General features: G+C 39.5%; 3 protein-coding genes and 1 long non-coding RNA gene across 4 annotated transcripts; 3 read left to right on the top strand and 1 right to left on the bottom strand.

The window, feature by feature from the left end:
* The first annotated feature begins 26,775 nt into the window (after positions 1 to 26,775).
* Positions 26,776 to 58,552, top strand: LOC140083763 (transmembrane channel-like protein 1). The gene is made up of 21 exons (XM_072126406.1): positions 26,776 to 26,899; positions 28,253 to 28,329; positions 32,163 to 32,189; positions 33,936 to 34,191; positions 34,628 to 34,759; positions 37,412 to 37,502; positions 39,005 to 39,086; positions 39,321 to 39,427; positions 39,943 to 40,041; positions 40,200 to 40,342; positions 41,914 to 42,058; positions 44,718 to 44,912; positions 45,899 to 46,078; positions 46,168 to 46,311; positions 47,411 to 47,539; positions 48,212 to 48,279; positions 49,309 to 49,548; positions 54,947 to 55,072; positions 56,868 to 56,946; positions 57,022 to 57,112; positions 57,978 to 58,552. Exons 2-21 carry the CDS (start codon positions 28,290 to 28,292, stop codon positions 58,097 to 58,099), a joined length of 2,496 nt encoding a protein of 831 aa, XP_071982507.1. The 5' UTR covers positions 26,776 to 26,899; positions 28,253 to 28,289; the 3' UTR covers positions 58,100 to 58,552.
* A 20,538-nt stretch (positions 58,553 to 79,090) lies between these two features.
* On the top strand, positions 79,091 to 83,739 carry LOC140083659 (uncharacterized). Its single transcript, XR_011849945.1, has 3 exons — positions 79,091 to 79,192; positions 79,275 to 79,373; positions 83,603 to 83,739. It is a non-coding gene; the product is annotated as an uncharacterized lncRNA (long non-coding RNA).
* Positions 83,740 to 86,600: 2,861 nt separating this feature from the next.
* LOC140119106 (transmembrane channel-like protein 2-B) lies at positions 86,601 to 102,544 on the top strand. Its single transcript, XM_072137811.1, has 11 exons — positions 86,601 to 86,747; positions 86,927 to 87,115; positions 87,439 to 87,618; positions 91,441 to 91,590; positions 91,952 to 92,080; positions 92,859 to 92,926; positions 94,813 to 95,052; positions 96,402 to 96,527; positions 97,966 to 98,044; positions 98,957 to 99,077; positions 102,214 to 102,544. The coding sequence occupies exons 1-11, from the start codon at positions 86,601 to 86,603 to the stop codon at positions 102,414 to 102,416; spliced, it is 1,632 nt and encodes a 543-aa protein (XP_071993912.1). The 3' UTR covers positions 102,417 to 102,544.
* Positions 102,545 to 110,945: 8,401 nt separating this feature from the next.
* Positions 110,946 to 143,838, bottom strand: ALDH1A1 (aldehyde dehydrogenase 1 family member A1). Its single transcript, XM_072150956.1, has 13 exons — positions 143,587 to 143,838; positions 137,056 to 137,160; positions 135,442 to 135,582; positions 135,214 to 135,343; positions 135,071 to 135,132; positions 134,120 to 134,248; positions 132,506 to 132,619; positions 130,379 to 130,481; positions 128,551 to 128,735; positions 124,120 to 124,284; positions 123,743 to 123,900; positions 118,350 to 118,424; positions 110,946 to 111,411 (listed from the first exon to the last, which is right to left on the bottom strand). Exons 1-13 carry the CDS (start codon positions 143,821 to 143,823, stop codon positions 111,339 to 111,341), a joined length of 1,677 nt encoding a protein of 558 aa, XP_072007057.1. The 5' UTR covers positions 143,824 to 143,838; the 3' UTR covers positions 110,946 to 111,338.
* Between the last annotated feature and the right edge of the window lie 341 nt (positions 143,839 to 144,179).

Here is a 144,179-nt window from a genome sequence, read left to right as displayed (position 1 = left end):
CATGCGCCATCTAATGGCCAAAGTTAATAACTACTTACATTCTGTTTTCCCCACCCACTAGCAGATACAAAGGATTGTGGGTAGGAGAAGGGCAGTTCCTTTCATGTCTACACAGAGAGAAGACCTATATTCATCCATCTTAACCCTTGTTGTAGTATAGCCGGTAAGGAGACTGTATATAAGAATCTATAGCTACTAGCAGTTATAGGACCACTCTGTATAAAGTCTCTTATATGATGTAATGTATAGATCTGTAAGTGCACTGTAATTGCACAGATAGGCCCAACCTCATGGTCCGCCATGTTTTGGTCCCAGACTGCATATGTATCAGCTTGTTTCTTGTTATATGCTAATGTAATGTATGTAACATGCTCCTGTTATATTATTGTACTATTCTAATAGATTGTACATTCCTGTTTTTCTTCAGTTTCACCCTAATCCTACATCAGTTTAATAAAGCTACGGACTTTGAACCAGTCTCATTTGTTGAACTGTAGGAAGGCGTTTAACTGCCAGTCGAGCTCCGCATAGACCCCGGGGGTACGTGAAGTGGGGGCAGGACAGTAATCTTTGTTGAATCTAAGGAGTAATCTTTTTTCTGGTACAATATTTATGTAGTAAGCTTGATTCCGGTGCTGTATCTATAAAGTAATCTTGGTTCTGGTAACATTTCTATGTAGTAATATTGGGTCCAATGCTGTATCTATGTAGTAAGATTGATTTGAGTACTGTTTCCATGTAATATATAGTTCTATTATTGTTCTATACTGTTTCTGTACAACAACGTTTGTTATATTACTCTTTTTATGCATTAAACATCAGATCATTTAAAGATGTTAGGCCATTGGTGAGGCTTCAATCTCTTTATTGCCCATGGTAGTTTTAAGCTTATCATACTACCTGGACGGAGCAGGCTAACAGGGAGATAGTAGACAGAAGCTGCAATTAATTAAAAATGTAAGTGATATCTATATCTGCATGATATTTGTGTCATCTCGCAGTCTACCTCTAATCAATCCTCAATCCCATCAGTCCAAGTCGCATGCGGGAGTGCCTCTGCCCAAACACATTTGCGTTTCCAGTGAAATGAATGAAATTGGTAAGCAACCACATGCATTTCACTGGAAACAAAAATAAGTTTGGGCCAAGGCACACCCCCATGCACTAGTGTTGTACTTGTAAACTCAGTGCTAGCAGTACGTGTGACTGCACCCTTAGAGATGTTCAAAGGAGGAGGAGAGTGGAACAATGAGTCACAGAACCAAGATCATAACCACCCAGCTCAGAGTAAATTACACCCACTGGACTACTGATTGTTGAACAGGAGAGGTGCACTTTAACCTATTCCCAATTCAAGCTCAAATACTATTTTTCACTTGTTATCACAGTTTTTCTGCACAGCAACTAAGGATTCCTGTGCATGCAACGTGGGAGATACTGCTTGTATTATGGGATATAAAGAGAAATTAAATTTTGAAGTTGGAATTAAAATGGATTGCATGGTTTGTATATGATATGATATAATTTATGAAGAACTCTCTTTTTTTTAATTGTACGATAGTGTATATTTGTAAGACTCAATCCCAGTAACAAAATGAAAGGTTTGATTTTTGGTGCAGAAAGATAAAGCACTTAGTGATTTTTTATTACATGCTTTATACTTGCCTTATCCTAAATAAATCCTGGGGATTGATGCCAAATGGGTTTCCTTTCTTTCTTTTTCTCTATTCATGTATACAAATTTGAAGAACTACTTGAAAAGTTTCCAAAGTAAAAGTGGCCCCAAACAAAAGAATCTCTGTAAATTGCCAGCCACGATATGTGTAGCGGCTGCCAGGAGAATTTCTGTGCCAAGTCATAAACCAGGCAGATAGTCATCACAGTAAGTCTGTGAAAGTTCTAGATTATAATGATTCTGCTTTATGTGTCATCAAATAATATATGATATAGACAATCTTTATAGAATATGTCCATGTGTAGCAGAAGAAAAAGTCTTGAATGAGCAGGTACTCAAAGCAGTTAATGACCATAGGTCATTGTTGGTTTTTGTTACCGGACTTTAAGGGGTTTATCATAATTCATTTCTAATTCAGTCAGTCATATTGGTAGAGATTTAGCAAATACAGACCCCAGAAATTAGCAAATCCTGCTCCCTTTATTAATGAGAAACACAAACTATTATAACTGTAAAAAAAAAAAAATTATTACATGTGCTATCTTCTTTGCCGAAAGGCGCATGTCATTTGATTCTGGGGGTCCAGCTTACAAAGTATGAGTGATGATTCTCATACATTGGTTGTGAGGAGTATTATCAGAGGCTGTAGTATTTTTATACAAGGTACTGACATTTCATGGTAGTTTGTTCAATCATTGTTGATTTTGACTGTCTGTTGTTATTGACCATTCAACAAATAGGTTTAATGTGATTCCATATAATTGAAGATGGGTAAGTTATAGGAGTCTCCCAACTGTTGGTAGATGTCCTTTAATGACTTGTTGTATCGGCATGTCTTCAATTCTGTATCACATCATGTAATTAATGTGCTCCAGGGGAACCCCTTGGTGACCACCCATACGGATATCTCTCCGTCAATCACCAAGGGGCTTTAGACTTTGCCAACAGGTTTTTCCATCAGCCTAACCTTAAGATTGCAAAGGCCCCCCGTGCATGGAAGACCCTGCTCCAACAGTCCGGTTCGGAACTCCCCTTCGATTCCACGGTCAATGCTCCCTCTCCTCCCGACACTCCGTGATGAAATCCGCCGGGGACCTAATGAAGCTGGACGAAGCAGCTGCCTGTCAGCCTATGCATCTGCATAGGCTGACATTTATAATACACTGCAATACATGGTTATTGCAGTGCATTAGTATGAACAAGTGATCATATGATCACTAGTTCTAGTTACGCTGTGGACCCTGTAACGGAAAAATGTGCTCATATGTCCGTCTAAAATGACTCCAACACAAAGCTGAGATATGGTAAATGTAAGTAACTAATTTGGGTAGTAAGACTATCAGTTTGAAAACCAGAACATTTTTAAGTTTGAAAATAGCAATTTTTTTTAAAAATATTTAATAAATTAACTTTTTTTCATAAAAAAACGTTAAATATATCAAAAAAATTTCCCACTAATCTGGGTGAGTTAAAGCCTTTTAATGTTTTAATTGGATAAAATGACACGTACTGGTTTTGAAAAATAGGCCCTGGTCATCAAGGCGCAATTGACCTTGATCACTAAGGGGTTAACCTCATAACCTACATAGCATTGGCAATATTGTCACAAAACATGCCTTTTTGATTATACAGATTACTTAGTAAGAAGACTGCCCTGACCATCGTCCACGAGGGTGGTCACCTTACCGGGTAATCTGTACAATCAAATATTGCCTATGGTATGTATCTTTGTCAAATACTCTGTATTCGCCTACTTATGTTCTCTAGTTATTTGTATTACAATTGTACATTGTTCCAGTAATAGTGTACTTGCACCTTGTGGCTTTATATTTATGACTGCTTTGCCTCATCATTTTGCGGTTCTCCCATAGCAGAATATTATAACATTCATTGTTCTTTTTATCAGACCACATACATTGTGTATTTTTACTACATCGCAGTTTTCAAATAGTTTTTCAGTGTTCTTTATGAGAGGCCAGATATAATTTTTGGGGCATTCTGATGCATTCTTATACAACTGTGTTCTGTTCACTATAGAGATCTTTGTGTTTTCTTTTTAGGTGTTATTCATATTATCATAAATTGATGGACACTGAAATTAACCAATCATTATTTTTGTCTATATCACTTACATTTTCCTCTAGAAAATTGGATTGGATTGAAACCTTGGATATGGCCTCATGTAACAAGAAAAAAGTTTTTTTGAATTGTCTGACTGTCTTCAAGTAGATTCTAGTTATACCATTTTAGAGAACTGCTATTTATTCAACTGCTTAACCCTTTACCGAAACATGATGTATAGTACATCAGCATCGGCTGCGGTTGCATGGACTGAAAATGCCGATCTATCAAAATCTAACAACAGTTTTTCACTGTGTTTAACCTTGTAACAGAAAATAGCCCCCAACGTCGAAAATGGCACATTTTTGCCATTTTGAAAAGTATTTAAAAAATTCAATAAAAAGTGATGAAAAGGGCGTACAGTCCTAAAAATAGATTAATTGAAAACGGACAGCACCCACAGCTCCGTACACCGAAGTATGAAAAAGTTATTAGCACCAGATCTCAAAATTTTGTACAGGTGGTTTTAATTTTTGTAAATGTATAAAAACATTATAAAACCTATACAAATTTGGTATCCCTGTAATACTGGCCCACAGAACAAATTAGACATGTCATTTGGTACACACAGTAAAAACCTTAAAATCCAAGCCCTCAAGAAAACGTTGCAAATGCGGTTTTCACCAATTTCACTACATTTGAATTTTTTTCCTGTTTCCCAGCACATGGCATGGAATATTAATTACAGTCACTATGCAGTGGCATTTATTATGCAGAAAACAAGTCCTCTACTAGCTCATCACACGGAAAAAATCCAAAAGTTATAGATTTTAGAAGGTAGGAAGTGAAAAATTAAAACACAAAAACGAAAAAGGGGCTCATCATTAAGGGGTTAATATTATTTGGCAATTGTCTCTAGAGGCTGATTTTTATTCTATGTAAGTTACTTATGATAATTAAAATAAATCCTAAGTATAGGTTTAAAATGCAATAATATGTTGATTTGTAATGCCTGTAGTCATACTATTTTCATATCATTTATGTTATGTAATGGAAGGTTGAGAAGGATTAATCTCACATTATATCATCTTTGAAACTACTTACTTTCTCCAAAGTATCGCATCTGTCTTCACATAAGTAATGTGCTAAATGAGGTGACGCGCAACCCTTAGGGCAGTGATGGCTAACCTCTTAGAGGCCGAGTGCCCAAACTACAACAAAGACCCGCTTATTTATCACAAAGTGCCAAAACAGAAATTTAATTTGTGATTTATACTCCCTTCTCTGTCACAGTTTTCATTGATACCGGCACCCTGAGGACACCAATAAAGCAGAAAATAGTCCCAGGTAGAGCTGTCACTTTAAAATAGCTCTGTGCACAGCAAGTCCTGGGCTGTCTGGGACTGCAGGAAGATACCTGGAGTCATCTCTGGTGATGGCCTGAGTGCCTACAGAAAGGGCTCTGAGTGCCACCTTTGGCACCAGTGCCATAGGTTAGCCATCACTGCCTTAGGGCTTCTTTCCTAATGCTTACACGCAATAATAGACTATGAATATATCTTCCTTTTCTACTACTGCTTTTCAACTTTTCATTTTATTGTAAAGATTGTAGATATAGCAAGATGATTCTTGAGACAATTTAGCTGTACATCATCAGATTAGTGATAGTAAATAGGCCTTTTGTATTCAAAATAAACATAAAAAGGACTTTTAGAAAAAAAATACATAATTATGGCACATGTTTACCATGGCAATTACATGGGCACAGATGTCACACCCAAAATTGTTGTCAGACTGCTCACAACAGGACTACCATTGTAAAGGCCAAGATAGGAAAACCTCTGATCCCAGCTGTTACATAGTCCATCAAGTCCAACATATACTTCTACAGTGTTGTGGAAGGCAAAAACCTGTAAAGGATGGGCATCGGTTCTCCTATATAAGGGGAAAATGATTACCTGACTGTGGCAAATGTGGCAATTAGAACAATCAACATTTCTTTGCAGAATTCCAACTTTTATAGCTTGTCTTTAAAGACATTTGACATGATCTACTTTAAGGTGTTTTTTCCCCAAGGTGAACAATCCCATTTTTCATTTCAGACAGCCCCACTTGGAGGTTGCTTCTATACCCTGGAAGTCGAGAGAGGTTAAATTTCCCTCCCTAACAACTCCTCACCAGGGCTTCCAGTCCCTGCAAGGGATAGGTTGAGAGAGTAGTCTCTCCTCCAGATGGAGTGAGGGGAGGGGGGGCATGCTAGCACTTACGAGCACCTTCACTCTTTGGATCCTGGCAAACTGTTTGGCATTGTCTCCTTCCAACGTTTCCTTGGACAATCTTAAAGAGTCTTGGGCAAGGATTTATTTTCGAATCTTCAAGACCACAACTCAAGTTCTAGATACCTCTTTTCTTCTGAAGGATTTACAAAGTCTTTTAAAGGCGGTCCACAACACTCTAAATATTGAATATGCGGTGGAACCAAGATCTATTGAAGCTCTTTTTGGGGTTTAAAATCCAAGAAAAAGAGAGTTTTCTTTTAATGCCATATTTAAAGATATAATTCTTGAGGAATGAAAGCGTCGGTCAGTTCTTAAAGAATTCAGAAATAGATTATTGTTTGAGGATAATGAGTTTTGAGAACATCCTCCATGTGTTGACCAGTCTGTAACTAAGGTATCCAAAAAAATAGACCTCCCGTTTGAGGATGCTGCACAACTAACCGATCCAATGGATCCTAAGCGTGATGCCTTGCTTAAAAAAGCATAGGAATCCTCCATGATAAATTTAAGAGGGAATGTGGTAGCGACTTTGGTGGCTCGCACATTATATTATTGATTGGATGAACTAGAAATTCTTCTGAAAAAAAAAACCTCATAGAAAAGCTATTCTTCAATCTCTCACTCTTCTAAAAGTCACAACAGGATTCTTGAAAGAAACTAAGAATTTATCATGGGCCAACATTCAGAATCTAATGAATATTCATGTAATTGTTCACGTTTTGTTAACAGAAAAGGGGGAAGGCTATTATTCCCCCTTATTTCTGGTTAAAAAAAAAAAACGAACGGTTCCTTCTGTTTAATTATAAATTTAAAATGTCTAAATAAATGGATTGTCTATCGTAGATTTAAGATGGAATCTGTAAAAAACTCCACTCCTCTCTGAAAAGTTCTCACATGTGTACCATCAGAAGGATGCGTACTATCACATCCCGATTTACATAGCCAAAGTTTTTGGAGGTTCGCAGGCAAAAATCTGTCATGTCAGATAGTACACTCCCAGTTTCAGACCTTCCCTTTGGGATTTCGTCAGCTCCCAGAACTTTCACCAAAGTGATGGTGGAGTTAGTGGCGCACCAAAGAGAAAAAAAAACATAGTTTCATACCTAAACAATCTCTTTTTAGTGGTCTGTTCCAAGATGCAGCTAGATGTGAATCAGATTCTGACTCTACAAATCCTAGAAAAATTAGGATTGATATTGTAAATTTTCAAAAATCAAGCTTCGCAGCAGAAGAAGTTTCTAGGTGTCACTCCAGATTCAGAAAAACAATGTCCATTTCTCCCTCCCAAGAACATTATAATCCTATATATAGTAATCCTATTAATTCAGTCTTTCCTCCAAAAGAGGGTGTGTACTATTTAGGCAGCCTTGAGGTTTCTGTATTGAAAGTGTAAGGTGGTTCCAAAGTCATACCAGAACCCTGCAGTCCTGGATCTTGTCAGTGTGGGACAAAAAAACAGCTATACTTAGATCTAAAAGTGGTTATTCTTCCCAATGTAAAACTAGACTTATTATGGAGGAAAGGAAAAACAAAATCTTCTCAAAGGTGTGTTCTGGAACCCACATCAAGTGATTACGATCCAAATAGTCTTGCAGGATGGGGAGCTGTCCTACAAGAAATGATTCTTCATGGTTGCGGGGACAAGACTACGAGGTGAAAATTGTCCAATTTCAGAGAATTGAAGGCCGTCTAGCAGACAGTGTCTCAATTAATCATGATAATGTCCGACAACAAAACTACAGTGGCTCACCTTCAACATCAGGAAGAGTAAAAGGTCCCAGGACTTAATCCTCCTTTTACCAAGAAAAAAACAGACTAATACCAGTCATTCCATTCTGGCCTAAAAGGAGCTGGTTTTCTGTGATCAAGAACTTATTCTTGTGTCTGCCCCTGAGACAGGATCTGTTATCCAAGGGTCAGAATCGCCATCCAGATGTGGAAAGCTTAACACTAGCAGCGTGGATTCTGAAAAGTGCATACTAAAAGTAAAGGCCCTTCAGACAAGTTGATTGACACTCGGGTGGCTAGCAAAAAGCCAGTTATAAGCCAGGATAAAATTCTGTGATTGATGCGGTAATAAATCTCCTAGACATGAAAAACCAAACTTCGCTCAAATCCTGGAATTCCTCCAACTGGGTTTCTCCAAAAGACTGAGACCTTATATTCTAAAAGTTCAAATATCAGCATTGAGCATTTTCTTGGATACCTCTCTGGCAGAACATCTTTGGCTTAAGGCTGAATTAGACTGAGACCTACAATAAGAACAAAAACTCCTGCTTGGAACTAGTATTGAATATGCTCACTAACCACCCTTACAATCCATAGATATTAAAGATCTAACTATGAAGCTGACCTTTTTAGTAGCTATCACATCAGCTTGTAGAACAGGGGAAATCCAAGCCCTGTCCTTTAGAGAACCGTTTCTTACTGTCCTAGATGTAGGGAAAGCAGTTCTTTACAATCATGAGTTGACAGAGGATTAATGGAAATGGATTCAAACTTATTCATCATAAGAACTTCCATATCACATAATAACTTGGTGGCATATTTTTGAACTCTCTCCAACTCCCTTATATTATTTTTGGCATAAGAAGCCCAAAATTGAATATTCTTTTTAGTGAAATCTTTGATGTGATATCTCACCCATTTACCTATAAAAAAATTTCTCTACAGTCATGTGAAAAAGAGCAGAAAAGTTGTATGTGCAAGTAAGTCCTCCTCACTCACGATACAAAAGGCTGCAGCTGACCTGTTCTGATCTCTTGTGAAGCAGCAATGGGTCACTACCTTCTTTTTTGCTCCCTTTTCCTGAATGACCTTTAGCCCTGGAAGAGATTGAGCAGACAGGAGTGTACAGCAGCCAGCTGTCTGCCTAATGAAGCTAAGGGGATGCAGTCCCTCACTACGGGGAGGGGAAGTCAGGTACTCCATTATAGGCAGCAGCTAAAGTTTAATTTAGTGTTTTGTGCTCTCCACCCCACAACACCCTCTTTGCCCCAGAGAGATCTTGCCAAACAGGATTCCCCAAACCCTCTGTGCCCTGCAATTGTAGTTTGTTTTTTATTTTACCAGATTTGACTTAGACCTCATTTAGTCACTTTTCTTGCCACATTCAGTTCCTGCCCCTGTTTTCCTCTCCCACTGCTCCCCCACAGCGCATGCCTTTTGTAAACACATTGTTAACAGTTATATAATCGGGCAAATCTCCTCTTCTCAGTTGTTCTGATGCCTTTGAAAACGCATGCATTACTGCCACAATTGAAAACACTCTGAGGTCTAATGGTGCAGTCACACGTACCGCTTTGATTTAGTTTAGAAACAGAGGGAGGGCCCTGCCTCTATTGTACATGCATTTCTGTGGAAACTCATGCAATCAGTAACCAGCACTTTTTTCGCCATTTCTCCATCCATGCATATTTTAATTTAAAAAATGATCAAACGGCCATATAGCCTATAACGGCCACAGAATTTGTCAAAATGGCAAATAGTTTTGTACAATAAATTTTTTTAAAAACTTAGTAAAACCTATATAAATTTGGTATTCCTGCGATTGTATCTACCCAAAATACAAAGAGGAAGTGTTATTTGGAGTGTAGAATGAAAACTGAGGCCACAAAAAAGCGCCACAAATGTGTTTTTTTTTGTCAAATTCACTGCACTTGGATTTTTTTTCCCAGCTTTCCAGTACATTGCATAGAATATTAAATGGCGCTACTAAAAACAAACAATTTGTCCTGCCGATAACAAACCCATAAAAACGTTTTCGCTTTTGGAATAAGGGGCGTAAAAAACGGTGTGAATTGGATGTATAACCACAGAAAACTGGAGTACAATGCGTGCCCAATTGTCCCTAGAACATGCTTGCTAATAGTAAATGTAAATGCAATTGTTACTTAGTTGAGGGTCTCATAAAAAGTCTGTGGTTTTTTGTGACTTTTGATGGCGTTTTCATTGCTATAATTTTTAGGACTGTGCGACCTTTTGATCACTTTTTCAAATTTTTTTTATATTTTTCAAAATGGCAAAAAAATGCCATTTTCGACTTTGGACGCTATTTTCCGTTACGGGGTTAAACGCAGTAAAAAAACGTTATTATATTTTGATAGATCGGGCATTTTCGGACATGGCGATACCTATTGTGTTTATGATTTTTACTGTTCATTAATATTTATATCAGTTCTAGGGAAAGGGGGGTGATTTGAATTTTTAGGTTTTTTTATTATATTTTTTTTTTAACTTTTTTTTTATTTTTACTTTTACTATTTTTCAGACTCCCTAGGGTACTTTAACCCTAGGTTGTCTGATCGATCCTACCATATACTGCCATACTGCAATAGCACATTGTAATGAATGGGTTAAAACGAGACAGCATCGGGCCTTCGTGAGACCTGAAGCTGTCATGGCAACGGATCGCCGCTTCCCGTGACGTCATCGGGGAGCGACGATCCACGGCAAGATGGCGGCGCCCATACGGGGCGATCGACGTAAAAAGCACCCGCGACCGTTGCTAGCACCAATCGCGGGTGTTACCAGTAAGCCTTTGCTGCGATATGCAGCAAAGATTTACCGGCTATGGAGAGGGCTCGGCCCGCGAGCCCTCTCCATGCACCGGGACCCGGCGCGCGTAGTACTAGTAAGGGAAGGGGTTAAAATCATATACTTGTATGAAATATCTGAATTTTCTATAAAGCAAATGTTCTTGCTACATAAAATAGTTTAGCATGTACATGCCCATGATCTCTTCATTCAGAACAGCTGCTCTGACATATCCTTGTTCCTGTATTCTCACTCTGTTCTTTGTTATACTGCTGCTTGTTTGAGCTGCCAACAGCTGAAGAAACAGAATAGTGGAGACTGGTTTTTACAGAAAGCATTACAAAATCTCAATAGATCTTTCTCTTGGGGTATGGCATAGCACATAAATAAGGTAAAGCTGTCTCACCATAAATAAATTAAAATGCATAATACAAAATTGCATTAAAAAGGACATCACAAACTTGATGAAAAGCCACAAGCTAAGAATCCAGACAAAGCATGGAGAAACATGTAATGGGTAACAACTAAACTAAACTGCCGGAATACATTGTGCTTTTGTGTAGTACATTTTGTGTGGTACCATTTATTTGGGAGGAGGGGATCAAGCTTTCTAGAAGGTGTTGCTGGAATGTACCTGTTGTCTATGTCTCTGTCTAAGGCCTCATGCATATGAATGTGTAATGGGGCAGTGTATTAGCCATTTCTGTGTCTAACACAAGGCTCCATTACATTCTACGTGCAAGCACCACGCCACGGGCAGGCTGATTGCCCACACCGCAAATTAAAGTTCCCATCTTTGTGGCACAGGCAGTCATTTTCTATTCACGCCAATGTTAGATGGGCTGGAAACGAGGGATCACATTTCCTTGTTTGGGGCCTGCAAAGTCCACACATAAAGAGGACCTTTCTCTGCTTCTACCAACTTGCCTTTCCAGTTAATACACATAAAATAAAAACTTTACTAAAAACTATTATGAAAAAGCAATTCCATTATTCATAAATGTTTCCTTTTCATGGCTGCAAGGTTAAAAAAAGCAGTTTGTATACGTTTATGCAACTCTCTTCAGATGACAGTAAGTGAGTTATGTATATTCATTGTTCCCGGCACTGCCCTGCGTCCCTGGTGGCTGGTGTGGAACTAATACATAGGGACCACTGTCAGCTTCTTTTACTTTCCCCTGCTATGAGCTTGAATTTCTGAGGATATGGTGAGGAGGAGATGAGCAAGAGACAGTGGATCTGGGTGACTTGGCCCTGCTACATCATCAAACACTTCCTCAGGAAGGAGGGGGTTAGATTGATGTTGGCTGTGTGAAGAGAAACCTGCAGCACTTACCAGTACACCGACACATGGTGTTAACCTGTCGATCGCTTTAAAAAGATGGTGGCGACCATGGTGAAAATCATTGCTCCCCGTGACGTCATAGGGGGGGGGGCTTTTGGTTGCCATGACAGCCTCGGGTCTTCCCAAGCGATGACAGCGATTCACACATTGCAATGAATGAGGAGGAAAATCCCCATAAACTGCCATGCTGTCAAAATGGCACTTACCTTGTTCCTCTTTGCATCTTCTTCACTCTGGTCACTTATATCTGTGAAATGCTGCATTTTTGTTAATAACAGTGATTTAGAGAATGTGTTATTTTGTTAAGCTGAGAAACTTGTCTCGTGGGGAATACCCCTTTAAGACAAAATCTTGGAAAGCCATATTTTAGAGTTATGCCAGTATGTCTCCCCATCTATAAATAATAAACTATTCTAATATATAAAGCGGAGTGTGTGTATGTATGTATGTGTGTCCACTAAAGGAATTTGCACCATCACATATCCAGTCACCAAATTTTGCACAGCCACTCTCTGTGACTCAGATTTTGATCTGAAATCTTCATCCCGTGCTTTTTCCAAAATAAATGACCATACACAGGATCCATTGTCTGCTGCTGCTCTGGCAGTTGTAAGCTGAACCGTGATTGGTTGCTATTCTGCCACAGGTCATTAATATGAAACAGGCTGTGAAAGGGACTAACTGACAGACAGGCTGTGACAGGGACTGAGACAGGCTGTGACAGGGACTGAGACAGGCTGTGACAGGGACTGACTGACAGACAGGCTGTGACAGGGACTGAAAGAGAGGCACTAACAGCTAGGCTGTGACAGGGACTAACAGCTAGGCTGTGACAGGGACTAACAGCTAGGCTGTGACAGGGACTGACAGCTAGGCTGTTACAGGGACTGACTGACAGATAGGCTGTGACAGGGCCTGAGACAGGCTGCGACAGGGACTAACAGCTAGGCTGCGACAGGGACTAACAGCTAGGCTGCGACAGGGACTAACAGCTAGGCTGTGACAGGGACTAACAGCTAGGCTGTGACAGGGACTAACAGCTAGGCCGTGACAGGGACTAACAGCTAGGCCGTGACAGGGACTAACAGCTAGGCTGTAACAGGGATTAACAGCTAGGCTGTGACAGGGACTAACAGCTAGGCTGTGACAGGGACTAACAGCTAGGCTGTGACAGGGACTAACAGCTAGGCTGTGATAGGGACTAACAGCTAGGCTGGGATATGGACTGAGACAGGCTGTGATAGGGACTAACAGCTAGGCCGTGACAGGGACTAACAGCTAGGCTGTAACAGGGATTAACAGCTAGGCTGTGACAGGGACTAACAGCTAGGCTGTGACAGGGACTGAGAGAGGCTGCAACAGGGACTAACAGCTAGGCTGTGACAGGTACTGAGACAGCCTGTGACAGGGCCTGACTGACAGGCTATGACAGGGACTGAGACAGGCTGCGACAGGGACTAACAGCTAGGCTGTGACAGGGACTGAGACAGGATGTGACAGGGACTAACAGCTAGGCTGTGACAGGGACTAAGACAGGCTGTGACAGGGACTGAGACAGGCTAAAATCACAGGATTAAGATAAAAACAATACAATGAACATAAGTGAACTAAACATTACAATCTAGCTGCCGTTGCACTCTTCTGGGAGATAGGATACAAATGCTGTCAGGTATATTCCCAGTATCGCGGGTATAGGTTGGCGTGCAGGAATCTCCGTCATGTGGAGAAGCATCCAGTTTGTTTTAATATAAGCTATATAATCTAGGTCATTTCACTAATAGCTTCCGCTAGATCCTGTGGCTGGTGTGTCGTGAGGGGGGTCACACCACTGATCCCATATTTTGTTAAACTTGAGGGGGCACTTCCTATTCTTGTAAACAACTTTCTCATACAGTTTTTTCCATGTGCTACACTTAGGGGGTCTTGGGTCCATCCACCTCAAAACAATTACTTTTCTGGCCATGAATAGCGACTCATTGAGGCATATTCGCTCATAGTGCGACCAGACCTCCTCATCCAGGAGCCCAAACAGACAGACTCCGGGAGAGAGGGGAACCGGCCTTCCCATTATTGACGTCAGTGTCGTTATGACCTCTGACCAATACCTCTGTAGAACTGGGCACTCCCAGATCATATGGTAAAAGTCTGCTGGGTTGTGGTAACAGCGGTGGCATTGTGAAGCAGGTATACGTTTCATTTTATATAGTCTTATAGGTGTTAAATAGCTCTGATGTATGATATGTAGTTGAATCATCTTATTATTGACAGCAGGGGCGACCCGTAAGTGTGATTGATAAATTTCATCCATCTCAGAGTCTTCCCCAATTGGTATCAAGGTACGCCATCTTGCCACCACTGGTAGCGGAGTAGCCAGTGCCCTTGCATAGATAAGGTGGGAGTACAGCATGGAAATCAAGCCTCCAGGACCCTGGGATCTTACGACCCCTATCAGGGGGTATTTGGATACCGCAAATTGGGGATCCGGGAATTGTGCAGATAAGGCATGGCGTAGTCTCAAGTATTTATAAAAGTGCGTGTTAAGCAGACCAAATTTATCCTTCAGATCTGCGAATGCTTGCAGTGTGTTATTTGAATATATGTCCCCCAGTGTCTTAATACCATATGAAGACCAGTATTGGTCATCCCCTAATTGCATTAAGTGTGTGAGCGTGACATTTCCCCATAGGGGAGTCTCTGCTGGTGTGTCTGTCGGGGGTGATATTTGTTTAGCAGCTCTCCATATCTTTCGGGCTGTGGTGTGAATGGGCAGAAGATGTCTCATGAATGGGGCCTCTCCCTCCAGAACAGACCAGAGGGTTCTCCCCTCAAGGTATGCAGACAGATGTGCTTCAGGAAACGTGGGTGTTGAAGGGCCCAACCAATTTGGTAAGTATTTCAACTGACCGGCCAGGTAACATAGGTAGACATTTGGTAGGGCCATTCCTGCTTGTTCTTTTGGTCGCTGTAGCTTTGCTAACTGTAGTTTGGATCTAGACTTGCCCCAAATAAAGGATATTAACATTGAGTCCAGTGTGTCAAAAAACTGCTTGGGTATGGGTACATATATGTGTTGTAAGGCATATAAACATTTGGGAAGCACTATTAATTTAATTAGGTTGATCCTGCCCGGGACTGACAGGAGTAAGGGGGCCCATATCTTAAATTTGTCTCTAAATGTTATGAGAAAGGGATCTATGTTATATCGTAGCGAGTCTGTTGGGGTCTTGGTGAGAATGACTCCCAGATATTTAACTTTCTCAGCCACCTGTAGATTACATACTTGCGGTGGTGAAAGTGCCCTGTTCGGAGAGAGGTAGAGTAAATAATATTTAGACCAGTTGATGGTCAACCCTGAGTAGTGGCTGAAATCATTAATAACATCGATTGCCCGGGGTAGTGTAGTGTCTGGATTCGCCATGAATAAGAGGAGGTCGTCTTCATACAAAGCAAGACGCTCCTCGTGTTGTGTCTCAAGTACCCCCTTGTACAGCTCATCAGCTCTGATTCTTATGGCCAAAGGCTCAATAGCCAGTGCAAATAGCAGGGGGGACAGGGGACATCCTTGACGGGTGCCCCTGCCCAACCTAAAGCTTCCTGACTGTTGGCCGTTCAGGGCAACTGAGGCTTTTGGGTGAGGATATAACATGGAATTCCATTTAACAAAGGAGAGGCTAAATCCAAAATGCTCGAGGACTGCTATCAAGTATGGCCACTCTACGGAATCAAAGGCCTTGGCGGCGTCTAATGACGCCAAAGCCCAATCTTCTTGTCTAGCCTGTCCTATCTGCAGCACAACCTGAGCACGACGCAGGTTATCCGAGGTGCTGCGACCCGGCATGAAACCTGCTTGATCCGAATGGACTAGTGAGGAGACAACGGAATTCAATCTATGGGCTAGGATTTTAATTAGAAGCTTGTAGTCTGAGTTTAGTAAGGATATGGGTCTATAGGACCCACAATCCAGGGGGTCTTTTCCGGGCTTTAAAATTAGCACTATCATGGCCTCGTAGAAGGAGGGTGGTAGGGTACCTCTGTCAAAGGCTTTTTGTAGAACCTGGAGGAGAGGGGGAAGAATTTGGTCCTGATATTGTTGGTAGGTTTCAATCGGAAACCTGTCCGGGCCTGACGCTTTCCCCTTAGCCATTTCCTTCAATGCTTCCTTTAACTCATCTAGGGATATGGGGGCATCTAACATCTGGTTTTGTTCCTGAGTAAGACGGGGGAAGGTCAAGTCACCTAGGTATTGAGCTGTCTCTACTGGGGTTTTGTTACATCTAGAGTTGTAAAGGTCTTGGTAAAATTAAGTGAATGTGTTGAGTATGTCTGCGTTGTCAGTCTGTGTATTCCCATCCGCACCCATGATTTTGAGGATAGCTGGGGATGAATTGTTCTGGTGGACTATATGGGCCAGGAGAGCACTGGATTGGTTGCCCATCTCAAAATATTTCTGTTGCGTGAAAAACATACGACGTTTCTGTTTCTCGTGAAGGATCTGCACATATTTCCTACCAGCAAGAAGCCAGGCCTCTCTGTTGTTGTCAGTGGGGTCAGCAATAAACGTTGCCTCTAGGGAGACGCACTGGGCCACTAATGCCTCTTCTTCGGCGGCTGTGGCTCTTTTAATAAGTTTAATGGCTGTCTGTAAGTATGATCTAAGCGAGGCTTTGAGTGATTCCCAAAAATAGGAAGGGTTATGGTCTGGGGAGTTATGTTCTAGAAAGGATTGTAGGTGTATGGGCGTTTGGTCACCGTTAGCTATTATTGTTAGCCAGAAAGGGTGAATCTTCCTGATTCCCTGAACAGGGTTAGGAGGGGAGCACTGTAGTTCGGCCATGAGAGGAGAGTGGTCTGAGAGCCCTCGGGGTAAGAATGTGATACCAGTCAGCCAAGTATGTGCAAGGGTGTTACCTAAAATGTAATCTATTCGGGAGAGTGTATTTCTGCCTGGAGTGTAGCAGGAGTACTCCCGGAGCTGAGGATGGCGACATCGCCACAGATCAATCCAGCCCATTTTAGTAAGGAGCATCTGCAAATTAGTGGTGCGTGGGATGGAGGGGGTCGTGCCCGGTGCCCAAAATTTGTCAAGGGAGGGTTCCAGCATAGAGTTGAGGTCTCCCATGCAGAGGACCGTGGCAAGCAGCCGCGAATGGTTTGCAATTAATCCATGCATGAATAAATATATAATGGCCCTCTGGGTCTTTACGCACCACATCGGGCTCCCATCGCACCGTTCGATGTATCATAAAAGATACACCTCTAGAATAGGAGGTATGTGTCGCGTGACATGCCCACTGTATCCAGGGCTTTTTTAAGACTGAGGTGGTTTGGCTTGTAAGGTGCGTCTCTTGTAGACACATTAAATGGCAAATGCTAGGTGGGTCATGAGTTTGGCACTGGCCATGCCCGCACTCAGATTGAGCCACTCGCCGTCATAGGTATACTGTACATGTGCTGCAATTTCAGGAGGCAGACTATGAAGCTGAAGCTGCATAGTGGTGTTAGGAGGTCGACCAGCTGGGAGGAGGCGAAAGGATCTGGGAGAAAACAGGTCTCTATACCAACATAGAAAAGGTTTTTCACAATAAATTATTGAGACTGTGGGACTCTTTATCAGCAGGGGAGAACCTAAATCCTTTGCTGCATGAGGCAAACTATAGAACGGTGCCCCCTTCATCCCATCCAGTAGTTATATATATCAGGTTATTTTTTTAGAAAGTGGGTTCTCTGTGCAGTGTCTCAAACTGCATTGGGTATTAAAATACACTGACATTTGGTATTAAGAGACACTGATATTGGGTATTAAGATACACTATTTTAGTGTTAGGTCCTGTTTTTCACAAGTGACTGTAGCCCTGATGCTGCCTCCCATCTTGTTGCAGGTAGTGCGGCCTGAGGCAATAGGCTCAATTTGCCTCATGGCTGGTGCAACCATGTTTACCAGAGAAAATTATTAAAAAAAAGTTTCTTTAAAAACAGTGCAGGAAGGGCCTGGATGCATTGAATGAATCCATATTAAAACTATAAGAAAGATTTATCATCTTTCCGTCCCGTGCCAGCCCACTCCCATGTGCCCCCTTCACGACCCACCACGGCCACTTGGCATGGAGATAATTGCAATTGCTGGCGGTTTGCTAGAAATTGGGATTATTTAAGGCCTTCTGCACCTGTTTAATGGCATAGAAGCCCTGATAAATTTCCCCATATGTTACTTTCTACATTAGCTTTCTAGTACAGAGGAATATTATGTTTTACATCTTCCTGATTCCCTGAACAGGGTTAGGAGGGGAGCACTGTAGTTCGGCCATGAGAGGAGAGTGGTCTGAGAGCCCTCGGGGTAAGAATGTGATACCAGTCAGCCAAGTATGTGCAATGGTGTTACCTAAAATGTAATCTATTCGGGAGAGTGTATTTCTGCCTGGAGTGTAGCAGGAGTACTCCCGGAGCTGAGGATGGCGACATCGCCACAGATCAATCCAGCCCATTTTAGTAAGGAGCATCTGCAAATTAGTGGTGCGTGGGATGGAGGGGGTCGTGCCCGGTGCCCAAAATTTGTCAAGGGAGGGTTCCAGCATAGAGTTGAGGTCTCCCATGCAGAGGACCGTGGCAAGCAGCCGCGAATCCCGCCGCTTCATACAATATATCTAAGGAGGAGGCTGGGGGATATACACGCCAATGAGTACGAATGGTTTGCAATTAATCCATGCATGAATAAATATATAATGGCCCTCTGGGTCTTTACGCACCACATCGGGCTCCCATCGCACTGTTCGATGTATCATAAAAGATACACCTCTAGAATAGGAGGTATGTGTCGCGTCACATGCCCACTGTATACAGGGCTTTTTTAAGACTGAGGTGGTTTGGCTTGTAAGGTGCGTCTCTTGTAGACACATTAAATGTGGAGTGTGTCGTTTCATATAGGCAAAAATCATGTGGCGTTTCTTATTCTCCCCCAACCCCCTTACGTTCCATGAAAACAGTTTAAGTTACATATCAATTTAAGCACAATCAACAGCTAGAGTTGCGAACAGTTAAAACGTACTACTAATACTTGCTGATGGTTAACTTAGCAAGTATAGATTGGAAAGAAGTCCGTGGACTAGTTTCCTGCCTGTAGCACGTGGCAATAATAACGTGGTAGTCTGTGTTAGATGTAAAAAGGGAAAAAACAGACTATTGCTCCGTTCACTGGGGCCCCCAAAAGCTTATACATTCTTAACATTTAACCAGTAAACATATATATTATCTTAGGTGACAAATAGACTATTAATATACATGTGTGAATATTAGGTACCAGGTTTAAGCAACGTTACCCGATCCCCAATGGAGGGTGAATATATGGGCTGTCCAAGACATTATGACCAGCAGAGCCAGTCGTAGAACATGACCACCCATCTCAATGACAGCCTGCCGGCTGGTGTTCAGGGCCTCGGTGATCTCCGCATGGTGTTTATCCAGGAATCGGCATCAGTAGGAGACGTAAAGAAGTGTGAACACTCCTCATAGATAACCCGTAGGCGAGCTGGAAATGTCATACTGTACTGAATCTGCATCTCCCTTAGACGTTTCTTCACTCCCATAAAGGAAGCCCTTGTTTTCTGCACTGCAGCCGAGAAGTCGGGGAAGATCGATATGTTGGTGTTCTGGTAGGTGATGGTACCTTTTCTTCTGGCTGCCTGTAGTAGTTGGTCCCGATCCTTGCTGCTCATGATCCTGGCAAGCATAGTCCGCGGTGTTGCTCCTGATATAGAAGGCCTTCCAGGCACTCTATGTGCCCTCTCGATGGCGAAGGAGGTGGATAGGTTGGCATCTGGCAGCGTATCTTTCAGCCAGGCCTCCATGAAGGCTACCGGATCGCGGCCTTCAGCTCAGCGAGGTCGTGGACTCATGGATAGCCGTGAGCAGTTGCTGTGAGACCTGCTCCTGCTCCGGCCTAGGTGACGATGCTGGTGAGCGAGTGGCGGGAACTGCAACACGAGGTGGCAGTTGCCAAATGGGAGGGTCTGGTAAGGAGCAGTTCCCCCCCACCCTTGGGGAACAGCTTCTCCATGTGACCTTTTCAAATATATAAAAACACCCATCACTGGGCTTAGCGATGCCCCCTGCTCCTCTACAGCCAATCCCGAGTGTGGGGAGTTATTCATATATTTGAAAAGGTCACATGTTTCCGAAGGGTGGGGGGGGACCTGCTCCTTTCCAGCCCCTCCTAATTGGCAACTGCCTAGTCAAACAGCAGATGCTAATGAAAGGTACAATATAACATATCTTTTTTTCTGTAAAACCAATTTTTTATACAAAAACACTTTGGCAGTGTATGTACTATGCTCTGTGGGGACTGGGGGAGTGCTAAAAATGGGTCTCCTGGTGACAGGTTCCCTTAAAAGTGCCAAAGCCACCTAATGATAAATATCCCCATTAGATCCACAGGTATCATAAGGAACAGTCTTTGGGGGGAATTTTATTAATCTGTCTATGACAGAATTCTCTTGTAGTTTGCACTAGAAATACTGTCTGCGCCACACTTACAGAGGGTTTTAGATAGTTTCCAGGCACTCCAACCACTAATTCGCCAAGAGGGTTGTGGCCTATGAAAAGGGGGCATGTTTCATGGCAAAAAGTCAGTGCAAAAAAAATAATGCTGATCTGTCAGAATTTTGTCCCAATTTTCTGTTATAATATGAGCCGCAAAATTGTAATAGGTACGATTAGACACTCTTAAACTATGACAGATTTCTCATCCAGCAGCACACTCTTATATGAATCTTGTGCAGCATTAGACTGTCTAATCTAACTCTGCACTGTCTTACCTTACAACAATGTTCATAAATTTCACCCTTTGTGTGTCTCCGTTATACGGACACAAACTGGTTTATAAAAGCATCAAATGAAAAATATCTTTCCTTTGCTGAGCCATTTTAGATCCCTACGGTCTACAATGATGAATCTTTCACTGGTGACCTAGGGTTACAGAGCATGTGGTGAAGGTATCTTATTCTTTCCTGCAGTTGTTTCATTTCATCTTATTTGATAATTATTTTGTGCAGCTGTTGCTTCTGTGTCCATTTTGGCAGCAAATACTAAATTGTGCTTTTACAGCCCCATCATCTGTCGATGTTCACTACATAACAAGTGCCACATTGTCACACTCCTTTGTTAAGTTTTGTTAGGTATCAGCTGTCAATGAGTAAATACAAGTTTGGGTGAGCGACACAGTTGTTTGAGAATGTAGATTTTATGTTACAGTCACTAATCTTTTTGATATTTAGTTTTGTTGTGTCATTTGTGTTATAACTACTTAGGTGAGTTTGTAGTACTATACTGCATGTACCACCTAGACACACCTAGTTTATGAAAATATATTTAGTTTAGGGGGTTAATTTGCCTGACGGGTTCTCTTTAAAGACAGACCCCCCTGTCAAAAATATACAGTTCTGACTTACATAGAAATTTAACTTAAGAACAAACCTACGGACCCTATCTTGTATGTAATGCACCCTGCCTGTATATTGTAAAGCAACTGACAATATTAGTTACTGACAAGGTGAGTGTCAGGCTTCTGGGGTACTGGACCCTGTGGACCACAGCGGATGATGACCTGATGATCAATATCAGAACTGATTGCAGTAGTTAGTTGCAAGCGTCTGCTGTGTATGGAAGAGGTTCAGCATGTGAGCCCTCTCCATAGATCCTTAACCACATGGTGACACATAATTGCTTCACAGAAAGACTTGGCTTTTGTACAAATATTGTTTTTAAGCAAATCATTTAATCATCAGGAATGTGTCAGACATTCGTACCACAAAGAAAAACTGTAGAGTCTGAGAGCTATGCAATTAAAACTCTATAAAAATTGAGAGAAACCTTGCTGAAGTATTACATGAAAATCTAACTATCTATCTAAACAATATGGCTATACAGCAGCACAGTCCAGAAGAAGTTACGGATGCTATGCTAGAGCCTTTTGACCCAGCAAAAGTCCAAATATAAAAAGTTGTTGAACAAAAATAGAGATATAATTTATTTCATGTTTCTCATGCAGGTAGGCAACGTATTAAATAGATAGATAAATGGAAGATATATATTAAATAAATAAGGGATAGATGATAATAGATAGATTGAAGTGAAGTGAATTTTCTTTCCTTATCAAAACATTCAAGTTTTAACATAAAAGAAAGGACACTTCGTACCCTTCCTGAGGATGCAGTTAGTTTAAAGTACAAAAAAAGCTGATGCTTAAAGGCAAAAAAGGGACAAAGATACAAGGAACAGTGTAGAACCCCATTGGTAAAAAACGTAATATCTAAAGGGAGAGAAAAGATAAAAGCCACCCCTCCCCATAAGAGCACTGACTTATCATATGCATCTTTAGTGGGTAATGTATAAATATGAATGGTTTATGATGTTGTGCATAGAGTTATTTCCTTTGGCTTTACTTTGCAGTACACAGTGTATTTAGCCTTGGGTATGTATTGTGTTAGCAGGAAGTTATGTTGTTATGCTTCACTATAGCATCAGAAAGTGACTAATATTTTTGCTGAATCATCCCTCTTCTGTTTTCTTCATCTCCAGTAGATAAGATAGTATCAGTTAACTTGTGATTATATCAGATGTAAACTGTAACCAAACGGCTGCTTAATAATAGTAGTTCATTTCTCTATACCAGTGATGGCTAACCTATGGCATTGGTGCCAGAGGTGGCGCTCAGAGCCCTTTCTGTGGGCACTCAGGTCATCACCAGAGATGACTCCAGGTATATTCCTGCAGTCCCAGACAGCCCAGGACTTGCTGTGCAGAGGTATTTTAAAGTGACAGCTGTACCTGGGACTATTTTCTGCTTTATTGGTGTCCTCAGGTGCTGGTATCAATGAAAACTGTGACAGAGCAGGGAGTATAAATCACAAATTGAATTTCTGTGTACTTTGCGATAAATAAGCGGGTCTTTGTTGTAGTTTGGGCACTCGGTCTCTAAAAGGTTTGCCATCACTGCTCTATACAGTATATTTGGGATTTTTATGCAGATGGAGTAATAAATCATTGACTAAGACAGAAAAAGGACAACCACAGTAAAGGGGTTTTCTAATAAAGGTATCCATTGTCCACATCCCCTGGTCATGGAAGAGGACTCGTGTTATCCTTTTGTTACTTACGGTATATGTCATATAATACTACAACAGGAGCAATTCATTCCTTAAAATAGGTTGTTTTTGACTATGTTTTGAAAGACGGCTCATTTTATGATTTTCAACTATGTTCTATCCTTTAAAAAGGTATTTATCGAAATGTTACTACATTTAGTAGAAAGAAGTGTATATAGAATGAAATTCCTTCTCTAAAATCCTACATTTAATAATGAGCATGATAAGATGAGAGTATAAATTGGAGAATATTGAAGAAAGCTTATCTACAAATTAAAGGTGAAATGGAACTGTTGAATAAAGGATTCTGGAGCAATACTTTATATATTATAGGGAAATTAATATGGTATTTGATCATTCATCACATCCTTTCCATCTACAGTTCCTTATAAATTGTGAAATAGACATAGTTATGTTAGAGTCCTATATCTCCCTCTAATGGTCACTTGCAGTATTTCCCTTTCATTGTAAAATTCTATTTTTTCTGTGATGTTAAATACTTTGTGTAAAAAATAAGGAATAAGGAATGATATCTCTGTTGGCTAACCAGAAAATTATATTTGCTGCAAGATTTCAGGGCACACACAGTTTTTTTTTACAAAATGAAGGGCAATAGGGTGATGGTCAAGGAATTCAGGGGTCTGGAAAGTTTCTTGTGGGGCTTAGTGTGTATATATGTAATGGTCTAATTGAGATATGTACAATTTGCAATATAACATGAAAGTGACAACATAAACATTTTAAATTTCTTGTTTGCATTGAATAAAAAGAATTTCATAGGTCTAAGGTAGTTGAGCTATATTATAATATATTATATTTCCGGATAGTGAAGGAAGCATGTAACATCTATATTTTTATTCAGGGTCGGCTCCAGGTTTCAGGAGGCCCCTGGGCGACATAGTGAACTCATGCAGTGGGATTAAAAATTCAGAAACTAAAACAGTCTCCTGTTCTTTAGTTTATCATACCGAACAGCCCCCCTATGGATTCATTAATTACAGCCCCTCCTTACCCCATGGATTCCTTATGTACAGCCTTATGTGGGCCCCCCAGCAGCCCTGGGCCCCAGCAAATGCCCAGGTATGCCCACTGCTGATGCTGGCCCTGTTTTTATTCAGTATTGCAGTATTGATATTGAAGTTAAAGGCAAGGCATAAAGTCCAAACGGTTCATGTTAGTAGAATATTTTGCAAGGAAATATGCTTGTATTTTTCTGTTGGTCATTTTGTGACATATCAATGGCACAATCTGTGCAGTGCTCAGTATGTAATGGAGCCCAATGTCATTTTAAAATGACTGTGTGTAATGGCTGTTGCAGTGCACCGGTGCTCCCCTACCGCTTCAGATCTTTTGTATGGGTGCTGCTTTTTCTTGTCATCTCCGCCTTGGGCACCTGGTAGCTGCTTTGGAGCGCTGGAAGCAGCACTGACCGGACGACTGGGTTCTTCCCAAGCCTTACTCTAGTCCTGGATTTCTTGCCTCTATTAGTGGTGTTTCCCAGAGTCATTACACAGTTTCCGCCAAGTCTGTTCTACTCTGGTTTCTGCAGGACCTGCGATGTGCATCACTTCCTGTGAATAACAGGATCGTGCATGTGACCTGTGCAACCAATCCTGGTCCTCCAGCAGGTATCTTCCTCCGTGCCTGAGGGTCAAAGTACATTGTGTCGGCCTGTAGTGGTGCTGCTGCTTCTATTCCTGACTTGTGTTTTATCCTGGATTCCGCCACTTCTCCAATCCTGCACTGCTTTTCCTGTGGTCTATCTTCATTGCATGCCTGGCATCAGTTCTGGTGTTCGCAAGTCCCCCTAGACCAGCTGCCAAGTGGATTCTATCTATCCACGAGGATTCTATGCCCTCCAAGTTACTTAATAAAAAAATTGTTCTAGCACAGCTGGCCTTTGACAGCCATTCCAATGATACCTATATAATGCTTCTGGCTTCTTCTTATCCTGAGATATAGCGTCATATAATTATCAGCCCTATCTGTAAAATCTTCTCAACTGCAACTGAAGTGGGCAGGACTTCCTGGTTGTGACATCGGCTAAGGGCAATCATGCAAACGTGTACAAACACAGACAATCAGAACACAGAGTGAGTGTTACTACTTGTACAGAGATCTAGTGCAGAGCAAGGCAGAGAAGACACAGAGCTGAAAACACAGAGCACTGGATCTCTGCATCAGAGTAAGAAAAGATCATACACTAATCTACTACACCACAAAGAAAAATATATATTAAAACATGTCCACCTACAAACATAGGAATAAAAAGATGAACACATGGCATCCGTATTTATACATACATATATATACAGAGAGTGAAAGCTCTACAGAAGACCGCCTCTCTGAGAGGACCCCTCCCAAAAAGACTGTTTTTTTGTAATTCAATTACTGATTTTATTATTTTTATTTTATTTTTTTATTGTTTATCATTAGAGATGAGCGAGCACTAAAATGCTCGGGTGCTCGTTATTCGGTACGAACTTTTCCCGATGCTCGAGTGCTCGTACCGAATAACGAGCCCCATTAAAGTCAATGGGAGACCCGAGCATTTTTTCACTAACACAACACATTAAAAGAACAGTAAATAATAACACATTCCACATGTTTCCAGATGTTTTAATTGTAAGAATACATTAAAAAAACACTATTCTTCACTTTATAGGTGTTCGCGCGTGTCTCCCGCTAAGTTAGGAGATGTGCGCCGAACATCTGGATGTGAAGAATAGTGTTCTTTCAATGTGTTCTGCAATTAAATGGTCCTGTGTTCACTGTTTTCACTGTTTTAACTGTTTTTATTCTATTCTTCACTTTGCAGATGTTAGCACAAGTCTTCCGATAATGTCGGAGATGTGCGCGCACATCAACAATGTGAAGAATAGTGTTATTTGAATGTGTTCTGCACTTAAATGCTCTTGTTTTCACAGTTTGCACTATTTTTATTCTATTCTTCACTTTGCAGATGTTCGCGCATGTCTCCCGCTAAGTTTGGAGATACGCGCTAACATCAGCAATGTGAAGAATAGAATAAAAACAGTGAAAACACGAGCATTTAAGTGCACATTGCAGAACACATTCAAATAACACTATTCTTTACATTGCTGATGTTCGGCGCACATCTCCGAACTTAGCGGGAGACACGCGCGAACACCTGTAAAGTGAAGAATAGTGTTTTATTAATGTATTCTTACAATTACATCTGGAAACATGTGTTATGTGTTGAAGAACAGTGTAAACACTGTTCTTCTGTGTCTTTTATTAATTTAATGCTCGAACTCGAGCCGGCGAGATACTCGTCCGAGTAACGAGCCGGTCCGAGTATGCTAATACTCGACCGAGCAGTATACTCGGACGAGTATACTCGCTCATCTCTATTTATCATACTTTATGGAAGCTGCACCAAATCTGCAGACCACCCCTTTCCTGTGCAAAGGGGTCTGCTCAAAGTGGTTTCACTGTATATATACTGTGCTGTTTGTGTAGGATCTGATTCATTAGCCTGAGCTCTGTCTTTATTTGTGCATGGATTCAGACTTTCACAATTATGCTACATTCAAACTTTCAGATATGTCCACCTTTATTACATACCATTGGGCAGTATGCAGAGACTTCTGCCCAGACTGCAGCATGTAATTGAATGACCTGAAGCATGTGATCACATATATTTTGCTCTGTCAATATCCTTGAGTTTACATGCTGCCAGCAATAGTGATGACTGATATTCTTTTGCATCAAGCAGCTACAGATCATCTCGTGGCGCCCCTCCCAACAAGATCCACCCACCCTCCTCTCATATCCAGCCATACAGATATGGATTCCCATAGCAACTAAGGAAGCCAGTGGAAAAGAGAGCAGCCAGGGGGACAAGGTAAAACCCTTGCTAGCAGGCAAACAGCTGCAGATAGCTAATGAGAGTATAATAGAGAATTGCTTATTTTAGACATAAAGTTTTCTATACTTTACACTTGTTATTTAAGTAAACATTAGCACCCATAAACAACAATTTCTGCATGTGAATGTGGGAAATGGGTCAATCTAAGAAACTAGTACATTTACAAGTGGGTAATGGAGACATGGTTATGCAGGTTTTAAGCTTCACTGAAAAAATCTAGGTGTTGATAAATGGAGGCTGATAATTTGGGAGAGTTTGGGGATACACAGGGCAATGCTATTAAGACCCGACAAAAGATAGAGCAAATAACATCTCAAAAGGATGAGTCACATGTAATGGGTATTAATACCTCCATTTGTCAGTAAAGTCAGACTGCATGCACATATATTTTGCTATGTATGGGCAATGTAGCAGCAAACATATGTAACCATATGTATTATGTACACTGGAATCTACATAGCACACATATGTACAGTTAAATTTGTACACTTTTCCTAACTTTTTTTAACTTGTAAGGAATACTTATAGCCTTCTCTGTAGTGTAGTACAGTGTCTGTAGAACATATAAATATTTTCTTACCTACAATGCCTATATCACTTTCTTATCTGATGTCCACCTAGAAGGCTGTCTCAGGCTACATTAAGTTGTCTGCTCTTTGAAACTGTTAGCAGCCCTGAAGCAATTGATCACTGTGTATCAGTCTCATATCTGTCCTCACCGATATCCTGTAACGTTCAGTTAGAGGTTCGTGTGCATAGAAGATGGGATAACTCTTGTGGCTAGACAGCGTCCTGACTGCAGCAAAGCACCTGCTGTCTCAACACGGTATACTTGTTAGAGCTTTTATCCTCAAGGCTCATATATCCCCAATTCAGCAATTCAATGAAGATACTATGGACTGATATTTCAGGTGATTCACCTACCATTGGTCAAACTATTTTTGTTATGTGCTTACATTAATAACACATAGTTACATTACAGCAATTCACTTTTCATTTGTTGTCCACAAAATATATGGATGTGAGTCAAACATTGACATTTTTTTTAACACATTCAGAATTATCCTTAAAATGACAAATATCCTAAATTGTCTTTGCTGGTTCTTAAAAGTAACAAAGGAAACTTTTTACCCTTTTGACCTTAGCAGTGCAATTCTAAGTGATAAACTAAACAAACATGAAATTTTAATGAGATGGGAAATTAGTCTATTCTCATATTTCAACAAGTGACATTACACCATGGTTGTTTCATTGGCAGATACACCTCTACCAGTAATAGACGTTTATCCTAAAAGAGTTTTTTTTCTTACATTTTTTACTCTTAATAAGTATCTAGCACAGAAGACTTGTCTGAAGCAAGAAAGGAATGCCTAGACACCAAAAACTTGTGGCCTCTGAAAATGAAGGTAATACAACACTGATTGGGTAACTTTTTACAGTTTATTTCTTATCTCTTTCATTTGTATTCCAAATAATTTCTTTAGGCTGGTTTAGTTGCTACTTATACTACTTATTGCTACTTATACTACTAAAATAGTGTTTATTTTTAAAATATATAATACTAAAACTATGCTATTATTTATACTACTTACATATACAATATATATATGTTACATAATATATTAATTTTTATACTTTTAAAATGTATAATACTGTTTACATTTATACTGTTACTTTGAATGCTACTTTTTATGCTAGTATTATTTATACTAAATACAAAAAATATAAAATACATAAAATATAAAAATATATACTATAAAAAATGGGATTTGACCACATCCACTATATTATCACAAATTTTTTAGCAAATCTAAGCACTGTTGTTTCTATATGCATCTCCACTCATTAATGGCATTAAATGCAACTGCCTCAATAATCCCATTCTCTTTGTTTATACTTTTCATGGCTACAATGCAAAGAATGTTACAACTTGCATACTAAACAAAGGCTCAGATGTCCTTAAATATTTTCCCATATTGGTTCTGCACACTGAATACTAGCAGATTTACTATTGTAATGCCAGTACTACATATTCTACTATTCATACTAGTATTATGTAAGCCACTTTTTATTAAAGTACAATATTTGCTACTTTCTAAAAACTTGGATGCGTTGGAGCTGGTGCTCAGCATGCTCAGTGTATAACATAACACAGTGTTATGCATCTTTATTTCACTGTGTTAGGTGAATAAGAGCTTGAACAAGGGATCAGTGAATCGCTTGTTCAAGCCAACCGGTAAAAAAAAATTACTGTTTAAAGCAGTTTTTAAAATAAAATAATTAATTAAATGAAGTAATTTTTTACTTAACAGTTTTTTTATATCAACTGTCTATTTAATGAATTGTTTTACAATAATCCCGCACGCGAACGGGTACAACCCCTGAACTTTGAACTCCGGTAACCCACATGATCACTCACAAGTACTTCTGGGTTCCCGGTCAAACGACAGGATATAATATGTGTAATGTTCACTATGTACTATGCCTGATGAAAGCCCCAGTCTGGGGCTGAAACGCGTCGCATTCTATGTCTTATCAATAAAGCGGATTCCTTTAGCAAATCGGTCCTCCGCGTGGACTCCATACGCAGTGCCACCCCAACCTCTCTTTCGGGTAAAAGGACATTACAATAAAGTGACAGTGCAAATCTGCTCAGAATGGTGCAGCTTCCCTTCAATGCCCTGGCGTGTGCCCATACAGCACGTTACCACCACATATAGGGTATTAAAATACTTGGGAGAAATTTTGGATTAAACTTTGTGGAGTGTTTTGGTATTTTATCCAGTGATTTTTTGAAAAAAATATTCATTTAGCCAAAAAAAAATTTGTTTTAACTCCTGTAAAACAATTAAAGGGTTTACACAATTCAAAAAAGTTGTTTTACATACGTTGATATGTGTAGTTTCTAGAATATGGTAATTTTACTATTATTTAGGCCTATCAAAGTGACTTGAAAGCTGAGCCGGTCTTTAAAAGCATGATTTAGAAAAATAGCACCGAAAGTTCAAAGCCCCTTAACATCCTACAAAAATGAGAGGATACATAAAAATCAATGTCAACATAAAGTAGACATTCGGTAAATGTTAGTTATCAAGTCTGTTATGACTATGTGTTGAAAAATAGAACATTTTGAAGTTCATTAATAATTACTTTTTCCAAATTTACACCAAATATCAATTTTTTTCATAAATCAATGAAACCACATTCCACCAAAATTTTCAACTAACATGAAGTACAAAGTGTCACGAGAAAACAATTTCAAAATAACTTGGATATGTTAATCCAAAGTTATAACCATTTATAGTGACATAGTGATTTATGTCAGATTTGAAAATATGGGCCGTGTCAGGAAGGGGAAAAGTGGCTTCAAATGCAAGGGGTTAATGGAAAATATTAGTTTTTATTTTGTTTTGATTTTGTACACTGTACCCTCAACATGGTTATAAAAGTCCTCATCAAGCATTTTTGTTATTGCTGATTTCCACTGTAAATGGGCAAAGCTAGGATCCTAACCCTTAGAGTACGGGGAAATATGCAAATACGTTTTTCAAGGTGTGAAATGGAAAACAATGCCTCTTTTCGCTACCTTGAAAGGCAACTCCTTAAAGCCAAGCATGACCTAATAACTTCCCTCCTTGGAAAACTTATTTTCACATTTCCCAGAATTCCCTAGTGGAGCATCAAAGGCTTTAAGTCTCCACATGCCTATAAGACGGCCTTAATTGGCAATGTCTCCATAAGGAAAACTCCCACTTCCTAACCCCTAGAGTATGCAGATGTTTTGCATTATAGTGTTTCCCTTTTTTTTACTCCCAACCAACCAAAAGTAATAATTTTTTATATTTTTCGATATACAGATACATATGAGGGCTTGTTTTCTGTGTAGCAAATTATTTAAAGGAAATCTACCACCGACAAAACAGCTATTGAAACCACACATACCTCTAGTTAGCTGCAAGCATGCTGAGGCATGATCTTAATTTTTTTTAGCTATAAAACCCATTTAAAATTATGTTAATTACTCTCAGGTGCTCCTGGCACATCACAACCTCTGCCCCCAACTATGCAGGCCCCATTTTGGTGTAGGTAATGCTGTTACCACTTTCAGTTTGTTGTCCATATGACACACACCCTTTATTATTTGAGTCAGGCTGTTCATGAAGCTTTTATAGTTTTGATATTTCTTAATAACTTTAAACCATTTTATACAACTGAAACATTTTCAAGGGTTCAAAATGGTAAAACATTTCAACATGATGTGATTTCACATTTATCAGGATTTTTTAACGACCTCTGAGAAAGTCGCTTTAGGCGACGACACGTGGGTAGCTTCCACACCCCAAGGCTGATCTTTACCACTTCACCAGAAGTCTCTTATTCGATCTAGATAGACTTTACTATGCTATCCATTTATTGTCTATGCTACCAGGTCATTAACTTGAACCTTAAGATGTTGAGGGATTTCCATATTTTTTGACACATACTGATTGCCACACCAGTTACTATGATGTTTCTACAATTTCTATGATGTACTTGTGACCAATCATTTTACCTACTGATATAGGTGGTTGTTGCAGAATTACTTATTGATATATTTTAGTGGACTTTGGTTGTGTATTATGGTGGAGATACCGTGCCCACCATTGTGTATTCATCTACTTTAGTACTTTTAAATGTCTTTAATCATCACATGTATCGTTTCTCTACATTTGTTTCTATATTTAATAAAGCTGTATTTTGTATGTACTCTAGTCCATAAATGCACACTTCTTGTTTCAGTAGAGGTATATTTGTATTTGATTGTGTGGACATTATTGTGATCTATACTTACCTAGTGCACATCCCCTTCTCTTGTGAATATTTTTGCATGCAATCCCAAAAATATCGTGCATGTAATCCCAAGACCAATATTACCAATTTCAATGCTCTATAGAGCCCCCACTCCATTAAAATTAATCCTAACTTACACTACTACTTAATTGATATTAGGGTTCTAATAGGGTGGTATTTTATTTAATTCCGTCATCAAAATACTTTGTTTGTTAGTTCATAAAGATTTATTTTCATATTATTTTATTTAAGTTTTAAGCAAACTTAGAAAGAATCACTTTAAGTTGATCATTTGTAACTTTTAAAATGTATTGGTCTACTTTTGTCTCAATTTTGTCTCAATTATATATACAGTAATGATTCAGTGTAGAAATATTAACCCATGTATGGCATTTCCTTTTACACACAGTACAAATTGAGGTGGAAGAAAATGAAGGTAAGATAAACTTTCAGCATTACTGGAGTCTCATGTCTATTTTGTCTCCCATTAGTGTTGTGGTTAAGAACTTTCCTGCTGATATAAATTCAACATATCTGATAAAGTAAACTTTTTGGAGCTTAAAGGGTAACTGCCATTCTGACCAAAAAAAACATAATTCTGCTCCAGGTGTATTTTGCCTCTCAGTCCCAATTTAGTACCTTTTTTGACTCATAACAACTGTGGTTTCCAGCTCTGAAAAGAACCAAAATCAGCAAGATGGAGGGGCGGGACTCCTGTGACATCATCACAAGCATGTGCTTCTGACCAATAAAACCATACCTTGTGCATCTTAGACACACCCACACAGGCAAGTGTGATACTTGTAGCTAAGAGGCTGAATACAATACATACCTAAAAATGTGAAGGTTTATTCACAGGAAAAGTTTCAGCATTAAAACTTTTGCAACTAGAAAAAAATAAACATGATACACGTATTAGGTGGCATGGACACAAATAGATTAAATAGATTGTTCCCAAAATCAAAGAACGCCACAAAAAATAGAAACAAAACCAAAATGCAGAAAGCAAACCAAATAACACTTTGTTAGATCAATTAAAACAAAACAATTTAAAAAGACAACATACACAGAAAAAGTCCACCAATGGTCAAATAATGAAATATACATGATAAATGAGGATGGGAAGTGTCTAACAATGGCCATCTGAGGCATCACTGATAGGAGGGGGAAGGCTGCTGAATAGGAGTGAAAGGAGAAAGATTCGGGTAACTAATCCAATTGCAGAAGAGTTTAAAATTACATGCCTTACAACATATTAAAAGTTTTTTTAGATGTCGGTTACACTTTAAATCTTCTGAGATGTTTTAGCAACTTGGATTTGGGACACTAGATATGAGTGCAACAAGCTCATTGGACTCATATTTTGCAGTTCTTCTGTGAAGCGAGGGAAATACATTGTAGCAACACAGTGCATGTATCGCAATTCACCTAATGTAAATATGCGTGCATAGTTAATGTTCTAAGAAAACTACAAATGAGTCTTTTTTTGACACAGCACTTGGTGGAGGAGACAGGTCAGCAGTTGCAGTTATCATTATGGTTGTATATCAGACATTGGCAACCTACTGGTTGTTTCCCTTGGGCCTGGCTTGGTATTGCAAAATATTTTAAATTTGTCAGGACAGAAAGTTTGACAACAAGTGGTGAGTATGTTACAGACAGGGGAAAAAACATGTCTTGTGCATCCGAAAACTTGCTTACAAAGAATGATATATTGGACCCTATTATATTTGTTATTTGAAAATAAAAATATGCAAAATACAATATGACCAAAGTACTGAGCCTTTTGTATGAGATTTTATTCATGCAAGACATGAAAATTAGTCACAATTATACGTGCATAGATGCATGTGCACCAAATGTAAAACTTTCCCATTTTCTGCTTAATGCTTCCAAATAATAAAATGGGTGGAGAAGGAGAGGGGGATGATAGATTGCAATTTATGTCTAAAAGACCAACTGAGCTGTATACCTGAGATTTTATTAATAGACACACCTCACTCACCAGTATTGGCTGTACATCACAGTCTTAATAGATCGGCATTCCATGCATTTCAGAATTGATCTTCTCTAACTTGCACAGAAGGTTGACTCTACAATTGGAGACCTCTAAATGTGGACCTATTATAGTTGCACTCCTGTCCCATGTCTTTGCTTCAAAATATTATTTTTATTTTTCAAGAAAAGGAAGATTCTGAAGAAGAAAATCAGCCCCCAAAACGTAGAGAGAAAAATTGGAGAGTACCTAATATGAAGCCATGGTTAGCAGAATCTGATGATGAAAACCAGGCTCCCACTAATGAGGAGGAAAATGGAGAAGAAGGAGAAAATAGCCCTACGGGAAGAAAAGGAAGAAAAGGTCGTAAAGGAGCAGGCGCAGCTAACCGCAAAGCAAGAGAAAATGCCAAGAAAGATAAAAAGAAAAAGGATGCTGATGAGTAAACATAACTCTAACTTGTATTATACTCATAATCTTCAGTCTGCAATAACTTACTGTATAATGCAACTTGCATTTGCTCATTTTAATGTCAATCATCTTTATGGAACTTTCATATTTATGATGTTGCTAGCCCATTCGTGAACCATGCCAAATATTTACCCCAAGGCAGGAAATGAGTTAATGCATGCAGGGACTGATAACACCAACACCCTGTTGCAGTGCCTTTAATCAGATTGCTCTCATGGTGGACATTAAGCCCCTTAGTATCTGTCAATAGCTGTGCATCATGATCATGTCAGTGCCAATGTGTTGGCTTGTAGCTGGAGGCCTAATTTAGACCCAGGGCTGACAAGGTCTCTGACAGTACCTAATAGACTGGATGCCAACCTTATGCATTGATAGTAAAAAGGCATCTTTATGCAATTCTTATTTAGATCTGATGAGGAAGATGCTATAACAGAAGAGGAACTGGACAAGCTAAAGGAAGCTGTGGAAGAGAAAAAGAAGCTAATTGCCACTATAAGGAACAAACCTTGGAAGATGAAGCAGAAGCTTGAAGTTTTGAAGTAAGAATTGCCTTTTACATGTCAAAGGTTTTCTATAAAATCTTTATTTTCTTTGTATACCTGATTACAGTAAAGGGGGATATTACTTTTTACATCCAGAGGCAAAACAACACTTTACAAAGCTAAGGCCCGTTCTACACTTGCAAGTGTGATGCAATGAATTCACATCACACTCGCAATGTGTGAACTCAGCATGTCAGTTCAGTCCCGGTTTGCAGCACTCTGGCCGGGAGATCCCAGCAGCACGCATTGCGAGTGTGATGCGAGTTCAGGAGGCTGCTGGTATTGGGCATTCCATCATTGGTTGCATTATTCTTGATGGTGGGTGAAGTGGAGCTTCTTTGGCTCTAAGGATTGTTTTGTGATTGGACATCTCAGAGATCACTGTTCCTCCCTCTGTCTGGATTCTGTATTATGTATCAATTAAAGCTTTACTGGCCACAATGTGCTTCTGAAAATTGAAATGGATTTCTGGGACCACATTTTAACACTGCAGCATTCCAGTCAATATTTGGGAAACAAAATCAGAAACGAATCCAAAACACTGAAGAGGTACAAATCTTTCTATTATATTTATCTATTAAGGATGCACACTTGGTTTTTACTTACAAATACTGAGGCTAAATACAAACCAAATTGCTGCCGTGTTAACCTGGCCTAAGAGGAGTAAGTGTGTTTACTGCAGCAGAGGGGCTCATTATATGATAATGGAGTCCTAAAGAAATTTCAACCTGTGTTTTCACGTTCAGATTTTCAGCCAAAACCAGGTGTATGATAAAGTCACTATAATTGTGGCAATACTAAATGTATGTTGCTGTTGTATGTTGTTGAACTGCAATCCTAGACCCAAACTATTTTATTATTTGGTTAACATAAAACATATATATATATATATATATATATATATATATATTTATATATATAAAATGGCATATGGGTTTCATTAGATGTGATAACTGCTTCTCTAGTCTTATTTTATCCCTATTCCAAATGGAGCTAGAGCGGTTAGCATCCTGCTTTAGTACTAAGGTGGGCTGCACAAGATACTGAAAGACATACAGGACATTCATGGCTCTAAGCAGAGGATCTGAGCTTATGCCCCAGACCTTTTGCCTTAGGGAAGCCCTTGCTCTCCAGACTCTTTAACCCCTTAACGACTTGGCCTTTTTTAGTTTTTTCACTTCCATTTTTCACTCACCAACTTCAAAAATCTATAACTTTTTTATTTTTCCACATAAAGAGCTGTGTTATGGCTTATTTTCTGCGTAACAAATTGCACTTCATAGTGACGGTATTTAATATTCTATGGCGTGTACTGGGAAGCGGGAAAAAAATTCCAAATGCAGTGAAAATGGTGAAAAACCACATTTGTGACGTTTTCTTGTGGGCTTGGATTTTACAGCTTTCACTCTGCGTCCCAAATGACATGTCTACTTTATTCTTTGGGTCGGTATGATCACGTGGATACCAAATTTGTATAGGTTTTATAATGTTTTCATACATTTAAAAAAATTAAAACCTCCTGTACAAAATATTTTTTTTTATTTTGCCATCTTCTGGGGCCAATAACTTTTTCATACTTTGGTGTACGGAGCTGTGGATAGTGTCATTTTTTGCGAATTTTGATGCCGTTTTCATTACTATAATTTTTGGGACTGTGCGACCTTTTGATCACTTTTTATAAATTTTTTTATATTTTTCAAAATGGCAAAAAAATGCCATTTTCGACTTTGGACGCTATTTTCCATTACGGGGTTAAACATAGTGAAAAAACATTATCATATTTTGATAGATCGGGCATTTTCGGACGCGGCGATACCTAATGTGTTTATGATTTTTACTGTTTATTTATTTTTATATCAGTTCTAGGGAAAGGGGGGTGATTTGAATTTTTAGGTTTTTTTATTATAATTTTTTTTTCTTTAACTTTTTTTTATTTTTACTTTTACTATTTTTCAGACTCCCTAGGGTACTCTAACCCTAGGTAGTCTGATCGATCCTATCATATACTGCCATACTACAGTATGGCAGTATATGGGGATTTTACTCCCCATGCATTACAATGTGCAATTAGCACATTGTAATGCATGGGTTAAAACGAAGTAGCCTCGGGTGTTCGGAACACCCGAGGTTACCATGGCGACGGATCGCCGCTCCCCGTGACGTCATCGGGGAGCAGCGATCCACAACAAGATGGCGGCGCCCATGCGGCGCCATCTCTTTGAAGCCGCCGGCAGCATTGCCGGCGGCGATCGCGGAGAAAACACCCGCGATCGCGAGCCCTCTCCATGCACCAGGACCCGGCGCGCGCCGTACTAGTACGGCGCGCGTCGGGAAGGGGTTAAAGGGCATCTACCATCATTTTCCTTCTTTTACTATAACTCTATATCCTGCAATTGAGATCATATAGAGCTATAAAAGTTATGCAAATTTCCCTGGGAAGCTCAGGCTAAGTCACCCTAGCCCTTCAGGGAGGCTCATGTTTTTACTTATGCACTCCCACTCCATTACAGACAGAAGCCATTACATGACACGAATGTTAGAATTAAACTTATACATTCATCAACACTGACATATTACAAGGAAAGAAAAATAAATTCTGTAAAAGTTTGTACCTTTACATTTTACCTTTTCTTTTGTTTAACATCGAAGGGACGCTCAGGCATTTGTGGAAAAATTTGAAGGAGCACTTGGAAAGGGAAAAGGGAAGAAGTTTTATGCTTACAAAGTCATGATGCTGAAAGTAAGTTTGTATAACTTTGTAAATGTGTTTTTTCTTGATAATAAATACCAGGATAAACTATAGGTAATTATTATGAGGAGAGGCATATTTTATGGACAAATTCAAGAGTTCAGACTATATTGAATATATTTGTTGTAACTATAGATATAATTTGCATGCAGAATAATTAAAGGGGTATTCCAGGTATAAGCATAATTACTATTTAAATCAGTTATTAAAATATAATCTAATATGTAATTAGGGTAGTTGTTAAAATTTTACTCCTCTTAGCAGAATAATGTTGTGGTCATACACTATAATGAAGAATTATACTACTGGCAGTTTAATCAGTCCTGTGACTTTGTCCCGGTGGAGGAGACAGATGTTATTTAGGTTCAATGATAAAGGCAGAAAGGGTTAATTAAAAGTTCACCAGTAGGATATATAAAACCAGAAATTAATCCTAAGAAAACAAGACGCCATACAGCTATAATGACAGAAAAATAAAACAAGTTATTTGTAGAAGGCATTGATGAAAAAAACTGAACAATGGCCTGGTCATTAATGTGGAAAACAGGTGCATAATATATAATTATGATTGGTAGGAAGTAAAGCTCTTGTATATTTGTCAGAAACGGTGGAGAGTGGCAACAAAGAGCCTTTATAAACAGAATGGCAATATTTTGTAGGAAATCTATTGAGACTAATTGTTTGAACAGCAGTCTTCCTATTCTCCCCTGTTGGGGGAGCCTTGTAGTAGATCATTCTGCAACCATGATCTACTCCGGCCTTTTAGTAGATCTGGAAGCTATCTCTGCCAGGTCAGATCAGTTTAGACAATGTCTGGCAAAGATCTCGACTACAGTCTTCTCCAGTTTTCCAGTAGAGACTATAGTAAAAGCACTTTCTTCCCAGTCACATTTAAAGTGGTGTGGGAGGATCACAAACCACCAAAACTGGCGGATATTGGGCTTGATACATGCCTTACCTACCAGTAAACTGCCAGAGAAGGCATAGTAGATCTCCCTCATCTTTTATTTCCTTTAAGGTGGTGCATATAGTGAATGGAACACTCCTTAATGGATTCTTTCATAGTTTATAGTTTATCCCTGTAAAGGGGTATTCCATTAATTTTCAATTCCATATTATTATGGGTCATCAGTATCATAATGGCATGGTGACACCTGAAAATCCTCCCCTCCCCCCCTCAGCTTTTTAAAGCAGTTGCTGCACTCTAATGATGTCACATCCCTCAGTCAAATTTCTTGTGTGCATTTAGGTAAAGGGGGCTGAACTCGATTACCGTGATACAATGATACGTGATACAATGATACGTGATACAATGAACAGGGACTGAATGAACAGGGACTGAATGAACAGGGACTGTAAAGACCACTTTAAGTTTGTTACAGTTTTACTCCATTAAAACATTTGAGCTATCTACACCAATTATAGTATCACTGCTACTGCTAATAATTACATGTAAAAATTTTATTCTATTTCATGTTTTTTTTTTAATCTAGAAATGGATGAAGTTTCAAAGAGATTTTGAAAATTTCAAAACTGCATGCATACCATGGGAAATGAAGATTAAAGAAATTGAAAGTAGGTTTATGTTAAATGCATTCCAAGAGAACTATTGTACATAAGATGCCTAGAACAACACATGAAATAAATAAATTACTGATAATGAATGAACCACATTTTTAATATTCTGATTCATCTGTTCATCTCTATACTCTAAAACTGAAATCTTAAAGCAACAATTTCATAAAACACAATGACACATGCAGCTTGTGATTGTGTAGACAACACTAAACAATGCACTTCCACATGCAGGTCACTTTGGTTCTTCAGTTGCATCTTATTTTATTTTTCTTCGCTGGATGTATGGAATCAATATGATACTCTTTGGACTAACCTTTGGTCTCGTCATGGTGCCTGAGGTATTGTATAATTTTATTATCCTTTTGGGCTATTTTAGCTTTTAATGGCCAGTGGGTATAATCTTCTTTTTGTAACTAAAGTTAAAGGATAGGGGTCTGGATGATGAATGTTTTACTGCTCAAACCCAATAGAATGGGCGATCAGAATTCCCTTGAAGTGTCCCATATGGACTTCATTTACTTTTTTGGTCTTTCCATAAGGTACAGTAGCTGGTCCAACTCTCTAAAGTTTTATAGAAGTCAGTGGAACACTTGCGCGTGCATATCTACGCTCCATTTCATGTGGTGCAATTTAAGGGACTTGTGGGCCCCTATATCCATGACCAATGAGATCCCCTCAGACTACAATATCTCCGTTTAATTCTGTGAGCTTCCATTAATTAGTGAGCGGAAGTCTCACTACCAGTTCCTGCCCATTATAGGCCAAGCACATATATCTATGTGTAATATTAACGTTGATGGAAATAATTTCTTGTTAACCCCGTGTGCCTATCTTGTTTGTCCACTCATTATAGGCATTAATGGGAAAACCATATGGTTCCATTCCAAGAAAAACTGTTCCCAGAGCTGAACAACCCTCTGCTATGAATTTTGCTACCCTTTATGATTTTAGTGTAAGTGTTTTTCGTACAATGTTTATGAATATATATTTTCTTTGAATAGTGTTCCATGTGTTTGTTTGTATTTTCTCCTTGAATCTACATTGTTATATTATTGTGGGTAACTCCCTACATTGTATATCCATTCTGTTTGAACTGTTTTCTTCCTGTAGGGATTCGCTCAGTATTCTGTACTCTTCTATGGTTATTACAATAGTCAAAGAACCATTGGATGGCTGCAGTTTAGATTACCTCTTTCTTACCTATTAGTTGGAATTGGCACCATTGCATACAGCTTTATGGTTGTCATTAGAACGTAAGTGTGTTTTGCATGTGTGATTTTGTTTTGATATATTTTCTTTTGTATTTAAAGAGGTCAAATTCACATATACTTTAAATTAAAGTGGAACTCTAAAATGATTTTTACCAAATTGTTGTATATGGTTCTAACTTTCAGAAAACAGGAAGATGCCCATTTTGTGCATAAAAAAATATTTCTATTTGTCAGCATTTTGCTCAGTTGGTGTAAACTAACCTCTTCCTGTCTTTGCTCTGAGTCAGTTATAAGCTTCGCTCATGTCCCATTGTGCTATGTGTTCTCTCATGAAGCAATGTAACAGAAAATCCAGTGAGATTCCTACAAGTAAATCCACTAAACACTGCACATTGTACATACAGGATCTATATAGTCACTAGCCTGGCAGCTTTCATCACAGTCCACCTGGATGCATTAAAACATGAAGTATATACTCATTGATGTGTGAGCACTAAGGGTTAGTGCTGCTCTTAAGATAGTGTCCAGTGGGAAGAAGGTGGGGGTGCAGCAGAGGAGCCTATGGCACAGCTTTAGGTGCAGAGTGATACAGAGAATAGTTCTGCAGAATCATAGACTGGAATGGAAGTACTGATAGTGAAGAGGGGATATCTTCTACTTCACTATTATTGGTAAGAGACTTCTGCATTCAAAGATCTGCCTAGACACAAAGCTCTCCTGGTAGATACACACAAAGAACATCACATGACCTCCCTCTCTCCCCTCTCTCCAGATTGAGCAGGGAGCAGCAGCTCCTCCCCTTTAGCACTTACAATATGTCCAGTTTCTTGTGCAAACAGTCTTGTCTCACAGACATAGGCAAGGAGTTTTACCAGTTGCAACTCTGCATTTAAAACAACATAATAAACTGTCTTATAGTTGGTTATTTAGCACTTCAGGTCCATCAGGGCTCCTGGTCTTGATTGTAAAGCAGCAGCATGTGTTGTTTGTAGTTGATCAGTAGCATGCTGTTATTGCTGATGTGATGGCGGAGAAATTAGAACCATCACACTAGTGAGTACAGCATGTGACCACTTAGCATAATGTAAGTACAATGTATTGGGGGTCATTTATCTTTTGTTTGCACATAAGCACGTTTCTCTTTTTTTTTTGTTTTTATCCGGGTTTTGGGTTTTTGATATATAAGGCAGCTCTGTTTGTGGATTTTTGAATCTTTTTTTTTAAAATGTCGTACAAAAGTTGCAAATTCTTCTGCAACCCTTTCTAAACTTTTTCCTATGCCTGCTTGGGAGTTAAGTTTATCTGTGCCAAAGTTGTGACTTTTTCATTTGTTAACATCTGTGTTTTTCATTGTCCACATATGCAAATGCACCAAAGAAATATGCAAATATAAAAGAGAAAAGCCTACGATATATGTCCCCCATTGTGTTGTTTTAATGCATTCAGGGCTTTATAAAAACATTCAAATAACAAAATCTCTGTAAAACATGTAACTTTTTGGTTAAAGAGGTTTCACTTCTTTGAAATATTATATTGATCTGATAGATAATTCATAAAATTATTTTAATTAAGTGCTTTTGGTTCATAAATTTGTTTCCTTCATTTTCTTCAAGAATGGCCAAGAACGCTAACGATGATGGCGGAGGAGATGACAACAGTTTTAATTTTAGCTGGAAAATGTATACAAGCTGGGATTTTCTCATTGGAAACCCTGAAACGGCTGACAATAAATTTGCATCTATTACAACAAGTTTTAAAGTAAGATAATATTTCCAGTTTTTTAATCATTAGCAGTAGGGTTGTATTTAGGGGGACAGGTACTTATTTTGCATTGGGGTCTAGCAGCTTCAGATAGCACCTTTTTTCCGTAATACTCTATGGAGGCTGCTCCTCTATAAGCAGACCACCCCTCTATGCAGACCTAGACCATTTTTTTGTGAAAGTTTTCCAGTGAGAATCCCTTTGAGAAGACCACTCGCAAGTTTCATAAGCATTGTGTAAAAAAAATGTCAAGGCGTGGAGGCCAAATTTTGGCTGCGAAAGTTGAAAAGTTGTGTGTTGTGATTTACTGAACTCATTTCCACCAAGTCAGTCCTATGTCAAGAAATAGGAGGGAAAGAGGGTGTGATTCTAGCTGTAGCCCTATATTTACAGCACCCAACATTGGGGGAGATTTATTAGAACTGTTGCAAAGTAGAACAATGCAGAGTACAACTAAACAGTCTTCTGCTGCCCAGATTTATCATTGTGCCTGAAGCTGGATGATATATCTGATGTTGTATAAGACATGTCTAATTGTATTAGTATTAGTTGCTCTAGGCACTTAGCTTTGCTGTGTGAACACGGTCCAACCTTCAGCTCTCCAGGTAGTGCCTCACCTACTGCTTCTGGCCTGCAGTCTAAATCAGGCTCTAACGTGGTCTGTGACCCGCACCTGTGGGCTATACAGAAACCCAGGACCGAAGCCCAGATGGAGTTGGAGTCCCACTACCAGCCTACCCCTACTCCATAATAAGCAGGCCTAGTACGGACATTACAAAGGTGTCTATGCTAGCTAGGCCAACATAGACTAACAGACTTCTCCTGCTTACCACATGTCTGCATTAACCATTGGGTTACTGCAGATAAATCCAGGGCTTTCACCATGTGCTTTTTATCTGTCTGTAGGGCAGATAGCGGTTATCCCACACAACACCTCTTACTTTCTCACACTTGGTAGAGAAGCCCCCAACATCACACTAGAACAAAAAGCGTATGTTTTGTTCAACTTCTGGGGCCATGGGCACAACTAATGGGCTACAAAATGAAACGATTTTATGAATTGTCACAGTGAGTAAGAGGCTCCTTTAACCCTGCACAATAATAACACTGTGTAGTTTACAAACAGTAGTGTGGTAAGGCAACCTGTAATATGGGACTGTAGGAAAATTTTTATAGGAGATAGAATGATGATAGGTAGATGGATGATGTAAGAAAAATACAAAAGATGAAATAGATTTCTAGAAGCAGAACTATAAAGTAGATTATGTATACAGTTGATATATGAGAGATAGATAAATAGAAAAAGCAAGATATACAAATGGTTAGATAGACTTATTATAGGAGATAGATATATAGACAGGAGATAGATGATAAGAATCTTCACTCAGGTCATTCAACCAAGAGGTATTAACCCTTTCACTGCCAGGCATTTCTGTAAATTGTGTTGTTTTATTGGCAAGAGCAATTCTTACAATTTTAACGTTTACAAATAAAACCAAAATTACAGCAAAAAGAATTAAACGAAACCACAACAAACCACATATTTTCTGAAATCAGACATTTGCCCCATTTTCAAAATTGCATTAAAGAGTTTATAGACATAGGCGCCTTCATGCAATTTTGATTCAAACTGTATAATTTTATAAAAATACATCATATTTGACTTTGATGGCAAAAATGTGCTCCAAACAGAAAATATTTACCTTCACATCTCCTAAATGTAATAGATGGACATGTGTAGAGTTCACAGATACCTCATAGTCATATGTTACATGAATAAATCATCATAATCACTAATACTGAAATAACTAAATATCTGCTTTTCAGCTAGAAATTATAAGAGAGTCAAAACCTGCAAAATATAGCAATAAAACAGATCGAAAAGTAAAGGCACCCCTAAGCCCTATATATTTTTTACATAAAACTCACATCAAAGCGGATGCTTATGCACAAACAAATAATAACACAAAGTGAGGAGATTCATATATTTTCCTGAGCAGATTCATATATTTTTCATATTTACATATGACATAAAAATAATATTACATTACAGAGTACAAAAAGTCATATGGAACAATAGGAGTGAGGGCCCTGCTCACAAGAGCTTACATTCTATGAGGATAAAGGGATCAATAAAACATAAAATATGATGTATAGGAACAAAAGGGAAACCCTATTGAGGCATAATAATGAAAGTGGATCTATGTGTGTGATTTGAAATGAGAAGGAAACTCTGATTGGGACCAAAATTTATACTAATCTGGAGACCAATAATAAAAGAAACGATCTTGACAACTAGAAATGGGTGCTGTTTATATGTGGGGACTGTGATGACCTGTGTATAGTATCATGACTGTTTCATTAGTATTGAGGTTCTTTGTCATATACATAAAATACATATTTTGGTTTCTTTTGTCATTACATTGGACAGTGCTTTGTAGATTACGAGGTACATTACAGAGTAATAACATTGCCAGATGAAACAATATAAATAAGGGCCCTGCTCACAAGATAATACAGTTCTATTGTGTTGTTACTCATAATGTTATTTGTACTGGCAATAATTTTTATTTTGATTTTATATCTATTGACGAATATCCTATAACCATGGCCCTTTTTTGAACAATTATTAGGTTTTATCTTATTTCTTTTACAGGAATCAATATTAGAAGAACAAGAAAACAGGAAAGAGGAAAACATTCATTTAGTGCGATTTCTCCGAGTCCTTGCAAACTTTATAGTTCTGTGTACACTGGCTGGAAGTGGTTATCTAATTTATTTCGTTGTGCGTAGATCCCAGCAATTTGCCTTGGAAGGTCTTGAAAACTATGGCTGGTGGGAACGGAATGAAGTTAGTATCAGTTTCACAATACATGTTTTAATTGAGCTATAAAAGCTGACTTCAGTGAATCCTTACTATATTAGGTGCAAAATTGTACTGTACTGTCTTATGAGACCAAGTCTGTGTCAGGATGCTGCTTAGAGCTGTTATACGGCATGCACATGGACCAAGATTAGCTGGGCCCTGTAGCCTGAATGTTTAAAGGTACAGTGCACATACTTTAATGACATGTGCATTTTTGTACAAAATGGGGAACCAATGCCATTTTCCCATGACATTTTAAAATGTTAGTTCCATGGCTAAGATATTCATATTTTTGGTATTTATCCTTATACAATTTTCCAGTTAAAGGAGTTTTCTGGATAGTACTAAACCTACTAACAAACTTCATAAGATAGGCCATTAATAGTGGATTATCGGTGAACATTAACTAGTGTCATGCATCTCCGTACTACCTTGGCTTCCACCTCGGGCCTAGTCGCACCCGTGGAACGACCTGGTGGCACCCCGCCGCAGCAAGACCATCTCTGCGTCGGCTCGGGTGAAGACCAGGTGCCACTTAGACTCCGGTTCCAGGTGTCGGCTAGTACCATCATCTCCCATCCTGGTTCAGAGGGTCCACTGACTCTTCCCTAAGAGACTCTGACAGTTCGTCCCTACAAACTGTGACCACTGGCTTATGAAATATATATATATATATATATATATATATATATATATATATATATATATACGATATACTACGGACAGAACTACTTGCAGTAGTACAGGCTCTGATGCACTAGGCCATTAGTACCACTGTTGCATTAGGTGATTAAAAACCCCATTACATTTTTAGATCAATTCTTGATGGTCTTGAAAATTTTGTTGTATTGTATACATTAAGAACTTTCATTGTTTAGGTCCTGTTTTATCATTGGGCAATGCTCCAGTAACTTTAATGTGACTGTAATCTTTCATATCATGATTATAAGGAATATTTGCAATTCTTTTAGGTGAACACTGTTATGTCTCTGTTGGGAATGTTTTGCCCAACAATGTTCGATGTTGTCAGTGGATTGGAAAACTACCATCCGCGCATAGCTTTAAGATGGCAACTCGGTCGCATATTTGCACTCTTTTTGGGAAACCTGTATACATTCCTCATAGCCCTCATGGATGAAATAAATCTTAAGGTACAGTCAATAGATTTTCATGTGATACAATCCTATAGGATATATTGCACTTTATATGATATATCAAAACTTTTTCTCTATTTTTTTAGCGTCAAGAAGAAAAGATTGTGCAACATAATATGACAATGTGGTATGCCAATTTATTCAATGGATCTCAATCCGAAAATTCTACTTTTGTTGTTGACCCAGCAGATGTTCCCAGAGGCCCCTGCTGGGAGACCATGGTGGGGCAGGTAAGTGACTTTCAAAGAAAATGAGCTTGACATATTCATTTAATTATGTAACAGGAATGGTGAGTGTATATCTATAGAAATAAGAATATATGTATATTATGTGTACATACAATGCCTATGGTATTTATTCTACTGTTTTGGTGCAGCTTTCTCTCTTTTGCATTAAGAAAACATGATTCAAGAAAATAAATAATTTTCCAGTATATATAAAAGAGTTCTCATATAGAGTCTGAAATCTGTATGTGGAAGTGACAAATATGTTTTAAATTTATTGCATCTGAAATGCATGATGCACAGGCTATGACGTTAGCCACTTGCAGACCTGTCACTGCCGGTGGGACTGAATCAAGAAGAGGACCTGCAGGGGGGAAGGGGAGGTTGGCATCAGAAAGGTGTGTATAGAGTTTATTATTATATATACTGGAGTATAAGCCTAGAGGTGTATATGCGCCAGTGGCGCATGACCTTAATGTATTTGGAGCATCGCCAGGAGAAAAAATGGACATCAGAAACACTTAACATTCAGGAAGAGGTTAAAAGTTGGTCTAAATGTGCCCCAAATTTTGAACCAAAAATAGGTGCCTGGAAACTAGAAACACAGGGTAGGTGTCGAAATCAAAAGAGTGTTGGAAAACTTAGGTTTATGTTGCTCCAACAGGTGCAAAAAAACCCCCCATAGGATTGCCTGACAAAAAACAGGCACAAAATCATTAATAAATATCCCCCTTTGTGCTTATATGCTATAATGAAAGGACATATGTCTACAACAAGTATCATTTTATGTTCTTTGCAATTCTGTTTATTCATATGCTACTTAAATTGTTTTATGCGATTACATGTATGTGATTAGATTATTTTTGTGATTATACTTTATATATTTACATAGCATAAAATATGCATTGTCATGACAGTGTGGTTAAAAAATATACCTATATAACTATATCATTATAATTCTAATTATGCAAATTCTTTTGCACAAGAAAATATATTTCCCATAATGATACAAGTCAAATGTAATAGACCAAAATCTGTTGGATCATATTTATTTTTGGATAGAACATCTATTTTTACAACTCCTAATTGTTACCTCTTATTCTAGGAATTTGTACGTCTTACTGTAAATGATATCATGACAACATATGTCACTATATTAACTGGCGACTTCCTACAAGCTGTTTTTGTACGATTTTTTAATTATTGTTGGTGCTGGGATCTGGAATATGGATGGGTATGTAACTATTTATAATCTCTGTTTAACACTTGTTGCAATAGAAAATCTAGTGTGCACATTGCTGAAAACACAGCAAACCCATACTGTCAACTTATGACGTGGGCTTTTATTGTTTTATTGGTTACTGATGAGTTCAGCACTAAGAGAACTAGTCACTTCCTGTCCAGGGGTTTTGTTACCCTCTGGTCAGGTGGTCTCACTCTCCAATCACACTCCAGCTTAAAATGAAGCATATAATTGGATAACATATATTAAACACAGATTTAACCCTTGCCTGTTCAGGCAGAATCTACCGCTGCTGAGTGCCTTAGACCTATGGCATTCTACTTATGAGCTGATCAGACTCACTTAGAGGGGTTCTATAGGTAGAGGGCCTCATTCGCAAGCACTCCTTTGCCTATACATCGGCAGGGGTGTTGCACACTCCATTGTTTTTGTTACTTGTACATATTTCTCTGTTGCTTATGACATACAGGCGGTCCCCAACTTAAGGAAACCTGACTTATACATGACCCCATGCTTTTTTCATTGCAGTCTAGGAAATTATTGTATAACATTCCCTACCCCTTTTATTCCTGAAGCAATATACATTAATCATATATGCCTTTTTTAATTGTTAGGACAAAATCTGCTCAATTCTATTATTACAGATTTTTTTTTTTTTTGCAGCCTTCATACTGTGAATTTGATATCAGTGGTAACGTGTTGGGATTGATTTTCAATCAGGGCATGATATGGTAAGAGCATGCTATTGTTGATATTTATAGTATAACCCACAGTATTTTGTTTCTGTATTTAAGCCCTGCATTATCGTATCATGAATACAGTGAAACCACATTCTTTAGCACAGGATTCGAAAATATGTGAATTAATCATTTAATGGTAATGTTAATAGCATGTACGTGCCATGTAAAGTTTTGGATACAGTGGCCCACATTTATCAAAACTAATTTGCTCCACTCTAATATGGAGTATGCAGAGTGCGGCAGATTAATCAAAACTGGTGCACGGTCTTCATGAATTTGGCACCCCCTGCACTGCTCGGGAAGTGCGCACTATCTTTTTTAATGCACTTTGTTTATGTTTTAAATTTGTGGCGCAAACAGAATTGTGGTGCACGTCAGTATAATTGTGTCTCAAACTCTAACTAAGCACTAACACACCAGTTTAGGGGGCAGTGTAGCCACAAAACTACTGCAGACACTTTATAAATACATGTGCAAGGCGTTTTCGTATTCTTTTCAGTACAAGGTCAGACATAAAACTGGTTCAAACACTTTAATAAATGTAGACCGATGCATTAAAAAACATAGCGGGGGATTTACTAACTGTGCCGCAAAGACCGTTGTCATCGGAAATCAGTCTCCATAAAGCACAACCCGATGTATTAAAGTGGTGCACAGCTGTTAGTGATTACTGGGTAGACGGAATTATTCAGTCGAGCGCCAGAAAAATGCCGAAAATTGTGCTAAAAATGCAGACAAAATACATGTAAATGTGGAGGATAATGTGGAAACGTTAGGCCATGCCCACTTGCGCCCCAAAAAGCCGGAGGTGTCGGAATAGTCGGAAACATCTGTTCTTTCTGGCGCAAACTCATTATAAATGATCCGCAACAGTTCTGCGCCAAACAAACATTAAAATACCGGCATTTTTTTGGCGCAGATGCGATAATACATGTGCCCCATAGTGTACAAGTGTTTTGTATTCATCTATTTCATGTATGAGGAATAATTCAGTAATTTATTCATTTTGTTATTTTGTAGGATGGGATCATTCTATGCGCCTTGCCTTCCACTCATTAATGTCTTCCGTCTTCATACATCCATGTACTTACAGTGCTGGGCAGTGATGTGCTGCAATGTTCCCCATGCCCGAGTATTTAAAGCCTCCAGATCCAACAATTTCTACATGGCCATGCTTCTCTTCATACTCTTCCTAGCCATGTTACCAGTCGTCTATACCATTGTTTCGATCCCACCATCTTTTGATTGTGGTCCATTTAGGTAATTAGATTCCTGATAACTTCTAATCTAACTCTTGGATATATAATGAAATGATGATTCTATCTACTGTGTCCTTTACGATGAATAAACACATCAGTTTTCAATTAGTGCCCATGGGTGACACAGGAAGCATGTGCATAAAGTGTGGCATTCTTGGCAAGAGCTTGTTATACTTTCCAATTATGATATAAACAGATGAACTAAATATACAACTATACAGTACTGTATACAGTACTTCCCTGCTTTTTTATTTGTTATTGAACTCAGTTTGAAACCTAATCCACTAGAGGGCACTGTACTGTAATAGTTTTTAACAAAGACAGAAAGAGAAAATCACTTACATTTAAAAAAGGAGATGTGGCCTATCCATGCTTACAAATAAGTTTTATATGACAGTAGGTTGGACACAATTTACCTCAATCTTGACATCTTGAGGGCCATAATACTTGTGAACCAGACAAAGAGCTATATAACACTTCTTGTACATACTTTAAAGTGGTTGTCCACTTTCAGCAAATAATTTATATGATTTGTGTAATGAAAAGTTATACAATTTTCCAATATACTTTCTGTATCAATTCCTTACGGTTCTACATCTCTGCTTGCTGTCTTGCTGTAAAAAGCTTCTATGTTTTCTTTTCTAGTACATAGAGATCTGTCCATGGTCATGTGATGGACAGGCAGGTGTACAATCCACTAGTATCAGAGAGAACAATCAGAGATACTAATGGCTCATGCACCTGTGTGTCCATCACATGACCATTGGCAGATTTCTATCCTCTGAATGTAAACACAGAAGCTTTATATAGAATGACAGCAAGCAGAGATCTAGAAAACCATAAGGAATTGATACAGCAAGTGTATTGGAAACAGGCCCGGCGCCAGCACCCGGCTAACCCGGGCAAGTGCCGGGGCCCTGGGGTACTGGAAGGGCCCACTCGGGTCCCCGGATCTCCCCGAGTCAGCAGGACATCTGCCCCGCTGCCCGGGAGGTTCCTTCCCTCTATCATCGCGATCTGTGTCTTCCGGACACAGATCGCGATGAGAACATGTGCAGTCACTCACTGCTTTCCCCGGCAGGAGATGCAGCATGAGAGGTTGAAGGACCAGTGATGACGTCATGGTCACATGACCAGCCGGGGAAAGCAGTGACCACACAGAGAGACCTGCATCAGTGAGGTGAGGGGGAGACTTACAGGGGCCAGGGAATATACAGGAAGAGGGGGGGGGGGGCAGTGTGTATACAGGAGGAGGAGGGTGGGCAGTGTGTATACAGGAGGAGGAGGGTGGGCAGTGTGTATACAGGAGGAGGAGGGTGGGGGCAGTGTGTATACAGGAGGAGGAGGGGGGGCAGTGTGTATACAGGAGGAGGAGGGGGGGCAGTGTGTATACAGGAGGAGGAGGGGGGGCAGTGTGTATACAGGAGGAGGAGGGGGGGCAGTGTGTATACAGGGGGAGGGGTGGCAGTGTGTATACAGGAGGAGGGGGGGGGCAGTGTGTATACAGGAGGAGGAGGGGGGCAGTGTGTATACAGGAGGAGGAGGGGGGCAGTGTGTATACAGGAGGAGGGGGGCAGTGTGTATACAGGAGGAGGAGGGGAGCAGTGTGTATACAGGAGGGGGGCAGTGTGTATACAGGAGGAGGAGGGGGGCAGTGTGTATACAGGAGGAGGAGGGTGGGCAGTGTGTATACAGGAGGAGGAGGAGGGGGGCAGTGTGTATACAGGGGGGGGGGCAGTGTGTATACAGGGGGAGGGGTGGCAGTGTGTATACAGGGGGAGGGTTGGCAGTGTGTATACAGGAGGAGGGTTGGCAGTGTGTATACAGGAGGAGTAGGGGAGCAGTGTGTATACAGGAGGAGGGGGGCAGTGTGTATACAGGGGGAGGGGTGGCAGTGTGTATACAGGAGGAGGGGGGCACTGTGTATACAGGAGGAGGGGGGCAGTGTGTATACAGGAGGAGGAGGGGAGCAGTGTGTATACAGGAGGGGGGCAGTGTGTATACAGGAGGAGGAGGGGGCAGTGTGTATACAGGAGGAGGAGGGTGGGCAGTGTGTATACAGGAGGAGGGGGGCACTGTGTATACAGGAGGAGGGGGGCAGTGTGTATACAGGAGGAGGAGGGGAGCAGTGTGTATACAGGAGGGGGGCAGTGTGTATACAGGAGGAGGAGGGGGCAGTGTGTATACAGGAGGAGGAGGGTGGGCAGTGTGTATACAGGAGGAGGGGGGGCACTGTGTATACAGGAGGAGGGGGGCAGTGTGTATACAGGAGGAGGAGGGGAGCAGTGTGTATACAGGAGGGGGGCAGTGTGTATACAGGAGGAGGAGGGGGCAGTGTGTATACAGGAGGAGGGGGCAGTGTGTATACAGGGGGCAGTGTGTATACCGGAGGAGGAGGGGGCAGTGTGTATACAGGAGGAGGGGGGCACTGTGTATACAGGGGGCAGTGTGTATACAGGAGGAGGAGGGGGGGCAGTGTGTATACAGGGGGAGGGGGGCAGTGTGTATACAGGGGGAGGGGTGGCGGTGTGTATACAGGAGGAGGGGGGCAGTGTGTATACAGGAGGAGGAGGGGAGCAGTGTGTATACAGGAGGGGGGCAGTGTGTATACAGGAGGAGGAGGGTGAGCAGTGTGTATACAGGAGGAGGAGGGGGGCAGTGTGTATACAGGGGGAGGGGGGCAGTGTGTATACAGGAGGAGGGGTGGCAGTGTGTATACAGGTGGAGGGGTAGCAGTGTGTATACAGGAGGAGGGGGGCAGTGTGTATACAGGAGGAGGGGGGGCAGCGTGTATACAGGAGGGGGGGCAGTGTGTATACAGGAGGAGGGGGGCAGTGTGTATACAGGAGGAGGAGGGGGGCAGTGTGTATACAGGAGGAGGAGGGGAGCAGTGTGTATAAAGGAGGGGGGCAGTGTGTATACAGGAGGAGGAGGGGGCAGTGTGTATACAGGAGGAGGGGGGCAGTGTGTATACAGGAGGAGGGGGGCACTGTGTATACAGGAGGAGGGGGGGCGCTGTGTATACAGGGGGAGGGGTGGCAGTGTGTATACAGGAGGATGGGTGGCAGTGTGTATACAGGTGGAGGGGTAGCAGTGTGTATACAGGAGGAGGGGGGCAGTGTGTATACAGGAGGAGGGGGGGCAGCGTGTATACAGGAGGGGGGGCAGTGTGTATACAGGAGGAGGGGGGCAGTGTGTATACAGGAGGAGGAGGGGGGCAGTGTGTATACAGGAGGAGGAGGGGAGCAGTGTGTATAAAGGAGGGGGGCAGTGTGTATACAGGAGGAGGAGGGGGCAGTGTGTATACAGGAGGAGGGGGGCAGTGTGTATACAGGAGGAGGGGGGCACTGTGTATACAGGAGGGGGGGGGGCGCTGTGTATACAGGGGGAGGGGTGGCAGTGTGTATACAGGAGGATGGGGGGCAGTGTGTATACAGGAGGAGGGGGGCAGTTTGTATACAGGAGGAGGGGGGCAGTGTTTATACAGGAGGAGGAGGGGGGAAGTGTGTATACAGGAGGGGGGGCATTGTGTATACAGGAGGAGAGGGGGCACTGTGTATACAGGAGGAGGGGGGCACTGTGTATACAGGGGGAGGGGTGGCAGTGTGTATACAGGAGGATGGGGGGCAGTGTGTATACAGGAGGAGGGGGGCAGTGTGTATACAGGTGGAGGGGGGGCAGTGTGTATACAGGAGGAGGAGGGGGCAGTGTGTATACAGGAGGAGGAGGGGGCAGTGTGTATACAGGAGGGGGGCAGTGTGTATACAGGAGGAGGGGGGCACTGTGTATACAGGGGTAGGGGTGGCAGTGTGTATACAGGAGGATGGGGGGCACTGTGTATACAGGAGGAGGTGGGCAGTGTGTATACAGGAGGAGGGGGGGCAGTGTGTATACAGGAGGAGGGGGGGCACTGTGTATACAGGAGGAGGGGGGCAGTGTGTATACAGGAGGAGGAGGGGGGCAGTGTGTATACAGGAGGAGGGGGGGCATGGTGTATACAGGAGGAGGGGGGCACTGTGTATACAAGAGGAGGGGGGCACTGTGTATACAGAAGGAGGGGGGGAACTGTGTATACAGGGGGAGGGGTGACAGTGCGTATACAGGGGGAGGAGGGGCAGTGTGTATACAGGAGGGGGGATGTGTACACGGGGATGGGGGGGGGGGCAGTGTGTCCACGTGGGGGAGGGGGGTGCAGTGTGACTACTGGAAGGAGGCCCATAAAGGGGCCCACTAGAGCTCTGTCGCCCAGGGGCCCACTAAAGCCTGGAGGCGGCCCTGAGTGGAAAATTGTATAATTTTTCATTACACAAACCATATCAATTATTTGCTAAAAGTGGACAACCCCTTAAACTTGGCTTATTTTTTATAATATTGAACACAACATAATATGGTGATAAACCTAAATTACATTTTTTAGCAGACTTTACATAAATCAGTAGAACAAATAAATATAAAAAATGTAATATATTACAATAAAATTACTTTCTCATCTTATCAGAAGCGTTCACACCTCCCTGTGGTTAGTGTTCCAAATATACTGTGTCTCTTTCTATATCACTGTATTCTTAGCTTGTTGAACACATCTTTAATTTATTCCTCAGATTGGGTGCCAGAAGTCAGATCTTCATGAATACCTTTGTAATATTCCATAATTTTGTATGGATATTAAATTACAAAAAACTTATTTGTGATTGGAGCTTCTTTTTCTATGTACAGTTTTTGTCAATATTTTAGTTTGTATGGTGGGTTTGACCTCTACTTCTCACATATAGATGCCAATCTTAGGCATTCATATCAAGAGTAAAGAAAACCCCTTTAATGGGAACCTGTCCCCAGGGAGCCTCCTCCATGTCCCCACAGACAATAAATAGCTTATCACGAAAAGGTTTTTATAAAACCTCTGGCATAGTGGTTAAAACAATAACTTATATTAAAGTTTACCTAGCTCCCTGCCAGCTTATGTCCTGTGTCCCTGAGGAGTGTTCAACATGGAGAAGAGTCCTCCCCCATCCTCAAATGCTCATCTGGGAGTTTGAAAAACTCCAGTGTATCTGCAAGAAGAGGATGCATAGGCAGGGAAGAAGTGACTGGGAGGGGAGGGCTTTTTTTTCAAACTCACAGATGAACAGGGAGGGACGGAGGCAAACTCTGCTCTTTGCTGAACACTCCCCAGGGACACAGGACATAAGCTGGCAGGGAGCCAGATAAACTTTAATGTAAGTTATTGTTTTAACCACTAATGCAAGAGATTTTATAAAAACAGTTTAGAGATAAGCTATTTATTGTCTGTAGTGACATGGAGGAGGCTCATGAAAGGTTCCCTTTAAGAATCATGTACTGTAACCTGCATTTAGTTTATGCTTGTTGATAGTCTGTTTATTCATCTCTGTTTTTATTAGTGGAAAGCAACGAATGTTTGAAGTAATACAGGAGACCTTACACCACGATTTCCCTGCATGGTTTGCAAAAGTATTTGGCTACGCATCTAACCCTGGACTAATTCTACCATTCATTTTGCTAATGGTGTAAGTTACATTGTGGGACAGTAGAATATGAAGAAGTCTTCTCTAAGATTCACTGGGAGCATGTATCAAACTTTTGGCTTGCCTTTTTCTTTAATTTTTGAAACTTTTTATGGTGCTTGTGTTCATTTGTGACTTTTTTTTTGCCTGACCTCACTATTGGTTCTGTTTGTGGTCTAAAACCGTCTTCCTTCAAGGTTCACCATTGAGTTTTTTTGCAGTGATCCCTAAGTTATCACCTGAATGCAGATTTGAAAGTTGCACATTTTGAAAGTTTGAAATTTTTGCACAAATCTAAGGCTGCTCTGACCAGGCGTAGAAATCAGCTTGGAATTAATTACGACTTTTGGAGACTTTTTGCAACTTTTGTTTTAAAAAGTCGCAAATTTCCTGAAGACCAAATGTCACATGTATCAATAAGAAAAGACCACCTGACTAGCAGAAAAGCCAAGAAAAGTCCCAAAAAACACACAGACAAAGGCAGACATCTGGTACATCTGAGATCTAATGTGCCCCACTGACACTTAATTCCTATCTAGTTGTTGGACTCCTATTGATCACTGTATTTGGCCCTCTCTGAATAGAATATTGATACTCAATCATTGATTGAGTATTGATGCTCAATCACTGATCTATTGACATCCATGGCACTTATGTAGGTTGATGCCCTGTGAATCCCACAGAAGTAAATGTGCACAACCACTTATCCATATATGGCACTTTACCACACTCAGTCTTGTAAAACCACTGCGCAAATCAGTGGTTAGACTTCCAGCAGATACCTTTTCCCTTGTCCAAGATTTTTTGTAAGCCCTTTTACAATGGCTCGGACCATTCATCGAGGTATGTTTGGAGAGAGCTCACAGAGTGGGCCCTTTACATACAACACCAGCCACTAACTTCTGTAATGAGTGCTGGCACCAATTACTGCATTTTAGGGGTGGGATTGAAATTTTTAACAGGTTCTCTACTTTAGGAGGGAGAAATCAGTCGTGTGCCACGACGCTTGTAAAAGCCATACTTACTGTTATAAGGAATTACAATATTTAAAATGATACTTTTATTCTTCTTGCTGAGACCCTGACTTCTTGCCGAGACCCTTTTTAATTTCCCTTTAGTTTCCATTTTTGGCTCCCCTTCTTTAAAAATCTATAACTTTTATTTTTTCTTTCCATGTACAGAGTTTTATTAGGAATTGTTTCCTGCATAACTAATTGTTATCCCTAGTGGCAGTATTTAGTTTTGGATGACAAGTACTGAGAAGAGGGAAACTTAACGTTATCATATTTTGGCGTATGGAGCCGTGTATAGTGTCATTTTTTGCGAGATATGATGACATTTTTATTGCCACCCTTTTGGGAACTGTACAACCTTTTGACCACTTTTTATACAATTTAAGAGTTTAAGAGTTCAACACCCACCACAAATTAGCTGTTTCACTGAGCCTCTGATGATTGAAACTGTACATTGATGGAACAAAAAATAAAAACTTTTCTTAGCCAGGGCTACCATACTGGATAATTGCAGCTAATGGTGCAGTAGATCTTTGTAGTGCATTGTTGTTTTAACCCCAATGATCTCAGATTCAAAACCTATCCTCATGCAGCAATGTTTCCCCACCCAGAAAATGAACTCCTTCAATGGCGATCTGCTGATATTCTCTGTCTATAACTATTCATAATGTGTATTGCATTTTGACCCCATGGGCTGTATTGGCATTGGTTGTGTTACTATCTTAATTTTCATTTTATAGTTAAGATATTAGACTGCTGATTTATGATTTTTGTCTTGTCTGTAGCATGAGTATATATTACCTTAATGCTACATCCAAAGGATATCAAGCATCAATTCTGGAACTGAAGAAAAAGCTGCAAAGTGTAAGTAGACATTTGTTATACTCTCGTGCATTACATTATGGTGAATGCTTTGTGATTCTTCTATGTGTCTCATAGCAAGCTGAGGAAAATAAGAAGAGAAGTAAAAAAGCAGCGGAGAAAGCAGCAGAAACTCAAGATGATCCAACAAAACCAAACAACTCTCCTGGTAAGTCTTTGTATGTTAAATAGGAAATCCAGTTACTGTATATACTCGTGTATAAGCCGAGTTTTTCAGCACAAAAAAAGTGCTGAAAAACCTCACCTCGGCTTTTACACGAGTCAATGATTAAAAAAAAATGTAATACTCACCCTCCGGTGTCCCCGATGTTCGTCGCGGCTCTGAGATTATCAGGTTTGGCAGTCAGCTCATACCCCGGGCAGTGGAAACCAAAGTCATGTGTATGAGCCATGAAATAAATGAAGGTGTCTGCTGGCACACGTCCCCAAACAATGTTTGTGTATGAGTTAATGAGAGTGTGGCAGGAAAGAAATGCAAGCCATGTTCTTCCCACAGTGCTTGTCTCTGCCTACATGGTGGTACTGTGCTAAATTGCAGACGGTAACAGACAAAACCACAAACAGAACCAATAGTGAGGTCAGGCAAACCGATACAACAACAAGATGGTGGAAAGGTACAAAATTGTAAGGCAAAGAAAGGTCTAAGAAACAAGCAAAGGGTCACATCACATATGCACTAAAAACAGATAGAATACAGGTAAACAGAGAAAACTGAACTGCAGTAGTTTTGACAGAAAGATTGAGTTTAGATGTGCAAGTTTCCCACAGAGACCACTGACTGGTTGTACGTCTGCATAACTGATTGGGACAGTTAGAGCAGCCATGCTATAGCAGAAGGAGATTGAACGGTTTAGCTCCACTTCATTTTATTTTATAACTTTGCCTGCTCTTAGACACATTTCAAAATCCCAGTTAAGCGTTTTACAAAATACAAACACTTTTGGTTTTACAGACAATTTTCAAACTAATGTAATTCAATAATTTAAATTATCCAAAACATTTCTGAATTCTAGGAAGTCAACCCAATAGAAGTGATGGGACAGGAGCTGGACCAAAAGGGAAGAATCTTGAGGTTCCTCCTCGGATTGCTGTCACAAGACCACCTGCACCTAAAGGACCACCAGTTCCTTCCTGAAGAATAGTGTTAACAAACCAAATATCTTTTCATTACATATTCATGTCAGACAGTATATAACATTTTATTATCATGTTAATTGAAATAAAGTATTTATATTGCTACATCCCAAATTGGCATCCAAAATGTTAAAGGCCTATAGAAGCTCAGGGACCTCAAGCATACACATTATTCTCTGTTTAACCACAAAGGTTAGTAGATGTGGACAACTGTCTCTATTTAAATGTTCTTTGACCAAATGACCACACAAATTCTTTGTACAGTAATTCAATAAACTATCCACAATTTTGCCACCCAACTTTAACTATTACATATTTTACAGCTAGCTTTTAGCAAAATGATCATATTTTTAAGGAAACAGCCCAACTTTGAAACTATAATTACAACAACAACAACTCATTTTAATTTGAAAGTGGGGAATCCCATGTTTATTTGTACATATTACATTTTATTTTTCTAAGGGTGATTTAAAGATGTTTTCCAGGAATAAGCTTAATTCATATACAAATGGGTCCTTAAAATATAAACTAATATGTAAATTGTTGTTATTTAGTTGTTATTTCCCTTAGCAGCAAAATGCTGTGGACATACACTATAATGAAGAATTAAAATGCTACTGGCCTTTTAATCAGTCCATTGATTTTCTCCGTGCGGACCAGACACAGGACAGAAGATGGCCGCTGGTCACATGTCCACATCACATGTTCTCATCAGAATGTTTGGCTATAGTCGGTTGGTTGCAGTACATCCAGTGTGGCCAGTGTTGTGGTGAGACGTCATCTCAGTGAGGCAATGTGCAGTGATAGCAGTTTGTTGAGATGTAGGATCTTCTGGCCGTTAAATAAAAGGTCTCCACTCAGGCTTCAGGTCAAAAGAAAAGGCTTGTGTTTATTTGAACAAAAATAAATAAATAAACAGAACATATCAAGAACAAAATGCTGATAATTCAGGGGTCAAGTTGCAGCTACCTTGGGACAAGCAGCTCCCCTGTGGTCAGCTCAGACACTCCGACCTAGAGACCATCTATGTACACACAGGTGTCATAAAATACCCAACTATTCCCAGACTCCTAGAGTCTTAAAGGGATACACCTTTGGGTTGCACCTTTAACAACAAACATCACAAATAAGATACATTTCTCACATAAATAATGTATAAAACATTACATTTCTGTCTGTCTCCCTTTCTAAAATAAAGGGGAGCTTACAACATACACAAGTATCCAAATCATCAGAAATACAAACACATCTCATGGCTGCAGCTATACTTCACCCGGCAGTAATAAGGTGCAGCTATATAACCCCAGCTCACCCTCTGCTCAGGTTGCACACACAGGTAAGATGCAGTAATGCTGAGTGGTGAACACTGAACTAGTTTGTCTGTTGAAACAATAGTGGACAGAGACATAGGTTTGCTGGCCAGCAGAAGTAGAAAAAGAAGAAAAAGTACAAGAACACAAACAGACAAATAGTTCACTATTCCCCCCTCAACACAGTTACACACATCATTACTATGGTAACAGAGCAAAAACGTCTGTTAGATCATCACTGAGAGCTGAATGTAAGTTACTGAGAACTAAAGGATCTTGGGACTTGCAGTTTCCAGTAGCGGCCATCTTGGTGATAACTCTGCATACTTGAGAGAGGCCATAAAATTTTGTGAATAATAAAATCAAACTATTTAAGCTTCATTTTGTGACTAATGACAGTTAGTTTGTTATATTCATTTATTTATATCATCATGGGTTTTGTATCAGACATTCATATTCCCGGAATACCACTTTAAGGATTTTCAGTGTCCTTTTCAGGTAAATATGTGATATAGAATAATAAAGCAAAAACATTATCGTAGATATCATAGGTTAATATACCACAACTGCAGATATAGACTTCACTTTATCATTGAAACCTAAACAATATTATTACTAGTCCTGTGATTTTCTAAATCAGCCATTTTCATTAGCTGTTGGTTGAACCCATTGGGGCAGATTTACTTAACCGATTCACTAAGATCGTTCCTTCCTGTGTCCCTGCTGCGCCAAGGTCCGCCGGAGTTCACCTGCTTCTTCCTGGTGCATGTGAGTGCTTGATCTTGCGACACAAAACCTTTTTTAAATTCTGCGGTTTGTCCGAATCCGTCGGGTTTGTCCGAGGAAAGTGGGGCGTTTGGACCCTTAGTAAATGAGCCCCATTCTTTTTAATTGGACTTCACCTTACACAGGCCTATCTTATGAAATGGTAGATAAAATAAAACCATGCGCTACAAGCAGCTACATGGACATGAAGTGGTCATTTAAGGAAAGTGCTATTGCTAAATATGAGAGATTGGGACCAAATATGCCAATAATTCAGAGTTTGGAGAGTTATAAGGATGTTTGAAAAGCTGATTTTTTGTTCACCAATAAATGCAAATTCTTGTCTATGGAAAAATAAGACCTCCCCTGAAAATAAGACCTAGTGCCTCTTAAGGAGCAAAAATGAATATAAGACACTGTCTTATTTTCGGGGAAACAGGGTACTACTGTGTTGCAATATATGGGAATATAGAAGATGATATGCTAAATATCAATCTGAATAAAAGGCCTGGGAGTTTCCTATGACTTAAAGCTGTCATAGGAACAGATCACTGGTCCTAAATGGTGTTGCGCAAGGCCGGATCATAGGGGGGGCTCCCGGGGCTCGAGCCCCGGGGCCCCCACCATCTTGCCCCCCCAGGGGGCCCCCACCAGCTGAGCATTGCCTGACACTGACTGGGAGTGATGTCCAGCGGTGTTGCTGCAGAGCATCGCTCCCAGACAGGCAGGAAAAGTCAGCGCGCACAGAGCTCGCTCTGCAACCCTGCCCGAACTCTGCTGTGAGCTGACAGCCTCTGGATGGAGTGATGTGCTGCACCGCGGCTGCAGAGCATCGCTCCCAACTAGAGGCAGCTCTCAGTGACCACACAAGCCCTCCCCCGATTGAGCCCCCACCCCTTAGATCGGCAACCATACTCTCTGGTGTGGCTGTATACATGGGTCTGTATGGCTGGTGTGGCTGTATACATGGGTCTGTATGGCTGGTGTGGCTGTATACATGGGTCTGTGTGGCTGTATACATGTATACATGGGTCTGTATGGCTGTATACATGGGTCTGTATGGCTCTATGCATGTATACATGGGTCTGTGTGGCTGTATACATGGGTCTGTATGGCTGTATGCATGTATACATGGGTCTGTGTGGCTGTATACATGGGTCTGTATGGCTGTATGCATGTATACATGGGTCTGTGTGGCTGTATACATGGGTCTGTATGGCTGTATGCATGTATACATGGGTCTGTATGGTTGTATACATGGGTCTATATGGCTCTATGCATGTATACATGGGTCTGTATAGCTGTATACATGGGTCTGTATGGCTCTATGCATGTATTCATGGGTCTGTATGGGGGGCTGGTGTGGCTGTATACATGGGTCTGTATGGCTGTATACATGGGTCTGTATGGGGGGCTGGTGTGGCTGTATACATGGTTCTGTATGGCTGGTGTGGCTGTATGCATGTATACATGGGTCTGTATGGCTGTATGCATGTATATATGGGTCTGTATGGCTGGTGTGGGTGTATACATGAGTCTATAGCTGTATATATGGGTCTGTATGGGTGGCTGGTGTGGCTGATTTGTATGTTACATGGGACTGTATGGTTGGTGTGGCTGTATACATGGGACTGCATGGCTGTGTGGGCTGAGGAGTATGTCACATGGGACTTCATGGCTAGTGCAGGGTGAGGTGTATGTTGCCTGGGACTGCGTGTCTGGTAGGGGTGAGGGTGTGTGTAGCGGTGTTGCTGGGGATGAGGCGGCTGTGTGTAGCGGTGTTGCTGGGGATGAGGCGGCTGTGTGTAGCGGTGTTGCTGGGGATGAGGTGGCTGTGTGTAGCGGTGTTGCTGGGGGCGAGGCGGCTGTGTAGCGGTGTTGCTGGGGGCGAGGCGGCTGTGTGTAGCGATGTTGCTGGTGGCGAGGCGGCTGTGTGTAATGTTGTTGCTGGGGGCGAGGCGGCTATGTAGCGGTGTTGCTGGTGGCGGGGCGGCTGTGTGTAGCGGTGTAGCTGGTGGCAAGGCGGCTGTGTGTAGCGGTGTTGCTGGGGGCGGGGCGGCTGTGTGTAGCGGTGTTGCTGGGGGAGGGGCGGCTGTGTGTAGCGGTGTTGCTGGGGGCGGGACGGCTGTGTGTAGCGGTGTTGCTGGGGGAGGGGCGGCTGTGTGTAGCGGTGTTGCTGGGGGCGGGGCGGCTGTGTGTAGCGGTGTTGCTGAGGGCAGGGCGGCTGTACGTAGCTGTGTTATTGGAAGCGAGGCCGCTGTATGTAGCTGTGTTACTGGGAGCGAGGCGGCTGTATATAGCTGTGTTACTGGGGATGAGGCGGCTGTATGTAGTAATGTTATTGGGGATGAGGCGGCTGTACGTAGCTGTGTTACTGGGGATGAGGTGGCTGTATGTAGTAATGTTATTGGGGATGAGGCGGCTGTATGTAGTAATGTTATTGGGGATGAGGCGGTTGTATGTAGCTGTGTTACTGGGGGTGAGGCAGCTGTATGTAGCTGTGTTACTGGGGGTGAGGCGGCTGTATGTAGCGGTGTTACTGGGGACGAGGCGGCTGTATGTAGCTGTGTTACTGGGGGTGAGGCGGCTGTATGTAGCTGTGTTACTGGGGGGGGGAGGCGGGTGTATGTAGCTGTGTTACTGCTGGGATAGTGGAAAGTGAGAAGGAGGACGTGTATGCACGCTACACTCAGTGGGGGCCTCCACCAGATTTTGCGCCCAGGGGCCCCCACCAACCTTAATCCGGCCCTGGTGTTGCGCATTTGCTGATAGCACTTAACTGCCGTGTGTGTCTTTGCCAGCGGCAATTGAATGGTTAATGTAGCAAACAACCACCCTGTATTTAGCTAGCTCAGCTTGTGAATCCTCTCTATATATTCCCTGCCACAGAAAGCAGATCCTTATTTCCCACAATTTCTTTAATTATTGATGGTTGGCTGATCTTGTCATAATCAGCAGGTATTGGTTTACCTTAGGAGTCTCTAATAAATAATAATATTTATAAGAGCTATGCTGGTGGTCAGTAACATCATAAAATGGTTCCTTCTTTAATACCCCTCAACACTACAGGAAACATTATTTTATAAGGTTTCATCTATATTGTGTCTTTCCTTTACTTATGTGATGGAATTCATTAAATTAAAAAAAGTGCAATTACTATATTTATCTCTTCTACATCTTGAAGTGTTTGAAGGAAAACTTTAATAGCCACATTTCTCATCTTACCTTGTCTTGTACAAGAATAAGGTGTGGCACGTAGTTTATTATTTAACAATAGGGTCAGATTATGTGACACATACAGAATACCAAGTCTTTTCAGTGTAACAGTTGTGAGCATTTGTTATCAACGCACCAGGTGCCAAGAATTCCACTCAAGCAAATACAGTGTAATACAGTAAAAATGGTCAGAAAAGCAAAAAGTCAAATGGAGATCCTGATGGATGAAGGTATGTACCAAACTCATCACACAGGCTTAATCTTTATGTTGTATTATTTTTCTTGTGTCAGTTTTGTTGTGTATTTAGTTCATTTTATGGGCTGCTAATTCACTTTATACCTAGCAAGCATACATTCCTTTGGACATTGTTTTCTAAATATTGAAATATATTACAATAGCAATGCTGGAACAATGCTAAAAAATTATGTCACACATAGTTGAGCTTTCCATTGGGATGCTTTATTTTACTCTGACTCATGATTTGTTCTTGCTGTTTCTATACACTTGTTTTATATATTGAAGGCACTTTACCCTACTTAGTAGCTTTGCTCTCCATAAACATCAGGAATCTGGATGACCCATGTTGCGCAACTACAGTGCATTTAGCAGCTTATGAGTTTGTTATCTATTTTATGTAGTATTAATGTTGGTTATGAGTTATGCGTGTATTCAGTTATCACAATCTGATGTGTTAGAGTGTAGCTTTGTATAATGTTGCTTGTTAAATCCTGAGAGAGCTCTCATATCTACGCATATTCTTCCTGCCTCATTATATGAGGCTTTCATGAATTTTTAAACTATGATCTCAGACTATCCATATACCTTTGTTACTTTACCCATACCAATGCATCATACATGTTCGGGATGCTGTATGTAATGCCAAAATAAGCTATGCTTTCCAAAACTGTTAAAAACAGGGTGAATATTTATTTATACTGTCTAATACTTTAACAGTCTAAAATTATGCTAGATTTATCACAGTGGCTGATGCAGATGGCCTACTAGAGGAACTGATTCTTGGAGCCTGCCTTTTTTGTAAGCCGCAGTTCTTTACAACTAGAGATGAGCAAGTATACTCGTCCGAGCTTGATGCTCGTTCAAGTATTAGCATACTTGGAACGGCTTGTTGCTCAGACGAGTATTTCCCCTGCTCAAGATCGAGCATTTAATTAAGAAAAGACAGGGAAGAACAGTGAAGAATACAATGAAAACAGTGAGCACAGGATCATTTAAGTGAAGAACACATTGAAAGAACACAGTATAGAACACATTGCAGATGTTCTGTACATCTGCTAACTTATCGGAAGACACGCGTGCAGAGCGGTGTTCTTCATAATAGTATGTGAAGAACAATATGTGTGAAGAACACATTGCAAATGTTTCCATACTATGCTTATTGTGAAGAAAACTGTTCTGCAGGCATGTCTTCTGATAAGTTAGCAGATGTATGGAACATCAGCAATGTGTTTGTTCTTCACTGTGTTCTTTCAATGTGTTCTTTCAGTGAAAACATCTTCAAACATCTGCAATGTGTTCTTCAGTGATCTTCTTTCATTGGTTTCTTTCAGTGAAAAATGTTCGAGTCTCCCATTGACTTTAATGGGGTTCGTTATTCGAGACGAGCACTTGAGCATCGGTAAAAGTTTCGAGCGTTTTAGTGCTCGCTCATCTCTATTTACAACCCTATGTATAGGGTATATTTGCCCCGCTGTGGCACTCATTGCTTAGCACTGCACTAGACCGGAAGTACAGGAGGGCAAAAGGACCTACTTCAGCCAATGAGTGGCCACCTTGGGCCTGAGCACAAAAAAGGAAGTGACCTCCCATGATTACTGATTGAGTGAGTGTTAAAGGAACAATCATCCATTGTAAGGTTAAAACACAAGTTCTAGACTTTTTTGCATCAGTGTTACTTTACACTACCAGTTCTACAAGCATTTGCATCATAGTTACACTATCACTTCTAGACCTATTTGTGTCATACAGTACTACATTGTAGTACCGTTGTATTATTTCACCTATATCCTTAAAGAGTACTGCTGGTCCTTAAAAATGAGGAACGCAGGAATTAAGAGCATTTTCAAATTGCTGCCCTTTGAAATGCTGGTGGAGATGGACAGCTTTAATGATCTGATGGCAGCAGCTTTCCCTCAGTATGAAGTTCTCAGCCACCATTACTTTTCACAGAAGTAAGCAAAGGCAGGGATGTTGCATCTCCTTAACTGTCCACTGGGTCAATGTAGTGGCGCCTGGTCCCCAATCAGGAAGTGCTTTGGATCACATTCTTCCCCCACCCTGCAATGTCAGACATCACTCCTTGCCTCCAATGGCCGCCTCCTATTCCACTTTCTCCTACTTCTTCATCCAGTGAGCACAGTGCCTGCACCTCCTGTTTTAGCAAAACCATGGGGAACTGAAGTGGGCTATGCTTAAACTCTTCTTTCTGACCGAAAGACCAAAGAAGACAGATGAGTGGCTGCTTACCACTGAACCTCAATCCTGGCATGGTGGTGTGCGACAATGATCGGAACCTTGTTCCAGCTTTGGGGCCGAGTCAGGTTGACACAATCCCTGACCTTGCACAAGTGCTAAACCCGGTGGTGCAAAGCTTCTTTGACAACTACACAGACCTGCTGGAGCTACTGCTTAAAGGAAATGAACCATGTAAAAAGCATACAAAATCTACAAATACTCACCCCAGTTTCTCTTTATCTTGATCCCGGTGCTGTCCATCTCTAAACTTGACACGCCGAGACCATTTCGAAAAGAAAGTTATAATAAGCAGCACCAAGTGCAGGGACAAGATCTCCGGCACTCCGGGCTGCTAATTATGCATGCCCTTGCCACCTCCCTCTCCCATGCCTCTCACGTGACATTACCTCTTAATCCCAGCATAGTCCTCTCGTTGCTCATGGCAACCAATAAGAGTTCAGCTTTAATTCTCCCACAACAGTTTATAAAAAGGTGAGCTGTGATAGGTTGCCATGGGCAAAAAGAACAGTTTTACTCTTAGACACTTGTGATAAATCTCCCCCCACAGTCTCTTTATTCCAAGACTCCAATGCAGCAATGGCAACAGACTGAGATCGTGGTCCTATCTGGCAAAGGTAGCTGGTTGGATGCAGTCTGGTACAGTAGCTCACAGCCCTGATTCAGGAACTTGGGGTGGAGAAGGTAAAAGATGCTTTGGCAGTATTTGGAGCAAGCTCTCTATAATGGCAGAACTGCAGTCCTCAAGGAAGCTGCAAGTCTCAGCAGGCCATGTGTTCTCTTACATGGAAGTCTCAGAAGTCTGTGGAACACCAACCAGAGGGAGTATAAGTTAACCTCCACTCTGGGCAAGTTTCCTGGCATCCAAGAATAAGGAACCTCGGAACAGAACAGGATTGACAGTGATGAAACATAACTTTAATTGGTTAACAAGTAAACCCTCCCCTTCCAGGAAGGTAAGATTACAGCTTTATTACCAGTAATAGACCGATACCAAGAAATAATGAAACTATTAAATGGAACTTCATAAAGCATCATTTAGGTATGGATAAGGTATAAGGATATAGTCAGCTGTACGTCACCTATATAGCTAAGGATCGCCTGAAGTATAAAGGTTTAAGTCTTAATGTTCACGACCAGTGGGCCTTTACAGATAGAGAGAACACAAGCTTGTTCTGAATCTCTCCACTGCTGGATGACAGTGTCAGTGCCTGACCACTTTAAGAACCAAAGAATGTAAGTGTTTAGATCAAATTACATATGGAAATATGGACAAACTGAGGTATCAGACCAAGTCAAAGGACAAGCACCAGATTTCAATTGATATACCTCCAACCACCAGGATACTGACGCCCCGCACACATTTCAACACTGAAGCCTTTGTTCACATTTTGTTTTTAGTTAATTGTTAATGCACTGTTGTTAGTGCATATCAGATTCCTGACAAAAACTTACAATGAAAGGAAGGCTACAAAGTATCCCAGTCTACTGCTCCATTCCATACTGTGTTGTATGTGATGTATACCCATCAGTTGGAATACAAAGAAGGCTAAGGATCGCCTGAAGTATAAAGGTTTAAGTCTTAATGTTCACGACCAGTGGGCCTTTACAGATAGAGAGAACAAAAGCTTGTTCTGAATCTCTCCACTGCTGGATGACAGTGTCAGTGCCTGACCACTTTAAGAACCAAAGAATGTAAGTGTTTAGATCAAATTACATATGGAAATATGGACAAACTGAGGTACCAGACCAAGTCTGACAGTATATGTCACATTCGGCTTGTACACTGAGCACTTTCCTGAGGTACACTCTGGGGCTTATTTACTAAGAGTCAGCGGATCGCATTTCTGTTGGGTTTTCCTACATTTTCAAGGATCGCGCCGCTGGGATAGGTATTTAGCAACCAAATGTGTCGCATCGGATTAAGGCGCAAGCATGCCGGCTTTCATGCGCCACAAATCGGGGGGGGGGGGGGGGATTGCCGTTGGACGATCCGACGGATTCAAACAAACCGCGGGATTTTACTTAGAAATTGTGTCGCAAGACATGCCCTTACATACACCGGGAGGAAGATGGTGAACTCCAGAGGACCTGATTGGGGAAGTGACACATGCAGGATATCGGGGGCACAAACTTATTGAATTGCGGCACTTTCGGGAACTCTTCCAGAACGGGTAAGTAAATGTGCCCCACTGTGTCCGAAAAATGACTGCCCTGTCAGCTATGAGAGGAAGGGGGCAGGACTTGCTAGAGCTAGTAGCTTAGCCTAGTGCATGAGGATTTTAGTGACAGAAAAACAGGTGACCTTTGCTTTGTATAGCCATCCATACAAACAAAGGGTAGAACATTATTAATAAATTCTTTTTGGCATAATGATCTGAGTCTCTGTATTAATATGTATTAATACAATGGGTAAAAAAAGTTGTCAAAGGTGTACATAGCCTTTAAATAGGAATTGTACAAAATAATCTTGTGATACTATAACCTTATTATGGATCTTATTGAATTGAGTAACTGTATTCATAGTTTGGTTAATACCGTTCAAGATTAGTGTTGAGTGGACCCTAACCGAAAAGTGCCACAAATATTATTTAAATTTTAATGGGTCTGTTTTATTTATTGTAACAAGCATGTTCATCACTACTCTAGATATTATTATTTGTGTGCTAAGCTTGTGATTGTATTTCTCTTTTACAGTTGGAATTGATGTAGATGCACAATTAAACAGTTCAGAATCAGAGAGTGAAGGTAAGTACTATGAGGATGGTACCATGTTAATTTGGCCTATTTAGTTTACAAGGGTGTAGATATTAAGTGTGAATATGTAAACGTTGGACCTAGGCCCTTCGTGGAAATATGTTATCTCTAGTAAGATTGTTCTGAAACCAGAGTGTCCCATCTAATATAGTTGCTACTAAGCACATTAGGGGTCATTTACTAAGGGCCCGATTCGCGTTTTCCCGACGTGTTACCCGAATATTTCCGATTTGTGCCGATTTTCCCTGAATTGCCCCGGGATTTTGACGCACGCGATCCGATTGTGGTGCATCAGCGCCGGCATGCACGCAACGGAAATCGTAGGGCGTGGCCGAATGAAAACCCGACGGATTCGGAAAAAACGCTGCATTTTTTAAAAAAAATGTGTCGCGAAAATTGCACTTACCTTCACTCAGCCCGGCTCGGTGTATTCCAGTGCGTTCCGATGTTCTTCAGCGCAGCAAAGGAGGAAATACCTTAATAAATCCCGGCAGGACCCGAACCCAGCGCAGATAATGCGCTGCTGGATCGCGAATGGGCCGGGTAAGTAAATCTGCCCCATTGTCTTCTTGTACTATATTACATGTTAAAGTTCATCAGTTGTCTTCACTCCTTGGCCATCCCTGAGAGAAGAACCAAGCACCAAGGTATTTTATATTCAAAGAAGCATTCTAAACCCTCCAACTAACCAAAACTATCCATTCCCCCTATAATGTAAATTTTTCCAAGTTTAGGATATGTCCTGTGTCACATGTGCTTTATCACAGTATGCACAGTATTCATTCTGTGTGTATTAAAGGGGTTTTCCCACAAAACAATGACACCAACAGATCACAAGAACAGGGGTCCGATGGGCCTGAGGTAACTCCCTCAGACCCATCATTGCTCCCCGAGATAAGCGTAGCACACAACTGCGCATGTCCGTTCATCTCTATGGAGCTGAGGGACTTAAAAAAGACAATTTACATCTCAATTCAAAGTAGATTTTCAGGATGAGGCAGCCACACTGGGTTATAAAAGAAACTTGATTTGGAAGATTTTCTGCTGCTTGACAACATACTGGTATTGGTTTATTAGATCAGTTTCTGCTGACAGGCTCCCTTTAGGGGTATATTTTAAATACTAACATGTTTTTTGTGTTCTATTCTTTCCGGAGAAAGATTCCACATCAAAACATTTAAGCAGACAGCAAACACAGAACCAGCACACAAGAAATTACAATGATAGTGAAGATGATGATGATGAAGATGACTATAAATTTAAACAGCCAAAAAGAAAGAGAATTGTTAGAAAATCCACAAGAAGGAGAAAAGTAGAAGAGACTGAAACAGAATCTGATGAGGAGGAAGAGAAAACAAAGAAAAATAAAAAGACTGTGGTGCAAAAAGATATAAACAAAAACAACACGAAGACTGCCAACAAAGAAACAAACAATGAAAAAACTTCAGCTCAAGTCAAAGGGAAAAACAAAAATAATCCAGGGGATAAGAAAAAGAAAGGAAAAAGCAGCAGGTTTAAAATTCTTATATGAAAACTGAAAATGACACAATGGGGGTCATTTATCTTTAGTCAGGACATTTGTCCTTGTCTTATTTTTGCTTTTTTGGCTTTTGGACTTGTTTTAGTTTTTTGCGCCTTTTTTTAAAAAAAAAATTGCACAAATTTTGGAAATTCTCCTGTAACTTTCTTCTAAGCTTTTGTCTATACCTGCTCTGGACTGGAGGTTATTTGCATAAAATTGCAACATTTTACAGTGACTTGCGCCAATATTTCCACTTTTTTTAAAATGTCAAAATGTAAATCGTAAAGATTTATCAGGTGCGAAGCCACCGGGGGCATTTAAAGAGGACCTGTCAGCACAAATAAGCCCCCCCCCCCCATTCAAATATATCAGCCTAATCCCCTCCTTAGCCTGTCTCTATTGACGTAAAATTTATTGATGTGTGATACTCGACGGACCTGTGCTCCAGCGGTCGGGAATAGTCATAAGGAGATCGAGCCGGCACTCACCTCTATCTATGCACACCACTCCCCCGGCTTCCAGTAGTGGGTGTTTGCTGCATTATGTAGCAAACACTGAAAGTGTATGAAGAGAGGATGTAATGGTGCTGCAAAGTACTAAAGATATATCAGGCGTAACAATAAAACATTCTTGCATGGCTAATTCTTCTACGCGAGTGAAAAAATCACAAATTTTTGCCAAACAATATACCAAAAAAGGCCTCAAATTTAAGAGAAAAAAAAGAAAAAAAAGCTTAAGATAAATGACCCCTTCTTGTTTGTTATAGAACTGAAAACTATTTATAAAGTGTCATGTAACTGATGTGGCCAGAGCACACTGAAAAAAGTGGCTTTAGAGGAACAGCCTTTGCTTTGTTGTACATATGTGTGGATGAGGTGGGCTTCTTTTGGTAAAACATATTTCTAAACTAAAACTGAAATGCTGATGCAAAAGATCAGTCTTCCAAATCCTATCCTTTAATTGTTTGTGATGCTTGTTATAGAAAATGAAACTTCTCAATCTCTCATAGATTACTGACAAACTGTTTTTTTTACCCCTTAACGACTAGGCTCTTTTTGGTTTTTTCGTTTTTGTGTTTCCATTTTTTGCTCCCCACCTTTAAAATTTTTTTTTAGTTTCCCACCTTGTGAGGGCTTGTTTTCTGTGTAACATATTGTACTCTCCAATGATTGTATCATATTTTCCATGCCGTGTACTGGGAAGCAGGAGAAAAATTCCAAATGTGGTGAAATTGGTGAAAAAAACACGCTTGCGCCAATTTCTTAAAGGCTCTGTATTTATGCCTTTCACTTTTTGTTCCTATTGACATTCGAGCCCTATTTTCCTTTACGGGATTCAACACAGGGAAAAACCGTTTCTATATTTTGATAGTTTTGCATTTTGTTTGTTTATTTATTTTTATATGAATTCTAGGGAAAGGGAGGTGATTTGAATTTTTAATTTTTTTTTTACTATTTTTTAGACCTCCAAGGATACGTTAACCCTTGGGTGTCTGATTTCTTCTATCATATACTGCAGTACTGTAATGCAGTACATTACAGACTTGTTAATGATATATAAGGAGGGTGTTGGTGAAACTAAGGTACATGACCATACTTCATCAGGAGATGCGGGGTACTAGTTTGTCTTGGCATTAATTATTCAAATTAAGCAGAAACTTGGTTTTTCCAGGGCATGGTTGGTTACCTCAATCTTTTGGGTGTCAAAAACAAATAATTAAAGAAGTTATAATAAACATAGTCCGGCATTATCATATTTTTTTCTAATTGAATGAAACAAACAGAAAATAGCAGATATGAGATGTCAGATGTTTCCTGTTTTCCATCCTAAACTAGTCACGAGTCTAAAATACCTATACATTTCAAGAAAATATTACTATGTGCTAAAGAAGTAATTTGTATCAATTTATATAATTCAATATATAGAATTATTCCATATCAATACTCACTTGGGCTCTATACACATATACTATCCAATTTCTGCATTTCTTTTTTCAGTTCATCATCTTCATCCTCATCATCAAGTTCAGAGGAAAGTTTATCAGATAGTGAAATAGAAAGGATAATGAAGCAAGTGGAAGAGAAGAAAAAAATTATTTCAACTATCAGGAGTAAACCATGGAGAATGTCAAAGAAGCTCAATTTACTTAAGTATGATTTAAGCCTGGTAAAGTTTTAAAGGGATTCTACCACCTTTCTCTGCAATGTACAGCTACCAGCACTGTGAAATAGATACTTTGACACTCATCCCTAACCTATCTTCATACTTTCAGACTGCCCAGGCATTAACCAGAAAAAGATCTTTGTAGGCATAGGAAAGTGACCTTGACTTAAAGGGACACTGTCGCAAGATTTTGAACTACTATATCTATCAGGTGCTATTTGAAATATCTTTTCTAGAATTCCCTCTGTTATGTGAAATCTTGCCCAATTACTTGTAATGTAGTCTACTCTAAAGTCATGTCAAAATAATCATATTTGCCCTTTAATGAGTCGAGTTTAGAGGTTACTGGGGAAGTGTCACTTCAGATACCACTATTTTTGGTTCTGTTATACCAAGAACCATTTTTTGGTGTCATATTGGTAACATATCTAATCTTCCAGATTGTATCAAGCTTGTGTTTCTGTGAGCTACAGAACTAGAGATACAGGCAAGATCCGGTTCTGACCGATTTTCGAGCCTACCTGAGGGGGCTCGTAGTTTAATGAGTTAAAATCTGAGGACAGACTCCCTTCAAGCTGGAAACCTCTTGCAGAAGACATACAATGAAGTCACAGAAGATAGAATTTAGCTTTTGCAAAGGTTTGGATGGAGACCGCAAGTAAATGGGGAAGGCAAGGCAGATCTGTCATCTGGAATCTTAGTCAATGCCACAGTACACAAACCCAGCATTGCTGGTTAGGAGTCCATTTAAGAATGTTTATTTTTTTATGTATAATATAACATATTTGCAGTATCACCTTCATTATAAGGCTTTTTTTTTTTTTACAGTTTTCAGTATTTCGATAATAGCTATTTAAAATTTTTGTGTGCAAAGTTTGTTTTAATCGATCCAACCTCCTACCAAATAAGAGGTCAACTGTATTCATGAGGGGGGCTGGCCGACACACCCCTTTATGCCCCTGTCAGTCGAGGACCTGTAAGAATAACCAGCAGCACACATATTGCGCAATCGCTGCTGGCTCTCTGCGATGCGGCGCACTGACTGCGTGGGCCACCCTGTGCTGACAGCGGCTGCAGCGTTGTGCTTATTCACGGCACCGGTTGAATGTTCAGGAACTGAACTGACATTTGATTCAAGATGCTCAATTTCACCTGTAGTACTAATCTTGTAGATTTTTTTAGTAAGTGGCTCGAACAAGGCTGGTCGTTTTACTTAAAGAGGACCTGTCAAGGAGATATGGGACACTAAACCACCCCACAATGATCCAGTGGTTTATTGTCCAAAATCGACCGTTAGCAAGTCCCTCTAAGCCCCTTTACAGTTAAACTGTTCCGATGCTCCCCGTGCCTGCGCAGTCCCATAGTTTATACCCAGACTTTACTGCAGTTAGGCTGTGGTTACTGCACTTGCGTAATGAAGCCAGGGTGTACTGCACTTCCTTAAAGTACTGAGCAGATGTGGGCAGCAAAAGAGATGGGTCAGATGCACCTCATTGGAACCCATCTCTAGGTAAGTATAAAGTTTTTTTTGTTGATCGGGTGGAGGGACTTGCTAAAGAGCGACTTGAGGCACTAAACTACAGGTCCATAAGGACCTGTGGGTGGTTTAGTGTCCCAAATCTCCCTAACAGTTCCTCTTAAAGCTTCCGCTAGTTGAGCCCTGGCTGCAACAAGACAAACTGTTGCCTGGGAACAGGTCTTTTCCATGACATATAGGGCACGAAATATTACTTAATTTCTGGGTCAGAAGCTTTTATGACTGAAGATCGCAGAAAGGTAAACAGGGACAAGGCTTAACATATAGTAAATGACTTGACAAAGCATCACAATATTAGACCAGTTGACGGAAGGGGTGATGAAATTTTATTCAGTAAAATACATGTTGTTATAATTTTTACTATTATAATTTATATAATACTTACTCATTTGACCAGGGAAGCCCAAGGCTATGTTGAAGAATTTGAAGGTGCCCTTGGACGGGGGAAAGGAAGAAAATTCTATGCCTATAAAGTTATGCTTACTAAGGTAAAGTCACATGCACTTTCAATACATTAATTTGCTATCTTTGCTATAAGCAGGATTTTTTTTATTTGGGTCACAGTGACACATAGATGTATAACAATCAATGAACTGCCTCCATTCCTATGGTGAGCAGAGTACTTACTATGGCGTAGGATGATTAATGACTATTTTGCTTGTTATGCCTGTATTTCAAAATTACAGTCTACTGAACTGAAAATGACGCTGATCCAGAAGAGATCATGGACTCACATTGGTCGCACGCACAAGGATGGCATACCATGATATATTTTATGATTATGCATATATTTATCAGATTTTGCACAGATGCTAGATTTATTCTTTTTTTTCTACTTCTATGGAACTGAACAGCTACAGGGGAGGGGGGGGGGGCACTATGCGCTGGCGAATGGTATGCCAGTAAAATATTGGACACATCTAGTATGGCCAGTGTTAAGGTGAGATGCCAAGTTAGTGGGGCTGAGGTAATGTGATGTGATGGCTGTTACATACACAGATATAGTTGGTGAGAGAAACATGTTGTTTTTAGTTGCCATTTCTATGGTAACAGAGACACAATTTGTTATCTGGGAGCAGATCATGAGATGGAGGAGCTGTTACTGAGAACTGCGGGCTCATAGGAGTTGTAGTATCCTTTCTCAGTGATATTGGAGATACCTCCGCCTTCATTAGAAAGCCCATAAAATTTTGTAAATTTTGAAAGCAAACTATTTAAACTCTATTTTGGATCATAAAACATGTCATTGATCATATGCAAACTGGCAAATATACAACAGAAGAAAGTAACAAAAGTGTTGTATGATTAATTATGACACGGGGCATGTGTTTTGTGTTGTTCATCTGAGGTTCTATTTACCTAATTTAAAGACCTTCTGAGGACGAAAAAGGCCTTACCTTTATTTATAGCAGGACCATTCAGTATAATATTTTTGTATTCAGCGTAAGTGTGACAGTATAGCAGCTAGTCTCCACCACCAGCATACATTTTGATGAGAAAACTGGTGATAAATGCCATATATATGTTGCATATTAGCCAGATATGATGCTGCCCTCTTGTACACACACCTGATTCTGAATAGTCACCTAACAATATTTCATTTATTTACAAACAGAAATGGATGAAGTTTAAAAGAGATTTTGAAAATTTTAAAACAGCCTGCATACCATGGGAAATGAAGATAAAGGAAATTGAAAGTAAGTGGAATTCTCAAAGCATCTGTCATTTTAGATATTTTTTTATATTGTGTGTGTGTGGGGGGGGGGTGTAGTGAACATTTTTCTAATATACTTCATTAACAATTTCTGATGTACAGTGTGTGTTTGTGGAGGCTGCATGAGCTAACATCTATTCTCCCAGTGTTTGGTTAAAATTTATGAGAAGGGTGAATTAACCACTTCACTTCCAGCTTGATCTTTGAAAATAATGCGCACATCATACGACAGCCACACTCAGCTGTCTTCAATATGGTAGACAGATTTGCCATAGCAAAGTGGAAGTAACATGGTTAAGGGGCAAGCTGTTTTTTTACAGACTAAGCAGAATTTGTTAATGAAGTATATTAGAAAAATGTTCACAATGCTCTCCACAAAATATTAAAACTCATTTAAATTTTTCAAAACACACGATTTCACAAATCTAAGGTCATTATTGGGTAGGAGGCCTAGACAGCTGTTTATCCATACTTTTGCGCAGCTACGAAGTTAGTAGTAGCAGCACGGATGTGAGAGAACTTTTATTTCAGGGCTATAGCCCCTGCGTACTCTGAACATGTTTTTTGAGTAAGAGCAAGCTCATTGGGTCCATACTGCATAGGTGAGGTATAGCAGCTCATTGTAGAAATGTTATCTGTAAAATCGCCTCTTCAAGTAGAATTAAGACTTGCTGCAGCCCCGAATTATAACCTCATTTTCCACAGTCCCGCTGCTACTAAAAGCGTACACAAAGCTGTGGTTACACAGCTCTCCAGGGCCAGTACCTAAAACAGTCTGCAGTTACAGCCCTACAAATATAAATTTAACCCCTAGGCGCACCAGGACGTTATAGTACGTCCCCGGGGCTAGATGCTTAGCGCACGGGGACGTTCTATAACGTCCTGCTTCTGGCACCGGCTCACGAACGGAGCCGGTACCAGAAGCAGCGGCTGTCAGCTGTCTAGTACAGCTGACAGCCTGCGCTAACACCCGCGATCGGAGCCGGCTCCAATCGCGGGTGTTAACCCCTTACACGCCGCGGTCAAACATGACCGCGGCGTGTAAGGGTGTTTGCGCTGTGGATCGGATCCCCCGTGCCGCTTACCGGGGGATCCGATCCACTTCTGGGCAGCTCCGAGGACTGGCATGTGCCCCGGAGCTGCCCGGTCTCCATGGCAGTCAGACCCCTTCCGGGTCTGACTGTAAACTGTCTGAGCATGCGCAAGCTTGCTCAGACAGTTTACACTGCTCTACAATAAAATAGTATTGTAGAGCAGTGTATTGAACTTAAACCAGTGATCAGAGCATCACTGGTTCAAGTTCAAGTATGTATAAGTAAAAATATGCAAAAACACTTAACACTACACATTATAATAAATAAAAAATAAATACATAAAAATATAAGCCCCTAAAATGTCACTTTCCCATAAAAACACTTAATAAAGTATAAAAAACACAAAAACACAAAAAACCCTGCATATTTGGTATTGCCGCGTCCGTAACAATCTGTATAATAAAACAGAATTGTTACTGGACCCGCACAGTACACGCCGTAGAAAAAAAACGCAAAAACGTTCTGAAAAAAGATAATTTTTAATTAATACCCTATAAAAAAATGCTCTAAAAAGTAATTTAAAAAATGTTATGAACTCCAAAATAAGCCCACTAAAAAGAACAACTCTTCTCGCAAAAAATAAGCCCCTAACCAGATTTGTCATCCGAAAAATAAAAAAGTTATGCATATGAAAAGATGGTGATGCTAAAATGAACAAGATTTTCTCCAAATTGGTTTTTATTCAATACAATTGAATAAAATACACAAAACCCCCACATATTTGGTATCCCTGCGTCCGTAACAATCTGCATAATAAAACAGAATCGTTATTAGATCCACAAAGTTAACCCCGTAAAAAACAAAACCAAAAAAAGCTCCAGAAAAAAGATCATTTTCAATTAATACCCTATAAAAATGCTCTAAAAAGGGATTTAAAAAATGTTATGCACTCTAAAATAAGACCACTAAAAAGAACAATCCTTATCGCAAAAAATAAGCCCTTAAATAGATTTGTGAGGCGAAAAATAAAAAAGTTATGCATATGAAAGACGGTGATGCTAAAAGTAACAACATTTTTGCCAAATTACTTTTTATGCACTAAAAATGGGAAAAAAATAAAAAATCTATATAAATGAGGTCTTTTTGTAATCGTGGCGACCCATAGAATAAAAATAATATACTATTTTTATGGTATGGTAAACAGCCAAAAAAAAAAACCCATAGAAATCTTCCTGAAAAGTGATGATTTTCATTTCCTCCACCAACAAAGAGTTAATAAAATCTCACCAATTAGCCTATAGATTCCCCCAAATTACGTACCAGAAAAGTGCATCTCATGTGGCAAAAGAAATAAGCCCCTATAGGTCCACATTAAAAAAAAGAAAAAAATTATAGCCTGTACAATGTGACATAGCAAATCTGATCTGGATGGCGCCTCCTTCCCTTCTATGCCCGGCCGTGCGCCCATACAGCAGGTTACCACCACATATAGAGTATCTGTGTACTCGGGAGAAATTGGGTAACAAACTTTGTGGAGCCTTTATTCATTTAATCCATTGTAAATGTTTAATTTTCCACCCAAAATGGGTGAATTGTGAAAAAATATTACAATTTGCAGACTGCACCTCCATTTTGTTTTAACCCCTTTAAAACACGTAAAGCGTTAACAAACTTCTTAAAAGTGGTTTTTCATACGTTGAGGTGTGTAGTTTCCATAATGGGGTCATTTACGAGTCCAGCTATTATTTAGGCCTCTCAGTGTCAATTAGAAGTTGAGCAGGTCCATCTAAATACGGGTTTTGGTGATTTTACAAAAAATGTGAAAAATGATACCTAAATTCTGAGCCTCATAACATTCTAGTAAAATATGTGGAATCTTAAAAAACCATGCCAACATAAAGCAGACATTTGGGAAATGTAAGTTTTGAATTTATTTGGGAGCTATGACTATCTGCATCAAAAGTAGAGAATTTAGAACGTTGAAAATAAAGAATTTTTAAAAATTTTTGCCAAATTTAGTTTTTTTTCATAACTAAACACAAAAGATATCATCCAAATTTTTAAACTAATTTGAAGTACAATGTGTCACGAGAAAACAATCTCAAAATCCCCTGGATATCTCATAGCGTTCCAAAACTATAACCACTTATAGTGACACAGGTCAGATTTGAAGAATGGGGCCGCATCCTTAAGGCCAAAAGAGGCTGAGTCCCCTAGGGGTTAAAAAGTTAAGGAATTTTAATTTTAATCTAAATTTAAATAGCACACATATCGACCTGCATACCAATCATTATTGATCCCCATAACTAAAATAAACATAGTACAGTCTATAAAATGAAGCTTTATCCCTGCTGACTTTTCCTGCTGCCAACCAACTAGTACTAGACATACTAATGATCACTGATTGTTCATCTTTATTTGGAGACATTGTTACGTAGCTCCAGTAATAGAAATGCTAACAATTCATTTTAATTACAGGTCACTTTGGATCATCCGTGGCATCTTATTTCATATTTCTTAGGTGGCTATATGGTGTTAACTTAGTTCTCCTATGCATGGTGCTGGGACTGATTGTCATTCCTGAGGTAATGTACTAAAAATAGAATACATTTAAGAATATGCTTTATGTTACATAGGTTTTAAGCATTACTATGATTTTTGCCATAGTTATTGATGGGACTACCTACTGGAAGTATTCCAAGGAAGACGATACCCAGAGATGAACAAGCAACTTCTATGAATTATGGGGTGCTCAGTGAGTTTGGGGTAAAGTAATTTCTCTTCATATGAATAATGGGTCAGATTTTTAAATGTTCTAATATTCAAGACATCTGTTAAGCACAAATAATTGTAATCCATATAACACTGATGGTTAGTCTTTGTACTAATATTGATTTAATAATACTGGATATTTTTACAACTCTCACACACAAGAATTTTGTGAGCCAGTGTGCTGCTGCAGAATAGGGTACTGAAATGGTACTCCACCCCAATGGCAAATCTTCATATAGGTGGTATGGGCGGGTGCCCGGCGCCTTTGGTTTGCATAAGCGGGCCCTATATGAAGATCCGCCATCAATATAATAAAAAACAAAAGTCGATATTCACCTTCAGGCTTCTTCTCCCCGGTCTCCCAGCTCTGTCTTCTCCTCTTTTGGCCAGGGAACATAAACTATGATGCAGCAATGTTGCGGCTGCATGATGTCATAGTGTATGCGCCATGCAGGGAGGAAGAGGAATACAGGAAGGCGGTAGGAGAAGACAGAGCCACGGGAGAAAAAGCAGAAGATAAGTATAAATATATAATTTTTTACAAGAGGACCCTGCTGTCTGTGATCATCTCATTAATGAGGGGGGTATTTATCTAAAGGGAGTATGTGCTGTGGACATGTTATTAATTGGGGGAATGTGCTGTGGACATTTTATTAAGGGGGGGCATCTGCTGTGGACATTTCATAAAGGGGGGCACCTGCTGAAGACATTTAATTAAAGGTGGCACCTGCTATAGGCATTTCATTAAAGGGGCCTCTGCTGTGGACATTTCAGTAAAGGGAGATTTTGCGGTGGACATTTCAGTAAAGGGGGAATCTAATGATTTTTCCACAGCAGAGTCCCCCTTTACTAAAATTCCACAACAGAGTCCCCCTTTAATGATTTTTCCACAGCATAGTCCCCCTTCACTAAAATTCCACAGCAAAGGGGGACTCTGCTGTGGGCATTTCTGTAAAGAGGCCATCTGCGTGGATATTTCATTAATAACTGCTTTACTAGGCAGCTAGGGAAATATACTATTCATACTGGACACTAACATTAGCTGACCTCTAAAATAAAGACAGGCTATTTTGAGTGCTGAGTTTTCACTGTAGTTATTATTGTACTGGGATCTAGTCTGTTACCATTTCAGTACGTTACCACAACCTTGTTACTTGTCACTATTCAGTATATATTTCTCTAATATATATTAACCCCCATAGCGCAATAAGATATACCCTTACGTCTTGATGCGCATGGGAGAGTATGAAGAGGGCTCACGGGCTGAGCCCTCTTCATACTCACCGGGCTTTTGCTTCACAATGAAGCAAACGCCCATCACTAACACCCACGATTGGTGCTAACCCTTTAATCCCCGGGAGCAAAGCTGCCGGCGGCTAACGGGCGCCATCGGGGAGTGGCGATTTGTTGCCATGACAGCCTCGGGTCACACAAAGATCCGAGGCTATCATGATCTAGGCTATATATTACAATGTGCGATTTGCACATTATAATAGATGGTGTGCTAAGTCCCGATATACTGCCATACATAGCTTGGCAGTTTATGGTAGGATCAATCACATACACAGCTCTTTACCTGGAAAAATAAAAAAGAAAAAAGATTTTTGAAGATGGGGAGTGAAAAATAAAGACGCAAAAACAAAAAGGGGCCTGGTTCTTAAAGGGTTAAAGGGAACCTGTCACCAAGTGTACCCCTCCATTTCTACAAACAGCACCTTGTGCCGAAGGTTGGAAGTGCCCCATGGTGACCAATATTGCTTCATAGCTCCAAAAATTACGCCTCCTCCATCTGACATCAGTCTGAATTGAAAGAGTTCTCAACTTTATCCCTGTGCTTACCTGTCAGATATCTCATGCATACTATGCATGTGCGGGAACTCCAGCAGGAGAATGATGTAGGATGGAGGATGCGGGGTGTGCAGTGGCGTCGGCTGACAGGAGGCAGCCCACCGCCTTGATTGCATCTTGGGCAAAAGTAAAGGTCATTTTTGAAGATATAAAGCAACGTTACCAACCTATAAAAACATGTTCTGAGGACTTCCAACCTGCTGGACAAGGTACTGTTTTGTATTTGGACCCCAAGTTTGCCTTACGATTCTTTACTCCCCCTTGGCTGCCACCATGGACAAAGTTGCGCCTGTGGAACGACCTGGTGGTACCACGCCGCAACAAGTCCAACCTGCTTTGTGGCAAGCTCTGGTGAAAACCGGGTACCACTTAGACTCCAGTCCCAGATGTTGGCTTACATCATCGTCCGCAGTGGTAGAGAGGATCCACTACTACTGATCCTGACAGAAATGAGGATTTCTCCCAATCTTCCCATCTCTCTTTAATGGATCGAAAGTGTTTGCGTTACCTAGGAATAATGAACTCATAGTACATGAATACGTTTTTCACTTTGCAGTGATTATTTGTCTAGCAGCTATTAAAATATATGGAATAAACCTCATAATTTTCAGAGGATTTTCTGAACCTGTTGTTATAAGGCTAGTTCAATAGTTGGGTTCACCTTAACCTCTAAGACCCTAAAAATCAAGGCAAAGTGGCCAAAAATTAAGCTACTATCAGAAAGGACTACCACATATGGACTAAGTCCCTAATTTTCCCACAGGCCCAACAGCATTTATTTTTATTTGTTCTATGTGATTTTTACCTGGTGCTGGTGCCCCGTGCAGTCTGTGTATGTATGAGATGCCCCTAAGCAAATGACAGACATCATATATAATGATGTGACACTCTGCTATATGCTTCCAGGTTCTGGCTGCCATTCCCCCTGCAGCCTCTGTGTATGAGATACTCCTATACACATGACTGACAGCCTGTATAATCATGTGACAATCATGGTACTGGCTCCTCTATGTGCTTCCAGGTTGTGGCTGTCACGCCCCCTGCAGCCTGTGTGTGTATGAGATACTCCTTTACACATGACTAACAGCCTGTATAATGATGTGACACTCCTGGTGCTTGCTCCTCGATGTCCTTCCTGGTTCTGGCAGCCACGTGTGACTTTGTCCACACTGTCAGCCAAGGCAAGGTACAGAATCGTCAGAAAAACTCGTGGGACAGGCAAGAGTTCGAGATAGGCAGCAAGCAGGGCCGGATTAAGGGTGGTGGGGGCCCCTGGGCACAAACTGGTGGGGGCCCTTCCAACAATGTTTTTGGAAGTATAAAGCCTGCTAGACTCTTTAGTATATAGCCTGCCAGAATCTGTAGTTTATAGCCTGCAGCCCCCTGTAGAATACATCCACCAGTCCCCTGTAGAATACAGCCACCAGCTCCCTGTAGTATACACCCACAAGCCCCCCGTAGAATTTAGCTGCCAGTCCCCTGTAGAAAATGGCCACAAAATAATAAACTTCATACTTACCCTCACCTTCCCTTCCAGTGATCCCATGATGCTCTTCCTCGCTCTTCAGGCAGCCACCGGCCACTGAAGGCACAGCTGCCATCGCTGGGGGAGATTGCTGATGCACTGTTTTGGAAGCAGCATGTAATGATCGACTGACTGTCGGAAACTGGTGGGGGCCCCTTAAAAAGTGAAAGTGGTGGGGGCCCCGGGGCTAGAGCCCCAGGAGCCCCTCCTTTGATCCGGCCCTGGCAGCAAGGATCAACGTCAGGAACAAAGCAGGAGGTCAGGACAGGCGGAACAGGATCAGAGTCAAACACAGAACCGGGGTCACAACCGGATATCCAAACACTAGCGCAAGGATGGGAAAGAAGTTTTCTCAATGTCACGAAGATCCGGCGGGGAATGCTGAGAGATGACGGTTTTTATTTAAATCCAGGAAATGATCAGTGGCAATCAGCAGTGTGCTGGCCCTCTAAATCTATGAGTGCCGGTGCGTGCGTGCCTTTGGAGACGAGCGGGTAGCGAGGGGCATGGGTGAATCCACGACCTGCGATAAGGGTCATGGGAGCACCTGTGACAACACAGACATGAGAGGAGAAGGGAGGGGTAAAATGGGGGACTTTCTCTCTCCATCTGCATAATAAAGAAAATAAGATTTTTCAATGATGAATGTATGAATTAACTAGATAAAGGTTGGGATGGAATCCTCGTGAACTGCTCTTACAATTTATTGTGACAGAATTAGTTAAAGTGACCTGATGACAGGTGTCCTTTAAGTTCATTATATACCATTGACATGCAAATCACTGGTGTTCATACAAGAGTATAACTAAGTTTAATGCATGCAAATTAAAATATGTTTAATATTTTACAGGGTGCTTTAAAATATTCACTTCTATTCTATGGTTATTACAATAATCAGAGAACAACTGGACCCCTGCAGTACAGGCTTCCATTGGCATACTTTCTATGCGGAGTAGGTGTCTTTGGATACAGCTTAATAGTTGTGATAAGGACGTAAGTACCACTTTTGCTTTTTGAATGACAGAAAAATGAATGCATAGAATGGAAAACACATTAGTCATCGTTTTTTTTTCCAATTATGCAGACATTTTAGAGATGCTTTTACCAATAGTTTATCAATCAATGCTTAATACTTTTTCTTTCACCCTTCACGGACCAGGCTCTTTTTGCATGTTTGCATTAGTGTATTTTACTTCCTGCATTTCAAAAGCTTTGTCTTTTCTAGTCTACCATTTATATAACTATTTTCTGTGCAACAAATTTTACTTTCAAGTGGCAGCATGTAATATGTAGTATTCTGTTCCATGTACTGGAAGGTGGGAAAGAACTATAAAAAAAATGCAATGGAACTGACAACGAAATACAGTGGTTCTATTTACCCTGTTTCCCCTAAAATAGGACATCCTCTGAAAATAAGACCTACCGTATATATCGGCGTATAAGACGACTTTTGAAGACAGAAAAATCTTCTGTCTTCTCTGGGGTCGTCTTATACGCCGGTAATCATCTTATACGGCGGCGGTCGGGTCCCGGTGCATGGAGAGGGCTCACGGGCTGAGCCCTCTCCATAGCCGGTAAGTCTTTGCTGCATATTGCAGCAAAGGCTTACCGGTAACACCCGCGATCGGTGCTAGCACCGATCGCGGGTGTTTGCACAGCGATGGCTGCCGGCAGCCTCAAAAAGCTGCCGGCAGCCTCAAAAAGACATCGGGGCGCATACTCACCCTCCGTTGGCCCCAATGTCCGCGCGGCTCGTCTTCAGTCTTCCGCGCCGTCTTCTTTCTTCTGCTGGGCGCCGCCATGCTTTTCCCCGGGCGGCGCCTAGTATGACGTCAGCAGCGGCGCGTCATACTAGGCGCCTGCCGGGGAAGATCAATGGCGGCGCCCGGCAGAAGAAAGAAGACGGCGTGGAACACTGAAGACGAGCCGCGCAGACATCGGGGGAGCAGCGCAGCACATCGGGGCCACCGGAGGGTGAGTATATAAGTTTTTTTTTTATTTTTAATGCTGGGCTGGGCTGTATACTACTGGGGGCTGTGCTGTATACTACTTGGGGCTGTGCTGTATACTACTGGGGGCAGTGCTGTATACTACTGGGGGCTGTGCTGTATACTGCTGGGGGCTGTGCTGTATACTACTGGGGGCAGTGCTGTATACTACTGGGGGCTGTGCTGTATACTACTGGGGGCTGTGCTGTATACTACTGGGGGCTGTGCTGTATACTACTGGGGGCAGGCTGTATACTACTGGGGACAGGCTGTATACTACTGGGGGCTGTGCTGTATTGGTAATGTTATTGTTGTATGCCTTATGTTTATGAGCGACAGTTTTCCTGCTATATACCTGCATGTCATAAGAATTTACATTAAAAAAAGGACCATGTTAAATTCAAATCTGTTTTTTTTTTAATTTTTACCTGTGTTTTGTATGCGTTGGAAAAGGGGTAGTCTTATACGGCGAATATATCTTAAACTCTATATTTTAACAGGAAAGTAGGGGGGTCGTCTTATACACCAGGTCGTCTTATACGCCGGAATATATGGTAATACAATTTTGCTCAATCTCAGAAATATAAGGCCTTCCCTGAAAATAAGACCTAGCAGCAGTCATTGCCACAGCTCCCCCCACGCCATACATTAATATTAGTAGATCATTTAGATACTGTAAGAGGTTGTGACATGGAGGAAGAATTCACGGAATAAAATCACCGACTGTTGTACTGCAAATGCAATGCAAGCAGCTACCTGGACAAGAAGGGCTCATTTAAGGAAAGTGCTAAACACGAGAGATTGGGGCCAATGATTCCAATAGAAATGGAGTCACAAGAAATGAAGCATGAAATTCAGAGTTTGGAGAGTTATAATGGTGTTAGAAAAGTAGATTTTTTTTTCAACAGGAAATTTGAATTCTTCTTCATGGAAAAATAAAACATCTGCTGAATATAAAACCTATAGCAAGAAATAATATAAGACACTGTCTTATTTTTTGGGAAACACGGTAGTAGCAGGGTTGTTTTTAAAGTTTTCAGTGTGCAATCCATAGGATACATCTGCTTTATTCTTTCTGCATAATGGAGATACCAAATTAATTGGTTTGGTTATCTACTAAATAGGTTCTTTAGGTTTGTATGTGGAATTTGTATGTAATTCGGAACAGGTATATTTTATAATTGTAACTACAGGCAAAATTCTGTAGTGGGAAGGATTATCAAAAATAACTTCATTACATACCCTTTACAGCTGATCATTTTGCAAATTTTTTATGGGTGTCAATATAGAAAAACATGACAATTTGGACATTTAGACATTTTTTTGCCATTGTCCTAAGAGGTTGCTTATAATTTTTTACATTTTTTTTACATATTTTGAGGACCCCAGGGTTGTTTGAATCATTAATTCAGTATACTAAAGACTGTGTAAAATACTGCAGGCTTTAATGGGCAATGCTGAATACCCGGAAGCCCCTGAGGGGTTACTGGCTGTCATGAAAATCAGTTGGAGTCCCTGTATAGGTACCGCTGTTGGGCTCACACCTAAACCTTATTGGTTACTCATTGATATTGTCACTGTTTACACAGATGCAAAAAAACATGTAGAGAGAGCAGCAAGAACTAGGGAAACAGGAAGGGAAAACTGTCCCTTACACTATGACTAAGTTAGTCCCTGCCTGTGAGTAATGGTCAGCTTCCCCAGACTATAGCGTTATAACGAAAGTGTGATTTTGCAGCAATTGATTCATGGGTAACAAGAATGGAATCTTTGTGAACTGCTCTAAAAGCTAGTTATGTCAAAATAAGTGAGAGCTGACAGGTTCCTTTAATTTATTTTTCTCAATTTCCAATTCTTAGAATGGCCAAGAATATAAATGAAAGCACATCAGATGGAGATGATGATAATTTTACATTCAGCTGGAAAATGTTTACCAGTTGGGATTATCTTATTGGGAACCCGGAAACAGCTGACAACAAATTTGCATCAATTACAACAACCTTTAAGGTATTTACTTTTATGTTTTCATCATTTGTTTTTTGGGGTTTATTGTAGTTAATAATATATTTTCATAGATTTTTCCAGAATTTAAGTAAATCATTACACAATCAAAATGTGAGTGTAACTCCTGCTCCTCCATGTCTCCCAGCATCAAGAAAATAACAATAGATTTATGTTTCCATCAGGAATCTATTGTAGATGAACAGGAGAACACAAAGGAAGAAAACGTTCATCTTCGGAGGTTTCTAATTGTTCTTGCTAATGTAATGATTACCATCTGTCTGGGCGGAAGTGGGTATCTCATTTATTTTGTTGTAAAGCGATCACAGGAATTCAAAAAGCTGGATAACCCAAGCTGGTATCAAAACAATGAGGTATAAATTATTATTTAATTTATTCCAATGAAGAATCAGATTTTTACTTTAAAACCTACTGATCATAGAGCGGTCTATCAACACCCCACCCAACTAATCAGCTGCTCATTTTAATAGCTTTAAAAAAATGTTTATCTGCTACATGTTAATGCCAGTATCCAAGTGTATCTTTTGTTCTATTTTTTTATTCAATTCTTTATTAGTATATATTTTTCTTTTAACAATAATTCAAAAAAGAGAAACCTTACTATAACAAAAGCACAATTTATGGATGCCTATGCAGCGTTGTGGTTTTTAAAATTAAATGTGTAATTTATTTGCAGATAGAAATTGTAATGAACCTGCTGTCAATGTTTTGCCCTCCACTATTTGAAACAATTGCCGCTATGGAAAATTATCATCCGAGACGGGCTTTAAAGTGGCAACTTGGGCGGATTTTTGCACTCTTTCTCGGAAATCTTTATACGTTTTTGCTGGCTTTGATTGATGATGTCAATAGCAAGGTACGGGTGAAAATGAACAAATTATGCAAAATATTAGCAAAACATTAACTTTAAACATTAACATTAACTCGGACCCTATCTTTTTATGTGTGTTAGTATTCTGGTCTTTGCACTCCAAAAGCCACAATCTTTTTCTGGTTACAGTTCCCTTTAAGGACTTTATTTTGTGACAAGCTGTACGTCCCACTGGCACAATTGAATCTTCCATGCAATGTAGTGGAAAGCCGGAAAAAGTTCCATATGCAGTGAATTTGCCCCAAAAAACTCTTTATTCTGTGGATCAGTATGATCAGAGTTACCAAATTTATATAATTTGCAGTATGTTTAATATTGTCACCCATAACTTTATGGAGTTCATAGTATAGAGTCTGGCATCATTTTTTGGGACAAGTTAAAGTATTCATTGATGGTATTTTGACAATCAAATTATTTTTTCATGAGTGAAGAAAAACAGACTGTCAGGACTCGCAAATTGTACTGATAATATCAGGTTTCAGGCTTCTTGCTGGAAAACCACACCCAGAGCTGCCTGTGATTGACAGCTGCATTTCTGATCCTGGGAATGCTGGGTGTGTCTCTGAACTCATTTTGCCTGCAGCTGCGGTTTGAGTGATGGACGGCTGAGCCAGTCAGTGCTGGAGGCAGTGTCCATTACTGCCTTATATTCTGCTCAGCCCCTTCATTTGGGGCTGGTTATTGCAGTCTTTCTGTGTATCTGGTGCTCTTGCTATTGTGTTTCTTGCTATTCTGTGTACTGACTTCTGCTTTGCCTACTGACCATTCTATGTGCTATACGAATCTGTACCTTTGCCGCCATCTTGGTTTTTGACCCGGTTTGTTTGACTTCGCTTGTCTGTCTGTATTTGTTGTTTGTCCCTCAGTATCGTTTATCTCCTAGTGTGACCCCACCTTCCTGTCTGTCTTGTGTCGGTTTCTGTTACCAGTGTGAACACTGACCTATATCAGTATCCCGGTTACCTGTCCGCTCCACCATCCAGCAGCTGCCAGACAAAGTAGGTTTCCCCTGTCATAGTGGGTTCACCCTTACCAGGGCGGTTTATCTGCTTTAGGCAGGGCCTTAGCCCGCAGGGACGTCGCAGGGTGAGTTTGCCACCACCTACCTAGTCTGACAGCTAGCGCCAAGCCTGGTTGTGGTTGCGCAATTGCTGGACAGGTGCTGACACAGACTTTTAGTGATCGTAGCTTAACAGCAATGTCAGCTTCTTTATCAGCAAGTGTTAGCTGCCCTCAGGCCACCATGTCGTATGACATGAAGGGAGATGGTTATCAGAGCCAATATGGCAGCTCCAATGCTCTTTTAAAAGGGTTTAAAAAAAAAATAATAATAATAGTGATCAATGCTAATTCTGGTGCAAGCACGACTGTCGGCATCGGAGATCAGTCTCCGGAAAACACAGCCCAATGTATTAAAGTGGCGCATGGCTGTAAGTAAATAATGGGTAGACGGTAATAATCAATCGTGTGCCATAAAAATGCTGACATCAATGAGATGTGCGCCAAAAACTTACATGGACTGCGGCTTAATTTTGCTCTCTGACCATTTTTTTCCTGGTCTTTTGTGCATCAAAATTTGTGCCTAAAAATGCTGAAAAAATACACATAAATGTGACAGATAATGTGGAAAAGTTAGGCCATGCCCACTTGCGCCAAAAAAAGGAAGAGTCTGGATAGTCGGAAGCATCTGTTCTTCCTGGAGCAAACTCATTATAAATGATCCGTAACAATTCTGCGCCAAAAAAACCCAAAGGGTCCAGCATTTTTAAGGCGCAGAGACGATAGTCCATCTGCCCCAATGTGTGTTTTAAGGGCAATTACCCTCTGAGAATGGAGCCCGTGAGCCCTCTCCATACAGGCATTATGTGAGTAGACCATATACGTAGGGAGTATTGTGTTAAGGGCAGTCTGCCACAACGCAAAACACTAGTGTGTAGGGCACTTTACAAGTTTTCCAGATATTTTCCTATTTTTTAATGAACTGTCATTTTACAGAAAGATTACATTTATTTTTCTAAATATAAGCTTCTTAAAATACTATGTGTATGACCAGGTAATTTTCATCTTTTTTTGACCTCTCAGCATCTCTTCTTTCACGGATTGCTCTCTCTTGAGAAATGTTATCTTGAGATATACCCCTCAAGAATAGTAATTATAAAATTGGTGCACCTACAGGCACGACCCCAGTCCTAGTGCTCAGAGAAGCCAATTTGCAAAGATAAAAAGACTGTATTCCAAATTGATGCAGAGGACAACAATTCTACAATTCCTTTCCAAAAAAATCCTTTCAATCCTTGTAAAAAGGACTATTTTACAGCTTGTTCATTTCTGTATATTTACAAACTGTATTCTAACATTTTTGGATACAGTTTATCTGATTTGCAAGGAAAATCCATCTGTTAGCCAGAAGTTAAATACAGATTGAAAAGGGTAAAACATTAATATTCTTTATTGTGTGTAATTAAATTCTGATTAGTATCTGTATAGGACACAAATTGAAGACCAGGTAAAAGTTTCTTGGTTTCCCATTAAACATTGCATCAAAGGTGTAAATGGCCTTCAAAAGTAAATAACGCTTCATTTTACTTTGTTATAAATAAAAAATTATTATTTGGCATTATTGACTTTTACTTAAAGGGGTATTCCAGAAATTTACAATTTCGTTCCCCTCTGTAAAAAGAAATGTTGTGGACATACACTGTAATGAAGAAATATAATGCTACTGGCACTTTAATCAGTCCATTGATTTTGTCCCAGTGGAGCTGACACAGAACTGGTTGCTGGTCACATGTTCACATCCCATATCAAGCATCTGCCTGAGAAGGTCATGTGATCATCTCTATGTTTGACTGTAGCTGGTTGCCGTAGATTTGATGTCACTGAGGGCACAAAGCCATCAATAGAGGGGTCAGTTCATGGAGGAGAAAAGTGAAGGTGTGTGAAACAGGACAGCATGTTAGTAGGCTGGGGGACAGGAGGGATGCATTTACATGAGACAGCATGTTAGGAAGCTGGGGGGCAGAAGGGACACATTTATATGGGAATATGTTGGAAGGAATCAGGGAACACGCTATATGTATCACTGTATGTTGGACAGGTGCATTTTTTTAAAACTTTGCTTATTGATGGATTTAAAAGGGTTGTCCTGTATTTGAAAAAACATGTTTGCTTTCTTCTATAAACAGGTAATACATGGTATTGCAACTCAGCTACATAAAGTTTTCTATGGCACAAACGGTAGTCCTGTGTGGTCTGTTTGTGGAAGAAAGCAACCATGACAAATGCCTGACAGAAGCTTTTAAAGGAGAGTTTGTGTTTTACATACCACTGTATTTTTTTGGGGGGGGCGGGTTGTACATGAGGGGACTGGATGATGATGGTGTACATGGAGGAAATCAGCACACGGAAGATCATAGTGATATAGATGTATCACGTGCTGGCGCCTGGTGTGCCAGTAATGCATGGGGAACATCCAGTATTGGTGTGGTGAAGGCAGTTACACACATATCATTACTATACTAACAGAGCAGGACAGTCTGTAAGATCATCACTGAGAGCAGAGCATGAGAGGGAGGAACTGTTACTGAGAGCTGAGGGCTCCTGTGAGTTGTAGTTTCCTGTGGCAGCTCCATTTTGTGATTAATGAAATTTAGTTTTGTTGTATTCATTTATTTATAGCATTATGGGTTTTTGTATCACACATTCATATACTTGCAATACTCCTTTACTACCAAACTTTTTTTGTAACGTGTATTTGGTCTTTTTGTACATTTGCTGACATTGTTATTGTTGTTACTTTATTTTTAGTTAGCAGAGGAAGACGTTATAAAGAACAAGACTATGCTACTGATATCAAGCCTTTATAATGAATCCTTAAGTAATGGGAGCACATCAGCACCATACATTCATCCAGCTGATATGCCAAGAGGTCCATGCTGGGAAACAAATGTGGGAATAGTAAGTTATTTATCAAGTTTACAAATTTACACATTCTGCTTACATGACACCACAGTCAACAAAATCTCCCTCTCATACTCTTTAAAAAGATAGAATTATTTTTGGTGAGCATGACAGGTTTTCCCAGACCAGCTGTTTTAAAAACAGGCATTTTGGGGGGACTTTGGGGAGATACAACATAACAGCCTCTACACAGACTAAAAGAAAAAAGTAGAGTACTCCTCTCCAATGCTTTGTAATCTGTTTTACTGTGTACGCGCTAGCTGATGAAAAAGAGTAGATATTACTAGATGATAATGTTGTATATAAAGACACAAGTTATGTAAACTGTCAGTAAATGTTTTCACATTTTTTCCTTCAGGAATTTGTAAAGCTAACCGTGTCAGACACACAGATGACTTACCTCATGATTCTTGTGGGAGACTTTGGCCGAGCAGTGATTGTCAGGTTTCTCAATTACTGCTGGTGTTGGGATTTGGAGGCTGGATTTGTATGTTTGTTTCATAGCTATATTGATGGATGTTTCAAAAAAATTGTGTGAATATCTATCTATCTATCTAATCCAAAAAAGGCAGCACTCCCTATATATGAAAGAGGTTTATTTTACCTCAAGTGAAACATTTCAGCTTCAAGTCTTTCTCGTGTGCTGCCTTTTATTCGGTACTTATTTTTTTACTATATTACTATATTACTTTTGTATTTCTATGCTTTTTTGTATCTATCTATCTACCTACCTATCTATCATTCATTCCTTTCTTCCTTCCATAGACCACACATAGACCACAGACCGATGAAATTCACTAAAAATTCACTAAAAATCCAAGCTCCTTTTACTCAAATTGCTGAATAAGCTTTAAAGGGTTGTCTGTGAATTCAACATTTTTATAAAGTTCTTTGGAGGCTTTAAAAATAATAACTCTCTTTTATACACCTCTGCCTGTGATCCTGCTTAGCTGTGGCACCACCACCATGTATTCACTCCAGCAGCAGTTGCAGGTTGTAGCAGGCACATGGCTGTTGATGTGACATCACCACCAGCCTCTGTGGTGCTGTGGTTGAACAGGAGCATTGAGAGAGGTGAGTTTAAATCCTCCACAGCGATATATATATAAAAAAAAATATTCCTGGACAACCCAATTTAAGCAATGGATGAATTTCAGATAAACTGAATTTTTATTATTTGGTTAAGTGAAAATGTGTAATATTGTTGTTGTAAGCTTGCAACTTGGTTGCAACTTATATAATCGTAAATTTTTTTTTACATTCAGCCTTCATATGCTGAGTTCGATATAAGTGGCAATGTTCTTGGTCTCATTTTTAATCAAGGCATGATATGGTAAGTTTACTTTATATTAATCAATTAATATAAATAAAGTAAAGAAAAAATACTAAAAACGAAAGGCATTTGGCTAATGTAAAGGGGTGGCCCAGATTTAAAAGCCCATTTTCCTATTGGTGGGTTTACCTTTGTTCAGGATCCTTATCTTTTGGTTATAGTGGACAATGGTTACAAAGAATACAATACATTTGTAAAATCTTTAGGCCATTTAACTTTTTTCACATGTTGAAATATATTTGTAATAAAAATGAACATCAGGTTTTTCCCATCAATCTGAATTCAATTACCGAAAATTTATCAAACATACAGGGCATTTATTCAGGCTCTTTGCTAAGACACTTGAAATTTAGCTTGGGGCCTCCCATTTTCCTCTTTGAATTATTTCTGCATTTTGATTAGAGAACACCTATGGTAATTTTAGTTAATTGGGCACAATTTGGAAAGACACATGTATTTCTATATAAAGTATTACATCTGATAATACAATTCAGAGGAAAAACCAAGTCATGGAGCGGAAAGACCTGCCTGTAGAGCTCAGTAAAATGATTGTGTTGAGGTATATAAAAAAAATTACTAGAAACAAGTCAACAATATGAATTCAGTGGTTTTAACCAAAACATACTTATTTGTTGGCATGTGCTACCTAAAACAGGATCCATTCTTTATTTATCTGTTAATAGCTTATTTTTCGAGAAAAGGGACTTTTAGAATTTTCAAACAAGCCTCAAGAGCTCCTGTGTACTTCACTCCTGAGTCTATTAATTATTATACCAGCCTCCTTCGCTCTTCGCCTTACAGACCAGAAGGCCAAATGATCACATTGTAGAATCTTTCTTCTTACATAGTGCTGCGGTGCTGCAGGTGAAGCATCTGTGGAGCGTCCGAGGGGAGCGGACAACAGCCTGGACACTTACAATATGCATAATTATTCATGTCTCTTACAGCTGGAGTCGGCTCTCCTACATGGGAATGAGAGGGAGGAGAAAGGAAGAAGCACTTCTTCAACTATGAGGATTTTAAAAGTCAGTTTCCAGGTATCAGCAATATAGATTCTTTACCTGCAGCATCGTAGCAGTATGTAAGTGATCGGTGCTCAGAACCACAGTTTAGCAGTGGTTTATTTCAACTAAAGGGGATTGCTCCCATTTGCTGGATTTGCAAATCCAAAGGAAGTAGCAGTGGCAAATGTGTACTAAATTGTACAAATGAAGTACATTTTTGTTATTTTTGAATTCCTAATCCAAAAAAGTTTAAAGCATCTACATTTTTTTAAAAAAAACTTAGTATGCTCACTAGTACTCTGATACCATCTCATCCTGCTAGCCTCTGAAATCTTGCTGTAGAGATCACTAATCACACTTGACATCTTGTCACATCTTGTGACATCCAGCAGTGGGACAGAAAGGTATTACTATGAGACCAAAGGGAGAGATTTGTTGCTGGACTTGTGGACTGACAATATTATTCATAAATGTCAACCGTATTGAGCTCTAGTGAAATAACCATCAATAAATAAGGAGTCACATCACCACTCATTTCTCCCTGGTATGAACATGTCACGTTGCGATAAAAATTATTGGTTTGTAAAGACATATATTAGATGCTCACCCTTTCCTGCTGACCCCTCATTCCCATAGATATACACTCAAAAACTTTGGACATATGAACTCTGACTGCAAGATGCTGCCCTCCTCAATGAGCTACAGTAATGGAAAATTACAGAGGCCATGTTAGATGGCCATGCATTTCTACTGTAGTTTTGGATGATATTTCTCCAAACATGTAAAGCCAATTTACCTTTATGTCAATTTACAAATATTTATAGTCAATTGCACTGGTACAGGATTGTCCTTCCATTTACTGACCTTCCATTTATTAAACAGGATGGGCACATTTTATGCCCCTGGACTGATGGTTGTAAATGTACTGCGCCTCCTCTCCTCCATGTACTTGCAGTGCTGGGCAGTTATGAGCAGCAACGTTCCACAAGAAAGGGTATTTAAAGCTTCAAAGTCAAACAATTTCTACATGGCTTTATTATTGCTCGTACTGTTCATGAGCTTGCTGCCTGTAGCATACACAATAATGACTATATCTCCATCATTCGACTGTGGACCTTTCAGGTAAGTGAATATTTATCTCTTACCATATTTCTAAAGGACATACCAGGATCAAGGATTGATAACCAAGCACACTTACATGTTGGTGTGTCCCCTCGGTCAACTTCTGCTATTCTTTTAGTTTCATATGCACATATTTTTTACAAAAAAAAAAGGCTTTAACAATTATGTAAATGAGCCTGAAAGGCTCTGGGCTCCATAGATGTTAATTGAGCCATGTTTTGCATAATTTTTTTTTTTCATAAAGTCTATTTTTGTAAAGACCACAAATAAGAAGCTAGAAAAAGAGCTGATTCTGCCAGAGGGGCACACACCAGTATGTAAGTGTGCTTCTTTTACAGTCCTTTATCCAAAGATTTCCTTAAAGGGGTATTCCAGGAATCAGAATAATTCATAAAATATAAGCTTATATGTAATAAGTTGTTATTTAAAATTTAGCTCCCCTTAGCAGAAAAATGTTGTTGAGATAGACTATAATGAAGAAATAAAATGCTACTGGCCCTTTAATCAGTCCGTTAATTTCCTCCGCGCGGTCCGTTGCGGAGCAAACACAGGACAGAAGGTGGCCGCTGGTCACATGTCCACATCACATGTCCTGCATCTGCCTGGGCAGGTCATGTGATCACCACTATGTTTGGCTGTAGTTGGTTGGTTGCAGTGCATCCAGTATGGACAGTGTTATGGTGATGGCAGTTACACATCATTACTATGGTAACAGATCAAGAAAACCTGTTAGATCATCACTGGGAGCAGAGCATAAGAGGGAGGAGGAGTTACTAAGAACTAAAGGATCTTGGGATTTGTAATTTCCAGTGGCGGCCATCTTGGTGGTAACACGGCATACTTTAAAGAGGCCATAAAATTTTGAGAATCATAAAATCAAACTATTTAAGCTTAATTTTGTGATTATTGATATTAAGTTGTGTTACATTCATTCATTTATAGCATCATGGGTTTTTGTATCAGACGTTCATATTCCCGGAATACCCCTTTAAAGTACTAGGGAATTTTTTTTTTTATTGTAAATATTTTTATTTCTATATATTTTATATATTATTATGTATTTATAGATAACATACTATGTAGCCCTCTTATTATCAATTAGATTTTAGACAATTAAGAAAATTTAACAATATTTGCTTTACACATAGATTGTGAATCCAAACTAGAGGCACCAGTAAAGGAGACTATTAAGACAAACTACAATGGTCCAAGTATAGGTGATGCATTTGTGATGAAATGAGTTCACTACTAATACAGTATAAAGATAATGTAATGTTCTGACAATATTTATCAGCGTTGAGTGAATGCAAAAAGTTTTTTGATTTAAAATTTTCATTTCTGTCTTGAAGCGGAAAAACTAGAATGTATGAAGTTCTTCAAGAGACAATGGAAAAGGACTTTCCACCTTTTATTACCCAAGTGTTTGGTTATGTGTCAAATCCAGGGATAGTAATAGCAGCTGTGCTCCTAATGGCGTAAGTTTTATTAAATACATTCGATCAGTTTTACTTTTTTATACAGTACTAACTTAGATATTAGTCTGATGTTAAATCATAAACAATGTGGTCTATGCCATGTATTAGAGGGCTCCATTTTGAACATGTTAAAGGAAACCTAATTCCTTCAAAATGTTACAAAATCTTCTGTAGCTATACCTTGGCATTGTCCAAGAATGCTGGAACACTCCATGGAGCTGCGGCAGGTGTGGCAAAAGAATCCTCAAATGGTAAAGTGTTTCTGCATTCTGCTGTAATACTGCAGCTGTAAATGGTACTAGATGCAGCCAGAATGGTCTACTGGAGAATTGTTACTCAAATGACAAAATAATCAATTGTGTCTATGTCTTTAAGACACAAGGAGGCGGGGATACGCGCGCCAGAGTGCAGGGATTGCCGCTGGAACGAGGGGATGGGGGTCAGGCTGTAGGTGCACCTGGGACATGGGTCCCACCCAAATACTGACACCCATGACAGTAGTTGATTGATCAGCTGGGCAAAGTGATGGCAACAGTCTCAGGACTTGCTTGGGGCCCTTGAAGTAGGGTAAGTGGACAGCTTAAATGTAAACATAGCTTTTATACAATTCTATAATGTAGAAACAGTTCCAACAGTTCCTGAGTACAGCCAGTACACTAGGAATTAAGCTGTGTTCTTCCTGCTCTGACTGTAGTGTATAACAGCTGATTGGTGAATGTAAGACCCCCCACTGACTGACTACCAATGACTTTTCCTTTGTAGTAGTAGAAGCATGATTAGATCCCAGGAAAGAAGTCAGTCAAAACTTTTATGAAGAGGTGAGATCAGCATTCTTGTCATAAGGCCCTTTCAGGCGACCATATATAGTAGCCACATTCTATCCATATGAACAGCAACTAGCATATGGCTGCCATAGAAGTGCATAGTGCACGGCACGGTACGATGAGCACACACATGTGTCACCATACTATACTGTTCCTGAAAAAAATAGAGCATGCTCTATCTTTAGCCATACGATGGCCCGGCATGCCCCCATACGGAGAGGGAAGGAGCGTGAAGTGCTCACCTTTCCAGCTGAATGTATGGCACACCCAGTTCCCTGCCTGGGCGTAGCATCCATTCATCTGAAAAGAGAATAACTTTTATAGTTTCCATGTTCCATGAGTAACTATAAACCATCAATCTGATTAAGATTTCCACAGTTCTATGTTGACTTGTGTAGCTTAAGCCACTTTTACGATCCATCTTACCAATGTTTAAAAAAAACATTAATAATATAAAATAATAAAAGACTGAATGATAGATAGATAGATCGATAGATAGACAGATAGAAAAAGTAGATAAATATTGAACTGAATGTCTAAACTAAGTGAGTATACATGATGTGCTTGTTCATACTAATAACTACCAATATTAATACATATTTTATTTCTTGTAGATTAGCTATATATTACCTTAATGCAATATCAAAGGCGTACAAAAATGCAAACATTGAATTCAAGAAGAAAATGCAAAGGGTATGTGAACATATTGAAATAACTCTGTTATAACTTTGTTATAATTGAGGCCAATGGAAAGGGGCAAACAATGCCACTGGTGATTAAATCAGCAAAAAGTTATGAAATGATCTTAAAGTTTTGTTACACCACTAAAAACATTGTTATAGATAATTATTTTATGAAGCAAGTCATAATCATTGTTTACCAGAGCTACAGATTAGTCCAATTCAATTGAGATGATATGTGTATATGGTTCCCCTTTTGACACTTAAAGGGGTATTCCAGGAATAAGCATAATTAATATTCAAATGTATATATTTACCTGGCACTGCAGTTAGAAATCTGGAGGGACAGGAGGGATGCATTTACGTGGGACTTCATGTAAGGAGGCTGGGGACAGGAAGGATGTATTTACATTGGGCTGCATGTTCAGGGCTGGAACAATGTAGTTACATGAGACTGTTAGTTGGAGGAGAGATATGTTTTTTTTCGTGTATGGGACTGGATGACCATGTCCTGCTGGTGCATGGTACACCAGCAAAGTATCGGATACATCCAGTATGGTTAACATTGTGGTGAGATGCCATCTCAGTGGGGCAATGTGCATTGATGGCATTTATCATTACTATGGTAACAGAGCTGGGCAGTCTGTTAGATCATCACTAGGAGCAGAGCCTGACAGGGAGGTGCTGGTACTGAGAGTTCATGGGAGTTGTAGCATCCTGTGGCAGCCATAATAGAGATAACTCTAAAATTTTATAAATCATAAAAGCAAACTATTTAAGATCCATTTTGTAATTAATGAAAATTGATTTTTGTTGTTTTCATTTATTGATAGTATTATGGTTTTTTTGTGTCAAATGCTCATATTCCCTAAATACCCCTTTAAGTATTTTATTATATACTTTTTTTGCTTTTAAAATGGAAAAGAAACGGGAGGATGAGAAAAGTAAACGCAACAACACTGCCTCCACAAATGAATTATTGAAAGACTTGGAAGAGTTGCTGCCTCCGAGTGTGAGATATGGAATTAAGAAAACTGAAGAAAATGGTATGTATCAGATATGCAGATATCAATGTAACCAACAAAGTTTTCGAAGAATAATCCCTCTGTAGTCTCCTTATGGAGGATAATACTGTGCTTATATGATTTTATGTAATTAATCGGAAACAAAATTCTGTTAGAATTGCCATAAGCCATCTATGTACATAAGGTACGGCACCCAAAAAGGAAAATCCAAATAAATGTGTACGAAAATATATTTAATAAAAACTTGTACATAAAAATTCATGAAAATATAATGGCAAAAAATAATACACTTATTTCACTATTTTCTTTTCTATGATAGTGCAATGCTAGCTAAATTACAACACAAAGTTACATCACAGAAATCAGTATTCTATAGTATGAGGGACAGAGCCCTCTCCATAGCCGGTAAGACTTTGCTGCATATTGCAGAAAAAAATTATAATAAAATTACCTAAAACTTCAAAACAACCCCCTTTCCCTAGAACTGATATTAATATAAATAAACAGTAAAAATCATAAACACATTAGGTATCGCCGCGTCAGAAAATGCCCGATCTATCAAAAAATGATAACGTTTTTTCACTGCGTTTAACCCCGTAACGGAAAATCGCGCCCAAAGTCGAAAATGTATATTAATTTTATTTATTTATTTTAAATTTTATTTAAAAAAAAATAAAAATTTCTATAAAAAGTGATCAAAAGTTCACACAGTCCTAAAAATGATACCATTGTAAACGTCATCAAAATCCGCAAAAAATGACAGCACCCACAGCTCCGTATAGCAAAGTGTAAAAAAAGTTATTAGCCCCAGAAGATGGCAAAATCCCCAAAAAAATTTTGTACAGGAGGTTTTAATTTTTTTAAATGTATGAAAACATTTTAAAACCTATATAAATTTGTTATCCCCGTAATCATACTGACCCAAAGATAAATTAGACATGTCATTTGGGGTGTACAGTGAAATCCGTAAAATCCAAGCCCATAAGAATACAGCACAAATGCGTTTTTTTTACCAATTTCACTGCATTTGGAATTTTTTTCCCGCTTCCCAGTACATGGCATGGGATATTAAATATCACCATTTCGAAGTGTAGTTTGTTACGCAGAAAATAAGCCATAACACAGCTCTGTACATGGAAAATTAAAAAAGTTACAGATTTTTGAATGTGGGGAGTGAAAAATGAAAACGCAAAAACGTAAAAGGGCTGCGGCGGGAAGGGGTTAAACACACTCCATACTATAAGTGAAAATATTTACAAGCAAAGAGTACCTAATATCACAAAAGTGGCTGTAATGGTCACACTATAGAAAGAGGATATCGGAAATTGAAGTCAAACTCTTCCCAAAAGAATGAATGAGTCCATGTAGAGAGAAATCTATTAGCAGCTGGCTCAAAAATCTATTGTGACTAATATGATCACTTCTACATATATTCCTTATACAGGCGGTGCCCTACTTAAGGACACCAGACTTACAGATGACTCCTAGTTAAAGACGGACCCCTCTGTCCACTGTGACCTCTGGTGAAGCTCTTTGGATACTTTATTATAGCAATGATCAGCTGTAAAGTGTCTGTAATAAAGTTTTATTGATAATTCTTGGTCTCATTACAGCAAAAAATGTTAAAACTCCAATTGTCACTGGGGCACAAAAAAAAATTTGTCTGGAGTTACAATTATAAAATATACAGTTTTGACTTACATACAAATTCAACTTAAGAACAAACCTATGGAACTTATCCTGTATGTAACCCGGTGACTGCCTGTATATTGGGGTGCTAAGTAATATTTTAAAGACAGGGCCCTTGCAATCTTAAGAATTTGTCAAGAATGATTTACTAGTTACGATTAAGATGCCGCTTAGCAGTTATTTTGGATATTTTCATACTATAGAATATTGATTTCTGTGACATAATTTTGTGATGTAATTTAGCTTGTGTTGCACTATTATAGAAAAGAAAAAAGCGTGACAAATGTATTATTTATTGCCATTACATTTTCATGAATTTTTATGTAGAAGTGTTTATCAAATATTTTTTAGTACATATTTATTTGGATTTTCCTTTTGGTGCCGTACCATATACAGATATATTTGTTAAATTTTTCTTTGTGAGACTAGAGATAGCAAGGTCAGGTACAGTGCATGGGATATCCAATTAGTAGGTATTAGCAGGAGTGCTGCTATTTGCTCTAACATAATCCATCTTTACTATAGCGATTTTAGTCAGTCACCAAAATATAAACCATGTACTTGTACTATATCAATTCATAAAATCAAGATTCATTTAAATCATCAAGATTCAATGCATAAAAAAACTATTTAAGGTTAACTTTATGCAAAATTGTATTGATGAGGAGTACCGTATTTTCCGGACTATAAGGCGCACTTAAAAGCATTGGATTTCCGTGGAAATCCAAAGTGCGCCTTATAGTCCGGTGCGCCCTATGTATGGCGCTGGGCACAGGGCAGCGGACCATACTTACATAGGTCCCCGCTACCGGAGACAGCAGATCTCCAGCGGGAGATCTGCTGTCTCCGGTAGCGGGGACCTATGTAAGTATGGTCCGCTGCCCTCCTCCACCTCCCCCTCACCTTCCCCGCTCACCTTCCCCGCGTTCCCCGTCGCGTCACGGCGTCGCGTCCCGTCGCTGCGTCACGTCGGGTCTCCGCCACGCCCCCGGACCTCCGCCACGCCCCCGGACCCCGCGCCTTATAGTCCGATGCGCCTTATATATGTAATTATTACATATATAAGGCGCATCGGACTAATGCGCCTTATAGTCCGGTGCGCCCTATAGGGCAAAAAATACGGTATATATAGTTTGCCCCAACCAAGGTCAACTTAAAACTTAAAAAAAGTTCTTGAAGAATATACATGTCTGTATATTAAAGGGGTATTCCCATCTTCAGTATTTATGAAATATCTATAGGATATGTCCTAAATACCTGATTGTTGTGGATCCCATTGTTGTGAATTGTACCTGTCTCCAAAACAGAGTTCTGGCATATTGGTAGCTCTCAATTCAAGCCTATGGTATTTTCTCACATTGGTGAGCTGTGTGCATGCACAGTCCCAACCACCTCTCCATTCCACTTCACCTCTCCATTTAATTGTGATACCTAAGATGTGTTTTATAACTACTGTTTCCAATTCCAGATGAAAATTCTCTCAAACCTAAAACAAACAATGAAACTAATTCTAAACCTGATAAGACAACTGCACCTTTGAAAAATGGTCCTCGAGTGACTGTTACAAAACCACCTATTCAGCCAAAAGTGGTGACAAACTTATCTACTCAGAAGCTTCAAGTTAATGCCATAAAAGCACAACCAGGAAGAGGCAGAGGACGAACAACTTGAAATATCAGTCGACTCTTTGTTCTCATTATTAAATTATTTTGCTATTTTTTCAGCAGGGTGAAACATGTATCAAATTAACTTGCAGTTTTCATTAAATGAATTTCTTGATTTTTTCAGTTTTAATAATAAAAAAGGGAATAAGTAACAAAGCTCATTTGTATTTATATGTATGCATCTATAAATCTATATTCTTTCTTATTTATCTTCTATCATCAATCTACCTATCATCTGTGTATTTCCTATAAAATCCTCCTACAGTCCCATATTACAGGTTGCCTTACCACACTACTGGGTGTAACTACAAAGTGTTATTATTGTGCCGGGCTAAAGGAGCCTCTTACTGACTATGTTTTATAAAATAGTTTTATTTTGGGGCCACATTTTTAGTTTTTCCCAGGGCCCCATTTTGTCTAAAACCAGCCCTGAATGCACGCCATCTCATAAGACAAATACAGAACAACAATTCTGCTTTCTGCAGAAAAGTAAGATCAGCAAATTAATGATTCAAATCGGGGTTGTCTTGCAAATATGTTTAGATGTGATTTTTATTCAAATAGTTGCTATTAAGTCTATAGTGAAACGAAAATGGCTCATTTGCAAGAAGGAATATATGACTTTTCTGAAGTAAAGATATTTTTCTGTGACTCGTTTGATTAACTTAAAGGGATTTTCTCATCAGGACAGTGACATTTAATTATTTACTTACATTTCTTCAATTAGATGTTATTAAAAAATGTACATGTTTGAAGATAATTTCCCATAAATGTAGTCATATGGTCCCTTAGAATGAGATTGTTGTCCTTGGATATGACCACCGCTGCTGGAATGATTGCAAACACATTGGGGCACATTTACATACCCGGTCCTGTCACGATCCAGTGACGCGTTCTCTGTCGAGGATTCTGGTCTTCCGGAGATTCACTAAAGTAGTGCGCCCGATGTCCACCAGGTGTCGCTGCTGAACTGAAGTCCGCTGGTGTTTGCCGGAGTTCACCGTCCTATCTTGGGTGCAGGTAAGCACATTTCAAGTGACACATTTTTTGAAAAAAAATCTGCGTTTTTTCCGAATTCGTTTGGTTTTCCGATTGGCCACGCCCCCAATTTTTGTTTCATGCATGTCAGCGCTGATGCACCACAATCCGATGGCGTGCGCCAAAATCCCGGGGCAATTCAGGGAAAAACGGCGCAAATCAGTAATAATCGGGAAACCTCTCACCACTTGGCTGGTTAGTGCAGATACCAGTATTCTCTACAACATAAAAATCTACTCATCATCTCCCCCTTTATTGCCCCTTGATCTAGCAGCATTTAGAAATGTCCTGGTATTCTAGCTGAAGCTTGGCTCGATCTACTATCTCAACTTGAAAGGGAACCTCCCATTCAGGTGGTGGTATTCCATCTATTCTGCACTTTAATTTGTTTTTGTTAATTATTATTATGTATTATGTGAGGTTTCCTTTTGGTGTTCTTTATTTCTCTTCTACTGACCATAGACCGCTATAATACAATTATCAGTTATTCATGATGTTTTTGAATCGCTTGCCTGGCCTTACCACTATGAAGTTTTAGGCAACTGGGGCTTTCCAGGCCTGTTTCTCACATGGATTAGGGTACTTTATGTGAACCCACATGTGTTTGTTTGGTACCAGGGCTTCTGTTCTGCTCATTTGTAAATGCAATATGAGATACATAAAGAATGCCCCTTATTGCTCTATCTCTGGTCTTGGAGCCGCTGGCGATTTGTATCTGAACTAATCTGGATGTGTCGGGCATTGTGTTTCCATTGAGGCATCACATGCTGTGTGGTGGATGTTTGATGGTCACTGGGACAATTGGATTATTTAGGTATTTGTCTCACTGCTTCCTATGAGTCTCTGTATGCAATTCGTTTTCCACCATTTCTTCACAGGTTACGCTCAAATTATGAGGAATGTGGACATTATGATATTGTGTGGATAGGCTAGTTTAACTCCTTAAAATGTAATTCCTTCCCAAGCTATTTTACCTCTTCACAACCGGTCATAGTTAAAAAGTGATTCAGACAATATCTTATATACTTTTTCCATTAGTTGGCTTTACTCAAACACTAACAGGACTTCTCACTATCAACCCTATTACTAAACAATACCTCAGGGTGTGGAACCTTCTAAAGTTTTTATAGACCTCATCTCACCACATCTGCCTTTCCTCCCCTTGTTAAATATTCAGATCTTGAATGGACAATGGATTGCAAAGAATATACCATATCCACACTCACCTCTTTACTGACTTACTTTAGGTTATCCTCTTCAGAACACTACAGTTGCCTCAGGCTCAGTCACTTTAACTGCCCTTTGTTAAGAAACAGTCTGGATCATCTGAGATGTACTGCTGATGCGTATAGGTTGAAACTTTCAATAAATGGGAAGCTGATTTTGGTTCCACACCTCAGACCCCCCATGGGGGCCTCCAAGCAAATTTTAGATGCAGCCTGTAAGAAACCTGTCTTGACTTGTTCAACAAACGGTTGAACTGGGACATGGTCAATCCATATGGTCTCTATGTTGGGACTATGCCCATTTTTCCTACAGTGCAGCCTTTTTGCTTTCCTTTATGTCCAGTTACCATACCTGCCTTACCCATGAAGGGTGGGTTTCCATTCCCTTCATAATCTTCCTTTCTCTTTCATCATAATTGTTATAAGAATGTTTCTTATTTTGATTTTTTTTAAAATATTTTATTGAGCTTTTCACATTATAACAGATATCGTACAAGCATTGGTCCATATGACCACATTATTTCTCACAACAAATTAACAGTGCTATAGTTATAGCTGTGATATAGTACCCACTTTTCTTGCCTGGTTTTATCGGACATTTGTTTCAATCTTGCCCAATACCTTGTTCTGTCCTCATGACAAAGACTAGGGGGGCAAGAACGATCATAAAGTTGCTTGTTCACGTAAACTGTTACTTCTATAGTGTTGAACATCAGTAACATTTAACAATTAACATTAACATAAACATTAAGTAAAAAATTTAATTAACATTTAGTCAGGCCTAGAGTCTTATTATAATGTCTGTCACTCTTTATAGTATACGCTCTGTATCCATGAGTCCCATTGAGAATGAAAAGGTTTCAGCTTATTAGATTGGATAGCTATTGCTTTTTCATATCCACAGGTCTTGTTGACGTGTGCAAGGGATTCTCCTATTCCGGGGAAACAAATTTCTTTCCAATGTCAAGTAAGGGTCATTTTAGTAGATAGCAGAATATGAGCAGAGATGGTTTTATTCTTAGGAGGTAGTGTGTGCAAGTCTATAAGTAGTAGGGCTGTGGCTGGTGAGAATGGAATATTTTTTATTCTGAGGTTTGCCAAGACTGTGTAAGTTTGATGCCATAGACCTTGAATTTTAAGGCAAGACCATAGGGCAGTGGTGGCGAACCTATGGCACTGGTGCCAGAGGTGGCACTCGGAGCCCTTTCTGTGGGCACTCAGGTCATCGTCCCAATTTCACCAAACAGGACCAAATCCACCAAATCTTCCTGCAGTCCCAAGCAACTTAACAACAGTGCTGAAGAACTGCATTGTCTTTGAAGGTCTTCCTGCTGGACCCACCATTCTTCCTGGACAATGATGATCTGAATTTGCCCACCTTCTTTAAACTGTATTGGTGGCCTCAGGCGGCCAATACAATTGAATGATGTTGAAGAACAGGTAGCAATAAGTTACTGCGTGAAATGCCATGTTGGCACTTTATGGTAAATAAGTGGATTTTGGTTGTAGTTTGGGCACTCGGTCTCTAAAAGGTTCGCCATCACTGCCATAGGGTATGAAGCAGGGCACCTTTTTGTCCACAACCTCTCCAGCATCCCGGGGGGATGTCGGAAAAATTTTGCTTAGCCTAGCTGGGGTGTAGTACCATCTCATATGTGTTTTGATTACGGCTTCTATGTGAGGTATACTACGAAATGTATTATGTACCATTTTTTGAGAATGTTGCCATTGGGAGGGAGTGAATGTGGAGTTTAGGTCTTTTTCCCAAGCCAACATATATGGTAATTTTCCCAATTCTGTTTTGCTGCCTATAGCATTATAAAAGAAAGATATCCCTTTTTTCCCAGAGGATTTAATTTTCATCCATGTGATTATTTGCTCATTAAGCAATGGAGGGTTTTTTAATTTGCTATTTAAATAATTGCGAACCTTAAGGTAGTTATACATTTCTCCTTATTCAAGGGAGAAGGTTAAGGCTAATTCACTAAAAGGTCTTAGTGATCCATTTTCCACTATGTCCGCTAGGTTGTTTATGCCTTGATTTCTCCAATTCCCTAATTTCAAGTTTGGGATGTTGAGTTCTAAGAGATTAATCAGAATTAGTTCTAATGGAGGTTTTTCAGGGCCTGGGTTTGTCGTGAATAATGTTTTCCAATGCTTTTTCTGTAGTGTACATTGTGAGTAGGGGGGAGGGGGATTCTGTGTTTGCCAAAGGGAGTTGATTATTCTAAGGTTTAAAGATTGCCCTTTGTTATAGTTATGCTCTATAGATTGCCATTTGTTAGTCTCCAAGTTTCTTCACCAATGTTCTGACTGTTCTAAAATCGCTGCGTAATAGTAGACTTTGAGTTCAGGTACTGCCAGGCCCCCATTTGATTTGGGTCTAGTTAGAATATGAAGGGGCGACCCTTAGGTTACTGTCTTTCTAGATAAATTTCTTAACTTGAGCACGTGCCTTCCTGAAATAGGCTTCAGGAATTGGGATTGGTAGAGTTCTAAAAAGATATAAATATTTGTTGAGAATCATCATCTTGTATGATGCTATCCTGCCACACCATGACAGGAGTCCTTTGGAATATTCTGCTAGCTCCTTATCAATTTTGTTCATTAGGGGGATATAGTTATGCTTAAACAAGTAGAAATTGGGTATGCTAACTCGATTCCCAGGTAGGTAACATGTTCTTCCTGCCAATCTACTAGGTACTCTTTTTTTAACGATTGTATTCTTATTGGGTGTAGATTTACTGGAAGAATTTGGGATTTGGTCTTATTTATCTTATAGTAAGAAATTTCCCCGAACTCATTTAAGGTATCAAATATATGTTTTAAAGAAGTCTCAGGGTTTGTGGGTGTTAAAATTATGTCGTCGGCGAAGAGGGCTAATTTGTGCTCCTCCTTGCCTACCGTGATACCAGTAATATTCCGGTTAGAGCGTATGGCTTCAGCTAGGGGCTCTATTGAAATATTAAAAATAATCGAGGAAAGGGGGCAGCCTTGTCTGGTACTGTTCGTCAGGGTGAACGTTTGGGACAATGTACCATTAATAAAAACTTTCGCCGACGGGCACGAGTACAGGGCTCTAATGGCCGTTAGGATGTGACCTTGAAGACCAAATTTTTGTAGAGCTTGGAATACATATTCCCAGTTCACCCTGTCAAATGCCTTTTCGGCGTCTACTGTGAGGAAGGTTGCGGGAGTGTTATTGATCTCACATGTTTGTAATAAATTTATCAGTTTCCTTGTATTATCCGATGTTTGTCTGTTTGCTGTAAAGCCTGATTGATCAGGTGCTATAATATCCGGTAAAATTGTTTTTAGTATGTTTGCTAATATTTTTGCGTCTAATTTTACGTCCTCGTTTAAAGGGAACCTACCACCACAAATCTACCTATAAAGGTAGATTGGGTGGTAGGTGGATCAATGGGACGTGAGGATAGCCCTTTTAAGGACTAATCCTCACGTCCCTGCACTTTTTTGATAACTTTAATTTGATATTTATTCAAATTTACTTATGCGGCTACCGGGGCGTGGAGTAGCCGCATATGAGATTACACGAGGCGGCTACTCCACGCCCCGGTTGCCACTTTACCCCTCTTACTCACCCATCTTCGGCGCGCAGCTCCGCGTAGCTGCGTGCCCTCGTCCGGCGATCCTGCCGTCTGCGCATGCGCAGAAGAGCAGGCCCGCGCCTGTTTCGGAGTTGTGACCGCGCAGACGCGGGCCTGCTCTTCTGCGCATGCGCAGACGGCAGGATCGCCGGACGAGGGCGCGCAACCGAAGATGGGTGAGTAGGAGGGGTAAAGTGGCTACCGGGGCGTGGAGTAGCCGCCTCGTGTAATCTCATATGAGGCTACTCCACGCCCCGGTAGCCGCATAAGTAAATTTGAATAAATATCAAATTAAAGTTATCAAAAAAGTGCAGGGACGTGAGGATTAGCCCTTAAAAGGGCTATCCTCACGTCCCATTGATCCACCTACCACCCAATCTACCTTTATAGGTAGATTTGTGGTGGTAGGTGCCCTTTAAGAGGGAAATGGGGCGGAAATTATTTGGTCTATCTGCTGTCTTTCCTTGTTTGGGAAGGGTTACAATTAGAGCTGAAAGCATTGGATGTGGGAATGTTCCTGTCTGTGATGCTTTTTCAAACACTTTTTTCAGGTAGGGAGTGAGAATATGGGCACATTTTTTGTAATATAGTCCCAGAAGTCCATCTGGTCCTGGGGTCTTATTGGACTTCAAGCCTTTGATGGTACTAAGAATTTCCTTTTCTGTTATAGGAGTGTTAAGTTTGGTTAGGGCTTCAGGTGAGATTTTGGGGAGGGATATTTTATCTAAGAATTGTTTGATTTGGTCCAAGGACGGTGTGTGAGAGGAGTTGTCCTTATTGAGATTATATAGGTCTGCATAATATGTCATAAAGGTGTTTGCTATCCCTCTTGGGGACATTATTTTTTCGTCAGTGTGTGGGTGATATACGCTCACCGGCCACTTTATTAGGTACACCTGTCCAACTGCTCCAACTCCAGTGAGCGGCAGTTCTGTGGGCGGAAATGCCTTGTTGATGCCAGAGGTCAGAGGAGAATGGGCAGACTGGTTCGATCTGATAGAAAGGCAACAGTGACTCAAGTCGCCACCCTGTACAACCAAGGTAGGCAGAAGAGCATCTCTGAACGCACAGTACGTCGAACTTTGAGGCAGATGGGCTACAGCAGCAGAAGACCACACCGGGTGCCACTCCTTTCAGCTAAGAACAGGAAACTGAGGCTACAATTTGCACAAGCTCATCGAAATTGGACAGTAGAAGATTGGAAAAACGTTGCCTGGTCTGATGAGTCTCGATTTCTGCTGCGACATTCGGATGGTAGGGTCAGAATTTGGCGTCAACAACATGAAAGCATGAATCCATCCTGCCTTGTATCAACGGTTCAGGCTGGTGGTGGAGGTGTCATGGTGTGGGGAATATTTTCTTGGCACTCTTTGGGCCCCTTGGTACCAATTGAGCATCGTTGCAACGCCACAGCCTACCTGAATATTGTTGCTGACCATGTCCATCCCTTTATGACCACAATGTACCCAACATCTGATGGCTACTTTCAGCAGGATAATGCGCCATGTCATAAAGCTGGAATCATCTCAGACTGGTTTCTTGAACATGATAATGAGTTCACTGTACTCAAATGGCCTCCACAGTCACCAGATCTCAATCCAATAGAGTATCTTTGGGATTTGGTGGAACGGGAGATTCGCATCATGGATGTGCAGCCGACAAATCTGCGGCAACTGTGTGATGCCATCATGTCAATATGGACCAAAATCTCTGAGGAATGCTTCCAGCACCTTGTTGAATCTATGCCACGAAGAATTGAGGCAGTTCTGAAGGCAAAAGGGGGTCCAACGCGTTACTAGTATGGTGTACCTAATAAAGTGGCCGGTGAGTGTAGGTAGAGTATTTTTTTTTAAGTTTGCTAGCAAGTAGGGCCCCAGCTTTTTGACCTAGGGAATAAAATTTAGTTTTAAGTTTTGCTAGGGAGCGGGCGTAATTGTGCAGCATCAGATTTCTAAGATGGTTTCTTTCGGTGTTTAACTGGTCCGTAATAGCCTGTGTTATTGCTTGTTTGTTAATTTGTTCTAATTGTTGTATTTTTGCTAATTTATTTTACTCTGGCCTTTTTTATTTTGCTAGAGAGTTTGGATAGGTCATCTCTGAAGTAACCTTTGTGGGTAATCCATATTGAAAAGATGTCTGCTTCCCCATTGTTGTTAAAACTGAAAAATTGTAAGTGCTAACTCGATTTTTGCTGAGTGTAGAGGGTGGGATATTGATGTATTTTGATTTATTTTGAGAGCTTCTTGGCCCCTTGCAATATGATACTAATGTCCTACACCTAATTGTTTACCTTTCACCTTGTTTGCTATTGTTCTCATTGTCTTATTTGGTGCATGTTCGACCCAGAATACGGAGTTCTCTACATGCCACGGTATATCTTGTGGTCATATAAGCCAACACAAGACACACTATAGATTATTATAGATAGCGAACATTGCAAGCCTCATGCATGGTGGCTAGTTCAGACAGAGACAGTTTGGAAACTGAATGAAGGAATCTAATTGGTGAGTGGGCAGCTATTCAATCTCACAAGTACACTGGATATTTATACATAAAGCTCATGGTGTCCCATTTCTGTAAAGTAGGAAGTCACTCCTTATTGCAGATTATGTCATATAAGAGGAGAATGATCGCATTTATACAATTATAAACAAATTAATAGGATTCATTGAAAATGACCAAAGCCTTTATTTTATTGTTGTTCAGAATCCAGTTGAGTTGCCAGTTACATTCAGCAAATTATTATACTTTCTTGAGAAATATAACTATATTCCACTAATATCTACTGCAGTAGTACAAATATTTCCTGCGCCTACAATTATCATGATTTTGTTATGCCATGTTGATTTATACAGAACAAGACATATAATTTCCAGAAAAGCAAACTACATGTAAAATAAGGACAACTAGTGATCACTCTACAGACAGGGTCATGGAACAAAATTTATTGAAATGTTCCAGAAAGATCTGGCCTATAAAATGTTATTTCACAGGAACATCATAATGTTTTAGATTACTTATCTAAGCAAACTGATAAGAGAAAGGTGCTTCACATCTTTAGGAATTCTTCTGAGGGATCTTCATGGTAACTGTTTTCACTTCAGTATAATGATGTAGGCCATATTCACCCCTATGAAAAGAAATATTGCTCATTTATATCATAATGAATAGCTGAAAAATGAAAGATGTAGGTGGAATGATCAAAAAGGGATAGGGTAATGAAAACATTTTTTGCAGTTGAGGAGAAGACTGAAGCGGCATAAGGGCCTACCATACCATACCATACCTACCTACAATAAATGTCATTTCAAGTAATAAATTCTCTTTATATTTTTGACGACGTGCCCTAGTTTTATACATGATCTTATTTATACTGTACATACTGGAAATTATTATGACTGATTGGGAAAGAGCAAACCCCAAAAAATATTGCTCAGTGAAATGGAACCTAAATAGAACTATTATATTTACATCAGAATTGCTCATTTCCGTTGTTCTCCTTGAGGGAAAAAGAGAACAGAAAATAAATCCTGGTGCTAAACAAGAAGGTAATTTGTAACTGATACTAAAAGGGAAGCCTTAGGCCTCTTTCACACTTGCGTTGCAGATCACGTCAGAGTCTGATCAGAGAGCAATCAGGGTTTGGTCAGAGTTTGTTCAGTCTCTCAGTTTTTCACACGGATTGTTTTGGTGTTTTCAATGCATTTTCAATGCCGTGGACTGTGGTCTATCTTTTCTATGGAGATTCACCAGTGAAAAACCCATTGCACTTGCGGATCTCCATAGACTTGTATGGTGCGTTTTCCACATGTGTGACTTTTAAAAGTAGAGCATGCTGAGATTTGAACGTACATTAAAAAAAAATGTGCATGTGTGTGTGAAAAAAAATGCAAGTCTGAAAAAACCCATTGGGGCTGATTTACTAAGGGTCAGGGATCACAGTTTTGTCAGACTGTTTGTCTTTTTCAAAGATTGCATGGCTTGGACAGGTATTTAACAGGTGTCTGCGCTGTGATTGTGTTGCACGCAATCGATTTTTGGTGCAGCTGTGCTGGCTTCCATGCGACACAAATTGGGGGCATGCCATCGAACGATTCGACTGATTTGGACTGAGCACGGGATTTAACTTTCAAATTGTGTGGCATGCCCAAGCACTTACATGCACCACTAAAAAGAAGGTGAACTCAGTCAGACCTGAGCGGGGAAGCGACACATGCAGGATATCGGGCGCACAATCTTAGTGAATCGCGGAACAGTGCATTATCGTTGGCCAATGCACTTTCGGTGAACTCCAGTAGACAGATAAGTAAATGTGCCCCACTGATTACAATGGGTCAGAGTGCAATGCAAGTTCTGCAAGTCAAAACCACAGGCAGAACACACGTGTGAAAACCCAAGTGTAAAAGGGGGCCTTAAAGGAAGAGAACTTTATTGTCCTTTGACTTAAAAAACTCCTATAAGTTATATTAACCCCTTAACGCTGAAGCCACTTTTCACCTTCCTGACACGGCCCATTTTTTAAAATCTGACATGTGTCTATTTAAGTGGTTATAACTTTGGAACGCTTTAACATATCCAGTTGATTTTGAGATTGTTTTTTCGTGACACATTGTACTTCATGCTGGTTGAGAAATTTAATCAATATATTTAGTATTTATTTATGAAATAAATGGAAATTTGGCAAAAATTTTGAAAAAAACAATGTTTTCCAAATTCAAAATTTTCTACTTTTTGGAAAGTTGGTCATATCACTAAAATAACTTGATAACTAACATTTTCCATATGTCTGCTTTAACTTGGCATCATTTTTCAAACATCCTTTCCTTTATTTAGGATGTTAGGAGGCTTATAACTTTAGGTGCAATTTTTCAGATTTTCATGAAAATCATCAAAACCTACTTTTGGAGGGTCAATTTAGTTAGAAGTGATTTTATAAGGCCTACATGACAGAAAACCCCCACAAATGACATCATTTTAGAAACTACACCCCTCAAAATATTCAAAACAACCTTTGGGAATTTTGTTAACCCTATTAGTGTTTCATGAGGGTGAAAGATAAATGAAAGTGAAATTAGAGAAATGTAATTTTATCTTACTATAGATTCATTGAACACTAAAATTTGCACCTTCACAATGGATTAAAAAGGAAAATGCATTTTACAATGTTTAGGGCAATTCCTCCTGAGTATGCCAATACCCATTTTGTCACTGTACCCTGCTGTACGGGCACAGGGAGGCACTTGGAATGGAAAGAGCGTTGTTTTGTTTTTGCAGGGCAAATATGGCTGAAAAAGTTTTCATGTGTCAGGATGAATTTGGAAAGCCATAATGGTACCAAAACAGAGGAAAGCCCCAACATGAGACACCATTTTGGAAAGTACACCCCTCGGAGAGTTTAGCAACATGTAATTTGTGTATTTTCCCCAACAGGTGTTTGATTCAATTAGGCCCCAAAAGGGAAAAAAGGTGAAAATTTTCTCAAAAAAGTCACTTTTACCCCAAATTTTTGTAAGACACAAGGGATAAAAGATGAAACAACCCCATAAATGTGTAAAACTATTTCTCCTAAGCACAGAACTGCACCACTTTTGCATATAAAGTGTTGTATGGGTGCACAGTAGGGCTCAGAAGGGAATGAGGGGCTTTGGCCTTTTAGAAGCCAGATTTGACAATCATCCTTTACATGTGTCAGGATGCATTTGGAGAGCCCTAGTGGTACCAAAACAGAGGGGAACCCCAACAAGTGTCACCATTTTGGAAAGTGCACCCTTTGGAGAATTCAGCAAGGTGTAATATGTGTATTTTCCCCTACAGGTGTTTGCTTCAATTAGGTCCCTAAAAGAAAAAAGGTGAACATTTTCCCAAAAAAGTCACTTTTACGGCTAATTTTTGTATCCCATAAGGCATTAAAGATGAAACAACCCCAAAAAATGTGTACTAGCATTTCTCCCAAGTATAAAATTGCCCCACACATGCAAATAAAATGTTGTATGGGTACGCAGTGAAGCTCAGAAGGGAAAGAGGGTCGTTGGCCTTTTGGAAGCCAAATTTGACAGAAATCCTTTACACGTGTCAGGATGTATTTAGAGAGCCGTAGTGGTACCAAAACAGAGGGGAACCCCAACAAGTGTCACCACTTGTAAAGCACACCCCTTAGAGAATTTAGCAAGGTGTAATATGTGTATTTGTCCGTAAAGGTGTTTGATTTAATTAGGACTTAAATAGATAAAAGGTGAACATTTTCTTATAAAGGTCATTGTACCCCTAATTTTTTATAGCCACATGGGATAAAAAAATGTAATAACCCCCCAAAATGTGTAAACCTATTTCTCTCAAGTGTAGAAGTACCTCACATGTGTATATAAAATGTTGTATGGGCGCACAGTAAAAGGAAAGGGGAATGTTTGCCTTTTAGAAGCCAAATTTGACAGAAATGTTTGACATGCATTTGGAGAACCCTAGTGGTATAAAACAGAGAAGAATCCGAAAAGTGATCCTAATTTTTGAATGCACACCCCTTAGAGAATTTTGCAATGTGTAATATATGTATTTGCCCCTACATGTGAATGATCCAATTAGGCCCTAAACATTAAAAAGGTGAAAATTTTCCTATAAATGTCACTTTACCGCTAATTTTTGTAAGCCACAAGGGATAATATATTAAATAACCCCAAAAAAGGTGTAAAACTATTTCTCCCGAGTGTAGAAGTACCCCACATGTGCATATAAAATGCTTTATGGGCACACATTAGAGTAAAAGAGGGATGTTTGTCTTTTAGAGGCCAAATTTGCAAGAAATCCTTCACATGTGTCAGGATACATTTGGAGACCCGTAGTGGTACCAAAATAGAGGAAAACCCGAAAAGTGACCCTAATTGTTGAATGTACACCCCTTGGGGAATATAGCAAGGTGTAATATGTGGTGTAGTGTAATACACATGGTGAAATGAGCATTTTGAACATATAGGTGGTTTCCAAATATGATGTGCAATGAAGTCCGAGATGGAAATTGCAATTATTTCTGGAAAGTTCAGTGCCCGTTATGTGGCGCCCCTTATGAAATAATGGAGGGGTATAGGGAGCAACGGGACATAACAGTTGTTACAATTATTCATTTTACCTAAATGAATTCACAACAGGGTGGGCGTGAATTGTGAATGTCTAGTGTATAAGGAGGTAGAATATACCAGGGGACCAACTAAACTTTTGTCACTCTGGAGGTGTCGCAGGTCTCTTACCGTAGTAGTATATAGTGTCCATCCTAACTCCTCTTTTGGAACAGACTCTTTATTGAGTCCTACCATTAGAAGCAGCAGAATTCACCGGGAAAATGCTGTCCTAGCAAAACACAGGAACATCTAAACCAGAGATACTGGGGCCCCGTCCTTCTTGTCCCAATATTAGTTTCCTAATATCTTCCTCTTGAAAACGGAGAAATGATACGGCAGGACGTGCACATTGGAACAGCTCGTAAGAGTTGTACACCATAATCTGTACAATGTGCACGGCCAGCGCTTTTGTACCATATCTTCGTTTTAGTAGGGAAATTATCGCCAAGTGTTGCTCTTATTCACCCTAGCGATGCCCATTGTGACGAATATTGCTGCTTTTGGCTGGACCAAATCGACCAGCCAATAGCGACAAACATGGACAGAGGGGGGCAACAAAACCCCTCTGGACCGCAAGGCAAAATTGGTGGCTGTCAGGAACAGCCGCCACCCTGCCCCGATCACCGTGTCTACAGACATGGTGACCGGTATTACTGACGTCATAAGTAAATTCGCTGCTATTGGCTCGTCTGATTTGATGAGCCAATAGCAGCTATAATAAACTGGGGGTGTGTGGGGGGGACGTAACTCTTCTGGTCCATGGGGCAGGATCGATGGCTGTCAGGAACAGCCGCTGTCTTACCCCGATCAGTGAACAGCCGCTGTCTTACCCCGATCAGTGAACAGCCGCTGTCTTACCCTGCCCGGTGTTGGAAAGTCACTACCCGCCGCACCGTTCTATAACAACGCTGGTTGGGAATAGGCTATACAATCTTTATTTATTTTTTAAGCAATTTAGACAAATAAGGGCTTATTTTTTGCGAGACGAGATGCACTGTAAAAAAAAACTTAATTTTAGTGGGTTTTTAGCTTATTGAAGCAATTTTATTAACTTTTTACGTGTGGAGGAAAATAAAATCATCAATTCTTGTTTTGGATTTTTAGCATTTTTTGGGGGTGGTGTTCACTGTAGCATAACAATAATATATTATCTTTATTCTACGGATCACTACGATTACGGTGATACCTCATTTATATAGTTTTATTTTTCTTTGTCCAATTTTATTGAAGGAAAACTAGAATAGAAAAAATTGCATTTGTTTTAGTATTGCCATTTTTATAGCGGCATAATTATAGTATTTTTTAGTTGACAGAGCTGGTTGTAAGCTTATTTTTTGCGTGACAAGTTGCTCTTTTTATTGGTATCATTTTGGTGCTTGTAACTTTTTCGGATCACTTTTTAGAACATTTTTTGTAAAGCAATTTGATAAAAAGTTTTAATTTTTGGCAAGTTTTTGGGGTTTTTTTTTTACCACGTTCACCGAGCGGGTCCAATTATGATTAGGATTTATTGTACAGATTGTTACGGACGCAGCGATACCAAATAAGTGGGGTTTTTTCTTGATTTTGTGTTTTTTATACTTTATTACTTGTGTAAAGGGAAATGTGGTGTTTGGGGGGACTTTCACTTTCTTTTATTATTTATTTTTATTGTAAAAAACGTTTATTTATTTGTTTTTACTTTTTTTTACAGTTACTGACATCTATGCTTGAACAAGTGATCTTCTGATCACTTGTTCAAGCTGTTTTACAGGTTACACAGTGCAATACAGATGTATTGCACTGTGTAATGTAAGACACTGAGCATGCTGCGCATGCCCAGTGTCTTACAGCCGGGTCCTGCCAGGAGGCAGGGACCCGGCTTCCGGAGGAAGATCTCGCAGCCCCGGGCACCGGCAGTCTCGGGGCTGCGATCGGAGCAGCGGACCCCCCCGGTAAGCGCCGCGGGGGGGTCCGATTCAGCTTTAACTTACTTTAAATGCCTCTAACACGCCGCGGTCAGCGCGACCGCGGCGTGTTAGGGGTTAACACCCGCGATCGGAGAAATCTCCGATCGCGGGTGTTAGAGGCGGGTGTCAGCTATAATATATAGCCGACACCCGCAGCTTCTGGCGCCGGCTCCGTTCAGGAGGCGGCGCCAGAAGCTTGACGTAATAGTACTGCATTTTGCGGGAACGCACCTCCCGCGATGCAGTACTATTACGTCAAATGTCGGGAAGGGGTTAACATGTGAACTTTACAGACTTTACAGATTATAACATACTGTAGTGTGAAAAGTGAAGATGTAGCAAACTTAATCCTGACATTTACCTTGTTGAAAAGATTTATGCACAAACTTTGTCCTAACATTTCTAGTGGGAGGTGCAGTTTTTTATGGGCTAGGTTAAAGGGAACTTATCAGCTCACAATCACATATAAACTAGACATATCACCTTGTATGTTAAGTAATCAACAACCTTGGCCTGAATGCGATGCACTCTAACTTGCCCCGGTTTCATACAAGAATCAGGGCACTCTAGGCCAAGGTTTCATGATACTATAAGTGCTGGGGAGTGAAAGTAGGTAACAGAGTGTACCCTGGGCCTTGCATCCATGCCAATGTTTCATCAAAATTATTAATTGCGTATAAATAAAAGCCCAAATATTTTCTCAAGAAGTGTATGCTTTTAGTATGGAGCACCTCATTTATAGGGCCATACTTTATAACAGACACTGGAGTTGATAGTATTTAAAGTTTGTTGCATCAATGTATTTAAGACATTAATTGTAAAGTTTGTCTGTATCTTCTGTTTTGAAATATGGCAAAGTCTGAGATTAGTAACCTGTAGAAGCAAAATTGTCATATGGCACCATGATCATAGAGCTTGGTGACTATTTTGAATGTCACATATATCTTATAGCATAATTCTTTAGAATGTTTGATTCTGCAATCAAACATTAATAGAATCTATATTCTTACATTTCACGTCCATTTCCTGACATCTTAAACCCTCCAAATGGGCAATGAGGAGACACGGCACTGTAGCAATTTATCCTATAAAATAAAAACATAAATATAGCATGAATATAGCATGAATTTAATATTAAATATCTTGATGTCATTTTTATGTATAAAAGTTTTTCCTATACAAAAAAGCAGGAATCTATTGAGGCTACTATTACCTTTTATTCATATTAATGCAAAATCCCTGGCATTACCAATGATAAAAGTGAGTTCATTACAGGCAGATTGCAGTGTTGTTATTTAGAAACTAGATACAGCATGATACAATATATATTTCAGGTTTTATTTTGTTTGATGAGATCATCTATGAATATATCCTGGAATATTTTAGCCATGGTCAGATATCTGATATTGCCAGCTCCAAACCTCCCGTAATCATTCTCCCCTCTGAAGTTATGCCACATTGCTTCATATGAAAGCCATGAACTATCAAGAGATGACAACATTATCTCCTTGTCCACGCTAATAAGAATATTTATTTCTTCCATTTTACCTTGAAATACTTTTATTAACACAGATATTTTAATGACATTTCTCTTCTGAATTGTGTGTTGTTCCAAATTTAATAAAGATTTGGAATGGACATCAAAGAACATATTTAGAAAAAGGAAAGGGTAGACTGGTACTTGATCCTACCGAGGAGAAACACAGGAAAATTTTACCTGTTCATAGATCTAACATTTCCCTCACTCAATATTCAAGTCAACGGAAGATAAAAGCAATGATGGGAGAAAGATTTTACTTTTCTGGTAAATGACAAACTCTAAATAGAACATTTTGTGAACAATCTCTTGCAAAAGGGAGTCATTGGGGGACACCAGTTTACTGGAATACAAGCCCTGAAATAATCTCTATTACTTGCAAACCACCATTCATTGCGAATAGTTCCCCAAGTGGGCATAGAGCGGTGTGAAGGGGAGCACGACTGACGGCGGAGTGCTGGCGTATGATAAATATCCTACATAATGAAAATTTGAGGCAAATTAGGGGTTCTAGCATTTACAGTGGTAAGAAACTGTTGTAAAATATAGTTTTTATAAAAGGTATACTCAACGATTTCATCAGCATGGTCCCCATTACATGTGCTGATACTTTCCTATTTGGTACACACTGTGATACATGAAGGCTGAGAAAACCCAGATTTCTATGTATACATTTCTTTTCCATCTGTAGTGAAGCTTCCATTGCAGATTCCACAATATTTGACACAAACAATATAAAGTTTGTTATATTATATTTTAATATAAATATATTAAAATAGAGAAAGCTGGAGGGAGTGTTCTTGGGCACCTAATCATCGGCACAACTGTCCACACTCAGAGATATACATTAATTTTATTGCAGTTGTAGCTCTATGCATCATATTAAAGCAGAAGTCTTTTTATATACGAATAAAAAAATATTTTTCTCATATAATAATGTCCAACACTTTTGATGAGGTCAACAGTGTCAATTTGCTTCAAATCCTAGTGACAAGTAATGAAAAATGTGTTCTTTATTAACATTCTTAACCCAGAAGACAGAGATTTAGGAATGTTCTCTTATGGGAACAGAAGGGTGCGCCGGGACCAAAAGAGTACTGATGAATGACACCAGGGGCTGTTTTAAGGTAGGTTTTATATTAGAAGGGTGTAATTGGCTGCTATCACTTGACTTTTATAAATCTGGAGCTTGTGGAAGGGACTACAATATCAATATTAAGCTAAGAGCTATCTGTTGGCAGCTTCAATCAACTCTTATAACTCTGGGAAAATATGTGACCTTCTAACATCACCATCAAGCAAACAATTAAGGTTCATTCAAGTTCCCTGTTCGCAGCAGTAGCCAAATAAAGCAAAAGGCAACTGCTTCATAAACTCTTTCAGCTTCAATTATATTTGCCTTAACTAGAAAACTTGGTTGATGTTTCATTAGGCTGCCAAATACATTTATGCAATTACCTATTTATCAGTTTATCTGAAGTCCCAGCAATACATATGATACATTATTTTATTCTATGTGTATAATAATAATCAACTTAATAGTATTCTCAGCTTAATGGGAATTCTCCATTTTATAATCTCAAAGTGCTGCATGTCAATTTATTATTGCAGCATCTATATACATGGAATATGCTAACCAGTGTTAACCGTATGTAAGAAGTTGAGGAAACAGCAAAACATTACTTAGATACACAAGGGGCGCTATTTATCATTAGGTCAGTTCCTTGGGACAGTTCTATGTCTGCCCATCAGATTCATGAAAGTGACGTTGGTCCTTTAATAAATGTTGTTATACTTGGTGTTGCTCTAGCAGTAGTTCGATGTTTTTGCCAGAACCGTGAAGTGGCGAAAAAAGTCCTATGTGACTTTTTACCAGAGAAACATCACAAAAAAACCTCTTTAAGACTTTTTTTTACGCCGAAAAGCTCAGGTTAACGCCCAGTTAACCTCATTTTTGCTATGAATATTGTACATAACTACGGTACTATCTACACATGATCTGTTGCAATCACTGTACAAAAATTAAAGTTGAAGATAAAATGAAAGATATCAGTGTTTTAACATCAAAGGTCAGATTTGTTATCATCTAATAATGATTAACTCTAATGACTCAAGGGAAATAAGTGACCAGCTAATAAATCAGCATTGCAAAATAATGCTAAATAAAGCTACAGATAATAAACTTATACATGCATAGCCCAAAAATTTTGTTGGAAACCTAAGGGCTGGTCCACACAGGGTTTTTTGGATCGGATCCAAAAACATCCCAGGTAGAAAACTGATGTTGAGCGCATCACTACGGTCCTCATTTATACTACAGGCAGGTTGTAAAAGCCCATTACCTTTGTGCATTCTCTGAGCATTTTAATTACATTATAATGTATTACATTCATTACATTATAATTTTATAATTGTGTTTTAACTTTCCTGGCTTCCTGCCAGAATCTAGAGTCCTCCTCCACACACTTTTCTGCTCCTGTACAACTCCTCACTCCCCCATTGATATCAGCTCACCACACTCTGTGTGAGTGAAGGAGCAGGAGGGAGGAGTAGAGCAGAAATTTGGGGGCTGAGAGCTGATGAGTGATAGAGCAGCAAAGGCAATGACGGTATTTTTTTTTTTTAAATGAATCCAAACAAGAAACCCTGGACTCAGCATTTGCAATGTGCAATTTTTCTGCACAATTTTTGGTGCAACCTATAGAAAACACCTGGTGGGGATTGGAGTGTATTTGCACATTTTTTGCAATGTTTTAGGTTCATAGACTTTGGATTAACCTTTTTAGCAGATGTTACACTATAAAATTAGGAACCAGGCTGGAATGGAATTGTAGCCTTTCTGCTTGTCCTTGTACAGACCTCTGTCCAATACACACCTAAATACTTCTATCCAACTTCATAGATGAACTGAGTTGGCAGAATAGTGGAATTTCCTGAAGGAAATCATTCCATGGTATGAAAGCTATTGTTTTCTGGTAGACTTATCTGAAATGACTTTCATTAACTATGTAGAAACCTATTCCATAGTAGTGAAAAGACAGAGTGTAAACCAAATATCCCACAAAGTTGATGTACTCACTATATTTTCATGAATTAAACGGACTATTTATAATTTTGAATTGGTAAATTTTCATATGGATATTTATTGCATTGCATAAAAAAAATCTATTCATCCAAAGTATATTCACTACTGTATACATTCCTCCCAACTTCCAGAGGATGAAAAGAAGAACATAAGAACAGAACTCATTTCCCTAACACCTTAGTGCCCTTAGACAGTGTAATGTCCTCTTTAGTGCCCCACCCATTAAACCTGCTCTCTACAATGCTCTCTAGTAGCCCCCACACTTGATGATGACTCCCTTTTATGACAGCAGAGTTGTATAATGTCCCCCACATGCACACATGTGACACCCTGTATTTAACTCTCCCATTGATGCAGAAGAAGTTCACTTTCTGTTCCTGTTCCACTGAAACTGGAATTTTTGGGAGCTAAGTGCACATTAGAATATTTTACTCATAACTAGAGATAAGCTACTATATTCATTAGTACATAAATTCTGTAACAATTTTTAGGCACTGAGGCAAAGAAGAATATTTTATACTTTGCTTCAGAGATACCTTTTAAAATGGCGTTAGTAATTCAACACAAAATTTATGGAGAAGTGATAGGTGGGGAAAATGAAAAAACAAATGTAAAAAAAACTAAATAGAATCTTTTTATGAAATATCTGCCTCTAGAGGGGGCTATATACCAATCTCAGGGACAACTGGTCTGTGAAACTTCAGCAAAGCAAATCTTGGATAATTCGCACATCTCTACTGGTACTGTTAACACAGTCTAAAGGATCACAATATGTCTATGGGATTTACTACATTGCTTTATCACAAGGGCGACACTCACTGCTGTGCCATCTTTATTTTATGCCTATTTTAAAACATGAAGAATGTCCCTAATTTGCAGTTAGCCCAAATAAATAATAGTAATAATAATTCTTTATTTATATAGCGCACACAGATTACGCAGCGCTGCACAAAGCATATCAAATTGGTCCCTGTCCCCATGGGGCTCACAATCTAAACAACCTAACAGTATGTTTTGAAGTGCGGGAGGAAACCGGAGTACCCGGAGGAAACCCACGCAAACACGGAGAGAACATACAAACTCTTTGCAGATGTTGACCTGGGTGGGATTCGAACCCAGGACCCCAGTGCTGCAAGGCAGAAGTGCTACTCACTCAGCCACCGTGCCGCCCTTATTATACACACCCTTTAAAAATTGCTCTTTTATGCATTACAGTAACTTATGTGAATTCACTTCTGTAGTCTCCTAATTTAAAAAGTGTAAATCTGATTTCATAATGTTTTTTCCAAGTGGTCATACCCCCTTTCAAAACAAACAGAACAATGCCTATATTGTGTTGCTCAGCCTTTTCTTTCCAGAGTTATAGCATTTTCTGTTCTGAGGCTACTTGTCAGAAATCTTCCTCAGCAGCAGTGAAGTGCACATAGTCTAACTTCTGCCTGTCAATTCCCTTAAGCTGTGTAAGTTAAAAGATGGCCTTTCTTCCAATGATGCTTTGTGTTCTGTCATGAAGTAACTCCATTGAAAAGTAACTCCGAAGTAACGTAAGTAATTTAGTAATTCCAGTGAGCTCTGTATAGTGTGTACAGCTACATGTGACAGCTACTGCAGATACAGGTTATACTGAGGAGAATAGCAAAGAAACTGATGGACATAGGTAAAGTTCATACATACTGCATCCTAAAAGCTATTGATTTGTGAAAAAATATTGGAGTTGCACTGCAAGAGTTAATGGTATTTCACCTAAGCCTCTTTAATGGAAGATACCGTAGTTTGCTTACCAGACAGTTCCTGCTTGAAGAGCGGTAGACATAGTCATTGCTTTGTCAAGGTCTTTGGTGAAAACCCCAGCAGCCAGTCCATATGTGGTGTTGTTTGCCCTCTCAATCACTTCATCAATAGTCTTGAACTTCATAATTTGCATTACAGGACCAAAAATCTACCCAAAAAGATATATACTTGTAAGAAGTAAGAAATTTAATGAGGATATCATAGAAATCTGATTGAAAGAAGAAATTCTATTATGACCAGTCCCAAAAGGGGTTAAGGTCCCTTTAATTTTATAATAACACAAGGCAAAATATTGCAGATGGCATAACATTTAAAACATATTTTGAAAAAAAAGCAAAATATTCTCCAAATTCATTGATGAACATACCTCTTCTTTGGCAATGCGCATGTCATCCTTAACATTTGAGAAGACAGTGGGCTGGATATAGAACCCTTTATTGCCCCATGGGCAACCACCACATTCCAGTTTGGCTCCTTCCTTTTTCCCACTTTCGATTAAATCAAGAATTCTATCATATTGCTCCTTGTCAATCTAAAATATAGAAAACATATAAATTTAGAAAACATTTAATTTACAGGATATTTTTGTACACATTTTTTCCAGCAAATATTATATTGTCTGTTTTTCACATGTGTTAGAATGCTGTATATACACTCATTATTATGGTTACTTCTCAAATCTATGCAGTATACAGTTTGAATGTTTTTAGTTTTATATTTTTTTAATCTATATAATTTTGCATGTAATATTTTAACATCATATTTTTTATATAATTTGCTTATAACTGCTCATTCTTTAGCTTTTATTGTTAGAAATTGTCTGAACAGTATTTTGCATTGTAACGAATTGAGGATGGCTGTACACTTACCCTATGTCTTTATCTTGTTCATCTGACTAGACATAAATTTCATAAACATCCAGCATCGGGCTGGCCTACCAGAGTACTGGAGGATCCTCTGGCGGGCTCAGGCTCTTACATAATACTGGAAACAGTGGATACAACAGAAGACAAACTAATATGGATGAAGGTTGGGTCTTCCTGCTGGGCTTGCAGAATAATTTTATCTGGTGGCTCCAAAAAACTCAGTCGGACACTATATACATCACAGTATGGTATTGCAAATGCCTACTGTGATCAACCAACAGTAGTCCTTTCTCAGTAAATCTAGGATGCATGCAAAAGTTTAGAAGGACTTGGTGACATGTCTTTAGTCACTGGAGTCATTGTTTTAATTTTTGAAGCTGCCAGGCTAGTATGTGAAGGGGTCAACATCAACATTTATGGCTGTTCACTGCACAATAATGGTGATGACATCAATTCCTTTTTAGCATATAGTTTACAGTTACCAGAGCATTTTTTCATTACAATCACACAATCTCAGGTTTCTTTTATTTCTGATTTTTTTTGTTACTTGTTTATCCTGTAACTTGAGTCAGACACCATAATGCAGGATTTAGGCTTAAGATAATGAGCATGGCTATAAAAGGTTTACGCTTGACTGAAATACAAGTGAAATTACTCCTGTGAAGAAATTTGTAGGCCTTGAGTCTTTCTTTTATGATACAATTTCTGCTTAGTCAATTTCATGCAGGATTTATTGGAATGTGTATTGTCTATATCTATCTGAACAATGTAATTAATTACAATGTAATATAACACTTTCTTCTATACTGAAATACTATGTCATCTGTATGTTGTGTCAATGTCATAAACGAAGGATAAAATATTTAAAGTATGATGTTCACTTCTTTCCCATACACAAAGCACATTGCCCTAGCATACAGCTTATATAAAAATATCCTGTGTTCAGATCTGGTTCTTAGAGGTGGAATCTCTGAATTACTTTTTAATGTTTTGTACAGATTGAATTTGTCAAATATGACTCCAAAGTGTTCTACAATTAAATGCCAATTAACCTTTGCTGCAATTCAGAAATGTGTTTTTCGGCTGATGCCCAAAAAGGAAAATATGAAAATGTCAACCTATTAACAGAGTAATGCATGCAGCCCCCATTAGAAGGCAAGTTTAGGAGTTTCTTGTTTCCTACGTACTGTGTCCAATCAACCCTATTTTAAGCAAAATAAAGTATTGGACCTTATTTAAAAACATAATCTCAAAGATAAGTCATCTTGCCTGTAGAATCTCAGTGCAGCTTGTGCACTATAACACAGTTGCACTATCCTTGGTTGCTATTAGCAACAAAGACAGTTTTTCTTTTAGACAGTTTTGTCAAAGCAAGTTGACCTACCCCTCGCCTTGCCCTCACTTCTTACAACTTTTAATGCAATGTCAGGTGTTGCGTTTTGAGCTTTCATAAGAACAACTGTGGCAGTTTATGTCAGGACAGAAGTGCTGGAGTGATCCAGCTGATGTCAATTTGCCAGTTTCGGTATAACACAGAGAAGATCCATTAGGCCACGGTAATAGCAGTAGTAACATAAGGCCCCACTACTGCTACACATTATTTTAGATAACTTTATAAAACTGAGTTTAGCCATCTATGCGACACTTGTGTTTATTGTACAACATAACCTTACACAGGGATACTTCAATTTAGAAGCACTTAGTGGGTTTAGTTTTTGCCTCTAACAATAAGACATATGTATCTAGGAATGAAACAAAGCACTTTATTTGTGTTAACAATTCAGGGAAGACCTATCGACTTAGGTGTCTAATCAGATTATAGTAACTATGAGAAATTGTGCCTAAAAGGGTATTTGTCTTGTACTCTATGTTATGCTTGTTAAAATCCCATCAACAACAGTCTCCATTCTACTGTATAATCTCTTTCTGCTTAGATATGGGCTTCTTATCTTCTTTTTTTGTAAAGAAAAAGATGTACACATCAGAATTCAATGTGGTAGCAGTTCAAGCAGTATGTTTAATCATGTGGCTGAAAACAACACCTTGGAGGCTTGCCAAAACCAGACTAGTTATTTTCTCGCACATTTTGATCCCTTAGCATAGAAAGCCTGGGAAACTTGCAAATTCACACACTCCACACTGATACTGCAGCTCTTACTCGACTATATAATTATATTACCTTTTGGTATGATTATGCACAGTACTCTTTTATAAAGGTACACAAGTGAAACTAAATGTGTATGTAAACATTGCCCTGTTCTGGTAGTAGGAACATCCCAGTGGCGGACACAGAAAGTAGAAGGTCCCTGTGCAGATGTGCTATACAGACCTCTAATTATCCTATATCGTAACATAGAGCACCATCCTCTGACTCCCTATACAATCTATTAGAATTTGTTATCCATGAAATTCGTAATTCCGGGTATTCATATACAATATAGCTAGGAACAGCTTTGGGGTGACAATGGGCCCTCTTATCTACAGGACCCATGTGCAGCTACACCGGCTGCACCATAGGAATGTCTTCATTACAAGAATACTTTCTATTGAACACTATGAGGGTATTTGCACACAGAGGGGGCATTTTATCAAACTTTTCACAGCACATTCCTGGCACCAAAAAGGAGAAAAATAGGACTTTGAAACTTTTTGGGATTACTTGAACAATTAACTTACAAAAGTGTTGCAGTTACTGGAGCTGCTATACACCTGATTTAACAAGAAACAGTAGTGTAGGGTAGTGTAGAATTTGCCACATTTTAAAACTGGTGCAAAAAGAAGCTGATGTGCAGACTTTAGAAGAAAGTTAAAATTAATTAAAAAACATCAGGTCAGTCAGCAAGTCAATAACTGCTGTACTGAAACTCACCTAACTCCCCATAGGCGGTATGGCTCAACACTGGTGCAAACAGAATATGCTGCTATAAGAAGTGCTAACAATGCATGTGAAGCCCCATAATCTCAAGCATCACAATTCATCATCGCAAGAGGCCGTGGAGTATTCCCTACCAAATGTCCTGCACGTTACAGGTAGAACGCATGGGGATGCCTGTCCTTTCCTCGTTCCCACTGATGATATCCATTGTCCGATATGTTATCTGATGAATGACCTGGGGCATTTATGTGAAATTTTATGTGTTTTTAAGATATATATATAAGGATAATTTATTGGGTACTTGTACATCAGCTTCTTTTGGTGGTTTTCAAAAGCAGATAATCTGACATTTCGGTCAAAAGTGCTTTCTCAAGAAAGCACTGTTGCGTGAAATGGTCCATTTTCTTTTGGGCCAATCTCATGTATACTTCTACAACTTCCACAAAAGTAAGGAGAATTGTTTCTTCAAAAGCTTCTCTTTAAATAGATGCTACGCTGCTGGGCAGAGGTCTACAGACATTGTGGGGAATCGAAGACTGACATTTTATACAGCAGTCTTAATCTCCCTGATATTACTAAGTGCTCCAACCACTTAGTAGCTAAAGACATGTGTTTTCGCCAAACTTCCAGCCATGGGCCGTGTTCACCTACTCGCTACCTTGTCTGCCCCACTATCAGCTGCATCACACCCGAACTGGCATGTAGGGCAAAAAAAATAAAGACGGGGATGGGGATTTTTACAAGCCTTCATAGTATAGGCATAGTGGTTCTGCACCATTGTTGGCAGAGACTTTAATGCTTGGAAAGTCTAACAAAATGATGGGAAATTGGAGATTTCAAGAATTGGACAAGTGCCATTATATTCTCCCCCCCCCATAAGGAATAAAGATATTTTGCATAATGTTTGCCCAAAAATGCCCAATAATCTCATACTCCCTAATCTGTATCCTTTTGACACCAAAGAACAGGTACATTTGATTTTAGCCATAGTTTCCAAGTTGGTTTCATTCAAGCTTTGCAATTGTTAAATCATAAAAATCTAAAAGCAAACATTTACCTGTGGACCTTGCTGTGTTGTAGGTAAGAAGGTATCCCCTAAAACCCGACTCTTAGCTTTCTCAACACTTCTCCTCACAAATTCTTCATAAATCGATTCTTCTACAAATATTCGAGAACCGGCTATACAACACTGTCCTTGATGATAGAACAGCCCTTGGTGGGTCGTCTCTAGTGCAAGGTCCACTGGGAGAAATAGGATAAAACTTAAGTTATTCTAGAATTCGAAATGTGGCTGAAATGTCCAGAAGTTTTAACACTGTCAGTTACATTCATTGTACCCCCTGTGATTCTAGGCACTTATATATTATAAAAAGGAATAAAGAAAAAGTAAAGAAATATCTATTTTAGTCAAAGGTCACAATCAAATACAATTATATAAATGAATCCCAAAATCACTATGATAATTTTAACTAAGGATAAATCACTGATGCTTTAATGTATTATCGTGGTTTTGACAACTGTTTATCCATGAAGTGCATGTATGGCCTCATGGAGCCTTGAATTCTGAAATGAAATGACCATATATAGCCTGTTTGGGGCCTATGTATTGTTTTTTTGTGACACATGGGGCTTCCTTTACCCTGAGAGACCTGAGAGACTACCCTGAGAATTATGCAGGACTGCAGTAGGTACACTTGGTATAGGTTGCTTAAAAATAAATCCTAGCTGAGTGCTTACTGTACATAACAGTGCTTATGTTTTTTTCTGTCTGATTCTATACAAAATCAACTAATCATATGTGTACTAAACATGGCCACATGAACTTCTATATAGGCCCCATGGATTCAAACTGACTCAAACTGATCTATGGTGGAACTAAGGAACCTCAGTTCAATACTTCACATGCATGTTCCTTGTAATAATAATAATAATTCTTTATTTATATAGTGCACACAGATTACCCAGTCTTAAGCAGAGTTTGCCAAATTGGTTCCTGTCCCCAATGGGGCTCACAATATTATCAACTTACCAGTGTTGTTTTGGAGTGTGGGAGGAAACCCACGCAAACACGGAGAGAACATACAAACTGTTCACATTTTTCAAAAAAATAACTTAACATGTTAAAAAAAAACAAAATAAAACTATATAAAAGTAACCTATTCTCCTATTGTGAATATATGAACACTCTAATCATGCATATGTAAACTCTCATATTGGATCTCTGAACACTTTGGAGCTGGCCTGCCCCCTGCCATTTTGCACATCATCATCTATTACTGAAATCCATTAACATAGGTTTGTTACTAGTGTAGCTACACATAGCTATAAAGGTTTTTTAGCTATTGATTGGCTGCAGCAGGTACAATGTTACTGAGCTGGTTTTGATCAGTTGGTTTTAGTTATCTCATCAGCCTCCTATAAAACTTCCATGGTGCTGGACATCCTTGCCAGAGCTTATATTCTTTTGGCTCATTCACTGCTAATGTTGTCTAGATGTTCTGTGCTTTTGATGATATTGTTACCGACTTGGACTATCTCATGATGCTTTTGTACTTATATTATATCTCAGTTTATATCCTGTTGTATCTTTAAACTAGCTGACTTCCCTTTGTGCTATTATATCTACCTGTTTACTCCAACTACCAGTTGAAAGCAAGTTAACTTCTTTCCCTTGAAGGATCACTTAGGGTTCTCTAGCAGGTTCCAGATGTGTCTACTCTTATCAGGGAAGATTATCTGCTGCAGTCAGGGTGTGGGTGTGCCTTTTGCTGGAGTAGTTCTAACCGTATCATTACAGGCTAGCACCTATGTTAATCGGTTTGAATGCCCCTTTAAATAGGTGATAATTATAATTAAAATAAGGAACAAAATGTAGTAATACTAACAGTCTGCATCAGCAAAAATGACAACTGGACTTTTTCCTCCTAGCTCCAGTGTGACTCTCTTGAGGTTACTCTTCCCAGCAGCTGCTTTTATTATCTTCCCAACCTAAATATATAAAGAAACACAAATGTTAAATACCAGACACAGATAAAGACAACCAATATCACATAAAGTCAACATGCAACTCAAATAGTTTTTACAGTATAGACAAAATATTCCTTTACAGTATATGTTGATAAAAACTATGGCCAGAGACATAACTGCTTACCTAGTGCATAATCTGCCCCAAAAAAATGATGCTGAAGCTTCAGTTTAGGTAAGCTAGACACACAAGCACTACATGAACATCTACTACTTTAGGAGCAAATATGCAGCAGATTCATTATAAGGGCAACTTCATACTACATACAAGGAAAGATCTCTGGCGGGCACTATCTTCACCCCAGCGAAATCCTCTCAACCACACAATTGGACCACGGACTGGGACCCAACAACACAGTGTTGGACTCTCTGGCAGTGCTCAGCCATAGAGAGAATATAACCGATGAGTAGAATAAAGTAACGGCACTCACCAGCTCCGGTAGATGTGGAAGAAAACGTCCTTTATTGTGAACAAGACATACAGGGAGGTAATATTGCAAGCCTCAGTTTTATCAATCACCTGTTTTCATGTACCACCATTTGGTTTGGCCGAGGCTCGCAATATTAGCTCCCTGTACGTCTTGTTCACAATAAAGGACGTTTTCTTCCGCATCTACCGAAGCTGGTGAGTGCCATTACTTTGTTCTACTCATCGGTGAATCTACTACTACCACTGCCCATCTACTAGAAGCCAGGAGCCTACTAAAGATTACAACAACATTAATATTAGATTCTACATGCAAGCTTTACATATCTTCCAACATTTCTATATTGGCACCCTCAGTTTTTTGTAAGTATTATGTATCATCAGTTTGAACATACTGCTACATTTAAGGTCTATAGATGCCCTATTATGAGTCTGAAGAAGTCTGTGTATGATAAGTGTATGATTGTAACTTACATATGTGTGTATACACTATTCTATGACGCCCTACCTTTTCTAGTTATGCCCCTATAAATCAACTCTTCCCCATTAACCTTAGCAGTCCCTGGCAAGTTTATGATCAACTTTGGTTCTAGTATTAGCCCGACACCTGATGAAGCCAGGTCACTGGTGAAACATGTCGGGGACTAATCTCTATTACTTTCAATGTGCATTGCGCTTAGGCTGGGAGGGGACTTCCACCTATTTAGCTGGGCAAAATTCAGGGTTTTTAACTAGTAGAGGAATAGGTCTCTGTATACGATTGGGATAGGTTGCGATCTCATGCTACAGAAACCAATGCATGGGTTTAGAAGATAATAACTCATTGCATTTATATCTATACTACTGGCGATATCCCTACTAGCTATTGATATTTTATATCCTATACCATAACTCCAACACCCTGAATAGGTACTGGCTAGGACTCTAACCTCTCCCCCCCCCCCTCCCACAGGGGGGCTTCTCCCAGCTAATCTAATTTTGATATATAGACATAGTTTTAAACTAGTCACTGTCTCATATCTGAAAGCCTACCCAGCCTAGGGCATCTGTGTTTTTAAACACACCTCTTGAGTTGAGCACTAAGTGCTTACTCCACAGTTAGTTTTACAATATCGAATATATAATAAATGTTAAGTTTTAGTCAGCAGCTTTGTTGTCCAGATATGGGCTTCTCTGTGCCGTCTCAAGACGGTTTTTTGTAATGGACCCTCAGTAATGCACAATGTATTACATGTTTTTGTGCATGTATGTACAGTACAAAAAACAAACTATTAATATCCAATTGATCTCCTACCATGGTGTTATTCTAACGTGTTATAAAAGGTAACCAGACCCAGCAGATTATTGAACACACAGTTATGTTTAGACACCTATATTGATTTTTGTAATTCTAGTACTTCACAATTAGTGTCCTCTATTCTGTTTCACACAATATTCCTTTACAGTGTATGTTGATAAAAACTATTTTTATTTCAGCATAAAATTCATAGTAAATCTAGTTCTCACTAGTTGTTAAATAGACACTTTACCAGTGTTATGGTAAGTTAAATGAGAGTAATACCTCAGTTGAACCAGTGAATGCAACTTTATCAATGTCCATGTGATGTGATATGGCTGCACCAGCTGTCGGACCATATCCAGGAACGATACTCACTACTCCTGGTGGAAAGCCTGCCTACAAAAGAGAAAGTAAAGGAAGATAAATGATTACTTAGTGGCTATACACACAAAATATGTTAAAGGGGTATTTCCATTACAGAAAATTAAGGTTATTGTTTGACAGTCTTCTAGATCTCTATCTGACCATGGTTAAACAGGTGCACGGCTCGTTATATCACACAGCTCTGATTACTCTTTATGATACTAACGAGCCGAGTAACCATGGTCCACAGGAAGTAAACATAGAAGTTTTCTATAGAATGACAGCAAGCAGATATATAGATTTATATTTATTTATAGATATAAAACCACGAGGAATTAATACCGAAAGTATATAGGAAAATTGTCTAACTTTTTAAACAACATTAAAGGGGTTGTCCACTTTCAATAAGTGATATTGTTTGTGTAATGAAAAGTTATACAATTTTCCAATATACTGTCTGTATCAATTTTCTAGATCTCTGCTTGTTGTCCTTCTGTAGAAAGCGTCTTTGTTTCCCCCAGTGAATAGAAATCTGTCCATGGTCATGTGATGGACATGGAGGTGCACGAGCCGTTAGTATCATACGGCTCCTATCACTCTCTGAGGTAATAACAACTTGTGTATCTGTGTGTCCATCACATTACCATAGACAGATTTCTATTCACTGGAGTAAACATAGAAGCTTCCTATAGCAGCAAAGCAAGCAGAGATCTAGAAAACTGTGAGGAATTGTTCCAGACAGCATATATTTGCTGAAAGTTGACAACCCCCTTACCATTAATTTGCTGAAATGAAAGTACCCCTTTAAGTTTTGAGTTTCCTTATCATGCTAACTGCAATATTAAGCTTTATAGAGCCTGGGTCTGGAAGATCTATCAACAGCTGGAAATCATAAAAGGGTAGGCCTAGAATTTTATATTGAAGTCCTATCTGCAGCACATGATAAACATTTTTCATGCCCTCCACAATGCCCTCCACAATAATCAACTGTAAGTAAATATTGGGAACAGTGCCAGAAGAAATTTATCAAGACTGGCACATTGTGCATCAGTCTTAATCCCTGTACTGGCACATGCAGCATGATACAATTCATGACTGCCTGTGTCTAAGTATTTCTGTGTGTGCCTGAATAAAATCTATGCAAGGTTTCACCTATAACTTGCAGCATTATCCTGGTGCTCTGTGCCATGTCCTGTCAGCCACACTTTTTTTTTATAAAAGTGGCACAATGATGGCAAAAGGGGGGAAAAAGTCACAATTTATGGCTGCACACCAGGATTTTCATGTCTTGTACACCAGTATATATATACACACTGTGGTCTGTTTCAGAGCACTGTCAAGTAAGCGTAAGAAAACACTGCAAGACTAATGCATATTTTGTACTGTACTATAGATTATCCTTGGTCATCAGTTCTCTGTGTCCATTCAGTAGGAGATGGTGTAGAAAACTACATTGAATACATTCTGCTACTGTTGGTAACACAAAAGCACACACTCAGCCATTCTATTTGTTTTAGTACAGGTAGCACATACCTCTTTTATTAGTGATCCCATGTACAGAGCAGTCAGTGGTGTTTGTTCTGCTGGTTTGACAATGACTGTATTGCCACAGCAGAGTGCAGGAGCGATTTTCCAAGAAAACATTACAAGCGGAAAATTCCACTATAAAACAAAAAAGTTATATGATATCATTACAGTATTCTTTACAAATAAAACATTGTGCAACTTCGCACAGCCTATAGCAGTGATGGCGAACCTTTTAGAGGCCGAGTGCCCAAACTACAACAAAGACCCGCTTATTTATCGCAAAGTGCCACCACAGAAATTTAATTTGTAATTTATGCTCCCTTCTCTGTCACAGTTTTCATTGATACCAGCACCTGAGGACACCAATACAGCAGAAAATAGTCCCAGGTAGAGCTGTCACTTTAAAATAGCTCTGTGCACAGCAAGACCTGGGCTGTCTGGGACTGCAGGAAGGTACCTGGAGTCATCTCTGGTGATGGCCTGAGTGCCCACAGAAAGGGCTCTGAGTGCCACCTCTGGCACCAGTGCCATAGGTTAGCCATCACTGGCCTATAGTAAAAGGAGAGCAGCATTATTGTTAAAAGTTGAAATAGTTGAAATGTAAATACTGGTCTTTATCACTATGATTTTTTAATTTATTGGGCTTATATTGTATATTTTGACTGGTTTTCTGCTTCATACACATTGGCCAAGAAAAATTATTTAGCCAGCTCAAGCACACTTTTCAATTTACTGGTTGAAGCCTTTTGCAAACAGCGAGCTCATTTCCATGTAACAGAGCCGCGAAGCCAGCACATAACATGGTCAGTTGTGGCAGCCATGTCCTGATGACCCATTTCATTGATCTCAAATTAACCAAAACTTGTGATTTCAAAATCTGTGTCTAGCAAGTAAAAACTATATTTTGGAACCCTTTCTATGCGTTTGGCAACTCAGTTGCTTGTAATATTTACTTACAGGGATGATTTGACCGCATACTCCCACAGGTTCATGTCTTGTGAAAGTAAAGAAATCTCCATCTATAAGAATAATGTTTAATGTTATTTAAAATGATTATATACCGCTTCCTGGGAGCATTAAACAGCTATAAAACAACCTACCCATGGGAATGGTGCGGCCATGAATTTTGTCCGCCCAGCCTGCACAGTAGCGGAAGGATTTAATAGCCCCTGGCAAGTCTGCAAAGTAGGACGAGGTAAAGGTCTTCCCTGCATCGATAGTTTCCAATGTCTGAAAAAAGTCCCATGCTTCAGTCAAACATAAATGTATCATTGTTTTCCAGTAAAAAAAAAAATTGATATCTGTGTCATCTAATGAAGGTTACTTACGCTTAGAATCAAGATGTCACGTTCTATGAGGTCTGCTAACTTATTCAAGAGTTTACCCCTCTCCGAAGCATTCATCGTGCGCCATGGTGACCCCAACTTGAATGCTTCCCTTGCTGCTTTCACTGCTTTATCTACATCTGCCTGCAAAAGAGCATTTACTTTAAAAATAAACAAATTCTCTGTAACAAGGATCCAGATATCCAGAATAGGACGAAGGAATTGGTTGGTGAGATTCTCACATGGACATGGTCTTTGAGGATTTTTGCATAATGACTATAGAATTAAAGCCTAGCTCAGCTTTCAGCAAAAATCAATAGTACAGCGTGTATTATGTTCTGTGACTTGCAACCTTCAGCTTTCCCCGATACAGTTTCTGCCTGTGAATTTGCAGTTGTCTTAGTACTGCTGGGTGGAAAATTAGCAGCTGCGACTCACTGTAGCCCCATTCTACACAGAACTTCTACCTATCTAATCTGACACCTTATCTGCTGGGTGGAGAATTAGCAGCTGCGACTCACTGTAGCCTCATTCTACACAAAACTTCTACATATTTAATCAGAGACCTCAGTGGCACAGAATTCACAAAAAGTGAAGTGAAAAGAAGATTAGGAAGGTAGGAAAGTGGATAATAAGAGCCAAAGTTAAAAGGTAAAAGAGGCACTTCCCTCTCATAAGATATGTTACAAAGTTTCTGGTATTCACCTGTACTATTCACTTAATTCAAATTCTCATGAACACAAACCATATCATTATGCTCTCTAAGGAAAATATAGAATTTGAGGAAATCCTTTATAAATAGGAGAGAGTTACAATATTGTGCAAGTGTTACATGGATGGTTATTTATCTAGATGGTGGCCTCGTAATACTACATTTCCCCCACAGCAACATCAAGGGAATTGTTTGGCAAGCTGTTGCTTCTCTTGAAAAGAAAAAGTTGTTTCAAGAAATCGACCATCAAAGTCAAGCATGATAAACCAGGGACGCTTAGCAGTCCACGGTCTATCCTGCTTGATATTAGGTTTTCTTTAAGGAGATTATTATGAACAGTAACATTGAAAATTACATTCCATCATGAGATTTTCAGGTACATCAGATATGTATGGAAAGGCATTACACCAGCAACTTATTCTGGGAGTTTCTTAACTCCCATCATAGCTTTAGGTTATCAGAACACATACGGAGCTAGGAGTTTTGCAACTGCTGGAAAACTATAAAGCCAGGGACAACTCAGAATCTACACTCAAAGTTCAAGAAATCCCCAGATGTATTTCAAAGTGATGATTCAAACAATTTACCCTTTCCATTCATCCACTCATGGTGCACTTCAACCACGGCAGCCTGTTTCCAAAATACTGTCATTCTTGTTTCTATAGCGGACGATAATGCCTTTTGCAATGTTTAACAAATTATTTATTTCCCCTATGACAACAGTGTTTGGTAAATTCTGGGGTGGTCATAATAATGTTATATATAACAAGTAGAGGATAAATATTTACACGTCAGATCGTCTTTATGATCCATATTATGAAATCAATGTCAGAAAACAATTTAGCATACTTATTCAAATAATTGTGAATTTTAATCTAGAAAAATAATGAATATGTGTTCCTTACCTTATCTCCCTCTTCGATCTCGCAGATCTTTTCTCCTGTGGCTGGGTTGAAGACAGGGAATTTCTTTCCACTCACTGAATTGTGCCATTCATTGTTAATGAAGATCTGTGAGGAGAAAAAAACAATCTCATGTAATAGACTCTTTGCAGTGTAATTTTCTGTGATATCTGCTGAGGGATAGAAGAAAATATACATGACACTGTAATTATGTAGCTCCCAATATGATCGTCATAATAAGAACAGCTATGTTCACAGAGGCTTTGTCTGCCTATGGATAAAAAAAGCAACATGTCCTATATTCTGGGTAAAATATCCACAGATTTTGCTCAAAGCAAATGCATGTCTGCGAAAAGCATGTCAGAAAGTCATAGTGCAGCTTCTGTTGGAAAATGTACTTCCAATTTTGAAACGAACAAGCCCCAATACTGCATGTTTTATACTTACATCTCATTTATTGTTTCACATTGTAATTCATGTGCGATTTGTAAATTAATTGATTAGCTAGTTACAGTATATTATACATTAGTTATACTAATGTGTATGGGGGACACTGATTAAATGGACAGGTATCAAGAAGCTACTTACACTCCTTCAGCATAATTTTAGTCCAAGCAAACATACATGACAATGGCGAAATAAGAGAAAATAGCTGTCAACTATACAATCTTACCTAAGATTTCAAGCATGTGACTTTGCTACGGCTAACAGTGGAGTACATCACTGAGATTTGTTATAAAGGCTATGTGTATGGTTTTCCATAAATTTTTTTCTTTTACTATGGAAAGACATTGAATTTTATGTTGGTGATGCAATGGTGCTCAGATGAGAACAGTTTTTCTGTCAGGCCAGTGATGTATCATTCATTGTTCATATGGCCTTACTATGACTCAGACTAAGGCTGTATTCACATGACCGTCAGGGGGACGCATGTCATATCTTTCCCCATGTTACAGTGCCGTGTGCCATGCATCACTATGGAATGGGGAGGGGTCACCCCTCCTCTCCATCATGGCGAATGTATGCCCGCCGCGCATAGGTTCGTTTGAATGCAGCCTTATTCAAATAAATTGGGCTCAACTGCAATACCAACCACAACCACTATAAAAAGAAATGTGCAATGCCTGTTTAAACTGATGAATGGGTTAGGTTTTAAGTGTCAGACCCTTCTGATTCCTAAGTATAGCTCATTAATATACAGCAGTAGCTATTTTCTATTCTTATTTTCATAGAACTGCATCCACTTTTTAAAATATTATTCTACTAAAACACATATTGTGAAATTTAGATGTCTTTAATCTGTATATGCGTGCCTAGACAGTTAGGCGATAATTATATACAATTCTTCTAAGAGAAAATGTAATTAGACAGGGTGTTAAATATTGAAACAATTTCTGTGATTTTTTTTTTTTTTTGGTGAGTGATTATTTAAAAAAAAAAATCTACTTGGCTGTGATAGTGAAGGCATCCTGCCAGAAGTCACATATTACCCTCAGACGTGAGTAGGCAGGGTTTACTTTGCCTCATTATGCAGCCTCCATGCTGTGATCATCTGTATATGGTCACATATTGACTCTTCCATGCATGGCAAGTTACTTATTCCTTTCAAAGGAAATTACTTGAAAAACCACAGGAAGCATTGCCTTGATTAGTGAGAAATGCCGGGTCACAGACTTTGTTACATTGCTTTTTATTATTCTCAGAAATAATGTGTACGGCACAGTCAAGTGAGTTGTACAGTAGGTCTGACTGGATATCAAGCACACACTGTGCTCATTTCATTCCACACTCAGCTATTGGACCTCTCAACTGACCTTCCTTGGCCATGCAGATGGAGGCCTTCACTTTGTCTTAGACAGAGACATCTCTGTTTCTTGTGGCACCATGTGAATTACATTATTGTACAAACTCATCTATGATCCATGGTCTGCTGATGTGTAATAATTATTTCTGAAATGTATCTTACTAAATATAGCTCAACAATCTGGGTCTTGTACTTAACTTGTGGACAACAGATTAGCCTGACAATTTCTGTGCCATGATGGAGCCATGGCAGATGTCATAGGAAAATAAGATGTCTCAGGGAAAATAAGCTGATTTCAGAAGTCACTTACTCCACTCTTTCTATGTGGCCATTTATATGTGGCTTACTTTACTCCTTGGTGGCCTGTACTGCCTAAAACAAAAAAGATTTTAACACTGTAAGCATTGGCAGAAGAAAAGCCTTATGCCATTGGAATCTGTTTAGCCTCTCCGTGCATTGCGTTCATACCAGTAAAATTAATTATTCAGACGAAGCTTGAAAGAGTCTTCATGTTCAGTTGTATTAATCTATTCATATTATTTACATATTTAGAAGAGCTTATAATATCCAATGAAGCTGTTAACATTATGATCCCTATATAATCCATATGACAGAAAGAAATTTTTAACAAGAGCAGAAAATATTAAAAGTAAACTACCAGAGGCACCAACAGTAACTCCAGTTGTGTCTGTTGGGCTTCTATCAAGCTTTGCTATTTCCCCCTAAAATATGCAGGAACTTTTTACTAACGCTACAAAAGACATACCGTAGATCTAAATGTGAACAGAGTCTTATGTGGATAATTAAATAATAATCAATACTCCACTAAGTCTTATTCCAGTGTGAGATACAGATGCATGCTCTGAGAAGAATACTGCTGTGTTAATAAGGCCTAAGTGATGTCTTGGTGATGCACTTTGGTTATGGGAGGTATCAATGTATTCCCAGCTCAGGTGGTTAACTCGCTGAGCTTATCTATCTATCTATCTATCTATCTATCTATCTATCTATCTATCTACCTATTATTCTCTCTTTCTTTCTTTCCTTCTTTCTTCCTTTATATGATATCTATCTATTAATGCACACAATGGCCACATTTATTAAAACTGCTGTGCCATTTTTGTGTCGGACCCTAGAGGGGCTCTAGGTTACATTAGGCTTGATTAGGCTCAATTGTTTGCATAATTATAAAAGAAGATAAAAGAAGAGCAGATCCTGCCAGAGGGGCACACAACAGTATTTCTGTGCTTGGCTTACAATCCTTCATCCTGATGGTAGATGTCCTTTAAGAAGTGTCTGCAACACAAATGTGTCGCACGAGACACATTTGTGTCGCAGCTGCATTATACCCGACGCAACACAAAATACTCCACTGAAAGGGGTGTTCCTGTGCACAGTTAGACCGTGCGACACATTTATGATGCAGTGTCTGAAAGAATAGACACAATTGTGGCACATGTTGAACAGAATTGTGGAGCACGGACCGATTAAGCAGACACACGCCCCTTTTTTTGCACATTTTTCTGTCTTGTTGGACACCGTGCAGCCGCGTCATAAAACTGGCGCAGACACTTTATAAATACATGTGCAAGCAGTTTGCACATTCTTTCTAGTGCAAGGTCAGACAGAAAACTGGCGCAAACACTTTACAAATGCATGTGCATGCAGTTTGCACGTTCTAGTGCAAAATCCGACACTTTAATAAATATGGGCGAATATGTGAAGATAAAGAGCCTTCCCATAATATATCCATGTTGTCTTTGCATGATTTCTTAGCTCTTCTATCGGGGAACACTTTATATTGTGTACTTAGGTTGTCACACCTAGACTCTGTAAATGAACACCTTTGTCCTGCACAGTTTGTCAGTGCAATAAATTGAATCCTTGAAAATGATTCTCCTACTGCACAGCTCAGAAGTTCACATCAAACAGAATTCCTACAAGTGGCTTATAAATGAAAACTCCCATGGAATTCTGGAATCTGGTGGGTTCTACCATATTATTCTTCTACAATATGAAAACATTACTTCCAAATGGTAAACACTTTCAAAAAATATATAATGGTTTATTAAAAAATAAGGCACATACGGTATATTTTATTTCTCATTTATTTTGGATGTAAAGGAAGGATATGGTCACATACAGCAGTTTTCTTTAAGAACTTTTGTGTGACTGCCCTATACATCTGAAAGAGGTTTCTATGATATATATTCTGATTTTGGAGCTCAGTACCATCAGAACCATTGGTGTACTAGTGCCTATATTCAGTGACCACCATTTGTAAATTCATCAGAATCAGGGATTAGTGCACTGTTCCTGATGATTAGTGTCACTAATGTTAGGAAAGAAAAGATTGGGGCCAAAGTGATTACTTTCTGTCCTCTTGTACCACTGTAGGTGTGATGATGGGAATATGAAGGTATATAAATATACATTTTGTAATGATCTATGGTGACTGTAACTGTATTTAAACAGTTCTGCAAAGCACTGATACTTAGAGAGAGTCCAGATATAAGGTTTCAGATGCTTTTTGGCTATGTATGACTAAAAATGCCACAAAAACAGCATACATTTCTGAGACTTCTACAACATAACCAAGACCTATGGCTTTCTTCCTTAGAGTGTTCTGATACACTTGACATACTTTGTGTGAGCATACGTTATAAGGAGACGTTTTCTGGCTTAGGATCCAAGCCAAATGTTTTTATTCACTGGATGCAATCAGAGATTTTGAAAAAAAAAGTTACATTTGAAATTTGCATAAAAAAGGGTGTTCACTGTATGCTGAACAGGGCAGAGGGCATATATGGAAATCTGAGTGTGCATTGTTTACAAACTGCTTCGACAAGATGGTAAACTTTATTTTATTTATTTTTATCAGATTATCTGAAATTACTTAATAAAGATATATAAAATCTGTGCCTTTGTGAAGCATTTCCCCAAGGGCAATGAACACTACAGCATATGGCTGCAGTAAATGCAATACCTTTTAATGGATCAGTCCTTCATGGCCACTATTTTCGGTTAAAAAGTAGAGCATGTCCTAATGAGAACAATTTTTCATGGACTGTAGATCATGAGGATTCATAAAAAACGAATATCAAACAGATGTAAATTGGGGCAATGAATACGGACCTTAATGTCTGTGTGCAGGTAGTCTAACACAATCTTCTGTGCTGACAATGTCCTATATTCTACAGAGAAGACAAGCCCCATTGCAATAGAAGAAGTGAACAGACGATATTGACATAATACACAATAATTTAGGTAAATATTTGCAATGTACTACGACTCTTCTAAACTGTCTCACTAAGCATTCACATTGTTCGAGCTATTGTTAAAAGAGCCGAATAGGATCTTTTTTTTTTAAATGTACATATGGCTTTTTGGGTGTGGGGCTATAAAACAATAAACACTTTATACTCATCTACTCCTGCACTCCATTTCTACCACAGTGCCACTCATCACTGACGACCTCTGATTTCTTTTACAGTGGCAGTGTACAGTGTACAGTGCACTAGTTTCATTGTGGTAGTAGTTGGGACAGGAGCACCTATATACAAACAGAGACCGGCAGTGATGGGTGCCCACATTTATCAAAAACATATGTTAGTGCACGTTCTTCATGAATGTGGCGCCCCCTGCACTGCCCCTGAAGAATGCAGTATTTTATTTTCTGATGCACTTAGTTCATGCTGCAGAATTGTGGCGCACATCAGTAATAAATGTGACTCAAGGTCCTACTAAGCACTAACACACCACTCTGGGTGCACATTTTTCCTGTCTTGTGCATCCATGACACAAAACTGGTGCAGATACTTTATAAATACATGTACAGGCAGTCTTTCTAGTGCAAAGTCAGACAGTAAACTGGTGCAAACACTATAATAACTGTGGGCCAAAGTGTTTATTGTGTTATAGTCACCCCCCAGCCCTATATACATTTTTTAAAGATCCCGAACGACCCTTTTGAACCCCACATTTCCACATTTATGGAGTTGAGCTAGGGAATTTGCAAGCTGTGTGTACAGCATACTACACATGCACTTGGTTACCTTCATACTTCATACTGTACTTAGCCCTTTAATAGTTCAGTCCGCATTCTGCAAGATACTTATTTCACTAAACAGGTCAGACGTTCCCAGACCTGCATTCCTCTACTATCTGACAGTGTCTAAAGTACACAAGGGAAATAGTCAATGTGCAGTAACATATTCTGCAGGGTAAAATAGTAAAAAGACTTTTTGGAGCAATAACAGAGACATTTCTTATATCCTTTATTTGCTTTAGTGTGTACTGATAGAAGAGAGCTTAACTGCTATTTAATGTCCTGCATTACCTATAGAAGAACAGGTAACGAATTGCATGCATATGCTAATGACAAACTGAGCTCTGCTACATCTGAGTGCTCTAACAGTGATATAGTCTAGTTTTTTATAGCACATTGGCCTGCACACACGTGTATGTGTCCCTGTATGAACCTGGAGGTTGTTTGTAAGCCTGTGAATGTTTGGAAAAGTGTTATTCCTAGTTTGCTTATGTTTAAAAAGGTCACTTACACAACCGCCCCAGCACTACATTTATTAACCCCTGCATTGCTGAACTGCAATCCCTAGAGGAATCTACTGCTCCATACAGAATATAATAATATTTGTTTTCTAAACTTCTAATATGTTATTAAACATTTATAAAGAGCCATGGATATAAACAAGTAGCTTATGGTTTCTTACCTTGGTGTATTTGATTTCCAAGTTGCTGAGAGGAGTAGGCATAGTGAACTGGGCAGGTTTTCCCTTGTTTTCAGATGACATGTTAAGCTTATTTACTGCAACACAGGTGGAATAAAGTACAGTATTAGTCAGGCTCAGGGTCTTATCCTGACTGCGGACTTGGCTTTCTTTTTCTCCTTTAAGTTCACATTGGTCACACAAGTATTTGCATACAAAGCTGGGATTGGACAAACCCATTCATAGTCAGGAAAGAAGACTCCTACAAGTAGCACCACCCCTAATATGCTTCTACTCTGGATGACATATCACTTTTCTATCCTGTCTTTATAGCTGCTGCCCAACTATCTACCTACCTATCTGTCTCCTTAATGTCTGCCTATCTATCCATCTTACTTGAGTCTAACTAATTTCCATCTTCATGACTGTATACCCATGAACTATGAATCGTTACATATTTTATTGATTTATAATCTATTTATTTATCTATCCATCGCTACCTAACTTTACCTCTGCAATTTACCTTTCTACATTATAGCAAATTTGCTTACATATTACCAAATTCATGAAAAAAAGGTTAGGGTAGAAGGAGAAGC

This window comes from Engystomops pustulosus, chromosome 1, assembly GCF_040894005.1.
Source record: "Engystomops pustulosus chromosome 1, aEngPut4.maternal, whole genome shotgun sequence".
Lineage (NCBI taxonomy): Eukaryota > Metazoa > Chordata > Amphibia > Anura > Leptodactylidae > Engystomops > Engystomops pustulosus.
This window is presented reverse-complemented; position numbering and strand designations above follow the sequence as displayed.

Bases quoted from the DNA above. Each gene is read 5' to 3' on its own strand.
- LOC140083763 (XM_072126406.1), top strand. From the start codon at position 28,290: ATGCCTAGACACCAAAAACTTGTGGCCTCTGAAAATGAAG. The intron at 34,760-37,411 runs GTAAGAATTGCC...TTAACATCGAAG, and splicing joins CAGAAGCTTGAAGTTTTGAA to GGACGCTCAGGCATTTGTGG. The intron at 48,280-49,308 runs GTAAGAGCATGC...GTTATTTTGTAG, and splicing joins TTCAATCAGGGCATGATATG to GATGGGATCATTCTATGCGC.
- LOC140119106 (XM_072137811.1), top strand. From the start codon at position 86,601: ATGGCCAAGAATATAAATGAAAGCACATCAGATGGAGATGATGATAAT. The intron at 87,116-87,438 runs GTATAAATTATT...ATTTATTTGCAG, and splicing joins GCTGGTATCAAAACAATGAG to ATAGAAATTGTAATGAACCT. The intron at 95,053-96,401 runs GTAAGTGAATAT...TCTGTCTTGAAG, and splicing joins TTCGACTGTGGACCTTTCAG to CGGAAAAACTAGAATGTATG.
- ALDH1A1 (XM_072150956.1), bottom strand. From the start codon at position 143,823: ATGGGTTTGTCCAATCCCAGCTTTGTATGCAAATACTTGTGTGACCAA. The intron at 137,161-143,586 runs GTAAGAAACCAT...TTCTCCTCACAG, and splicing joins TGGAAATCAAATACACCAAG to ATCTTCATTAACAATGAATG. The intron at 132,620-134,119 runs GTATGTGCTACC...TCTCTTTTGTAG, and splicing joins TGGGATCACTAATAAAAGAG to GCAGGCTTTCCACCAGGAGT.